General features: G+C 50.1%; 1 protein-coding gene across 2 annotated transcripts; it reads left to right on the top strand.

Moving 5' to 3' along the window:
• Positions 1 to 13284: 13284 nt before the first annotated feature.
• RAB6B (RAB6B, member RAS oncogene family) lies at positions 13285 to 96891 on the top strand. Of its 2 annotated transcripts, none has more exons than XM_067538701.1 (8): positions 13285 to 13524; positions 56319 to 56377; positions 63055 to 63108; positions 66982 to 67087; positions 76861 to 76972; positions 81464 to 81557; positions 83800 to 83866; positions 96731 to 96891. In XM_067538701.1, the coding sequence occupies exons 1-8, from the start codon at positions 13455 to 13457 to the stop codon at positions 96793 to 96795; spliced, it is 627 nt and encodes a 208-aa protein (XP_067394802.1). In that variant the 5' UTR covers positions 13285 to 13454; the 3' UTR covers positions 96796 to 96891. The 2 variants fall into 2 exon arrangements, with proteins under 2 accessions (XP_067394802.1, XP_067394803.1); XM_067538702.1 differs by lacking the exon at positions 96731 to 96891 and adding an exon at positions 91304 to 91374.
• The last annotated feature ends 22083 nt before the right edge of the window (positions 96892 to 118974 follow it).

Below are 118974 nucleotides of genomic sequence, written 5' to 3'. Positions count from 1 at the left end.
CAGACAGCTCTACGGAAGAAGGGATGGAATTAATCCCAAGGAAGCTTGTTGGAAGAGTTCTTTTTGAGATCTGAGCATGCCGGGCCGCCGGGGGGGACAGACAGAAATCCCCCCTCCCCCCAAGTGGCCAAATTTTTATTCCTGTGCACACCTCTGCTTGCGCCCTTCCCAGTCTCTCCCCCCCATCCCCACATTCTCCAGCTTGGGGGCAGAGCTCCTGCCCCCCCATCAAGAACAAGCTGCAGGGGCTGGACTTTCAAGTACCCCCTTGCAGGGCCAGATTTTCTGCGCGTTGGTTGCTGGGATCTTTGGAAAATCTGGCCCTGGTTTAGGTGCCTAAATGGGAGCTGAGCTCGTCTGAAAATTGGGGCGCATTTATCTGTGCTCAGCACGCGACAGCTTGGCCCTGAGCTCTTTGGAAAGCCGGGTGCCCCATGTCCTAGGAACGCTGGCCTTGTGGGTAAGGTGCAGTATGGGTAACGAGGAGCCCTGAGTTTGATTCCCCATACTGCTATGGACTGTGCAACCTGGGGCAGGTCCCTTTCAAAAGTGGCCACGGATCCTGAGTGCCATGACTTGAGATGCCCACCAAGGATTGGTTTCCAGCCTTGGACTGTCCGTGAGGGAGGGGTTGGCACATTTGAAAATCAGGCCAATTTCCTGACGGTGCATAAGGATTTCAGAGTCTTGGCTAGAACATTTAAGCCTTAATCTTTGGCTTAGAAAATTGGGGGACCCTGGCAAAGCAATTGCCTGGGAAGACTCATCGCCATGTGGAATAAATTATGGGGAGCGTGATGGCAGCAGAGCCATTGCATTTCAGCCTTGGATTGATTTTGGAAGGAGGGGTGGTGAAGAAGCAGGCAGGATAACAATGCGGGAAGAGATGTAAGCAGTGCCTGCTTGGGGCGGCACGCCAGCTCCCCAGGGGTGTGGCTAGAAACTGCTGAGCCTGCTCCTGGGTTGGGTAAGTGAGGGGCTCTTTTAGTTCAGGCAGTGGAGGTTTGTGTATTAAGATCCAGCAATCCCAGGTTCAAACCCTGCTGTCAACAACCCACCTTGGGGCATCGGGGCTACCGAGACCTATGCTGAAGGGGCCAGGTGACTCCTGGCCCTTCCTAATGGCACAGTAATGCCTTGATTCTGGTCCTCTGCAGGGATCAAACCTCAAACGAAGGGCTCTCAAAGCAGAAGCCACCACTGCTTGAATTGAAAGAGCAACTCTGTCGGCTCAGAGGCAAGTTCACAAGCCTGGCTTCCACGGTTAGCCACTAACGGTGGCAAAGAGCCCTGCTGCATTAGCAGGGGTTGCACTAAGGTTCCTTCTGAGAAACCCCTTTCACAACCTCACCCACCTTCATTCGCAAGCTCCCCACTGTTCCCTCACCCCCCATTTTCTTCAGCCTCCACCCTGCTGGGAGCTGTACGTAATCACTGTCCTGGTACCCACGCTCCCAAAGCATCAGGCTGCATTTAAAAAAAGTGACTGCTGATTTATTTCCAAATCGCTTGATTTTTCCCTCTCCACTTTTGGACACTGCAAGGCACAAATCTTGGGCGGCTTGTGCTGGGACCAGCTGGCTGGGCTGTGGGCAATGATATTAAACAGTGAGGCTGGCTGAGAGCAGAGGGACCAGCACTGTCAAGTCATGTTCCTAGATTGCTAGGCTGGGGCCGGCCTCCTGAGCTGAGCTGAGCTGGCAGGCCAGACCAGGCTGAGCTTGGATTTGATGAGCGCTCCTAAACTACGGCCGCTCAGGCTCGGCCCGTAGCTGGTGTGGAGTCCTCCACGGAGTACCCCAGGTCTCGGCCAAGTGGTGCTGGTGAGTCCGTCAGAGGCACACGTCGTCTTCCTGCGTTACACTGAGCAGCTACCGTAGCGTGGCATTCGGAGCATCCCGACAGAGGCAGATGCTGCCTAGCTGATGAAACGTAAAACTGAAACGTGCTTCACGTCATGCCCCCAGGCAATGCTTTCTTCCACGAGTAAGGCGTAATACAATGCATTTTTATACAGCCACCACCTTGCACACACAGACAAGCACATGGAATCCGTCAGTCTGGGTGGCCTGGTGTTTGCCTCTGTGTTTAACATTGCCCTCGCCTCCCCACTGGCTCAGGGTCAGATCGATCTAGCCTGATTGAGTGAGTGGTCAGCGAACAGGAGCTCAATCGATCCAGAAGTTGATGCATTAAAACCACCCCCTCCAGTGGCGTAGCGTTGCGTCGACAGGAACGCATTTCCTGGCGGCGCAGCGAAGACGAGGCGTAGGAGAGGAGTTACGAAGTCGACAGGTGTTACGCAAGCTACTCTGCGTGGCTCGTCAACTGCGCCAAATTTCAAGGTCAGTGTAGACCTGGCCTCACCCTCTCCCCTTCTAACCTTTGCAGTCGTCTTCTTTCCTTTGTCCCCTTGCTGTAATTCCTTCACTTCTTTCCCACCCCCTGGCCCGGCTCGGCAGGAGCTCTGTATTTTCACTTTGCCACTAGATGGCATAGGTACACCATCAAAGCCAGAACACACCCGACGCTCTCCCCCTCCCCCCCCACCCCATCCTCCCCCGAGGCCCTGAAAATCTGGCCCTTCTAGAGGTGCCTGATGGGAGCTGAGTGCCTGAGAAGCTGGTCTCCGGTGTGGGTGCTGAGCAAGGAGATGTTGGCCCTCTGCAGGCATGGCCACGTGTATTAAACAAAGCAAGCTACGTATGCATTTCATTGCTGTCCAGGTGAAACTATCACCCTTTTATGAGGCTTGAATGACCCTTCCTTTACTCTAGTATTTGAGCACCTGACTCACCTCTAGGGCAGTTCTATTTGCCTCATTTTACAGATGGGAAACTGAGGCACGGCCAGGCTCGGTGACTTGTCCAAGGCCACACAGGAAGTGGGTAGCGGAACGCAGGTCTCCTGAGGCTTAGCCTCATGGCCTAACCACTGGGCCATCCTTTCTCTCGACGTTATGAGCTGCTTCGTCTGCGGAGGAAACAGGTTGGTTGGGGCAGTGCTAGGGAAAGATGAGGCTTTCTCAAAGACCCAGCGATACACACCCGACCCTCGGCAGAGGAGATCGCCTTGGGCTACCTCCACCCTCGCTGCTGCAGCGCTAGTACGGCTCTGCTGCCGCTGCTTCGCTGGCTAGTCTGCCTTTCATTTCCAAGGTGCCACCTGCTGCTTTTGTCTCTCTCCCCAGGGTGGACCCACGAGTGCCTGCCCATCCCTGCAGCCCGAGCGATCGGTGGGTAATGGCAGGACGCCCTTCTGTCTGTGTCTGAGCTGTGAGGCTCTGCGTGGCCTTCTGAGGACCCTGGGCAGTGACTGTGACCACGCCAAATGAGTGACACCAGGGGCGGCCCAGGAGTCGCTGTTCTATGCGGTGGGGATGCTAAGATAGTGGCTGAGGTGTGCCCTGCACAGCAATGGGGGGGGGGGACACAGAGATGAGGCAGGAACGTACCATTTATGCCGCCTTTCCCCACCCCCTGCCTCCACCCAATCCTGGGGGTGATGAGCAGCTGGTTCAGCCCCTGCCGCACATTAGCGCAGCCCCAGACCTGCTCTAAATGGTGCCTGACTGCAGCTTCCACCACAGGGCCGTTCTATAGGCCAGCTCCCCGCTTCCCTGGCACACTCCTCACACGGCCGTGTGGGGCAGCACAGGGCTGATACGCTGCCTCCATGCCACAAGGCATCGCCACCACCTAGAAACCCCCCCCCCCCCCCCCCCACACACACACACCCTACCCCACTATCGCTGGACAAGCCAGCTTTAAGGCCATGTTTGTGCCATCTTCACTAGCTCCTCTCAGGAGTGTGCACCCCTTGTACAAAGGACACAGGGCAGGTGCTCGAGGACTGGCAGAGGACATGAGCTCTGGATGACTGTAGAGTCTATATTTGGTGTGTTGGCGGGGGGCTGAGCTGGGGGCTGGTTGGGGCGTCTGTGTGTTTCCAGGGCTCTGCCGCCTGGGGAGCACCCAGCTGAGTGTGAGTTAACAGTGATACCAGAGTGACGTGGCTGAGGCAGGCCTGAACATCGATCCAGGAGCCCCTGTACACGGAAATCAAGCTGACAGCAGCTAACACGGGCCTACGCCCCAGGAGGGATCAGTGCCTGGATACTAACAGGCTCTGAGAAGGGTACGGAGGCTGAAGTTCAGCCCTTATCTGGGGTGTAGAATGGCTGCCAAAGCCACGTGCAATCTGCTGCTCCTGGACTGAAGCCCGGCTGGGAGGGAGAGGCACAAAGGGCAGCTGATGTCACTGAGAGAGGAGGGAAGTGAAATCAGACAGAGCAGGGGGCAGGAAAGGACTACCGGAGACCCCACATGCATGGAGCAGGTGTCCGGGGCTGGGGGGGGGGATGAGTGTGGTAGAATGTGGCCATCAGGGAAACGTGGTGCAGCTGTTTAACCTGGCTGCCTACCCGAGGCGTTCTGTTCCCCCCCCCTCGCTGAGCATGCTCACAGGCTCCAGGGGGGCAAGCACCAGACCAGGGCCAAAGAAACCGGACAGGCACCAACACAAAGAAAAAAGCAGCGAAAGATCCTGGCTGGCGCCTCCCTAACGAAGAGCCTGGCCCGCCGCGCGGCTTCAATGCAAGCAAAGGCCCCTCCGCAGAAGGCTGGAGGCTTTCCACCAACGGCACGCCTGGAGGGAGAGGCAATAGAAACAGGGGCTGAGGAAAGATTCGAGGTCAGGGCCAAGGCCAGGAATCACCACGCTCCTGTTGGCAGCCCCTGCGAGGGCCGGAAGGAGAAGACGGGCACCAGAGATCAAACGCCAGGGCAGCAACGCTTGAGGAAGCAGGGCTTGAGTGTTGGCACTCAATCGCCTTCTGTGATGGGGCATAGGCCGAGCACCCTGGTGAGGCATCACCTAGGCCCTGCAGGGAAGGGCAGAAATAATATGCAGAAAAAGGAAGGCCAGGTGAGCTGGCCTGTGTGAAAACTTTCCCCTTGTTTCCCCTGCCCTGGAGCAGGGGGAGAAGGATGCTGTGGTGCTGCAAACACATGCCACTGTCTACGTCACAGCTTCCACTGCCACTGCCCTGAGTGAGGCTGCCCAGTGAGGAATGATGGCGAGGTCTTTTGCTCGTGCAGCGCCATCTCAGCGCGTTCCGGGGCCAGGAAAGTCCCTGGCCTGCAAGTAGAGGAGACGCTTGGTTAATGGCTGTGTCCTACCACGTGCCGGAAAAGAGGCTGGGCGAGGCCGCCATGTCTCTGCCAGGACTGAATTCAACAGCCAGAGACCTGCTCTGGAGAGCCAGTTCTCCCTCGGTCCACCTTGGGGCCAGGCTGAGTCCACACGCTTTGGAAGAGCCTGTGGGGAGAGGTGTGGCTGGGGCCTGGCCTACGCTACAGAGTCAGGTCAGCGTAAGGCAGCATACACCCACCTAACTCTGTCAGCATCTACACTACAGTGTCACACCCTCCCATGCATCGCCCCCAACCCCGACTTCATACCTCCACGAGAGGCGTAGTCAATGGAGTCGGGTTGACGCAGCGTCAGTGTAGACACTGCCTTGCTTACATCGACTGCTGCTGCCTTTCAGAAGCCAGCCCACAATGCCCCGCACGGGAAGTTAAATCGGGGCACGCACGCCGCCGACATAAGCAGCGCAGTGTGGACGTGTAAAACCAGTTCAATTATGGCGGTGGCTGTACATGGATGAAACTTAGGTCAGCTTCATTTTGTAGTGGAGACTCGCCCTGAAGTCAGGGGAGCCCTGGCCAGTTAGGGGGTAGATGAGAGCCGGTACTGAGGGTGTAAGAGGCTGCTAGCCCTGCTCTAGAGGCAGGGGCTGTATCTGACATGAGCTGAATCTTCCAACTGGCCTCCTAGGCCCAGCCCCAGTGGCCGCGTACTGGGCTCACAAAGGAGCACGACTATGGTAAAGGGCTGGGCCTGCATCCTTCCTCTCTGCCGCTTGGCCATGGATGAAAGAAGGGCATTTCTGGCCATTGACACATTTGCCCCATGGCAAAGGCTGCGAAAGATACAGCTCTCTAACCCCCTCTGTTGGCGTCCAGGGGAAGAGGCCAAATGAGCCAGGCCTCATTTGCCTTTGTCATCACCATTCCAGTGTGAACGGTTTGGATGCTTTGGATCAAGTTTGTTTTGTTTTGGGGTAAGGAACAATGGCTAGCCCTCCTGTGCAGCAAAAGGGCAACCGAGCTGTACCCAGCATGTCCACGTAGGAGTTCTGGCCCCTAGCCATCTGGGGGTGTGTGCTGTTGCTCGAGGATCTGCTGTAGCTAGACTAAAGCTAGCGTTGGGTAGGTTGGCTCAGGCTGCAGTCACAGCGTGCGATTGCAATAGTGACATGCCCGAAGAGCGGCGTTTGACACGAAAGCTGGGTGGGAATTTTTCGACAAAACATTTTTTTCACCAGAAAATGCCGATTCATCAAAACTGCACCGGAGCACGGGAAAGAGGCAGGGTGGGGGAATTCCTCATCTCGGAAACATTTTCAAGATTGTCAAATCATCCCATTTTGCCATTTTTAAAACAAAAAAAAATCAGGTCTCTTTTTCAGTTGGATGTGCCTTTTTGTTTGTGTCAGCTACATCATAGTAACAAAAAATGAACGAGGCAGACACCGAAACAAACCAGTCTGAAAACATCAGAATGAAACATTTGGATTGAATCGGACTGAAGCGGGACAGAGCAAAGGACACTAGGGACTGTTCCGTGTGTGGCAGCAGCTAGACAGCTAGTGCGAGGTAGATTTACACCCTGGCTTGCCGCGCGCTAAATCTTTGTATAGACAATCCTTTGGTCTTTCAGCTCTCCATCTGTAAAGCAGAGATCATGGCTCTGCCCTACCTCACATGGGTATTGTAATGTGATGTGCACATTAAAAATGGTGTGGGGTGCACATTCTGCAATAATGGGGGGGCTAAGAGGGGGCAGATGAATAACTAAATAGACACCTGTAAGGCAAAGGCAATAATACAAAAATGTTTACATTTATTTAGAAGTCTAAAAAAAACCTGTGGTCTAGGCATTTAGAGTTTGAGTGAGAAGGTACAAGGCCTTCAGAAATTATTGTAATACAACAAGGAAGCAACACTGGATACAAGAAAAAAGGAAGTGGAAGTCTTCAGGGAGATAGCCTTATCCAGCCAGGATAAAAGTGACAGTGATTTCTACTCTGACAGAGTCCTTCTCAGGAGATGGATGTTCTCACTCCTATGCAGACTGCCTGAATGAACTGTCCACCACAGCCACGGTGGAGACGCTGGCTATGAGGAAGGAATCGTTAAATAAAACGTGAGAAATTATGGGCACACATGAAAGAGCTATCCTTCTAAGCGCTCCAGCCATGAGATGCTATTTGCTCTTCAAATCCCTAATTCTCAAACACACACACTGGGTTGTTTGTTCATTGTCACCAGAGCATTCCCAGGTCTAGGTTAACAGGGTAGTGCATAATCCAGGGTCTGTTTACCTTGCAATTACTTGTCTTTGTACATTCAGCACTGTTACTTTATGCATAACCATCTGTAGGCGTATTATTCCTTTTAACTTCCATGGACAACATACCAAGACACAGATATAAATAAAATGATGAGAGAAAGCCTACGGCATCCAACAATGAGAGCTGGGTGAACTATTTATTTCTGACTATATTTATTAGAAATTCAGCCCGTTTCAGTTCACTAATTGTTCTTAAGCCGGTAACTCCAGGGCCCAAATGCGGGATGTAATGTGCAACAAAGAGGCAAACTGAGGAACAAAAAGAAATCATTCCTTTAGGAAACTTCGCGTACCGTGTAATTCATCCCTTTAGTGTCATTATCTCTGTGCAACCACACTGCAGTGATTCTTTATTTTTGCTGCACATAACTTTCATCAAAAAAAATGAGCTGACCCCAAATTTGTGTGGCACGTAGGAAACTTTGGGATTCAACTACGCGATGGGATATTTGACTGAAGAATTAGTGAGCCAATCCTGATTTTGGCAAATGGATCCATTAATCATAAGTACCTGTTGAGTAGTTGGATGGATAATTTCCAGCCTGAGTTGTCTGCAAACGTTTTGCTACAGGCATGCTAAGCTACAACTTGTAACTGTGCTTTAACACAGGTTAACTAACATGTCTGTAAACTGGGACATAGACAAGGAACAAACATTTGTGCTAATCATGTTTAAACCAAAGATCCACTCTAGTGTTAAATATGACTTGCAACAAAAGTTTGACCCTTGTCTAAACTACACTTACAATTGTGCTAGTTCACACATGATTACAAACCACTGCCTACAAGTGTGTGATATTTGGTGTTTATGATTCAGTATGGAGTAGGTCATTTAAGTCATATGGTCCTCTTTCTGCACTTCAAAACACTTCAAACTGATTTTTTTTCTGTGGCCAAATAAACATTTGCAGTAAAATTTGGGAAGTTTTGGGCTTCCCACATAGGGCAACAAGCACCCATCTCATCATAGCGACCGAAACGTCACACTTTTACTCTAGAAAGTATTCATCCATCACCTGTTTTACCATTCAGCCTGCTCCGCCCCAGTGAAGTTATTTCCTTAACTAAAATTACACGACAGATATTTTCACCACAGCTGCTGCTTCAAGATCTTGTACCAGTTACGACAGTAGGCACCGGAGCAACGCCACACTTGTCTCTTACATCTCTCAGTGAGCTCTTCTAGCTTTAGGTCCAAAAGTTTCACTGTACACCCCCATCAATGCTGTGTCTAGTCCATAGACCACAGAGCTGGGAGGGGGGCCATCTGGCCATGACCTGACCACTTTCTGGCCTAGCTAAATTTGAGTGAGTAGCACTGCAACCTGGCATCTGGGCTCCCAGTGCCACGATAGCTAGAGCAGTCCCTGCACTGAGGGGGCCAGTTCTCACCTGCCCACAGCCAAGTGCAATACTCCAATCATCAGCAGTTCTCGGAAGGCTTAGGTGATCTGTTTTTTAGTGGGTTTTGGTATCATTTTTGTTTCCTGGCATAAATGATACAAGGAACCTGTTGGATTTAATGGGTGGATTTGATCAATCAACCCAGCAGAATTAACACTGCTGCGCCTTTGCCTATGGAGCTAGGCCTGGATGCAGGATGCAGAAACCCTACCCACTTATTACAGCACTGCCTGCATGCCAGACAAGATCAAGACCACGTTGGTCCAGGCAAAATCCAGACACCTTGTGAAAGACAGTTCTTACAGTCCAAATAGAGTAAGGCTTATGGGCCCGGTTTTATAGATGGGGAACTAAGGCACAGACGTGATTGTGCCCGATGTCAGATGAGGGAGGACTTAAACCCAGATTTCTAGCGGGCTGGCACCATGCCTTCACCACCACAGTGAAGGACCAGCTGTGGCAGCCCCTAGCATGCAGCCTGCTGATAACATCGCATGCATGGGCAGCCTTTCCTTCTGATAAGTCCCCTGCCATGTTGTCCGTTGCTCGTCTTGGCCTGCCTCTTTGGAGTTCTGCCTCCACTCTTGGAGTACCAGCCTCTCGCACTCTGGCCACGCTGCAATGCATTGAGGTCCCTCTGCTGTCCCAGTCTCTGGATTTCAGCGGAGTACTGCTGCCATGACCTGTATGCCTCGTGAATAGGGCTAGGGGACAGCCACGTATAAGCAGATGCCGAATCAAAAATAAGACCGATGGTCTGTAACGCTGTGCCTAACGATACCCTCCCTCGTGTCCCGTGCTGAATGGGCGGCCACCCCAGCCTCAGCAGGTTTGGAGATGTCTGTGAGCAGTGGCAACTTGTTCAGCGAATAGGGAGCTAGCTGCAGAGCCCAACTGAGACCCCTGGAGGACTTGCTGCAAGAGGATGAAGGGGCCACCATAAAGTAATTTCCGTCTGTAACAGTGAAACGGCTGCACCCACTGGCCCCATTGCAATGGTGATATCAGCTCTCAATGCTAGCATCACAGTTCCTGCCATGCTCTGGTCTGGGGGAAGAATCTCCCACTAGCTCTCCACAAAGGGATAACACCCTCCCCCGCTTCCTAAACTGGTCCAGAGGAAGTAGCTAAATTTTCCTTTTAATTAAATCTTTTGATGACACAGTGGATCAAACTCCTTCCCTGCCAATATGTAGATGAACCAAGAGCTCAGACACCAAACCTCAAGCCCCAGAGGCTATTGGGCAAGTGACTCTCCATCAATGATAATATAGTATGGTAGGGTAAAGGGAAGAATTGCAGGGACCAAAGCCAAGATCTTCAAAGATATTTAGGCTCCTAACTTCCACTGAAATCAATGGGGCTTAGGTGCGTAAATACCTTTGAGGATCAGATGCTAAGATCTATGCATTTGTATCCCCAAAGCTCCTATGATAATAGTTTCTTTCTAATTAAAGATCAAGTTGGTTTCCACATCTTACATTGGGAGGGGAGAAGAGACAGGGCCATTTCTAGCAGCAGTGATGAGATCGTGGGCACTTCGCGTGGGTCTGATCATGGTACAGGAGCCCTAGCACATGTCCGTTCTTCTTCATCCTGCCAGGCACACCCTGGTGAAACAAGGTAAATGATACTGAGGTGAGGAACACTGTTAAGCACTGACAGTCACGCTGAGTAAACGCCAGGGTCCAAATTCTTGTCGGATCTAATTCCACTGACTTCATCCAATTGGTTTATTTAGTGTCACATTATGCGTACGTTTAAAGTGCCCATCCCAAGACTGACACACGTGACAGATTTACAAAATATGTTCAATGCAAATAAGAGAGAGCAAGGAACATCATGCTGGAGAAGCCTGATTGTTTCTCCTGATGAGCATTAGCGGAAAGAGAGAATGCAGGCAATAGAATCGTGCACCTGGCCTTCCGTAAAGTATGCAGCACACTTCCTTATGAAAACTTCATGGGGAAACAATGCAAACCAGCTTGTCCAGGATCATTGTCAGATGAACTGAAAGCGGGCTGAAGAATGGTGAGCGTCAGGTAACAATAAACAGAAATGCCCCAGGGTGAGAGCAAGTTGGTTACCACAAAGAATGGCATTAACTCTGGTTAATATATTTGTAATGATCTTCCTGTAGGAGCCAAGATGCCCTGAGCTGGGCTGTTCTCAGTGGGGGCAGATGGCAGAACTAGGAGCAATGGTCTCAAGTTGCAGTGGGAGAGGTCTAGGTTGGAGATTAGGAAAACATTTTTCACTAGGAGGGTGGTGAAGCACTGGAATGGGTTATCTAGGGAGGTGGTGGAATCTCCATTCTTAGAGGTTTTTAAGGCCCGGTTTGACAAATCCCGGGCTGGGGCGATTGAGTTGGGGTTGTCCTGCTTTGAGCAAGGGGTTGGACTAGATGACCACCTGAGGTCCCTCCCAACCCTCATCTTCTATGATTCTATGAGTTAAATTTGTGGGAAATACTGTAAATTAGGAGAAGCCACAGAAAGAAAACAAAGGGGCCTAGAGAATTAGAAACAAGCCCAGAAAAAAAATGAAAAGTTTTGATTTGGAAAAATGCAGGTCAATAGATCTGGGGGGAGTGAGAAATAATCCCAGACCTGCCTATTCAATAGGAGGAATATATTTAGCAAGGAGAAATGCTGAAAAGACATCTGTGTGGTAATGGATGGAAAATTAAATATGAGCATACAATGTGCTATGGTAGATAAAAAGTCAAGGCAATTTTGAGCTGCAGGACTGTACAAAGATGCAATGTCACGGAGTGGGAGTTTGGCCTTCTGAGACCCAAATTGGAGTTCTGGGGCTATGGCAGCTGATTTGTGAGGAAATATTAATGTAATTAAATAAAGGGGCCTGTCTAAATGATGGCTTAGATGTGGCTATGATTACTGCCTTGAAGCATGTGATGTGTGGAAGCACTAAGGTGCTGGGCAATTAGGATGCTTCTAGCAGATATAATTAATAATGATCTGAAGCTGCGCCCAGGAAAGTATAGTCTGACTACCTCCAAAAAAATTCCTACCAGAGAGGTCTATTAAACTGTGTGATGGCTTCCCAGGAGATGTGGTGGAAGCCTCATTGCCAGAGTTATTTGAAATTACACTGCACAAAGCACTTGATAATACTCTGATGGGGGGAACCTTACGGGGTGGAGCGGGGGAGGGAGTACGTAAGACGACTTGATAGATTATTTTTTCATTTCTATCATTTGCTGGTTTTAGTTAAGGAACGAGTTGCCTCCCAGAATGCACTGGAAGTGAGGCTGTTATAAAAAAATGCCATTGTTGATTTTACTCTTCCATACGGTCCTGTGACCTTATCACAGCACACAAGCGAAGCAGGTGTGGGCCTGGTAAATGTGTGCATGGAAATGGGGCTGTTTAACTTGTTAGTGGCATTTTTTCCATCCGAGTCCGTCTTGATCTCCTGTCGCTTTTTCAAGACTGCCAGCATTAATTGGCCACATTGCAGCTGGTTTATGCCATTCCATGCCGCCATGCCCCACTCACCTGGGAGCCTTTTGTTCCTTTTGTAAAATGTGCCTCTCCAGAGCAATCGATGCAAATTCACCCTTAAGTTCCAATCACATATGGCCACATAAACCATGAATCATTGGGCAGCCTTCCCATGCGCTGTTAAATATCTGATGCATTCCACGCCAGAGGTAGCTGGTTGGCCTTGAATGGACTGCAGGAGCTCTTCCGGGGACTTCCTATGGGACCTTGGACAGGCCACTTACTCTGTCCTGGGGCTGCCCATCCGTAAAACGATGCCCCTTCCTTTGTCTGGTTAGCCCATGATACTGCAAGGGGCAGCACAGGGACAGAACCCAGGGCTCATTCGAGGATCAGAGCCCTCGTTTGTAAACCAGTCTGGGCCAAGGTTAGTGGTCTGGGTCTGTACAGCCTCTAGGCCCTCCTGTAACCCAAATCACCAACACTTTGCACCTCAGCAGTGCAGGCTGTGGTTATTTTATGCTCTTTCATCTTCTTACTGCAAAGTGCATTGGTCCCTCGGGCCAGGGCCAGGAAGCAAGCTGGGGCCGGGCGGGATCCGCACTTTTTCACCTCCGTGGGGTGCAGGAGGAAGCTGGTGGGGAGCAGGGGGGTGTTGGTCTGGCGGGGAGGGGGATCTGGGTAGTTTGTCTCCTCTCCCCCCCCGGCCGATCTGCTGCTGCCGCCAGCCCCGAGGGCACGAGAGTGAGGCAGCGTTGGCAGGCTGGTGCTCAGGCGGCCGGGCGGGGTCAGCCCAGGAGGGAGCCCGGCCCAGCCCGGAGACGGCCAGCGAAGCTTCGCTGCAGCGCGGCGCTAGCTCGGCTCAGGCTGCGGTTCCCCCCACCCCCCGGCATGACGTCACGGGCGGAGCCGGGAGCCACGGCGCAGGCGCGGGCCGAGGCGGGGCAGAGGCACGAGAGGCTCCGGGCTCCGGCTGCGCAGCAGAGGGGGGAGGGGATTCGGCGCGGCACCGGGTCGCGTGTCCTTATCGCTCCGGAGTGACTCCGGCGTGTCTGGGCGCCGGAGCGACCCCCGGCAAGGAGACGCGCTCTGCCGCCCGGCAGCATGTCCGCGGGAGGAGAGTTCGGGAACCCGCTGCGGAAATTCAAGCTGGTCTTTCTGGGGGAGCAGAGCGGTGAGTGGGGCGGCGACCGGTCCTGCCGCGGGGGGCACTCGGGGTTGCATCGGGGTTCCCCCCCCCCCCGACCCTGCTTCCTTCGCGGCGGCCCCGATCCCGGGCCAGGCTCTGGAGCTGGCAGTGTCCGGGACTCGCCGGGGCCCCGCTCGCTGACCCCGGACCGGGGTGAGCCCCGGGGGGCGAGGCGATGCAGCTGGGCCCGGGACGGGAGCGGCTCGCCCGGAGTCTGATGCGCTGCGCTGCGCTGGGCTGGCTCCCGGGGAGGGGCAGCTCTGCATGGACGATCCTGCAGTCCCTGCCCTCGGGGGTGGGGGTGAGGGGCATCAGTCATCTGGGGGTCCTGCTCCATTGGCCTGCCCAAGAACTTCCTTGGTGCCCTGCATCTCCTCCTTGTACCTGGACCGCACACCGCCACCAGCGCTGGGTGAGCAGAATACCCCGGGGTGGCCCTTTCTGGGTGGGGGGCTGGCTGGGGCGTGAGAGGGGTGACTCGGTTGTCCCTGGGGCGCCTGGCATGTGGATGGCCAATGTAGGGTGGTTGAAGGCTGTTCTGGGCAGCCCCTTGCTGCTGCTGGGCTTGCACCAGCTGGGCGTACAAATAAAGAGAGGATAAGGAGACACACCCTGATGCTTGCCAAGTGCCTGAGCTGCAGCCTCCTACCTCCACCCATGTATATTTATATTCGAGACCCTTACAGGGGGGAGTATGGGGAGCAGGTGGAACAAGTCAGCAAGACCAGGCCATAAAATGATCTGTTAAACCCCCTCCTGCATCTCTCAGCCTCCTGCCAGGGATTCTGAACCATTCCTGCTTCTAACCTGCCACTGGCCATCCAAACGAAAGGCATTTGTTGCAAAATATAAGGGGAGATCCCATGGAAAGCTGAGGTGTTCTGGGGAGGAAGGATCATCCTAGAACTTCCTTAGTGGTTTCAGTTGACAGCAGTGGGGAGGAGGGAGCTGGTGGTATGTGAGATCCAAATCACAGGGCTGCAGCTCACGGTTTAATTATTTTTAAATGGACACACTGTGCAGACAGTGTCTGTTTCTCAGACCTTCTGACTGGCGGAGGTGGGCTGAGGATAAAGGTAAACGTCTGGCATATAATGGCGAAGTGGATTAGGTGGAGCTCTCAGCAGGAGTCTGCTTCCAGATGCTCTGTTGTCCAAACCTCTTGATAGCAAGCAACATGCTCCATTGCCCTCTTTTTAGGGCTGAACTTGGCATTCCCAAGCCCGGGTGATGGAACAGAAGGTTGCAGGGTGCTCCACACTGCCTTTCCTGTAATGAATGCCCTCTTTAGGAAACTGCAAAGCAGTGAATATCATTTCTTTCTCATTGAAGGACCATCTCACAGAGCAGCTTCCCTTTCCTGATTTACCCTCTGCTTCAATGGGCACACACATGCAGGGCTCCCAGGTATGCAGGAGTTTGATCCCTACAAAGAAGATACTGCAATGGCTAGGGAACAGTGTGTGCCATATGTGCATTGGGGGGGAATAGAACAATTTCTTAGTGACTGGATGACATGTCCTGACGGAAAAGTGCAAGATATAGCAATGTGGGTTGCGCGGGGGCGGGGAAGGGGTTGGAGAACCAGACTGCCCCAGCAGTTCAGGAATGGTATGAGAATCACACAGCTCTATGCATTTTTAATGATATCTTTCAATGTGTTGGGTGAACATAGTGTCACGTGGAGAAAAGACCAAATGACCTTAGTTGCCCATCCCCCCCCCCCATCTCTCTGCCCTAGGCGTCTCCATATTTGGCCCACCCTGCCAAGGCTAGATAAGCAAGAAGAATAGACCCCTTCACACCTTGCACACAACAAGCTTTGCAGCATTATTAGCAGCTAGTGTTCATAGGCCTGTACCAATTCAGTTGCCTTCCTCTGGGGGGTGTGCGAAGCCATGGGGGCAGCAGAGGGGTCCCTCTAAAGGGCTGACTTTTTCAGCTAACTAGATGTGAAAGCCCATAGGGTGGGTTTTTCAGCCCGGGCCTAATTCTGCTTCCACTGAAACCAATTGGAGTGAGTGGAGCGGAGACCTTTCCCTTTGAGAATCCCTTACTTCCTATTTTCAGCCTCCATTATTTTTCCTCTCAGGACACACGCCGCATTCTGAACCTGTCTATCATTTACTTTCTGGCTAGCAAACCACAGCCTGATAACCCAGCGTTAGTTGCTGGGGAAAGCACAGCTGTAATTGAAATCAGTCCACTTTTCAATGGTCTTTCTTTTCCCTTCTCTGTCCCCAGTGTGGAATTTCAGACAAACTCATTAAACCAGATTCAATCATTGCTGACCAATTTCCAGACAAAGGCAGCCTGTGATTTGAGATTGAGAATGTTACCTTAAAAGGTGCTTCTGATCTGTATAGAGACGGTCAGCAGAGAGGCTTTCACCCACACATATGGCTGCATTGAGCTAAGCAGTCTGTATATAACAAGTGTTGGGTTTTTTTATTGCTATCTTTTTATCTAGTTGTCCATCACCCTGGTATCTGAGCACCTGCACTTTTTACCATCTCTGTGGCAGTAAAGATTCCTCCAATGCTGCATCATAAGAAAAATCTGGGGCGGGGAAAAGTAATTTGAGTGCCTTTGCAAGTGTATCAATTGACAATCAGAGCTATTAACCATCTTCCAATTAAATACGTCTGTAAGGAGAGAAGTATATTATGTCACCATAGATAAAGGTAGTGGGTTTTTTGTTTGTTTGTTTTAACAGAAAAGTGGCATAAAATCTGGAATTAACACTTTCAACACTTGACTTTGGTCCCATTATTTCCTTTTGTGAATGGTTCCTGTACAATTATGGCAATATTTCTTGTTCAGAACCACACTTGCCTCAGATTTTTCTAACAGGAATAATTTATTAGAGGAACCTACTGCATGATTTAATCAACCCTTTTGTTAAAAGCCATGGCTAGTCCTTGTCTTTTCCAGGCACCTTCTTACCAAGAACATTTGCAAAACTCTTGGGAGGTCAGGAACTACAGTATCTAAGACCTGCAGCTGCAGGGTCTTGCATGAGTGACTGACACATTCACACTTCCCTCTCTTACAAATCACTGTTTCTCTCGCAGGATAATTCTCCCATCTGCAAATTAACCAGCAAATTTAGACTGTGAGCCAGGGAGAGCCTTGAGAATCTGAAGCAGTTGAATCACACCATTGATCACATTTCCACTGTATAAGGCCCAACTCGACTAGGACAAGCGGATCTGGAGTCTGATTGTGGACTGGAAGTTCTTCCACAGGGTGTTTTGGCAGTGTACCCGAGAGACCCAGGGAGGGTTAAAATCCTCCTTTCTGTTTTCATATTAAACTGTCTATCCGTGCATCCTGGCAGAGACAGAGCAAGGAGATGCCCCCAGGCAGCGAATATAGGTTGGTTGAAGTGTTATTGATCGAAGGCCATATGAGCTCAGTTGTAACAGCTGATCCTAGGGCCAGCTCTCCCATGCACTTGATACAATCAGCTACATGGGGGAGGGACCAGAAGCGGGCAATAGCAGTTGCAAGTGACCTCATGTGTATCCTGCAAAAGAAGTCACTGCCCTTTCCCCATTTGTGTAGCATGTTGGCTGCCACAGGACGGAGTACCGGTTCCTCAGCTAGCGTATCCTCTCCATCCACCAAGGAGAGGATGTGCTTCCATGGGCATCTCGGCACCAGAGTGAGATCCTGGCACTTTTGTTTTGGAGCCTCTAAGGCTGACCCTGTCTGGGTGCTGTACAAACCCCTTGTTTTCTAGGACGGCTGTAAGACGCAGAGCACTGAACTAGTTGTGAAGCCAACGACAAGATTAGCTTCACACTTTTATTTCCTCCCACTGATTCTTATTTATAGTAATATTCCCATCTAGTTTTCAGGTCAGCTCTACATGCTGCTGTCAGAGGAGTTAGAAGCCAAATGGGCCTGATTCTGACACCACTGCAAATCAGGAGTAACTCCCCGGATGTCAGTGGCATTACGCTGGAGATCAGAATCAGGCCAGTTGCGTGTGTAGCACTGAAAGATTTGCTGCGTCTTGGTTCTAGGGTCTATGACATGTTGGAGGCTAGATTGGGCCTCAAAAAATGTGGTTCCTTTTATTCCCCCTCCTTGCAGCTCCAGCATTGGGGCATTTCAGAGCCTTTCTGCACGCGGGCAAGATCAGTAAAATGCAGTGGATCCCATTCTCCTTTCACACTGGTTTTATACCAGTTTAACTTCATTGCCTTTGCAGGAATGACTCCTGACTTGCACGCACTTGAAAGAAGAATCCGTTCCACTTATGTGCAATCACTTGCTTTGTCTCTCTGTGTCACAAGTCTGAAATCTATGCCTGGTGAGAATCCACTTCCAGTCTGAGCCTTGTTCTGTCCAGACTTGTGCCTCAGCTCCCCCTAACCTGGTGCTTTGAGTCTGGTGTGCGATAACCCAGTGTGTCATCTCTGTTGTGAGACTCACTCACTCTCCATGGTCACAAGCTCTGGGGTGGGAATCATTCCATCTAACCCTGTGCGCTGACCCCAGTGTGGGAGTCACACTCTGTAACCTCATGCACTGGTTCTGGAGAAAACAATGTGAGTCTTTCCAAACAAAATGGGTTAAAGAATGCAGCCTCCTGAATAAACTTGATGGCCCTTTATGTGCATGGGGAATTGGAAACGAGGAGTGGAGAAGGTTGGCTGGTTGACACCAAAGGTATGTTGAGCACCTGATGTCCTCTATCCACTCATGGTTTTCCATACCTGCAGTCTTGTAAATTAGTTTCCTGTTCATTAAAAATCGATTCAACTTTCCTGCTAACCCTTAGCACAGTCTGTCTCCAGTGGTGTTTCAGGGTAATTTAACGTTTAGTGCTGAAGTTTTCAGGTAACGGGCAAGTCCAGCAATTGGTTATAGATCCACTTTATTGTAAATCTCCGGACAGTGAATTCACATCACTTTCACTGCAGGTCTATTGATACAAGGACATGTGGTGTTGATGACGGAGGGGATAGTTCACCGTCCAATACCTCCGAATTGAAGATGGTGGTGGTATTAGCAGTGGGACTGTTATGGTGATAGTGCACAGAGGCTTTGTGCGTGTAGTACAGACCCACAGATAGGAGCAGGCCCCAGCCCCAAAGAGCAGAGCAGGGCCATATGTCACGCCAAGGGGCTCCCATCATGTCTGTGTATCGTTCCCTGAAGTCCTGCTGACCGGCGAAGCATCCCCTGGAATGATGGTCTAGCTGGTTTGTTTCGGGCATTGGATTTATAAGAATAGACTTGGTCCACTGATGAGCTATTTACTCTACCTGTAGGTCACTCAGCATTGTGGAGGTACCTATGGGGAAAATGGGGTGTCTCTGATGCTCCACTGCCAGTATTTGGGCAGCTCTCATTTTTCCGTGTACCCTGAGGATTTCATTGTGTGTCAGCCTCACCAAAGCAACAGTTGTGGGGCATACAACATAACAAGTCCTGGAGGTGGGTGGGGCTTGAGCTGACTGACAGTAACCGTTCCTGCCACTTCTCCCTTAGCCGCTGGAAGGAGATCTATGAATAATATTTATGCCACTGTTATTTGCGAGCTGCACCATTTTTTATTTCTGCACACTGCTTTCGGGTGCAACAGCTCCTAGTTGCAAAGCCCATGTAGAGATCCAGATGCACACTCTTCCTACTGTGTGTGTGCTCCTATAACCCTAGCCCTTTGCTCCTCCGTCCCACCTGCGAACTTTCCTAACTCTCCCCGCCCCCCCCCCACGTGTCCTACTAAAGGAGATGTCTCAGCCTTCCCCCCCCTCCAGGTGTAACATGCATGCTTTCTCAGATCACCCTGCACACCCAGGGAGATGCTACCAGCAGATCAGACTTGCATTTCCCATGTGCTAGTGCTCTCAAAATTAGACTGTAAGCCCCCTGGGGTAGGGCCTGTCTTTGTGCTGTAGGTTTGTACAGCACCTAGCACAGTGGGGTCCTGGTCCGTGATGGGGTCTCATAGGTGCTACAACAATGCAACGACAAATAATGAATTCCTTGTCACAAGGCAGCTGGTCCGTGGGAGCAGGCCAGGCCCAGAGCAGATGGGCCAGCTGAACCAATGAAAGGGGCAGGACTACACATGGGACTATAAAGGCTCGTAGGAGTGCCGGAAGGAAGGGGCAGGCTGTGCCTGGGAAGAGGAGTGGGTTCCTGGAGCAAGGGGCCACATATTCAGGATGTTAACCCTGGGGCTAGTGCTCCAGAAAGGGAACAAAGTTTACTGATCCTGCTTCTCGCAGCTCTGCTGTCCCAGCGGAGGCCGCTGGGAGGGGAGGCTGTGTCAGCCGAGGATGACGGGTGAGCTCAGGGATTGCTCCTGTTTTGTTCACTTGCGTTTGGACAATAAAGGAGGCCGGGCATGGCAGCGTACTCTTAGAAGCTGGAGAGAAGCCCTGGCATGTCATAGTCCTCATGAATATCCAGTACCGGGCTGAATGCTTGCCCTTCGCTTGTGCTCACACCCGCAAGCTGTCATGTGTCACGTTTTGCTGAACACTGATGGGTCCGGGAAGTGACTGTGTGAGGATTTAGGGGGGCTTTAATATTTTTTGTTTGCACGTGCGAGCGCGCGTATCTGAAGCACCTAGGCTCTCATCCAGTGGATGAAAAGAAACATAACCTCGCATGCAGAAGACATACTGGGAGAGTGGCAGACAACATAGCGGCACCCAGGTCCCATGCAGGTGGAGATCTGGGGGAGGAATCCAAGACGTGTGCTTGGTTCTGTTTCAAACACAGTTGTTGGTTACCCGGCAGCAATACTGCAGGGACATTCTCCCATAACCTCTTGGCCCCCTAGGAGCTGCTGTGGTGAGGGAAAATGATGCAAACCCTGAGAATGTCTCTGGGAGAGAAACTCTGTGTTGATGATCTCCTCTTTTTGGTGAGGTTCCATTGAATGAAACCGCTTGGGGATCCAAACCAATAGGTGGAAATGCTTCAATAATCCACTGGAACGTAACAGTGGATGTTACTTGAACCCTGAGTGCTGAAACATACAGGTACATAGTGATGCAAAACTCCTGCAGCATTTGCAGTTGCCAGATGTTCCTTTGTATTTGATGTTATGCAGTAAAATATGATAGGTTGGTCTCTGTTTGGTTGTTTAGTTCATCGAGCGACGCTGGGCGTTTGGTTGAGTGTCTGCTCCTCTTTGTCACTCCTTTGACCAAATGACTAGTTCTTAGGCACTTGACCGTATGGTGGTTTGAGAGAGAGTTCGTGATAGAAATGTCGACCCTACTGCATAGCAGGCAATCCCCAAGTTCTGTTTGATTGCACCGGACACCCTTCTTTTACTTCTTTCCACCCCGCCCCAGGCTCTCATGAGACAACCCTGTGTCCTGCCCAGAGGCACTTCACCCTCACTAGAGGCAAGCCCGTTCTGAGGAGCAGAGCTGTTGAGGGCCAGGGCGGAGTGGTCAATTAGGTAACCTGGGCCATGTCTGTTTAAAGACTTCTAATGTGGACAGAGACCTTCAACTTCACTCCATCTCCAGGGAGCCAGTGGGGCGATGTGCTCCCAGGAACCCATCCTCTCTCCTAGCACTGCAGGAGTAGGACAGAGAAAAGCACAAAACCTTGTTGAACTCCCCGGGGAAGACATCTGGGGGGAGAGGGATCCAACACTCCCCTCTGGGCATAGCCTCTGAGAGAGGATTTCCCTGGAAATGGGAGAAAATGGGACAGAAGGAGAAGAGTGAGGGGGAAATGGGCATTGCAACGTGGTAGAGAGCCAGGGCTGGCCAGTGAAGGAGTGGGGGCGTGGGAAAAGGAGAATGAAAGGAGAGGAGAAAACAGCGGATGGGTGAGAGAAAAGGAGCATTGGAGAGAAGGGACTCATGCAGAATGAAAAGAAAGGGGGACAAATGAATGGAAGTAGAGAAAAGACAAGGGAAGACCTATGGCACCAAGGTCAGTGAGTTTAACTCATTTCTTTATGAACCATTATTTTATGGCCTTTCCCTGGCAGGCAGCCTGTATTGCTGTAGGCTTGGAGTAAAGAAATGGGCTGGCTATTTCGAGCCCTTATGTTATTTTAATATGGCTGGCTGCTCTGGATATAGGAGAACAATACAAGGAAAATAACCTGACATTCGCTTCTGGTGGGGAGGGGACCTGGTGGCTCCCAGGTTCCCCCGCTTTATAGCAGAGCTTTACCTTGAAAATCTTTGAAATGCAGAGCGCAGGGCATGGTCCCAAGCACAAGCGGCTTTACGGAAAATGCATTTGACGTTGGAGGAGCCTTCTCCCCTGAGGCCTGTCACAGGAGGCATCCAATCATGTCAAGAATTGCCAGCCCCAGGAGTCTACCAATCACGTTGGGCCATTAAAAAAAATCAGAATTGGCTTTAAAAAAATGGGATTTAAAAAATAATAAATAATGGGGTTGTGCATTCTGCCAAAGTTTGACTGTACACGGTGAAATGTTTGATTCTGGGTTTCTGGAAGATTTCATCTGAACCAGTTCTGCATGGTCCAGGAAGGCGGCTACGGAAAAACATGTTGTGTTGCCCATGTTAATTCGGATGACTTAAAAAAAAAAATAGCACTAGCAGCCCCATGCTTTGGAGCAGGGACTTGAATCTTAGCAGGGGGTGGCCAGGGTGGCATGGACTTGCCTTTTGCCATCCCCATGAAAATCTGCCCACATTTGGCCACGTGACCACCCTTCCAATAATCTCCGTTTGCCCATGCTCTGGAAAGACCACCTTGATCTTTAGCAGCTAAATTCCCCAAAGGCTCCGTCAGCGTGGAGTGTGCTCCGGCCCGGCGCTGAGCCGGACGTTCCCTACCATTGCAGTTTGTGGCTGCTGCAGGCTGTACGTAGTCTGAGTCTGGGCACCTGAACTGGGCGGAGGGCGTCTGTCTCTCCTGCACTCACCCTGCTGCATTGAAGAGGAAGCTACCTTAATCAAATGCAGCAAGGACAAGAACTGGCCCTGGGGACGGGCGGGTGTAGATTTGGACAAGGCGCTTGCTGGAAGGGGGAGGAGAGGGAAATTGGGAGTTGGGGTGGCAGGAGACTGGGACCATCCAGGTAAAGAGACTGAGACAGGGAACCAGTGGGGCAGGGGAAAGGAGGTTGTGGGGGAGTGAGGACAGATCTGGCATGAAGCCAGGATGTAGGGGGAAGAACTGGGAGAAGCTGGGCAAGAACACTGGGGCAAAGAACTGGGTTGAGTGGGATGCTGCCAGCGGATGAGGAGCCCAGGGAGGAACATTGGGACTGGGAGTCTGTGGGTACAGGGAACATGGGTTTGGGAGTGACAGGAGGCTGAGGTGGGGGGAGAGAGACAGGTTGGACAGAGAGCCTAGAGGGGGCAAGGAGACAGGAGGCGAAGAGCTGGGTGTGTGTGGAAGTGAAACTGGGAATGGCTGGCTGAGGAGAAAGGGAAGGAGATGAGAAGCCGGGGTGGGGAAGAGATGGGACCAGGATGGATTGCAAGGAATGGAGCAGAAGGGATCAAATCTGGGGAAAGCAGGGAGAAGAGTCCACGCCCAGCAGAGCACACTCCCCTCCAGAGCCTAGTCCAGTACCAGGGATTCCCGAGTCTCCCCATTCCTCTGCCATCCGCAAATGTATGTGAAACCCACTGGCAAGGTGTCCCATCCCCTGCTGGTGCACAGAGAGGATTACAACCTACTGCTGCTCTGCAGGCTCAAGTGGTAGGAGTCTGTGCTATGGCTCTGACCGTTCCAGTGCTGCTGACGTTCCACGTGGGCTGCCACGGGACAACGTTTTTGTTTTCTCAGTTTGCTTTGTTTAAAACCTAGGAGAGTACGATTAAAAAACCCTACCTTCGAGGAACGTTCGAAAGATTGCGAAGTTGAGCAGTCAAAAGTTAGGAAAAGCCCATGCGATCTGAATGTGAGTGTGCATTACAATATAGCCCTTAATGACATGATCGCGGGCTATTTCTTCCGCGGGACCCTGGCCTGCCTTAGCGCACAGCTGCTCAGGGAACGAATGGGCGCTGTGTATTGAAGGAGGTTGTTTTTAGGACCTCTGTCTCCTTTGTTGTGGGGGTTGGAAAGCATGTAGTGTTTGCGGGTATTGGGACGGGGGGTCTAGGCCTGCCCAAAGCTTGAGGCCCAGCCCCTCCACCAAAGGGGGGAGCTATTGGACCCAGGCTGCAAGCAAGCACTGGGGACAACAAACGAAAAAACAGATGGGAGTGAAAGCGAACGGTTCGAAATCAGGGATCCAGAGGGGGCTGCGAAGCAGAGAATCTCCGATCGTGCCCAGTGCTCCTCCAAGGCATCGGTGGCGTCAGTGGACGCTGCCCAGAGGATCTCTGCCTGGAGGAGTGATCAGACGCGGGATAAGAAATAAACCTCCGGGTGGCAGATCACCCTTCCGTCCCGCGTTCTCCTCCTGATGCAATGGATGGCCGTCGTGGCCAGCACCAGGAGGAGGTTGACGAGGAGGTCCTGCGACTTCACGGGGCCATGGCTGGGGTGTGCATGAATCAGGAGGTGCAGGGAAAAGCAGAGGCAGAACCTCAGTGAGATGTTACGGGGGATCCGGAAGAGGAGCTGCCACTGAGGTGCTCCACATAGATGTGTGCCATTGTTTTCCTCTCGCTGTGGAAAGAACAGGTGTCGAGGAGTTCATGGCCTGTGCCAGATACACCCCCGTGCAGACAGCTCTGTGGAGAGGCCGCCAGCTAGTATCCCTGGCGGGCCAAGGAATCATAGTAGAGTGCAGGCTGGCCCACCAGGGTCCATTGCCCTCCACAGGTGGCAGCAGGTCCCACTGCGTGGTGCTGGGATGGGCATGGGGTCAAGGAAGTGGCTAGTCTGTAGTCTGAGCATCTACAAAAGTTCTCTGGGCTCAGTTCAGAGGCGGGTCAGCTGGATGCCATTCAGGGCCCGATGACGTTGGGGTCCTAGCGAGGCCTGACCTCAGATTGCAGCGTTCAGGGCCCTGAGTGCCAACCATATGCCGAGGGACCTGCCTGGGGAGGTGTGGAATGAATGAGACGGGATGGCAGGAAGTGAAAGGGTCCTTGGATGGCTGCCCTGGAGAATTGGATTCTGTCCCTGCCGCTGGCACAGAGTTCCTGTGTGGTGCTGGCCAATCACTTAGATCAGACTTTTCACAGGCTCACTAATTGTGGTCCTCGTTTTCTGGAGGTCTGTCTTGAGAACCCAGGCCCCGATTTGCAGACGTGCTGAGTGCCCACAGCTCCAACTGACGTCAAAGGGACTTGTGCCTTGCAAAGGTAAAGTGCTGTGTGATGCTAAGTACTCTGAAAAACCAGGTCCTGGGCAGCTCAGATTGGGCACCCAAAATGAGTGGCTATTTTTGGCTTTAATCTTGCTGCACCTCAGTGCACCATCTGTGAAAGGGGGACGGTAGCACACCATCCTCTTGCAGGGGTCTTGTGAAAAGAAATTCACTAATGTTTGTGAAGCGCGCGGGTATTGTCATGATGGGTGCCGTAAGAAAGCCCACAAAGAAATTATTCATTTTGTTTGCAGAGCAGGGGTTGAATAGTGGGCAATAAATAAGACCTGGGGCCACACATTGAATACCAACAAGCAAACAAAACTGTTGAGTAGCTGCTCGTTCAGTGAGCACAGTCCACCCCATGCATTGAATGAGGCAGGGATCCTGGGGGGGAAGAATGTAGGTGACATTGTGATTAAAGACTGGGGCACTGGCTTAGGATGTGGGAGACCCAGGTTTAATTCTACCATGAACTTCCTGGGTGATCTTGGGAAAGTTGTTTGGCCTCTCAGTTCCCTGTCCCATAAAACAGGGATAAGAACGCTTCCTTACCTCCGAGGGATGTTGCAAGAATAAATACATTAAAGATTGTGAAGTGCTTTGAGATCCACTGATGAAGAGTGTGGTGTAAGGAAAAGTTGTTCATTATCATTATAATCTTGACTCTGGCGTTTGCGAACTTTTGAGTGTTTGACTGCGCAGCCTTAATAAGGGGCTTTTTTAAAATGTACCTTTTGTGTGTAATTATACAGAACCATTCATTAAATTCATTTACAGGAAGATGGAGGAAGTTTTCACATTATGATGCCACTTGGCTGTTCTTCCACTATCTGTGGACTTATGTAGTGTCCCTTAGTTCTGTTGATGGTTCTCCTCAGTAGGTATCGGTGCTGGCAGATGTTCTGACACGGCCTTTGTCAATTCATGAGAGTTACTGGAGGGTGGACCTCTTTCACAGTCATTTCCCATTTCCACCATAGCTCGTGTGTCTCTAGTTACGTGGTTGGACTCCTGGATCTTCCCTTGAGGACATTTGTTCCTTGATTGTTCTTTGATAGTGATTGTTGGGGTGGTAAAATTGACCTTGTACTTCTACCATGTCTGACCCAGGCATACCTGTGCTCTCCATCTCTTGTCTCCGACCTTTCATGCCAGTTGCCGTCTTCCTGGCCTGGGAGTTTAGGGGGTTGAAAGTCTAAACTGTTGGGAGTTGTGTGGGGAGGGGAGGAAAGTTGCATGGTTAGGGGAGGAGGGGCACCAAAGGTTTAGATGGGAAACGTGGGGTGATTCTCTGAATCCCACCCGAGCTCCAGCCTTTTTGGGGGTCACCAGTTCTGAGCTGGTACCAGGTCCTGTTGTGCTGCTTAGGGGCAGCTGTAGTGTTCGTGTCAGGACATCAGCGCTGCTGGCTGGGATCCCACCACTGATGGGTCTGTTTGTCCTTCCTGACCCTTCTGGCTTGCTCACATGTTTTGCTGCTGATTGCCAGCCATCCGTGATAGCGCCTCTCCCCGTGTGTTCACCTGCTGCTAGGATCTCCTGTGAAACCTTAAAAAGGCTGGTGTTGAAAAAGGAAACAGTCATGAGGCTTTTCGTCCGATGACAAGCTACGAGTGTTGCCGGGAGCTGGCAGAGCCATGTGAAGTGGTGGGAAGCTGAGAGGGACCCAGTGCACTTTGTTCATATCCTGGCCCCACACACCACTCGCACGTGGGAGACTTTGGCCCCACCCCAGTGACAAGGGAGCCAGTTGAATATTGCTTTGCGGTCACCAGATCTCTTGCTGTCACTCCAGTTCCCCAATCACCGTCTCTCCCTCTTGCCAGCATCTCAGCGGGATCTTGTCCCAGAAGGGACCCTGTGCCTGTGACAGGGCCTCTCCCATGGACCGGCTGTCGCTGTAGGCAATTGATAAGCATGGTGTATGCGGCAGCTGCCCAAGCATGGCTAATAGCAGTGCAGACATGGACAGGACCGTCTCCGCTCAGCAGGGGAACCAGAATGGCTTTTAATTATAGATCAAGATGCTCGATGGTTCCGTTTCTCATTTCGTTTACATTGGCTCAGGCTGTTGGCTTTTTTCTCTTTTTTCTTCGATCCTGTTTTTCTTTGTTTCCATCTCACTGGTCTCATTAGTATCTGATCTTCTTTTCTTACTGTTCCCCTCCCTCCTTCCTCTCCACCACCCTTATTCTTCCTTAGCTCTCTGCTCTCTGTCAGTTTGGAATCCTTTTTTTCATGTAATCCAAGTCACTTTCCCTGCCCACAGAAGGCAATCAGACCAGAAATCGTCTTACACGCTGGGTTTTAATTTTTCTCCTTCAGATAGCTCTGGTGCATCATGATGCTCGGGGAGATGGCAGCCTGGCAGCACTACAGAGAGCTAGGTGCTGGGCAAGCTTCCTCAAACGGCTCATCCAGCACACTTGATTCCTGAGCTGCAATACACCCTGCTCCTCAAATCCTTAGCCCTGTCCATGCCAATGCATCTCAGCCTTCCCTCCAGGAGTTCCCTGTAGTTCCGATCCAGGATCTCCGCATGGCTCACCCCCGACCTGCGGCGCCAGTCTCGAGATGCCCCCTGAGCAGAGGTTGTCAAGTGTGCCAGGTTGTTGGGTTGGTTTTTATGGCACTGAGCTGAGACCATGGGACTCGTTTCATTTGTGAAGGAAATTCAAGCGGAACCTCGCTTAGCAAAGGCAGCGCAACGGCCCTTCCGTCAGACTGATGTTGCTGCTTTTTCAGGAGGGGCCTCTGTGGGCTTCCAGCATGGCAGGGTGCTACCCTGGGAACCCCTCCCCTCAGGCAGTGAGATGGGGGATGCTTTCCAAGCAACTACTGCAAATATCCCGTGCCCAAGAGAGGAAGGAGGGGCTTGTGGGTCTGGTGCTGAGCTGGGACCCAGGAGATCTGCACAGTGAGGTCCACGCTTAGTTGGTGCTTCTGTAATACTGCCGCCAAGGAGACCTGCCCTTTGTCTGCCCAGAGGGTACAGTGCAGGGCCAGTCACTACGTGCCGTGCCTCTGGGTGGAAGTGGAACGTGTCAGGTCGTTCTGAGAACCCTTGCACGTCCACACGGCTCAGACAAACTCTCCTGTGTGCACCACAATCCAAGGACACGGTGGACCCAGAGCCGCTGCTTTGTCCGTGGCTTGGGAAACGAGGCTTTCAAGGGGACAAACGCAAGGACATCTGGCTTAGCACATATAATCCATGGTGAATCCTGCTTGCCCAGTCACTGGTGATTCTCTCCTGCCCCGGCACTAGCTCGGTAACCTTTGAGCACGAGTTGGTCTGCGCAATGCCCTTGTTTGTTCTCTGGACTCGGTACCATCCTTTGGGTGCCTGGGGCCACCTGGCAGCATGGACGCTGGCACTACTGATTCTGCGTACTCACTGCCTGGATTTTTGTGTGTTGGGGTGTGCCGCCGTGCTGAGTTTAGCTCGTGAGTGGGGTCCTCATTACGCATTGGCTGTAATTAGCCCTGTTTTTAATAACCACCTGAGGCCTTGCGAATTAAATGGACAGCGACGGGGGAAGGAGGAGGGGCGGAATATCACAAAGGGTTTGTGGATCCACCAGGCTGACTCGCCTCCCTGGGAAAAGCAGGACTGAAAGGAAACGTAACAGGGCCAAAGAGAAGAAACAGCCTTGAAATACATGTGTGTACAGCTGCCTCCTTCTAGAGAAGCTTTTCAGTATTTTACTCTAAGAAGAAAAACAAGTCACTCGTGTTGGTCGCTGTGCAGTGCCTTCCTATAATGGTGCATAGAAAACGTCTAATGCTCATAGGCCCCCTCTTGTGATATCAGGGCGATGATGCTATAGAGAGGACTGTGTCACCAGGTGCTTCCATCACTGCTTTGCTATTGGTTTCTCCTTAGAGCGTTCTCTGGCTTGCAAGTGGCTTGTCCTGTCCCCATCCCTGCAAAGTCCCAGTGTCCAGCAGCTCCCATTGAAACGAATGAGCACGTCTGAGGCTACATGGACACGAGCCAGCTGGCGTGGGTGTAAGTGGCAGTGTAACGTGGTGAGACTCACTGCAGCGTGCAGCTGTGCACCGCGGTGACAAGTGTGGATGCAACCTGCCTTTCATTGCAGCCTGTAGGTAACATATGTAGTGCGCGTACTTTACACGCTGCCCTATGTGTAGGCATGGCCTGAGTGTTAGACGGCTAATTTATCCACCGAAACGTGGATTGATGAGCCTCAACGTAAGCTCTGTTTAAAAAAAAAAAAAAAAAAAAAAATTCTACAGGACATTTTCCAACTGGTTCTAAGATTTGGAGTCTCAAAAATTGGGGGTTCTCACGACAACCCAGATATAGTCTGAAGTTGGTGCTCATTCTCCCTGGATGAAATTCCCTCTAGTGCAGGGGGTTATTATAAGATTTCCAGGTACATAGTGCCTGGGACAAATGTCCACCTCTAAGAATAGGTTGTTTTGTGGATCTGTATTTGATAGTGGCTCAGACATGTATAAGTTGTATTTATTATCAGAATTGTTTACTAGAATGATTTAAAGTCCTCACAAAGACACATGTGAGCAATTCCGGTGAAGGCAATATGACTGTTCAAGTGGCTAAGGATTAGCATGCAGGTAAATGGTTTTCAGGATCAGGGCTTTATAATGTTCTGCACTGCCATGTCTTCAAAAAAGTGCTTGTCTATTTAATTTATCTTCCCTGGCGATGTCACAGTAGCTTGTGGGTCCTTGTGTTGGTGTCTTGCACAATGCAACACACAGGAAATGCAACACAGAGAGAGCCATTTTTCAAAATAATTTCAAAATCCAGCATGTTTCCCCCAATAAAGTGATGGGTAGGGAATAGAGAAATTTCAAAGCCATCAGAGCGCTTTGAAATAAATCATCTTCACTGATGCTGGCAAATAGCATGTAACGGCTAGGTTTGGGCTGCCTGTTCTGTTGGTTATTCCCTTTCATGTGTCAAGAGAAAACCATGCCCTGCGGCCCACTGGTTACGATCTGTCGCCTCTTCAGGTGAACAGTAGCTTATAGGCTCTTAAGAAGCACCGATGAGACCATTACAGTGTGTGAGAGCATGGCTGAGAATCCATTATGGCTCACGCCGATTCCCAGCAGGCGACGCAGGCGTATCTCTTTGAAACTGCGTCCCGGTGTAAGCCAGCCACAGTTTGCATGTGCGTGTTTGGAGTGAGAGACTGGGGTAGAGAGAGGCCAGAAGGTGGCATCCTCCCAGTACTGAGCTGCCCGGGGAGTGAGCAGCAGCCCCCGGGTGACTTCAACGGCACTGGGGCCCTGGCTAAGTTGTGGCTGCCTTGCCGGCTGCCCTCTCCTCAAAGCGCTGTGTGCTGCAGCTCTGCTGCCGGCACGCTTCCTGCACCAAGGCTCGCGAGGGGGTCAGCCTCAGTGCCTGCAGCAGGGGAATTTCTCTTTCTGCTGGAAGCAGGGCTCTTAAGGTCCGTTTAGGCTATTTTAGCCCTTTTAAGGGCCAGGGTGACAGTGAAGATCTCACCCTCAGTAGCGTGGTCAGGCCATCCAGGGGTGAAGATTGACGACACAGAATCCCTGATGGACTGCAGAGATTGTTTTCTCCCTGGCATCTCTGATCTGCTATTGATCAGGCTGTGTTGACTGGTAATGGATACAGAGAGGGTCTGTGCACCCTGTCTGAGGGGTGGAATTTTCCCCGCAGCATCTCACAGTTTTATGATGGGGGAGGGATGGGAGAAAAATGACTCGTAAAAGACGAAGCCCCCAGAAGTAAGCTCGGAAAGGGCACAGCTCCGGCGGCAGGTGTCCCATCAACTCGGGTAGGAGCTGGGGCAGGAACGTCATGGCTGCTGGTGAGGATTTCCCTCCCACCCAAGGCTTCAGACCCTCAGCAGCTCCTTCCAGCCCAGCTGTGCAGGCAGCAGGAGGGATCCTGACAGTGCACGGCATTTGAGGAGCGGAGCCGGCAGCTGGGCTCACCGCCCATGATGGCCCATCCCACCTTCTCAGCCTCCCGTGGCCCCAGCTGCCTCCAGTCCCTTGCTCTGGGGACCGATCTCCTCACCCCCATGCCTTGCCTCAGGTGGGCAGGCAGGCAGGCGCTGCATCAGCTCCTCCCAGCCCAGCTGTGCAGGCAGCAGGAGAGTCCCGAGGGTGAAAGGAGGGAGAGATGTGGGGGGTCTGATTCAGAGTCCCCCAAAGCCTTTCTGTTCACTCTGTTAGTCTCTGAATTATGCCCGATTGCTCACTGATGGTCTCAATCCCTGTACAGCTGAGCACTAGCTTTCTAGACAATGGGAGAGAGCTCTCTGGGAGAAACCTGGGGAATCCTCCGCTTTCAGAAGCCACTGATAACGATTTTCTGGGCTTGGGGTCTGGTCAGCCAGTGAGTGGCTCTGATGCTGTAAGTGTCGCCGTCCCAATGTATTGCCCCGCAATGTCCTGCGTGGGTGGAGTTTTGGATTGAGGCTGACCTTTCCGGCTCCATCGGGAAATCATTTCTCCCCCTGCAATCTCAGTGGCTAGGTTTTTAATTCGGTAGGCCCCGCTGCTTGGGCAGAGTGAGGAATGATGCAATAGCATCCCACCCTCTGGTACAGCTGTGCAGGAAGGAGGTGTCACTAGCAGGACATAACCCCCCTCCTTCCCGAAGGCTCTCCGCCTTGCTTAGGCATGAGCAGGAGGAGCAGAGCTGACGTTATTAAGAAAATAATGTATTAAGGAAGCATTGGCTGCAGCGATATTTCAATTAAGCTTTTCAAAGCTCCAAGAGGTATTTTAAGCCTGGCCTTTCTCCGAGCTCCCACGTCCTGGCCGTCTGTGCCGAGCAGTCTCTGTGGGATCGGTGTCTGGAGCGCATCCTCGTCCTCACGCAGATCTTGCCTGACTGCATGTAATAGTGGTGGTGGATTGGAGATCTCTGCCACCCCCGCCCTTCCCATCACCATCCAGATGTCCCTTTGTGGGTACTCACTGCAGAAAGGGCTCCGAAGGTGGGCAGGGCTCCCCATGGCTGCATCCTCAATAAACCCCATCACATCCCAGCAGATCTCTTGCTGGAAGTCACTGCTGCCCCCCTGGCTTGGCTCGGCTCTGTAGCTCCTGCAGAGCTACCACTGGGAGAGCCAGCTCCCTTAGCCCTGGAACCCCAAGGTTGGGGGTCATCACCTGCGACCATTCCACAGCTACCCTGGCACCTCGCCGAGCTGTCCTGGCCCTCTCCAACAGGCTTCTCTTGGGGAGGAGGCGCCTGGAGTGTCCTGTGATCTCAACAGCTCTAAGAAATCTCTGCAGAAGCAAGCATTGCGTGTTATTACAGGATCTGCTCCTGGTGCAACGCACCAGCCCCAGCCCGTCCTGCAGGTGATCTGTGCTCCAAGGTCATTGCCGTTTTGAAGACACTTGAACATCTCAGCTGAACTGGATTCTGATATGGTGAACAGGGCTGGTGTGGATGGGCCAAAACTGGGTTGGAGCCATTTTAAAGATAGATTTCCTAACCTACAGTGGCTTTGTTTTTAATGGCCTAAATGGCCCTTTAAACCGTGTCACAATCCGCTTTAGTGGGAACCCTGATTACACACAGTTTTCAAATCCGGCTTCCCTGTAAATGTAGTTGGGGCCTGAGTCCTGTATCAATGCAGAGAACCTCGAACTGGGCTAGCTGCACATCCGCTTCCACCCCATTCTCTGCTAGGTGTCAGGTGATCACTCAGTGCGAACTGGCGGATTTCTGATGGCATCAACAGAACTGCGCTCATTCACACCAACTGCGGACCTGTTCGGTGGAGTCCTGTATGTGGCGCACAGGACTGGAGAAGGTGAGGATGCTGGAGACTCGATTCCCCTTTCACTTCTATTGGTTCTAGCCTGATGCCACTCCATTTGCTTCAATGGAGCTTTTGAGTCAGCGTGGTGAAAGCAGGACAAGAATCCCGAGAGAATCTGTGGCCTGATTCTGCTCCCTCAAATCCAGTGTGAATCAGAGGGATCCCTGCAGGTCCATCAGGGTAACAGCAATGTGGCGGGAGGAGCTGGCCTCGTGTGGATGGGTATGAAAAGCTGGTATGCAGCAGAACGGTAGTGCCAGGCTGATTTCCACCAGCTCAGGATCTGGCCCAAGGATTCTGCTGCACAAGACGCATTTTGTTCATTGATTTTGATAAGTGCCGTCGAGATTGAATTATTTATGATAATATTTCCTTGCGCACGAGTAAACTGTAAAAGCGAGGAAGTCATCATCACACAGCACTGGAGCTCCCCGCTCGTAAATCTTTGTGGAGAAGTGGCTGATTCTCCTGTGATTTTTTTGTGTGAATGACTGTGTGGGGATTAGCAATCAGATAATTAGCACCTATCTAGTGCCGTTGTAGATAAAACGCTGCACACCCTGCAGTGGGCTTCCTATTGCTCCCACTCTGCCAGCTTTCCAGGGCCAAGGACCCCGCTCGGAGTTCTTCCCTGCCTTCCCACCAAGACCCACAGGTTTCTAGATTCCGAGATGAGAAGGGACCAAGGTGATCAACTAGTCTGACTCCCAGAATAATTTCCAGAGCAGATCTTTTAAAAAAACATCCGACCTTGATTTGAAAATGGTCAGGGATGGAGAATCCCCACCACGGCCCTCGATAAATTGTTCCAATGATTAATTACCCTCCCTGTTAACAACGTACGTCTTATTTCCGGTCTGAATTCATCTAGCTTCAACTTCCGACTGTTTGGAATGGGTTAGCCCTTTCTCTGCCAAACTGAAAACCCTCATTGTCAAATATTTGTTCTCTAGGCAGTACGTAGAGTCACAGTGTCAAGGTTAACTGCACTTTTGACCACCACCCCCTGATCTTGGGTCTTCCTCAGGGGCGCCCATTTAAGGTGTCAGGCTCCCAGCTGTCACCACGCTCAGGCAAAGAGCTGCGTCTGTGTCTCCGCTCCAGGGTTTAGGCTTGCAGTCCTTCCGCACCTCACGGGGATTTCCCCAGCAGGTCTGACTGGTGTCCAGGGGCTACAGCAGTGTACCCCAGTTGCCAGCCAGCCTTCACATAGCAAAGTACCTGTATTTTTAGGGCAAAAGCGTTGCAGAGAGACCATGTACCAGTTCCATGCACGTGTGGAAAGCTTACCTGAGGGCACCTCCTGGGGTGCCCTTTGGACAGAGGATCCTGTCTGTCTGCTGGATCAGAAAGAAGCCCGGTGTCAGTTTAAACACAGCCCTTTGATATCAAAAGCCCTTTCTTGGTCTGCTCTCTAGAAAACCCCAGTCTGATCCAGTACCTGCAGGGGTGCCACCTCTGTGGAGGTGTTTCCAGCCTGAGTGATTCACTTTAATAACCCCCCACTGTTATTAGTTCCTGGAGCGGCCATGGTAACAACCCCCGCCCTCCCTCACTCAGCACCCACGGACCCCTATTCCCAGCGCCCCAGCTGCGTCCCACATGGAGCCCCCAATGCTCCCCCAGACTCGCCTATGCCCAGCACCCCAAAACACACAACCCTTTCACCCCTCACTGCCCAGTGTGCCCCCCACAGACCTCCCCAGAGACCGACTCCCCACACCCTGCCCCCCAGCCGCACTCAGTGGCCCCGCTGGGAGGTGACCGTGTCCCCTGGGCTGAGCCAGGTCCCAGGGTGGGGATCATACCAGCCCCTTGGGAACGGTGCAGTCAGCCAGGCCGGGCTCCATCAGACTCACTTGCCTGGTGGGGCCTAACCAAGCCCCCCCGCACTGCCCCCCCCCCACTGGCTGAAACTCTGGGGAGTCGGGTGGGGCCCTGCACATGGTGGCAGTAGAGCCTGCTCGGAGCCACACTGGGGAGCGGGGCAGACCCCTGGGACCTGAGCCCACCAGCCTCATGGCCAGCCCGCATGGTGGAGCCCGGCTGCTGGGCGATGAGCCAGGCGAGCAGGACGTGCTGGCTGGGACAGCTCACACAGCAAGGCCTGGGCGCACATGGCACTGCTCTGGGCGAGGGTCCAGCCCTGGCCATGTGGGTCAGTCAGATGGGGCCAGGGCTGGACCCTCGCCCAGAGCAGTGCCGTGTGCGCCCAGGCCTTGCTGTGCATCTGGTGGCACAGCCCCATTGTAAACCTGGTACTGCCCCGTGGAAATGCATACAATCCCTGGCCCACAGCGATGTGTAACCATTCATACACGGGATACAAATATGGGCCCCAAAGACATTGCATGCAGTGGCAATATCTGTCAGTTATAAACTCTGCTCGACTCACTCTTTAACCGTCTCTGTGCTACATTGCGTCCATGGATTGGTCTCTAAGTCTATCACCAGAAGGCAGGTTTTCCAATCCTTCAGTCAGTCTCATGGCTTTTTTCTGAGCCCTTTCCAGTGATCAACATCCTCCTTGTTCTGTGGCCGTCGGAACTGGACACAGGAGTTCAGCAACAGTTGCACCTGGGCCAAATACAGAAATACCCCAACTTGAGGTGCCCCCAAATCTCCCCTCCCTGGAGTACTTTCTGAGGGGATTTGTGATAGTTTAAGTGAACACAGTCACCATGTTTAGTCCCCTCAGATGTATTCTCTGGCCAGGATCTAAATCCCTCGCGTCTGGCTACAAGAGAAACTCCTCACCCGCCACCCATTGTTTGGTGGCCCATGGAAGATGAGTTGGCCTCACCGTTGGCAAGACTGGCCCAGAGTCTGAGGATGTAGGCCTCAGCTCCGCAAGGCCCAGAAGCCCGGGCCTAGCTTTAAGCATATGTTTAAAGTAAAGAAGACTTCTTGTGTGCTTAAAGTGGGGCAGGGGCTGCCAGGGGCTTACTGAATCCAGACCTAAATGAGGGCGACTCTGAGCAACACTTTGAGCCTTAGAGGGGCTCACTAACGAGCAGGGCTGTGGCACGTCGTGGGACGTGCGTAGGTGCCGCTCCCTGCCCTGCCTCTGTTTTCAGGGATGTGTGGCTGACTCAAGTCAACATGGATGTCAGGCTTCCAGCACGCCTGACAAGTGTAAACACGCACAAGAAAAAAAACATGGGAACGATGCAGATGGGAAGGGTCTTTAGCCAAACCTCAGCTCATGGGGGGGTTCATTTCCAGGCTTACTGGACATCTTGGTAGCCGATCAGGGATCCGAGCCCTGTTGTGCCAGGAGCTGTACCGTCACATAACAGCACTGAAGCAGCTGTTTATGGCTGGGCAGAAGTGCAGCTGCCTGTTGTTTCTTAGGTTGCATGAGCTTCTATTCTAGTCCGTGTAGGTTCTTGTACAACCCTCATCACCATTGTCTACTAAGCATCTTCTAGTCATGTGCTAAGTGACGTGGCTCATATCGGTCGTGTATTTGTTCTGTCCTCTCCCCAGCGGAGTTGTAGAATCATAGAATTTTGAGTGTTTTGATAGAATCATAGAAGATGAGGGTTGGAAGGGACCCCAGGAAGTCGTCTAGTCCAACCACCTGCTCAAAGCAGGACCAACCCCAACTAACTCATCCCAGTCAGGGCTTTGTCAAGCCGGGCCTTAAAAACCTCTAAGGTTGGAGATTCCACCACCTCCCTAGATAACCCATTCCAGTGCTTCACCACCCTCCTAGTGAAAGGTTTTTCCTAATGTCCAACCTAGACCTCCCCCACTGCAACTTGAGACCATTGCTCCTTGTTCTGTCATCTGCCACCACCGAGAACAGCCTAGCTCCATCCTCCCTGGGGCCCCCCTTCAGGTAGTTAAAGGCTGCTATCAAATCCTCCCTCATTCTTCTCTTTTGCAGACCAAACAAGCCGAGTTCCCTCAACCTCTCCTCATAAGTTATGTGCCACAACCCCCTAATCATTTTCATTGTCCTCTACTGGACTCTCCAATTTGTTCACATCCTTCCTGTAGTGGGGGGCACAGAACTGGACACAATACTCCAAATGTGGCCTCACCAGTGCCGAATAGAGGGAAATAATCACTTCCCCTGATCTGCTGGCAATGCTCCTACTAATGCAGCCCAATATCCCATTAGCCTTCTTGACAACCAGGGCACACTGCTGACTCATATCCAGCTTCTCATCCACTGTTATCCCCAGGTCCTTTTCTGCAGAACTGCTGCCTAGCCAGTCTGTAGCTGTGCATGGGTTTCTTCCATCCTAAGTGCAGGACTCTGCACTTGGCCTTGTTGATTTGTTTGGGATTTTTAAACATAATATATAATATACAAACACACACTTTGCTGTGAGATTTATCCTGGTCCGTAGTTCCTGAGGCAGTTCATTCCATAGTCATGGGCCAGCCTCCGAGACCGCACAGGCTACTGCTTTCCTGATGTAGTGGGGTGTTGAGCACTTCTCAGGATCAGGCCCCATACGAGCAGCCCTGCTACTATCACAGCACAGAAGGAGGGCGAATGAGCTGGGCATTGCAGATGGTAACTAATGCTGTAGATACCATCTGCAATGCCCAGCTCATTCGCCCTCCTTCTGCCCATGCCAGAGACAAGTCTGCACAAGACAGTAGCAGATCGCTCAGCAACATGCTTTCCAGCAAGTCAGGAGATCAGGTGGGAAGAGCTTTGCTTGCAGAACTGAGACTCTCTACCCGCGTAGTGCAGAGATGCAAAAACTGAGTTTTTTGTTTTAAAAAAAACCAAAAAAAAAAAAAAAAAACCCAAAACAAATCCAAACTTTTTGGATCCTGGAAAAAAGTCTGGGTCAGATTTTATGCAAACTAGCTGCTAGGGAAAATCTTGGCTGGGGTCACTGGGCTGTTTTCCTCTAGTCTGAGTCCCTTTCCTGAACACCTGTGGCTGCCTTGTACTGCAGCCCTACTTCCAAGGAAGCTGCCTGCCAACTTGCAGACTCTGCTGTGGTTCCATAGCCACTCCCAGCGCATTGCAGCCATTTTCCATCAGCTGAGAGCGTCGCATCTGGCAATGCCACCAGCCTTTACTGGGTGCACCTGTGTGCAGTTCCCCTGGAATTGGCTGCACACATTGGACGCATCCAAATGCTGGCAGGGCTCCTGGGGTAAATGCGGGGTGGGGTCTTGAGTCCCCAGATGGAAAGCAGGATATAAGTGCAAGGTGTAAGTGATAAATCCTTAGGGCCCAAGGTGGCCCCCATGTAGCCACAGTCTCAATGAGATTCTCATTGATTCCAGTGGGCTACCCAAAAGCTAGGTAGAGATGGGCGAAGGTGGGATCACGGCCCCTCCCCACCAGGCACCAGAGCCTGCCTGTTGCAGAGGGTTTCCACGGGTGGCCGTACATACTTGGCAAAGAAGAAGTTGGATGAGTCTGCCAGAATTGGATGGTGTCCCCCCCCCCACCGCTGGCCCCCAGTCTTTCCCCCATCCCCTGTCTCAGTCCGAGAGAAAGTACCATTGTGGGGAAGACAATCCGCTGCCATGATGCCTGTCCTGCAGATCTGTCCTGCCTTCTTGGGCTGGGGGGGGGAGACCCAGAAACCACCTCTCCTGTGGCTGAAGCTTTTTTGCTTTGGGAATGAGAAGTTTCTCTTGAGTGCCAAGTAGCAGCCGGGTGCATTAGAGGAGAGCTACTTCTATGCACCTATAACCAGTGGAGGGCTTCATTCAATTGCGTCAGGTAATTAATGAGCTGGTTGCCGCCCCTCCGTAGGAAATGGGCTACACTTACAGCATCAATCTATTCCTCTTAGTGCCCAGCATTCCTCCGGGTCACCGCATCCATTAATTCCCCATGGATGTCCCTCCCACGAGGCTTTGAAGCATTAATACTGTGCGGAGAAAACATTGCTGTAAACTAAACTCTGCCTCACGCTGGCCTCGCCGCTCCCCCTTGGAGCCTGGCTGTGTGTCTGTATTGCTTCACTACAGCCCATGGGATCTCTCCTCCTCGCTCTCACAGCTCTTGTAGAGAGGGCATTGGGGGACTCAGGAGATTGGCCTTCTATTGCTGGCTCTGTTCTCGGGGCCAGATTTGCAAAGGAATTTAGGCACCTAATCATGCAAATAGGCACCCCCTAGGATTTTCAGAAAAGCCCAAGGATGTTAGGCACCTGACTGTCAAGTGCTTTTGTATCTGCATCTTTAGGTGCCTAAAGGGATAAGACTCAGAGCCTTGTGGTCCGTTCCTGGCCCTGCCACAGGCCTATTGGGTGACCTTGGGCAAGTCACATACTCGCTCTGTGACTCAGTTTCCCCATCGGTAAAATGATACTGGCCTCCTTTGTAAAGTGCTTTGAGCTCACCTGCTGACAGTGCTAGGTGGCATTGACTGTAGTTTGGAATGGAATGGATATGAACAACAAAAGGTAAGTAACCGTCTTTTCTTAATACCTGCTGCCCCTCTAGGAGCTGGAGAATGCACCTTTCTTGTGCTCTGTTCTCCGCTGTTGGAGAGCTGTCAGTTGCATGTTCGTTGCTTCCGTTCCTCATTCTGGAGATCAGAGGCCCATTGTGCTGGGTGCTGTACATACCCTCATGAAGACACTCTGCTCAGAAGAGCTTACGTTCTAAATAAACAGATAGGAGAACTGAGCCGCTGGACAAGTTGCCCAGGTCCCAAAGGGAATCTCTGGCAGAGCCAGGAATAGAATTCAGATCTCCTGAGTCTCTGTCTGGTGCTTTAAACATCAGCCCTCATTTCCCAGGGGTCACTGCTCTTCCCTGCTTGGGAAGTGCTCCTAGGACATGCATCAGCATGCAGGAGGAGGGGGGTGTGTGTGTGTGTGTGTGTGTTTGGTTTTCTCCCCCTCGCTAAGTGCCTGTGTGCCAAGACACTCAGGCAGCCGCCTGCAACAGGCAATTAAAGGAGGATGCTTTTGCTGAATAGCATGAATAGCGGTGCTAGTCAATTAGCTGATTGCTGCCTGGGTATCGTTTCAGTGCTATTCAGCTCACAAAATCAGTCCTTCCCTACCTCGTTGCTGCTGACACCACACGGCTAGAAGCTTCAGCAGACAACTTCGTTGCTTGGCAGCCCGGCAGCGGTGCTCCCCCATTCTCCTGACCTTGGCAGGTGGAGGGGGCGGAGGAGCCCAGACCTCGGGCCTGGTGTCGGCTAGGAAGGGGAAGACCATGTCTAGAGCTCCTGTGAGGAGAGAACTTGCCTCGAACCAATTTCCTGGCCCTCTGAGGGGCTAGCGCAGAAATCTTTACATCTGCCTCAGTCTTTAATGCTTGTGGGGCTGCTTCTCCCTAGGGACCATTCCACCAGCTTGAGTTTTTCCCACTGCTTTCAGGCCATTGTCGAGGAAACCTAGCCTGCAGATTCTAGAAGCGTTGTTGTGGGGTTAGCGTGAATGGGCGGGGGCCAGGTGGGAAAGCTCAGACTTTTCTGGTGGGTGTGTTGAATGTGTCAATATCTAGCCTAAAAGTGCTTGATAGTCCTTCCAAAGAATGAAATGCTGCGTCTGACACATCTAGACTGGTGATATCCTGGTACCAGTGAAGTAAATGGCCAAACACCCCTCAATTTCAATGGGGCAAAGATTTCATCCTAAGAGTGGGGTGATCTAATTCAAGAGGTAGGAGGTTAGATAAAGAAAAAGTTAATCTGGGGGGGGGGGCGGGGTGTTCCTGTATTTCTGCTTCTCAGATCTTTTTGTATTTTTATTGCTGCTGCTGTCTGTTTTCCAAGACTCCTTCTATGCTGGTATCCTTATCAATAGTTCAGTAATGGTATCTGACAGTCATCCGAGGGACATCCTAGTTACGCTATGTTACTTTCAGCAAAAAGAGCAATGGTAAGGAAAGCAAAAGATCAAAAGGAACTTGTGCAAAAGCAGAAAATACAAACCTTTCAAAATCTCTCTACTTTAAATCTGAGGCTACGGAGAGAGAAATAACCGAAGAGCTCAGACAGAAGGACATACATTATATATGGGGCTATCCCTCTAAGCTCCTATTTAGCCATCAAAGACACAGCTATATTGTTAGAGATCTTTAAGAAGGGTCAAAGCTCCTCTGGACTCAGAAAAAGGGGCAGCAAAAGAAGATCAAGGAGTAAATACAGAAGAATAAGAAGCAGGATTTTGGTAAGCAGCAAAACCCAGAAAGAGAAAAAAGCCACAAGATAAGAAAGTGAAGATTATTTACCATGAACAGAATGACACACTAGGACAATGACCATTCAGGGGCAGTAGGATGGACATATGGCTAAAAAGAAGGAAAGAAAACCAAGAAGCTCAGGGCAATTTTTCACTGGCGTAGCTGCCGGTTTGAAACCAGAATAAGCCACACTGGTGAAAAGTCACTTTTTATACTGATACAACTACAATGGGCCAAAAAAAAAAAAAATAATCCACTAGGTAATTCAGCTCTGAGAAAAAAGATCATTGTCATTTTAAAAAAAAATATGCTGGGCTTGAATCTCCCTGCCTTGGAATTTTGTATGGGGTTTGGAACTGTACAGCCCTAGCAGGGCCTTCAAATGTGTACCATAGAAAGACTGTTTTCACAGGGTTGTCAAATATATTCTTAGACACACAGAATGACGGCTCCTTTTTCAACTTTATCCATTTTTTAAGAGCTAAACAACGTTGTTAGACGACATGAAGTCAGCACCGAGAAGGTAGGCCATCCTGATGATCTCGGGTTATGTTTCCACAAGAAACACCCTTCTGCAAAAGGCATGGAAATAGGCATAATGTGAATATAGGTCAAACAACACCTGTTTGCATTAGCAGCTGCGTGGGATGGGGGGGAATAAGGGTCCGTAAGATATTGACTGGCAGCAGGTCAGCCTTTTAAATGAAAGATCAGCTGAAAGCCTGGGATGGTAGGTACCTCTTGGTAAAAATTAGCAGAGCAGGGTCAGCCGGATCACGGCATGCTCCCAGTTTAGGGGCAAGACAGGTTCCCCAAAATTGTATGGGAACTGCAGTTATTCCTTGATCTTCTTTACCTTCACTCCTGTTCCTTCGTTAGAGCAGTACAGATAGAGTCCAGAAGTGTATTGCTGGACCTGACTCCAGCCTCTAATCATAAAGGCTGTTATGAAGAAATGAAAGCCAAACCCTTAGAACTATACGTTGTATTGCCAGCTCCATCCGTTACTTATATACGGTCGTAGACGTGCTCTTGATCTAGCTTGCTATTGCAAAGGCTGTAATCTGCTAAAATAAGGACTGTACCTGGGTTTGACCATGCATCTGTTGAACCGGTTTGGATGCAAAAAGAGTGAGAGAGAAAAAGAGAGAGAGAGAGACCACGTTCTCGAAGATTAAATGGCTCTCTCAGCTTTGCCAGGATGTTGCTGGTCTCTGGGTCCCATGCAGATCCTAGGGGATCTGCAGGGGGGGCAGAGCTATCCGCTAGGGGTTTCTCTACACTGCAATTAGATGCTCGCAGACTCGTAGAGGTTCTGGGTCTCTTTCCTTTTTCTCCAGCTAAATGACAATCATGGAGCCTCTCAACAGTGGCTCCCCCAGCAGCCTCTAGACCCTCCCCGCCCAGGGCAGAGGGAATCACAGAATAGCTGTTGCAGCTTCAGGTTGCCCCAGCTTTTTACTGATGGCTTTTGCCCTTGTGTGTTCCCCTAGCCTTCTCCCTCCCCAGGGACATGGATCCCTGACCCCACAGAGGGCTTTCGACGTCTGGGTCAGAGTGGATTGGTGCTGCGCACGTCTATCATTAATTTGAGCTCTGGTGGAGCTGGTGAAGGCTGGGAACCGGCGGTGATTTGGTATCGCAAATAGTGAGAGGGACCTGGTATTATTTATGGAACAGAAGGTCCCTGAGATGAGCTTGCTGGGTGTGACTTCACAAAGAGCTAGCGCTAATAAGACAAACACAGCCTGCTCCGTCGTCCTCCAGGAACCCAGCTCTCCAAGAAAAATAGGAAAAATCTAGGACAAGTGGTGGTGGTTAGGTTAGCACTTCCCCAGATTTGTGATCGCCATGCCTAAATTAAAAGAGAATTTCTTTCGTTCAATAAAAACGCCTTTTGTTGAAGAAGGCAGTGGCTTCCCCCGCCATCGCAGCGAGGAATAGATTTACTGGGAGAGAGAGAGAGAGTGCTAGAAACTCCCAGGATCATGTTCTGCCATCAGTTTTACCCAATCCAGCAAAACACTTCACTTTGTAATGTCAGTGGGACACCCCTTGTGCTTAAAGTGAAGCACGTGCTCATGTGCTGTCCCAGCTGTGGGCAAACCGCGGCAATGTAAAGGAGGGCAGAAGATGGTGACCCTTAGCGCACGTTAAGGATGAGAACGATTGTGAAGGCCAGGAGTACTCAGGGCAGCTTTGGAACTGGCTTAAGCGGGAGGGACATGGTGCAATTCTCCATCTCATGGAGGCTTTAAATCAGGGTTGGGATGTCTTTTCTAAACAACACACTCTACCTCACCCACCAGTCTTGGGCTTGATGGAGGAATCACTGAGTAACATGCTCAGCCTGTATTATGCAAAGTCAGACTAGCGGATCGTAATGGTCCTTTCTGGCTTTTTAATCTAGGAATGTACAACCACTGAATTTTTTCCCCCAACTCAGTCTATGTCCATTGGATTTGGGTGCTGTACACAGAACTGCCGTTTACAATCCAGCACCTGCGGGTCTTTTCAGATCCTATAGATCTGCTACATCAGATTTAATTCCTGTCTGAAGAGTTTATTGATGGCATTGAAATGATCAGTGAGCTGACTTCCCTGATATTACCCTTTTGGCTGGGGTTTTCAACAGAGATAAAGGAGTTAGGTGCCCAACTCCCAGGGAAAATTCAAGGCGAGCACCCTATTATCTGAGGTTGTTTTGAAAGTGCCAATCTCAAATTATATGCAGATTCTGATTTAGGATGTGACTGTTTCTGGAGTTTTTGCAATATAACCATACATTGATTCCTGGCTAATATTAAATGCTAAAGTGCAGACCTTTCAAACATGACTATACAAATGGTACTGTGGGGTTCCCTGCTTAATTCCAAATAAAGTGTGCTCAGTTTACAAGTAACGTGATGAAAGAGGTTTAACTACCAGGTGTCCAAACTCTGCCTGGATTCTCAGAGTCAGGATGAGTCTTTTTCTTCCTGGCGAGGTGGGTTCTGCAGGTCAAATTATAGCAGCAGTGACGCCTGTGCAACTCCAATGTCTTCAGATTATGCCCTTTGAGAGATGCAGTCTTTAATAGGCTTGCCCTGGGGTAACTAACCAGAGAGTGTTGCAAACTGTTGTGATTTTTTTTTTTGGGGGGAGGTGGGGTGTTCCTCATGATATTTGGTGTTTTTCTGAAATCGCCAGCTCCTGGAGTCATGAACATGGGAGACTCTCATCATTCTTTCTTTTCTTAAAATACAAAAACAGTTAAGTAAGTTTCTAAGCCTCATGGTTGCAGAGAAAAGCTTGCAAATGTGACTGAGTGATCCCTAAAGCTTCAAAACCCAGGAGCCTAAATAAATATCAACCACCTGGATTTGATTATTTTGTTTCAATTAAAAAAAAAAAATTTTTTTTTAAACCCTCATGATTTTTGAATGCTTGCGGTTGGCCATATAGAGATTAAAGAATTCAGTTGATGTGGGGCATCTAGGAATAAAATCCAGCTCACTCTCTTCTCTTAACTGAATTTGCTAAGTGGTAATGTGAGTAAAAAACCAGGAAAAAAGTATTTTGTCTCTTAAACCATCAGCTCTGACTCAAAGTAAATAATAGCCATTTTTTGTCTGTGCAGAGACACTTCAGCGTAGAGCCACACTTTAATAAATGAAATAAGAATTAGGAAGTGGGAATAGATCATTTAGATGTGAAACACCCCCTGCAGGAGATGATAAATGGGCAGGCATAAAAGACACCCATGTGGGTTTATGCAGATTGAAAAGAAATACATTGTGGCTTAACACAGCCTGCCAAGAGGTTAGAGCTATGGTGCCCTGCTTAGAAGGATTCTGCTGTATTGATGGAAGAAGGAGGGAGAATTAGAAATAAAATTTAGAATAAAAAGCAAGAGTCGGCTCCTTAGCTGGTGTAAATCAGCAGCGCTACATCAGGTGAGGCTCTGGCCCAGAGAAACTAACCAAGCCATTCCACATGCATACAGATGAAGTAACCATCTGAAATCCCTTTCTGAACTCATCATTAGACACTAGTAGAAAAGAATCCCACCCTCCCCTCCCCCTGGGCTAGATTCTTTATTGAAACCCGTGCTCCATGTAGGTTTTCCTGTTCTCCATCACTGGACGTGTCACAGACGGAAAAGCAACGTCAGAATTTTAAAAAATGTAACTGGTCCGTGGTATCCTCTCAAAGTGCCAGAGCATCTCTAGAGAGCAGCCTTCACACAATGCCTTGTAGATCCTGGCAGCCAATTGAATTCAGCTGCAGCCCAACATCTTCTGCTGAACTGGCTGGAGCTGCTCTATAAATATCCGTGGCTCCTTTTCCTTTCTTTTCTTTTCTTCTTTAGCAAATTTTCATGTGTGCGTGCTAATGAAAATGCCTGGGCAGCCATGACAGCCCCCTTGCTCTGCAGAGTCACTGTTGCCGTGCAGTCATGAGCACGCACGGCCAGAGACCAACAACACGCTGCTTTTAACAGGTAATTTAAGAATAAATCCGAAGGTAAAGGAGAATGCAGTTAGGCTGTAAATAGCAAGTTTCATACTAGTGCTGTGACTTTTACCGGGGGCAGTGTGCTCACGGGCTGCCCCCAGGATCAGAGGGAGGAGAAAAAGTGGTGTAGAGTCACTTCTGATGCCCCTCAGAGCTCAGCAGAGGATTCAGTCCAAACTGTTTCCAGTACCCCCTCCCACCTCCCCCCAAAAATCTTAGCAAGATCACAGATGCTCCATTTCTGATTCTTGGCCCCATGCTCATCGTTCTAACTGGAGTACCTTTTACTTAGTGAGACCTACTGCAAACATAAACACAACTGAAATGCCAGGAAACCGAGGCTGTAGATCTCCTTCCTTGCAATTACATTATTCAGAACTAGATATCTCTGTGCTGCTTGATTGGTGGTGAACAAAGGAGAAAAAGCTGGAACTCAAACTCTCTGGAGATGCACGCGCATGTGTGCCTCTCTCTGCAGTTGTTTTCTTTAATTCTTCCTCTTTAAGAATGATTTTGATTCCATATATCATGACGCTGAGAAAAGAACTCAAGCTGTTCCCCTCCCTCCCTTCTAAAATAGTTGTTCTTGTCATCAGAAAGCGGGTAGTGGGGATTCTGGATTATTAAGATTACTCATCAAATGACGGACTGTTAGCGGGCTCGGTGTGATAAAGTTTTGGGGTCTCTTGAGTCTGCTGAAAAACAATGTTGAAGAACATCCGCTCTCCAGTGGGGCTATGTGCTGTCAGTCTGTGATCTGCTGACTGAGCCAGTGCCTTGCTGTTTGTGTCATTCGCGCTTTCATTAAGCAGGAGCCAAAAAGGTTTTGCCAACGGGCCCGGCACAGAGGGAAATGGGAGTAGAGGTTTGAGTAAATGAAATGGCAATGCAAATACTATAAAACCACTCTAGGATGGGGAGCTTAGTGTCCTGACTCCTATCCCAAGCTGTACTTGCAGAGCACAGTCAGATAGAGCAATGTAACCTTTACCCCAGGCTCCTGGCAACATCTCAGCGTTAGCAGCATCTGGGCAGTCTTTGTGGAATACAATTGGCAGCCACCATTGCCCTGGAAAGGACATGGCGGCTTGGACCACACCCCTCTGTCCTGGAGGGCTTGTCTGTCTGTCTACCGCACTCATGTGGCCCCAGTCGCCCTAGTAGCAGAGCACCTCATAATCTTCATCCTCACGTCAACCCTGTCAGGTAGGGAAGTGCTGATATCCCCATTGCACGGAGAGGGAATGGCGGCACAGGGCGGTTAAGTGACTTGTTGAGGGTCACGCGAGCGGCCTGTGACAGAGCAGGGATTTGAACCTAGTGTCTAGTTAGCTAGTGCCCTAACCACTGGGCCATCCTTCCTCCCTCTCTTTCTTTCCTGGTAATTCCTGCCGCAGTGGTGTTCCTGGTGCCACAGTCCAAGAGTAATAGGGTTGCTTGGGGCAGGCAGTGCAGATAGCTGCAGTGGTGTAACACAGAGGCTGCAAAACCCTCTGAAAGGAGAGACTCATCTGCCTGGGTGCGGGTATTGCCTCGTTCCTCTCTCAGGCCCCTCTCTGCAGGTCCTGCTTCAGCTACTATCTCAGCATAGAAATGTCCCAGAGGGATGCCAGGAGCTGACAGCACACGTGCATCCTCTCCTGACCGTCCCACCAGCCCCTGGGGTAGGGAGAAAGCCAGGTTGGACTAGAGAGGCACTGTGAGACAGCTGTGTTCTACAGCTGTTAGAGTCAGAGGAAGAATGCTCATAGCTGTTGCATTATTTGTATATAACAGGTAGCAGTGTGTCTGGACATCTAGGGTGAAATCTTGGCCCCCCTGCAGTCAATGGGAATTTTGCCATTATTTTTTAAAGGGGCCAGGAGTTCATTCCCAGTTTTTAACTGGGTTACACTTCAGCTTCCGTGGATCGCGCTCCTTACAAAGGTTTGTGTAACTGACACGGACAAAACAGTATCTATTGTATTGCCAGTCTCAAACATTTGAAAACTGTGTGTCAGGCCTGAAAAAAATAATGGGACTGGCTTAAAAATCATGGGATTTTTTAAAATAATAAATGTTTGATTTTTGAGATTTTTTTTTAAAGGGTCGCATTTCAAGGTTTTCTTGAGGGCTAAAATCTTGCATTTAAAAAAAAAAAAGAAACAATCTGAGATTTTCACATAGCAACATGACTCCAGGAGCTGGGGCTTTAAGTTCAATGCCAAGTACTGGGAGACTCTCAAAAAATAATCCTGAGAGCTGGCAACACTGTAAATGCAAGCTGGGAGGAGACGAAAAGAGCAGCCCAAAAGTGGTATGCAAGGGTTATTGGCAGGTCAGGCTAACTGATGTGTTTTGAGAGGGTGCCCTGAAGGGCACTGACTCATCGTTGGTGTATTAGTGGGTGCTGAGTGAGCAGAACGGGGGAACCGAGCTGGGTTAGGCAGTGGAGGTGAAGAAGACAGTTTAAGATGGGAATTGGGGGGTGGGGCAGAAAAGGGAGCAAATAGTCAAGGACACAGTCAGTGTGTGTCCTGGCCTTAGCGGGGGTAGGAAGCCTCAAATCAGAGTCATGGGGCGAGGCAGGAAGTTGGAGGAGCAATTGAGGTGGGATGACCTTAGGCCTGCCTCTAGATAGGAGTGAGAGCAACCACGCAGCAGCCCTTATGAGGGGATAGTTTGCCCCTCGCCTGTGTGCAGGGGAAAGAAGGCAAGGACCCCTTTCCCCATCTGCTTCCTGGGTAAGGGCCAGTAAGTAGTGCAGGGGTTGATCTCTGCCAGCAACCTTTGGGGGTGCAAACCACACTGGGGAGGAGGGATTGTGGTGGCAGGGCCATAGCTATTGTCCTAGGAGGCGGTGCAGTGACTATACCGGCCCTGTGCAGCTGGGATGATGCCCACACCGGTGATCTAGTCCTAACTTAGGTCTGCTCCCCTGGGGCTCTCGGAGGGCCAGTCGTAGGAACAAGTCTGGAAGGCCTGGACAAGAAAATGCATGAGCCTGTCAGCCACAGCAGGAAAGAGCTGGCGAGGGAGGTGTCCCCTTCATCACCACGCCTTCCCCCCATCTCCCGGCTCCTGTGCTCATCGTCCTACCTGCCATTTCCGTGTGCGTTTGGCTGGTGTATCTACTCCCGTGATTCTACTTGAAGCAGCTGCTTTGATGGAGTAGGAGGGGCGTATCTGTCTGGGGGTTCAGTGCGAGAGACGCCGTATTAGGGATGGCAAATCTCTATAGGCTCAGATAAACGCCAGACGAGTTTCCTTAATAGCACATAAGTGTCCCCACCTTGCATCCTCATTCAGGCCCTCAGCCTTCCTGACGAAGCATATGTGCTCACCACACAACCACCCTTCCCTCCAAGTCCCATGGACCTAGGACCTCAGGCACAATTAAAGACGTTCTAAGCATGCATGCACTTCTGCACACCCCACAACCACATTCTATAATCTGTGCACACGGGGATGGTCCGGGCTGCACATTTAAACCAGATGGAAGGAAACCTGGTGCACAACTAGGTTTTGCATCTCATTGACACTCGATAGCATGGGGCCAGCGATTAGACGTTTAGTACGCTTAGGAAGGAATAATCAGTTGCACAAATACAAAGTGGGAAATGACTGCCTAGGAAGAAATGTGGAAGAGAATCTGGGGGTTCTTCTTCAAGTCCTATGCGCAATCAGTTCCTTCTTTCTGCCACAGATGGTTACTGGAACTGTGTTCTTGCTTGCTTTGGCGAGTGCCTCTTAGCTGTAGCCTTTGTTTTATAAGTACTTGTTAAGTAGTTGTTTAGATAGTTCTTAGTTACTGTTGTTATAGACGATAAGGTTGTTCCATTAGGGACCGCCACCCGGCATCGGGGTATGCCCCCGATCTCCAGGCTTTAAGCCTTGTAAATCCTGTGGGAAGGCCTTCCTGATTTTCGACCCTTAAAGTGCTTAAAGTGCTTTGGGGAGTCTCACCGAAAGGACAAGTGCCGCATCTGTAAGGCGTTCAGACAGAGGACTCAAAAGGACCGAGATATCCGTCTGAAGACTTTGTTAATGGAGGCGGCTCTGAGACCGGTATGGGGAGATGGTCGAGCTCTGCGCAACGCTGGTCTCCAACGGGAGGGTCTGGCGATTCCAGGAAGGGAAAGGACCCAGTGGCTCCTCCCACCCTGCCTTCCCAACCTGAAGGACAAGGACAAGGTCCCTACCCGCCCCCTCCAGGGTGGCCTTAGGGCCAGTGGTCGCCCCAATGGCAGCCCGGGAACCCCTACTCCCTTGTCTCCTCAGGGAAGCAATCGGGGGCCCCAACACCGCTGGCAGAGGCCCATGACTCCGAGTCAGGGGAGGAGTTGGATCCTATGGAGGGTACATCTGCAGGGCCTCCCGCACACTCAGCAGAAGTGCCAGCCCCTCCGGCACCGGTCAGTCATCCTCTCCCTCCCCAGACTGGGCACTGGTGGCAGGCCCATTGGCTCCCCTGGACGACTTCCGGACACAGCAGGAACTCCTAAAAAGGGTGGCCTCTAACCTTGGGCTGAAGGCAGAAGAGCTGCAGGAACAGACGGATGACCTGTTTAATGTAGTGGCAGTGGCGGTGCCGTCCCGCTTGCTCTGCCAGTGCACGAAGGGGTCCTAAAGCTGGCCAAGGGCGTCTGGCAACCTCCATCCTCCTTGCCCCCGACCTTGAAGAGGGTGGAGAGAAAGTATTACGCTCCCACAAAAGGGTTTGAATACTTGTTCACCCACCCTGGGCCGAGCTCTCTAGTGGTGGAGGCAGCAAATGAGAGAGACAGACATGGTCAGCCTGGCTCAACCCCCAAAAACAAGGACAGCAAAAAACTAGACTTGTTTGGGAGCCAGCCTCCAGTTCCGTGTTGCCAACCAACAGGCGTTGTTAGGGAGGTATAATTGTAACTTGTGGGACTCTCTCAAATATTTTGGGGAGGCCCTACCTCCGCATCTGGCCCAAGACTTTTCCACGGTTTTGGAAAAGGGCAGGACAGTGGCCAGAGCAGCCTACCAGGCTGCTTCAGATGTGGCCGACTCAGCTGCAAGGGCAATGGCCTCGGGGATCTCCATGCGCCGTTGCTCGTGGCTCTGATCGTCCGGTCTTTCCCAGGAGGTGCAGCAGTCCATACAAGACCTACTGTTCGACGGGGTTGCGCTCTTCTCGGAGCAGGCTGATGTGAAGCTCCATGGGCTTAAGGACTCACGGGCAGTTCTGTGCTCATTTGGTCTGTACATGCCACAAGCTTCCAGGAGGCAGTTTCAGCCCCAGCAGAGCCAGCAGCAGCCCAGGTTCCCGGCCCAGCGCTTTGGGGCCTACAGGAGGAGAGACAGAGAGAAATGTTAGGCGACCCAGGCAGGGCCCACCTTCTACTTCGACCGCACAGCCGCCTACCTCCCGACGCTCAAGCGGTCAACAGCATGCATTTTGATGTTGCACACAAGGACAGCATTCCAGCCTCGCACCTGGATCCTGTGTCCCCACCTTTCCTGAACCGTCTCTCTCCTTTTCTCCCGGCCTGGGCCCATATAACATTGGCTCCTGGGTCCTGGGCACCACTGGAATGGGCTATACCCTCCAGTTTTCCTCTCCTCCTCCTCCCCGCGCCTTTCCGTCCCCGTCCCTCTTCAGGGACCCCTCTCATGAGCAACTCCTCTTACAAGATGTGCACAATCTTCTCATGCTTTTGGGCAGAAAATCAACCATTTCCACAAAATATGGAAGGAAACGAATTCTTTTTTTCGTTTTCTTGCAGGTTTTTTTCAAGAAATTACTGTGGCTGTTTCGACCACCCCTAACTACAAGGTTTTTCTCACCTGAATTCAGAAGCTACTGCTTCCGTTCCTGAGTCGGCTGTAATTCCCGAATTCCTTGAGGCGATGCTTAGTTAACTGAGGCGGAAGGTGAAAATTTTGGAGCCAGGGTAGGATTCTGGAGTCTGGCAGAGCCGTTGCTCTGATGATTCCCTGCACTAATGGTTGCAGCTGTTTGGAATCTCTCTGTCCCGTGTGCTTATATATTAGACACTAGGAGCTGGACTGAAAAGCAGGACAGGGAGTAAAATGTTTTGATGAGTTTTTCGCTGTGAGCTTCCCTTCTGAATCGTTCTGCCTCAAAATTCCGCTGAGGCGCAAGGTCGCCATTCTGTGAGCCAACCTGCACAGGGCACCTAATGGAAGGAGCAAGTGCCCCTCCCCCTTCTAGAGACCAAACGTGTCGTCTCAGCAATGTGGCCTCTCTGAGGGAGGTCCTGGGATGCTACAGCACCAAGCCATCTGGCTGGACCCCATGTCTCAGGGCAGGCGAGCTGGGAGGCAAGATACGATCCATCTCTCTGAATTATGATCCAGTCAGCTGGGGTTCACACTAGAAACGGTGCCTGTGGCAAAACCCAGAGAGAATCTCATTCCTTTGGAGTAGCTCTGTGCCGATGCTGTCATTAAACCTGGAGATGCAGCCCATCTCTTCAGAAGGCACAAGGCACAGGGAATTAGCATATTTAATTAAGGCGCCTGATGAATGGCATTACATAGTTTCTTAATTAACAACCGTGTCCTCAGGAGATGGTTTTAAATTAAGAGTTTTTTCAACACTTCCCCTTTTACTGTGCAATTGGGAAGACTTTCATTATTGTTTTCATTATTGTGTGGGCTGTGAAGAGCTGAATTTTCCCCGCCGATCCTCAGCGCCGCAGCCTGGAGATGGTAGAGCTGGGGTCCCAGCAGCCGGCTGCTCTGGGGACTCATTTACATGATACTTCGTGCGGCACCTCAACATCCTCCCAGCAGAGAGAGCCTTAGTCCCCGAGGTGCAGGAAAGGAAAGTGTAAGCTGAGGTCAGGAAGAAGTCGGGGGGCTGCCTGAGAGCAGGGGAATAGCCTGGGAAATGACTTGGGTGGGAAAACTGAGCAGTGGGCAGCTTGGGGTTGGGGTGGAGAGCTGAAGGGGAGAGACTGCTGCTGACGCGGGCCAGTCATAGCTGGGAGGGGCGGGGTTACACAAGCCATTATGTGTTCACTACCTTGTCCCTGGGGGCTGGGTTGGGAACTGCAGGTGGGAGCCCAGTGGGGAGACGTTAAAACCTGTACCATGCTGCCCCTAGGGGCTGGGAGGGGAACTGCCATTTTGATTTTTTGTTGTAATTGTTATACCCTGATGCCCTAGGGTGTTTGTCCCTGTATTTCTGGCTCCTCTAGCAAAGGACTGTTACCTTCACAATGTGTGTTCAGGCCGGGGGCAGGAGGGGTTTCCTGTAGAGCTTGGAGTTCCTGCAACACTTGCCTCCAAGCTTCTAGTTCACCTAGCCATACTATAGACATCAGAAGGGACTGGTTTATTACCGCCTGTTGTGGGGGTAGTTATCACACCTATTATTGTTGTTTATTGTTAATTTGTAGCACCTAGGAGCCCCAGGCATGAACCAAGGCCCCATTGTGCTAGGTGCTGTACAAAGCCAGAACAAAAAAATGGTCCTTGCCCCCAAAGAATTTACAGTCTAGGTATAAGACAAGAGACAGCAGTTGGAAACAGACAGACGGACGGAAGAATCCAAATAAAGAGGGAGACAGTATTGGTCAGCATGGCATTCAGTGGTCTTTGCACACCAACTGTCTCACCTCTGGCAAGTGCTCTGTTGTCCTTACGGCAAAGGAAGATTTTGAAGGAGGATAATGAGGTAGGTCGACAGATGTTTGTGACCCTCATCCCAAGGGTGAGGGGCAGCCTGGGAGAAAGGATGAAGGGGCTTGTTTGAAAATGTACCAAGAGGGTGATGGACGCTGGCATCATGGGCTGATTGGAGGAGAGCGCTGACAGCTGGAGAGCAACTGAGAGATGAGAAGCAGGGTGGGGACTGATCACGAAGGGCCTTGAAAGTGAAGACAAGCAGCATGTGTTTGATGCAATGGAGAAGAGGGAACCAATGGAGGGTGCAAAGAGAGGGATGACACCGTCAAAGCAAAGGGCTAGGAAAATAATATTTGCAGCTACATTCTGAATGGATACCAGTGGGGCAAGGTTGCCTTTGTCCCTGTGTGACTCTGGGAATGTCTGTATTCATTATCGCACTGATTTTAGCTGGGCCGGGTCTGACCCCATATGGAGCCAGGTCCTGTCTGGAAGAATTGATATCTGGAAAGCAGGTTATTCCTTTGCCTGAACTGAGACCGGCTGCATACCTTTCTCAGGTGCCTGAAGAAGCACTGCATTAAAGGGTTACATCAGGTTCTACTTTGGAGCCACCAAAGCAGCAGCTGAGTCTATCCTGTGTCATAGAATCATAGAAGAATTATAGAAGATGAGGGTTGGAAGGGACCTCAGGAGGTCATCTAGTCCAATCCCCTGCTCAAAGCAGGACCAGCCCCAACTAAATCTTCTGTCTTGCATCTAATACTGCCAAGGAGCCTGTACTAGCAAAATTCTTTATTCAGAGTGGTTGGTCCTGGGGACAGAAGGAGAGCTATCAACATTTTTTGACCAAAAAGCTTTCCCATCAAAAATTGGTCATTTTCCAGACATGAGTTTTTATTATTTCTCCCTTACCCCCGTTGACATTGTTGACATTTTTCATTTAATACAAGATGTTTGCATTCCAAAAATGTTTTTTGCAGGGGATGGATACGTTTTATTGAAACTAATTATTGAAAACATTATCAAAATGGTTGTTGCAGTGTTTTGTTAACTGGAAATCCAGTTTAAGGTAAACAAAAGGCGTTAATGACCATTTTGATGGTTTTTGAGAATATTTTCAATTTTTTTTTAAATGGGGGAAAAAACTTCAAGAAAAATGCCATGGGCATTCTAAACGATTCTGTTTCAAACCTTTGGAAACTAAAGCAACTTCGAAACATTGACATTTTTTGTGTACGTTTCCATTTTTCAAGCAAGTTTAGTTGCTCAATACTCTGCCTTTGACTCTACCACACTGATGTAATGAGCACCAGGACCCTTTCTGTAACATCTGTTAAGACTGAGAAAGGTTCATGTGGATGTTTTTACCATTTCCTTAAGACATTTGCAGGTCCAGACAGACAGAATTTGTTTGCTTGGGGCTTTTTTACATCTATTGAGCTAACCAAAAATGTATTTTCTAGCCTGGGCTACGCTTAAAAATTAGACTGACCTAGCTATATCTTCAGGGCTGTGAAAATATTCATACCCTGAGCGCCATAGTTAGGTCAGCCTAATCCCTGGTGCAGAGGTCAACGGAAGAATTCTTTAGCAGTTGTAGTGTAGATATATGCTCTGTCACACTCCAGAAATGAGCCCTGTGTGCATGACGTGATCCAATTCCAGTTTGTGGCAGACAGGTACTAACCTTTCTTGGTGTGTGGGAGTGGCTTTAGGTCACAATTAAAGGGGACTGTTCTTTCTTTGGGAGAACAGCCGAGCTCCTTTGAAAATGTCTGCCTGTTCTATAAGCAGTGTTCCTCAACCTTTTAAGTAGCAAGTACCCCCTAACATCTGAAAATTTTAATAAGTACCCAACACTCAATCTTCCACTCTGAGAAATACAATCTTTTTCCCCTTTACCACTGGACGACTGTATTTCTCATAAAGCAGGAGAGTTCTGAGTTCTGCAGTGCTGTGCGGCTGTGGCAGATCACAAAACCCCCTGCTGTTTCTCCCCTCCTTCCTCCTCCCCTTCCTCCATATAGGAGCGAAGGTCAATGCCAGCCAATCGCTATGGCTTGATGGTAGGGTCTTGTGGTGTTCTCCTCACATGGGCGGGAACTTGTGAGGTCTGAGTAGGCCATAGCAGCCTAACAGAGTAGATAGCAGCACTCCCCATGTCTGTCCGTAGGGGGGTGCAGGCCTGGGGCAAATCACACTGTGTGGGACCCTCTTAACATTTTTATATTGGTAAAATCTGCAATTTTATACTGCACAACTAGAGCAGTGAAATTGACAAGTAAGCTTGCGGGTAGAGCCCGGCTCCAGGACTGGGCAAGCCGCTGAACTCTCCGCTTGGCTTTCTGGGCACCGGGCTCTGAGCCTGGGAGGGGAGCTGCCACCTGGGCAAGTTGAAGGCGGCTGCCATCTGGTTGCTAGCCTGGGAGGTGGGCGACTGTCACCAAATCCGAGCTGGGGCAGAGGAGGCTTCCGCACAGGCTGGGACCTGGGGATGTGGGCAGGCGACAGGCAGCTGCTGCCTGTCTTCAAGCCAAGGCATGGGAGGCTGTCTCTCAGCTCAGAGCCAGGGTGCAGGTGGCAGCCACCCAGCTGCGAACCCAGCTCTCAGGGTGTAGGAGGCTGCCTCCAGGCTCCCACCTGGGAGCTGGGACCAGGCGGGATGCGGGCAGCTGCTGCCTGGCATCCCAAAAAGCCAGCAGCTGCTGCCCAGCTTCCCAGTACTAGGGCAGCTGCTGTATACCTCTCAGCTAGGAGATGGGACCGGGCAGGGTAAAGACAGCTGCATGCTCTAAGTACAGCTGGGTGACCGTGGGGGGTTATTGAGGCAAAACAGACGTACGCTGAGCCGCTGTGGTTGGTGCGGTGAAATGCACAGCTCCAAATGGAGTGAAGTTGGGTTACTTTCCATTCTAGTGACCCTCTGCATGGCCGGTAGCGAGGGAACATCAGACAGATGGGAATACCCAAAGTCCAAAGAGCAGGCTTGTTACTTTGCAGAACAATAATTTGCCAACATCACGAAAGTCAGAGCTTTGGCAAAAGTTCCTAAGGGCTAATTTTTTCAGAACTGGCCCAACCAAGCCTTGCCAGCAGCAAAGTGGCCACAGTTATAGATCCAGGACATACACGTTTTTTTGAACATCACCGTCCCCAAACATCCTTTATATTCACAGATACCGTGTAAGTGGCATGACGCCCCCCGGCCTGTGGACAGGGGTTGTGAGCAGTACGGTTTTAAGGGAATGCTCTGTTTTACTTCCCCCTATGAATGTAAAACAGAACAAGCCGAGTCCTACGCCTTTTGAGCCGCATAAATATTCTCATCAGAGTCAGTGGGCTACTTACTGCAGTATGGGTCTGCGGGGACGTGCCTGGGGTTAGTATGAGCTGTTCGCCTCACCGTTTCTGCTGTGATCTTTAAAAGAAAGTGAAGGGCTTGCCTTTGAACTTCCCCACCTAATCCCTTGTTCCTTCTTCTCTCGCAGTTGGGAAGACATCCCTGATCACAAGGTTCATGTACGACAGTTTTGACAACACGTATCAGGTGAGACCCTTTTCCCCCCCCCCCCCGGATCTGGGGTAATGCCAGCCTCAGTGTGCTGCCCCCTGCTTGTCAAGCCACAGCCACGTTCTCTGCAAAGCATCAGAAGCACCTCGGCGCTGAAATAAGCTGTTTTTACTCGGAGATGGGAAATGGCCGCGTAAACACTGCCCACTTACCACTCCTTTTACAGTCTAGCATTGAGATCTAGGCCATAGGGCTGTTTATTTTCAGTGGCGCCTACACGTTTGCATCCGATTCGTTTTGCAGCAGGGTCTGCTGGGGAACGCTCCTGCCCAGCAATCGGAAACGGGCGCAAAAGTGCAAGCTCGTGCACCTGCATTGCAAACCGGCTGCCCATGGGTTTCCCAGCGGTGAACAACATGGGTGCACTTGGGCTTCTCTGTACATCACCTGTTCCCTGCAGTCACTGGCCGGGGTTGTTTTGCAACCATTGTGACATCATCAGTCTCTACACTTTGTGGATTTTTCTAATTTGTGCAGATAGTGACGGTAATTTTCCGGGGATGGTTTCGAGTTCTAGTGTAATGACAAGCAAACTCCAGTTGTGTGATATCCTCAGGCTTTCCAAAGTTCCCCGCTGATGTTGTTGCCAAAATGCAGGGGACCTGATTTTCTTCTCGCTTTGGTGTAAATCAGGAGTAACTCCACTGAAGTCAGCGTAAAGCTGATGTGAGGAGAATCAGGATGATGTTCTTCATATCCTAACTCTGCCTTGTACACTAGAGTCTTATTAAATTAGCTTGGGATCCCAAAGAAACAGATTGGATTTCTTTTTCCTCCCATTGTGCATTCAGACAATGGGATTACTGAGCCTCCCCCCCCCCCCCTCCCCTTTGCTTGTGGGTTGAACATCATCATCCTGGGGCCAATGACCAAAATGTAACTCAATCTAGACTTCCCTTTTCATTGGTGTCTCCATATAGAATCATAGCAGATGAGGGTTGGAAGGGACCTCAGAAGGTCATCTAGTCCAACCCCCTGCTCAAAGCAGAACCAACCCCAACTAACTCATCCCAGTCAGGGCTTTGTCAAGCCGGGCCTTAAAAACCTCTAAGGTTGGAGATTCCACCACCTCCCTAGGTAACCCATTCCAGTGCTTCACCACCCTCCTAGTGAAAGGTTTTTCTTGATATCCAACCTAGACCTCCCCCACTGCAACTTGAGACCATTGCTCCTTGTTCTGTCATCTGCCACCACTGAGAACAGCCTAGCTCCATCCTCCCTGGAACCCCCTTTCAGGTAGCTAAAGGCTGCTATCAAATCCCCCCTCATTCTTCTTTTCTGCAGACCAAACAGGCCCAGTTTCCTCAGCCTCTCCTCATAAGTCATGCTCCAGCCCCCTAATCATTTATGTTGCTTTGCACTGGACTCTCTCCAATTTGTCCACATCCTTCCTGTAATGGAGGGCCCAAAACTGGACTCCAGTACACCAGTGCTGAATAGAGGGGAATAATTTCCTTGGTTTGCTTCTATCAGGAGGGATTTGCACTCCACCCAAGCTAGATGAAGAAAGAAATGAAGCGTACTGTAGCTGAGAAAGGATGGTATTGATCACAGAACATGTCTGCTGGCAGCTACCACTGCAGATGAGCCAAAATGTGAACTTTTAAGCTGTGCGTGGCCTGAAAGTCCTATTTGTACGTGAACTGCATCAGAGGCACTTTCACGGTGCAGGGCTTCGTCCTTCTCTGAATATGCAAGTGTGATCTACCTTGATTGTGCATGTCACCAAGGTACTTCAGCCATGCCACAGAGGCTGCCTTTGTTAGGGAGGAGTGGGTGTGCTGCTGATGATGATGACCCCTTATACAGCTCTCGCGAGGGGCCAGCTCCAGATGGCCCTGCTCATGGAGACCAGTACCGTGCTCCAGAGAGTCTCCCGCTGAAGTCAGCGTAAATGTAGCTCGCCAGTCAGTGTGTGTCACACGTCCCCCCTCTGTGCCTGCTCCACAGAGGAAGCCTTCGTGTTACTGCCCCAGTGAGAGAGCCCGGCTCCTTTGCGCAAGCAGCAGAGACTCATGCCTGTGTGGTGGGTCTCCCCCCTCTGCTGGATTGGTCTGAACTCTGACACCCCCTGCAGAGGCAGGAATTCACCCAGAAATTGCTCCAATGCATAGATCTCTCCCAGCACCCTCATTAGCATGGACAGGATCTCAGTGTCCTTGCAAAGAACGGCCAATGGGATCAGACGCCTAAAAGGAACTGTTCCTCAGTCACAAACCGCCTCGGCAGCCCCCGAGTCCCAGAGCAGGGCGATTCCTTCCCTCTGGGCCGTGGCTGGTTGGTAAGTCTGGAGCAGGCTCACAGGAAACACATGCTCAAGCTGCTCCTGGGGTTTGTCCCCCACCCCCTGGCTGACTGTGTCCCTGAAGTAACCACACGTGCCCTTCTATGGCCCGTGTCCTGTTTCGAATGGCATCCAGGTTTCCAGAGGCAGGGCCTGCCTTCCCAGCACTCCTGTGGAGTGGGGGCGTGTAGCGGGGTGGCACCCACCTCTCAAAAGCACGCCCTTCTGGTCAGGTGCGTCCGCAGTCACTCTGCTTGTGGTGACCTCTGTTAGTGGTTTCTTGGGGGGGTTTCAGTGAATCAACTCTCTGGCCGAGTGACACACTCCGTCTGTAAGTCAAATCCACCAGGGGCCTATCTCAGTAGCCCTCTGTTTGTGTCTCCCTAGCCATCCAGGGCTCTGTCTTTAAGTAGCCCCAGCCCTGGTATAAGGTTATACCCCAGGGCTTCCTCCCTGGAAGGCACAGCCCCTGGGTGGGTGCTCATATTCAGAATTCAAGAGGCCTTAATTTGATTTAGTGCACTTCACTTTGGAAATTAATTAAGCTAAATTGACTTCAGGCCACTTTTTAATTCTGAATAAGAGTGTACACACGGGGGTTTAATGAGGTTTATCTAATTTGGATTAACTTTCCTGAGTGTCCCCATGTAGATAAGCCCGTAGGCTCCTTTCTAAATGCCAGCCTCCCATGTTTGGCCGGCCACAGCGCAGTACTGTTCACATCCTGCGTCACTGCAGTAGGTGATCGGAGAGACACGACCATCCGTTTACACTGAGAAGCATGTAGGACAAGGGGAAGGAATGTTTTCTTTCCGGTTTAGCAAATGGTCAAATTACCTAAACTTCCCCCTTTCACACACACTTTTTTTGTTGTTTCTTCTTTGGTGCCTTGGGCCAGGACCAGCTTTGATCACAGCTTTTGCAGCCAACGCTAAAATTGATGACTCTGTACTTGTGATTCTTAAATCTTGTGTTTGTCTCTCATGAGTGCTTGCATTTCCATGGCACAGGCTGCAGACCCTTATGCTTGGTCTGTGCAGTGGTCACCGTCCACATTAACTCACCTGTTTCTATCGGTGATAGCAGGTCTCAAAGCGGGACTGGCTGAGCCCTTGCTGGTGACACAGACAGAGCTGGCTGCTCACATGGAGGCCAGTTCTCTTCTTGAATTGCAGCTGGTAAATCACATTCAGTGATACTAACACATACATAACACATATAAGGCCTCTCTTTCCAAGAGTGGCTGGTGATATTTGGGTGCACGACTTCAGACGCCTTGAAGGGTCTTGATTTTCCAAAATGGCACCACCATGCCCTATTGAAACCAGTCCATTTTCATCCTCTGACAGATGGCTCGTGTGGATTATTTGCTGAGTGCTGAGATAAGCGCTCTGATCAGAGACCCAGCCAGGTGAGAAGGGAGCGCAAGGGTCATCTAGTCTCACCGCCTGTCAAGGTGCAGGATTTGTTGTGTCTAAACTATCCAGTCTCCGTTTGAAAACCTTCCACAACCTCCCTGGGCAGTCTGTTCCGTTGTCCTGCTGTTCTTACATTAGGAGGTTTATCCTGAGATTTAATCTAAATCTGCTATGCTGTAGTTTGGACCCATGGCCTCTTGTCCTGCCCTCTGCGGCAAGAGAGAACAACTTTTCTCCCTCTTTTTTATGGCAGCCTTTCAAGTATTTGAAGACTGCTATCAAGTCCCTTCTCAATCTCCTCTTTTCCAAACTAAACATACCCACTTCCTTCAGCCATTGCTCACATGGCTTGCGTTGTGATCATATTTGTCGCTTGCCTCTGTATCCTTTCCAGTTTCTCCACACCCTTTCTATACATTGGTGACCAAAATGGGACACAGTACTCCAACTGAGGTCTCACCAGTGCCCAGTAGAGTGGTACTATCACCTCCTGGCACTTGTATGCTATGTCTCTGGTAATGTAACCTACAATTGCATTTGCTTTTTTTGCAACAGCATCACTTTGTTGAGGTTCTGATCCACCACAACTCCCAGATCCTTCTTGGCTGTGCTGCTGCCAAGCCAGTTATCTCCCGTTCTGTATTTGTGCTTAACCACATCGCAATTCATTTTGATTTCTTCCAAAGGAAAGCATCCAGTGGAAAGCTATTTATTCTGGCTTACAGGATTTGTGCTCATCTGTAGGAGGAGGCATCTTGTAGTTGGGAAGGGGGGTTAGTGTAGGGTTGCGTGAGTGTTTCCCATTCTAAGGGTCTCAATTTTCAAACCCAAAAGCTAGAGGCATGCTAAAATAGGGTGTTATGATGAAGGTGATTGCAGCCAGAGCTCTCACTTGTCAGGGATGCCACAGATATCCTTCATCCTGCCTCAGCCTGGGGACATGGACTCGATGACTTCTTGAGGCCCCTTCCAGCCCTACACTTCTATCTAGGATGGGCCCATTGCAGTCAGCTGAATTTGTCTCCGGAAATAGCACGATTGCTAGGGAAGGGATTAGGCTTAGTCCATTTGAAGAGCGTCCTCACACCTCTGACTGTGTCAGTGAAGGGGGTTGCCCTGTGCTAGGTATTCGGGGCTGCCTGGCGATGGGGTGTTGCCACCTACTGTGCCCTCCCCAGACTCAGGTGCTCCTCCTGCCTTGCATGCTCTGATCCTGTCTTCCAGTGCCTCGTGCCCTCCACTCATCATCACCCAGTACCGTCCAAGTGGTGTCTAGTTCCTCTTCCCGCTGGCTTGTCCCTCTGCCTCTCTCCACCCTTCTCCCTAGCCCCCTTCTCTTCCGTCCCTCCTTTTGTTCTTCAGTTAGCAGCATGTTGGAGTGATACAATTGCTCTGTCCAGCTCTCCTCATCCCCCTCCCTGCCTTTCCAGCCCCACCCTCTTTGCTCTTCAGTCAGCAGCAGTGCTTAAGTGATGTATATTTAAGTGCCTCTGAGCATCAGAGCATTGAAACTAGGTTACTTGCCTTTCCAAGAGATGGGGAGGGGGTAGGACTGGGGAAGGGGGATGGTCAGGATATCCCGCTAATCACTTTACTAGCTCCACTGTTTGTATCTCTTAAATCCCACTTCACCTGTTGTCAAGCATTTAAAGAAAAGGGGGGGAAAAAAGCAATAAAGAGGCTCCGAATCCTTTAATGAGGGTCCCGATGCCCCGGCAGGAAGGCTCCGCCATCATCCACGCACTGTGCACACGGGAACATTTGCAGTCCAACAGTGGGACTTGGACAGTTGTGATGGGGGAGGCTTTTGGTCCAAAGGAAGTGGGTCCAGAGCTGGGAGAAGGGATCAGGAAGCTAATTGGAACCTGGCCCTCGTCAAATGCAGCTCACAATGGTGAATTAGAAGAAGCTTGGATGGTTGCACTTCCCCATCTACTGCATGTGCTGTGTGCAGTGCTGCTATTCTGGGTGTTTTCTGTGTAGAACTGTATCCATTTGTGCCTTCACAGTGTGAGTTCTTCACAGTAAGGGTTTCTTTATTTGGTACAGTTCAACTAGGGCCAGATTTTCAAATGCAGGCCTAGAGTTGTGAACTTAACTCTGTATTTAGACACCTAAATGTCTGTTTTAGGCATCCATGACCTAATTTAGACACTCTGATTGATTGATTTTGGAACCTAGCTTTAATTGAGTGACTTCAATGAGGTGCCATCCAGGCTCACCAGTCTGCCCACACTTTATCAACAGCAGGTTTGGAACCTAGATTTTTGATAAATCCTTCTGACAACTACATCACTTCGTAATGTCCCGTGCATTGGTTTTGTTCCCATGCTGTGATGTGTAAAGACAACAGGACAGCATTTGCCACCAATACGGTTCTGTCCCCATGTCTCTGTACTAGAGTTGGTTGGGAATTTTTCAACTAAATATTTTTTCATCAGAAAACACCAATTTAGGAAAACCGAAACTTCGCTGGGGAAAAGATCGTTTTCAATGACTTTCTGAACTCAAAATTCTGAGTTTAGAATTAGAAAAAAAACATCTGTTTTCCAGTTTTCAAAATGACTTTTTGGTTTGAAATTTAAGCTAAAAATTTAAACAACATTTTAATTGACAAACAGAAAAAAAAAATCAGATTTTTCAGTTTGTGGAAATTTTCCAGATTTCACCTTTGCAATGGGGGAAAAAAATGTGAAATCTCAGAAACTTTGGTCGGCCAGGAAAACTGTTTGCTGCCCAGCTCTACTCTGCAGTTAAGGAAGGAGGTAAATGGTGAAGAGGTGGGTGAAGTGGGAGGGTTGCTGAATGCCCACAGGCTAGTGCAACCTTGACCCTGATGCAAGAATCCCTTTTGCTGCACATACGACTGTAATTTAAAGTTTTGCTGGCCTTACTTTGCCCCCAAAGTGATCTTTGATGTTCCTCTCATTTTCTGTCTCCTTCTCTTACAGGCTACAATCGGAATTGACTTCTTATCAAAAACCATGTATTTGGAAGATCGGACAGTAAGTGGCAGATGTTGCTGAACTACTTACCTTGGCAAGCTGACTGTGCCAAAAAAAAATGCTGGGTGGATCCAGTGGAAGAGGGAGTCCCTTCTTCGCTGTCCAAAGCTACCCCAGCTGGGCCCCTGCCTTTCGCCTCGTGCTGCCATAGATGGCTTGACCCACACGCTGGGAGACTGAAATCCCCTTCCTCTGCCTTCATGCCCAGTAACTTCCCCCAGGTGGTTTTGCTCCTGACTTCCTCCACCCCACCCTGAGAGGTCATCTTGCTGCAGAAGAGGTGCAAGGAAGGCTGCATCCCATAATGCCCATTGTTTCTTACCTGGAGCAGAGGGGCCGGTTGTGTTGTGTGTTGGGTTGGACTTTTCCACCAAGAACTGACCTCAAAGTACCAAATCCCTAGGCCAGGCAAGTCAGCAGGAATCCACAGACGCACAATGGTGCTGAAGGGGGCCGGCTGCTCCATGCATGTACACTAAACACTCCAAGGGAAGGAACGCCAGCACAACAGCTAACTCTGTCACAGCCCTGCACTTGGAGTCTAGAGACCCCCATCCTCATGGCCCAGCTCCTCTCCTCCCCTCCCCATGGGGGCCCTGATCCTTGTGTCCTCCCCCTTCCCCCACATGTGCGCACACACAAATGTCACACCCCATGCAAAGGGCTTGGAACAATTACCGCCCTCGTACAGCGGGGAGAGCAAGGACAGCTCCCTCCATGAGGCCCCAGGGGTACAAGTTGCCCCACAAGGGGAGAGGGAAGGCAGTGACACGGCCTGCCTTCCTCTCTTCCAGGCTGGCTGGCTGCTCCGGGCAAGGGGATGAGGCTGTATATGCCTTCCTGTGAGTGCTGCGGGGGACTGGACCTCCTGCGGCTCCGTTCTCTCTTGGCTCTCCCGTTGGGATGCTGCACCACCACCCACACACACACACACCCCCCCCACACACACACACACCCCCCGTGCTCAGGGCTGTCACAAGTCCAGTCAGTGCTTTAAGGCTCAGGAAGGCCAATCTCTCGTCTAATTCCTACACAGGCTCTTAATGGCCACTTGTAGCCAGCACCGCTACCCACCCCAGCCGGGCTGTGCCACAGAGGGTCATGTGCAACGCCTTCCTCTGTGTTGAGATGCCTGCCCCGCTCCTCATGCAGTTCAGTGCTTTAAAGGCACGGCTGTGCCCCGAGGAGATGGAAAGGAATGCCCTGGCTCTTCAGATTTGCTGGTTATCTCCACTGGCCGGCCATCCCCTATACTCTGCCAGTTCACAGGTTTTACCGAAACTGGCCCTGGAGGGAAGCCTTCTGTGTCAAGCTTTTGATTGATTGATTTGGGGGATGTTTTGTATGAGGGAATAGAAGAACTGGAAGTGAAATGTAATGAGAGAGAAGCGGCAGCTTCACTAATCAACAGCATCTCGCTAGCCAGCGCAGTTAGTGCGTGCTCCGGCATCTGTCTAGGGTTTAAAGTGCTGGTTCTGCTTCAAACGGCATCCAGTCATCCGAATGAAATCCACTCCTCAGCCCCCGTCAGAGTGGTAGCGTGACTACGGGGAGGCGGGAGTGGATTCCTTCTAAGGGGATTTGTCCCTGAGCCATGAGTTGGAGGGTGGGGAGAATTCAGCTCCCCCGATGGTTTTAAAAAAAAGGCAGCCTGAGCCCTTTGAAACATTGTGGGGAGACCCAGTACATGGGAAAGCGAGGGACTAACGTCGCTGCGCTGAGTCAGAGCTCAAATAGGCACCGAACAAGCTCCCCTAACACAGCTCTGCTGACGCACCACAGTCCTGACATGTAACCCTAAGCCTCAGCAGGGACAGACAGTCACGGGAGATTGGATGGTGGGGCTGGGGAGCTGAACAAATACATCTAGGCTTGGGTCCAGCAAACTCAGTTCTGCTAACGATCTAAGATTTGAAATCAGGTTCCCTGCAACCATTTACCCACTACACACACTTAATTGCCAGGTTGCCCTGCTCCTTCAGGTTCAGGTTTCCATACATGTCCTTTCACCAATGGCCTCTGCACCTAACCAAAGAGAATCAGCCTTTTCTAGGAAGAGATGTGTGTCCTGTCTCCATCTTGCGTCTCTCCAGCTGGACCCTAGCTGTGACTTGGGATTTCCCCCAACAGCCTCTGTTCGCCTTTGGTCGGAGGGAATGTTCCATAGGAACCAGGGGCAGGAATTGTCAGTGGGACCTGAGGGAGTTTGATGTTCAATGGGGAGTGTGGCACCTAACTCCCTTCAGTTCCTTTTGAAAGTCCCAGCCTAGATTAGTTATTGGATTATTAATTGACTACAGAGCTTTTTACCTTTTATCATAGAATCTTAAGAGGTGGAAGGGTCCTCAGGAGGTCCTCTAGTCCAACCCCCTGCTCAAAGCAGGACCAACCCCAACTAAATCATCCCAGCCAGGGCTTTATTAAGCCGGGCCTTAAAAACAGCTAATGATGGAGATCCCACCACCTCCCTGGGTAACCCATTGCAGTGCTTCACCCTCCTATGCACCATTTGAAATCCATCCCTGGTTGGCAGTGACCCGTTTGGCCTAGGTGACCAGAGTTGGTGGCCTTGCTCCAGTTCCCAGTGGATGGATGTTCATATTCCCCAAACACCGCCATGAGCGGCACTGGTTGACCTCCTTGGCTATGTCTATGCAGCCCACAGCAGTGAGTCTCCCAGCCCGGGTTGACAGACTGGCTAATGGGCCTCATATTACCTCCTCTCTCAGGCTAGCTGCAGACCACCATTTGTAACACGGGTCTGAATCTGTCAACCCGGGCTGAGATGCTCACTGGTGCAGGCTGTGTAGACGTGCCCTTTGCTGCCAGGGCAACGGACTGAGTAGGCAGTGAGACTGAGCTACTCTCTGAGCCCTAGGGCAGGTCCTTCCCAAGAGGCGCACAGCTGGGATAGCATGAGGAGGCTTGCACTGCCACTGTCCGGGCTGTACCGGCTCTGAGGGGGGAAGAGAACTTCATTCTCCAGGGTTGTCCATCTAAATACAAGTATAATTATTCCACCTCCTATGTTCCTTCAGTCCTGGGCTCCCCCTCACTCCTTCGCAACTGGCCCTTCGCCTCTATACAGCCCTACCCCAGGTCGAGCTTGGTGAAAAATTTTCAGTTGAAAAAAATGCAGATTTGGAGACACTGAAACATTTCACAGATTTGTGTCAGTTCTGCTAAATCATTTTTGTCAAAACCCTCTCCCCTCAACCCCAAAAATCTGAAAGACAAAACATTTTGGTCAGATGGTTTTGAAATGAAACCTTTTAATTTTTTTAATCAAAATGGCCTTGTTTTGAAACATCCTTCAATGTTTTATTTCATTAATTCATTCATTAATTCATTTTGTTCAACCCATAACAAACACGTCTTTTTTAACTTTTTGATTTGTCAGAATTTTGACAAATTCCTTTTCGGGTCAACTTGAAACTAACTTTTATTCCCCCTGAAATTGCCAGTAAACCATACAAATCCCTTATGACTCTGCACACACCTGTAATAGCTCCTGTTTCTACCCAGTGCCCTTTCATCTCCCCAAACAACTTAGCAATATTTGGATTTCATCCACACCTGAAATGTAGCTACTTCTGGGGTGGAACATGGCAGCCTCTTAATGGCGAACAGCAACACCTCCTAACAGACAAGGACAGGAAATGAAATATGCACTATATGCAAATGGAACTCCAGAGGGAATACTAAAGATCGATGAAGAAAGATGTCTAAGGCTGGGAGTTTTAAAGCAGCCTGTGCATGTTAGAAGCCCCTCTCCTGTCATTCCCTTCTTCATTTTTATGCCTTCCCCATCCGAATCATCTTCTCTTGCTGTTTCTCCTGCTAATGGTTTGTCTCTCGTCTGCCCCCCGGCAGGTGCGATTGCAGCTCTGGGACACAGCTGGCCAGGAGAGGTTCCGAAGCCTGATCCCCAGCTACATTCGGGACTCCACAGTGGCCGTGGTAGTTTATGACATCACAAGTGAGTCATGCATTCCAGCCGCCTGGCTGTGCTTGCTGGACTGGCAAAGGCCCCTCCAGCTGCTCCCAGCGCAGATGTGGGGGAAACGCAGAGTGGGGAGCTAGAATCTGCTGCAACGCGTGACGAACTGCAAAAACGCCACGCAGCTGGGAGGTCCCATTGTAGACGAGGGAAATGAAACTTGAGTGGTCTAGAACTTCGGAGGCATACAAGGACCCCTACACCTGCGGTCCGACCAAGTGCTGCTCGGCCCAGGACCTGAGAGGGGGCGATGATGGATGGCGAACATGGCTGATCATCAACTTTGCAGTGGCCTGATTCCTGAGGTCCTCTAAATTCTACCGTCTTATGACAGACTCTCGGGGCTACTACAAGGGCCAGGGAGGAACTGTCAGGGCAGCTTTACAGCCCCTTGGCACTGTGGGTCCCAGATCTGGCCCCAAAGACTCTGAGTGTCCATCTGGGGTAGTCTTGCCAATCAGCATCGTGACTGTAAAGGGCCAGCCAGAGCGGGCTGCCTGTCCCTCTGGTGGGATCACTTGGTGCAGGGAGTGGAGAATCCAGCTCTCAGGATCTTGTGTAACCCCTCTTCTTTACTGCTTTACCATAGCGCCTTAGAGCCCTAGTCAGGAACCGGGACCTGCTGGTGCTAGGTGCTGTACAAACACATGGTTTTTACTGGAGTAGGTAGAGGAGATCCTTCAGCATCCCCACCTTAGGGGGCATGTTCTGGATACTCCCCTCTCCAGAGCTCACGACTACTGGATGCACGAGGCACTTGGCAGGGGACCCAAGGCAATCCCTCCATGCAGGCTCAGTGGCCAAGAGCGCCTGGCTATGCAGCAGGGTTGTGCTGGATCCCTTAAGTCTCCCGCAGGGCAGAGCATGGGGCAGGTTCTGGAATTAGCTTGAGTCAGTGCTTTTGTTACACTTAACGAAATAATTGGTTAACGTGTCTGGAGCTGTGTATTTATACCACAGACATAACATGGAGCAAGGGAGACAGTAGTTATAGGGCAAGGAATCAGCTACCAAGGGGCACTGCGGGTGTGGACTGGGCTCATAAAAGTGGCCATCCTGGCCATGGGTCAGACCCTGATCCATCTTGCCCAGTATCCTGTCTCCAGCAGTGACCACTACCAGAGCTTTGGGGGGAGTATACAGTGCAGGGCAATTATGGAGCGATCCACCTCTGTCTTTCACTCCTGACTTCTGGCAGTCAGAGGGTTAGAGTCAACCTGAGCACGGGGTTACATCCCTGACCATCTTGGCTAAAACAGCCATCGCTGGACCTGTCCTCCAGGAACTTATCCACGTCTTTTGTGAACCCCCATTGTACTTTTGGCCTTCACAACACCCCCGGCAACGAGTTCGACAGCTTGATTGTGTTGTTGTGTAAAGCACTATTTCCTCTTGTTTGTATTAAACCTGCTGCTTATTATCAGGGGATAATATTCTGGGAAATATTCTGGGTGTATTCTGGGAAAGAGTAAATAACATTTCTCTAGTCACTTTTTCCTCCCCATTCAGGATTTTATAGACCTGTATCAGATCCCCCCTTAGTCATCTCTTTTCTAGGCTGAACAGCGCTAATCTTTATAGTCTATCCTCATACAGAAGCCGTTTTAGACCCTTGTTTATCTTTGTTGCGCTTCTCTGAATCTTTTCCAATTCCACTGTTTCCTTTTTGAGATGAGGCAATCAGAACTGGGCACAGTATTCAAGGTGTGGGCACACCAGAACTTTATATAGTGACGTTATGATATTTTCTATTACTTCCTAATGGTTCCTAACATATTGCAAGGCTTTTTGACAACTTCTGCACATTGAGTGCAAGTTTTAAGAGAACTAACTATCCATGATGACTCCAAGATCCCTTTCTTGGGTGATAATAGCTAATTTAAAACCCATCTTTGTATACTTATCGTTGGGATTGTTTTCCAATGTACATTACTTTGCACTTATCAATGCTAAACTTCTTTGGCCATTTTGTTGCCCAGTCACCCAGTTGTGAGAGTTCCCTTTGTAACACCACACAGTCTGCTTTGGTCTTACCTTGAAATAATTTTGTATCGTCTGCAAAGTCTGCCACTTCACTGTGCGCCCCCTTTTCCAGATCATTAATGAATATGTTAAACAGCTCTGGTCCAGTACAGATCCTTGGGGGACCCCACTTTTCACCTCTCTCCATTGTGAAAACTGGCCATTTATTCCTACCCTTTGTTTCCTATCTTTCAAACAGTTGCTGATCCATGAGAGGACCTTCTCTCTTATCCCATCGCTACTTAGTTTCCTTTAGAGATTTTGATGAGGGATCTTGTCAAAGGCTGTCTAAAAATCCAAGTACACTGTATTGACTGGATCACCCTTCTCCACATGCTTGTTGACTCTCTCAAAGAATTTTGATTGATTGGTGAGGCATGATTTCCCTTTACAAACGTCGTGTTGACTCTTCCCCAACATATTGTATTTATCTGGGTGAGATAATTCTGTTCTTTTCTATAGTTTCTTCCCATTTGACCAGTACTGAAGTTAGATTCATCGGCCTGTGATTATCTAGATCTCTTCTTGAGCCCTTTTTAAGAAAATCGGCTTTACATTAGCTACCTTCCAATCATCTGGTACAGAGGCTGATTAAGCGATAGGTTACATACCACAGTTAGTAGTTCTGCAGTTTCATATTGGAGTTCTTTTAGAACTCTTGGGTGAATACCACCTTGTCGTGGTGATTTATTACAGTTCAATTTATCAGTCTGGTCTAAAACCTCTTCCACTGGTGCATCAATCTGAAACAATACTTCAGATCTGTTGCCCAAAAAGAATCGCTCTAGTGTGGGAATCTCCTTCACATCTTCTGCAGTGAAGACCAATGCAAATAATTCATTTAGCTTCTTTGCAACGGCCTGGTCTTCCTTGAGTGCTCTTTTGGCACCTTTGTCATCTAGTGCCCCCACGGCCTGTTTGGCAGACTTGTTTCTTCTGGTACTTAGTTTTTGCCTCTTTACCAAGTTGTTCTTCGAGATGTGTTGCTCATGTCCATTCCACTATAGGTGAGTGCACACCTCCGTGCACGGTTACCCGGAACTTTTTTCCCCTTAGCAGATCCCGTAGGGCCGGCTCTGGCGCCCCCTGGAGCCGCACGCACATGCCGCGCTATATAAGGTGATGCTGGCCCTACACCCCCTCAGTTCCTTCTTTCCGCCCGTGACGGTTGCTGGAACTAACCTTGCTCACAGCAAGTACTATTCCCCTTGTTTGGACTTGTTTTGTATTCTGAGTTTAGTTTTAGTTAGTTAAGTAGTTGTTAAGTGTTGTTAAGTGTAGCCAGAGATAAGGCAGTCCCTGCTGGGACTTCAAGTGGCTGGGCCATTCCCCGGTTGCCGGGCTTCTAGCCGTGTGCCTCATGCGGGAAGGCCTTCCTGCTCAGTGACCCCCATGACTGCTGCCTTAAGTGCTTGGGGGAAGCCCACAGAAAAGAGAAGTGTAAGATCTGCAGGGCTTTCAAACCGAGGACTCAAAAGGACCGAGAAATCCAGTTGAAAGCCCTGTTGATGGAGGCAGCAGGTAAGTAACTTTGTTTTTCTCAAATTCCTTCTTGGCCTGCCTTGTTACACCTTGCATGTTTTATTTACCAGAGTTTGTGCTCCTTCTGCTTTTTCTCATTAAGATTTGACATCCAACTTTTAAAGGGAGCCTTTTTCCCTCAGCACGGTCACTAATTAACACCACCTCCAGTCGAAGCTCCTCCAGGCAGGCAGGGACTGTACCTTTATTCTCACTGCCAAGCATCGTTCACCCCTATGATGCCAAAGACAAATATTCTCCATTCTGAACTGTTCTTTGCAATGCGCATTTCTCCCCCCTCATTCGCTGTCTCAGGAAGTGTTGCCTGGTTCTGCTCAGTCATGTGCAGGTCTCAGATGTGCTCCAGAGTCCTTCGCATGGTCTGCAGCAGCACTGAAGCGCTGCTGTAACTGGTACAAGCTGGTAGAAGGGGTGCAAACGAATTTAGGAGCTACAAATGACATTGCATGCTTCCTTTTGAAGGAAGAAACATCCTATGGAAGGGACCATGTGCACTGCTGAGTAGCTAGGTCCTATATTCATGTAGAGTGACATCGCATGGAGGGCTGGCCAACCACAGTGCATCTTTTTCAATGTCCGTTCCATAACGAGGAAGAGGATGCTACAGAAGCGACGGATTTGTAAATCTCTGCCTCCCTCCGAGGGCGGGTGATTTTATGCTAATGACAATGGGGCTGTCGTGTCATCAGATGCTGGACAAACATGGCTAGGATTTATTTCGTGGACAGAAATGCTGGGCCAGAACCTCAGTTGGTGCAAATCACCATAGGTCCATTGAAGTCAATAACACTATGCTGATTGATGCCCTCTGGGGAACTAACCCATCATATTGTATAGCTCATGGCTTGACTCATACCAGACTTCAGGGAGACGAGTGCTGGTACTGTTTATACTTAGCTGCATGTGCGTCTGTCCAAGCTTGCTTATTTTTGTGAAACTATATTATATTATTTTATATTTGCTGTCACCGCAGAGCCACTTTTAGATCATTGGCACACTTTGCGTTCAGATACTTGTGGAACACGGGCAGCTACACAGTATCACAGCAGCGATCAATAGGACAATTATGTCAGCTGGGATGCTGCCAAATTCATCCCCAGGGTAACTGTTGACTTCAGTGTAGCCTCAGTAGAGATGGAAGTGACCCATAGGACCTGATCTGCTAGAATAAAGACCCCATCTTCACAAGTCAAAGCTACTTGCTTACAAGGAGTCCGGTCCCACTGGTTCATTTCCTAGGGCAGGCAGCTGGCCCGTTCTGCAGCTCAGTTCTTAGGGGAAGGCTTTCCTGAAGGAAGGAGTTTTTCATCACACCCTAAAAATGGCAAGGCCTGCCTTTCAGATTCATCAGGCATGGTTAAAGCAAACAATCGGAGGCGATTTCCTCGGAAACTAGGTGTGTCCCACACCCTCAAACATGCACCCTTTTTAGAAGAATGGGAAAACCCAGAGAGTCAGCAGCCTGGCAGGGTGCATGAGCGATGTGGGATGCAGGAGGAACTGGGGGCAAGTTGCATCTTGGGAATTTGCACACACTGAGTGCGTGTGACTGGAAAGACTGGGTGTATGGGGATGAAAGTCGGTGTGGAATGAAAGCTGGTTGGAGTGCCTGGAATGAAGCAGCTGTGAGTGGGACAAACGGGCAATGTGGGCATGTAAATATGTGTAAATGAATGCAAATTTATGCAAATTGACATATCCTGGGGGTACCAATGCAGCTGTGAAGGCAAGGACGAAGATTCAGAAGCAGGCCCAGCCTCTGTACGCTGGTAATGAGAGGTGCCCATACGAGTCAGCCCTGTCTAGCAAGCAGGCAGTCTCCATGCTGAACAAGCATTGCAGGCTGCTCTGCTCCTACAGAGATTCAAAAGGAGAGCCCGTGTCTTTCTGCTGCTGTATATCTTTAAGGCAAGGCAGGCTGTGGCACGCTGACCTTTTGTTCTGCTTTGTATTCAGCTCCTGCTGTTGGCACCGACGTGGATTTTTTGTTGTCGTTGCTGCTAACGGAAATGGTATTGGTGAGTAGTGAGGACCTCGTAGAAGAACTGGTTGTAGGGGACAACTTTGGTTCGAGCGACCATGAGTTAATTCAGTTCAAATTTAAGATTAAGAGAAAGTAGAAAGCCCACAGGGAGTGGAAGATGGGAGGGATCAGCAAGGAAAGCTACCTCTTGGAGGTCAGAACATGTAGAGACAAAGTGAGAAAGGCCAAAAGCCAAGTAGAGTTGGACCTTGCAAAGGGAATGAAAACCAATAGTAAAAGGTTCTGTAGCCATATAAGTAGGAAGAAAAGAAAGAAAGAAGAAGTGGACCGCTAAGCACTGAGGATGGGGTGGAGGTTAAGGATAATCTAGGCATGGCCGAATATCTAAACAAATACTTGCCTCAGTTTTAAATGAGGCTAATGAAGAGCTTGGGGATAGTGACAGGGTGGCTAATGGCAATGAGGCTATGGAGGTAGAAATTAGCTTCTACCTCAGATGTGGTAAACTTGAACAGCTTAATGGGACTAAATTGGGGGGCTGGATAATCTCTATCCAAGAATATTAAAGGAACTGGCACATGAAATTGAAAGCCCATTAGCAAGGATCTTTAATGAATCTGTAAACTCGGGCTGTACCGTATGATTGAAGAATTGTTAACATAGTTCCTGTTTTTAAGAAATGGAAAAAAAAGTGATCCAGAGAACTACAGGCCTATTGGTTTGACCTCAGTAGTATGCAAGGTCTTAGAAAATATTTTGGAAGAGAAAGTGATTAAGAACATAGAGGTTAATGGTAATTGGGATAAAATACAACATGGCTTTTCAAAAGGTAGATTGTGCCAGACCAACCTGATTTCCTTCTTTGAGAAGATACAGATTTTTTACACAAAGGGAATGCAGTGGATCTAATTTACCTAGATTTCAGTAAGGCATTTGATACGGTTCCACATGGGGAATTATTAGTTAAATTGGAAAAGATGGGGATTAATATGAAAATTGAAAGGTGGATAAGGAACTGGTTAAAGGGGAGACTACAACGGGTCATACTGAAAGGTGAACTGTCAGGCTGGAGGCAGGTTACTAGAAGAGTTCCTCATTTAACCTTTTTATTATTGACCTTGGCACAAAAAGTGGGTATGTGCTAATAAAGGTTGCAGATGACACAAAGTTGGGAGGTATTGTTAATACAGAGAAAGACTGGGATATCATACAAAAAGATCTGGATGACCTTGTAAACTGGAGTAATAGAAATAAATGAAATGTAACAGTGGAAAGTGCAAGGTCATGCATTTAGGGACTAATAACAAGAATGTATGCTGTAAACTGGGGATGCATCAGTTGGAAGTGACAGAGGAGGAGAAGGACCTGAGCATATTGGTTGATCACAGGATGACTATGAGCCACTAATGTGATGCGGCCATGAAAAAAGCTAATGTGGTCCAAGGATTCATCAGACGAGGTATTTCCAGTAGAGACAGGGAGGTGTTAGTACCGTTATACAAGGTGTTGGTGAGACCTCATCTGGAATACTGTGAGCAGTTCTGGTCCCCATGTTTAAGAAAGATGAATTCAAACTGGAACAGGTGCAGAGAAGGGCTACTAGGGTGATCCGCGGAATGGAAAACCTGCCTTATGAGAAGAGACTCAAAGAGCTTGGCTTGTTTAGCCTAACCAAAAGAAGGTTGAGGGGAGATATGTTTGCATATAAATGCATCAGAGAGATAAAAAGCAGGGAGATAGAGGAATTATTTAAGTTCAGCACCAGTGTGGACACAAGAACTAATGAATATAAACTGGCCATCAGGAAGTTTAGACTTGAAATTAGACACAGGTTTCTAACCATAAGAGGAGTGAAGTTCTGGAACAGCCTTCCAAGGGAAGCAATGGAGGCAAAAAACCTACTTGGCTTCAAAACTGAGCTTGATAAGTTTATGGAAGGGGTGGTATGATTGGACAGCCTAGTTTGGCAATGATTGATCTTTGACTACTGGTGGTAGATATGCCAATGGCCTGTGTTGCGATGTTAGATGGGGTGGGCTCTGAGTTATTATAGAGAATTCTTTCTTGAGTGTCTGGCTGGTGAGTCTTGCCCGCATGCTCGGGGTTTAACTGATCACCCTATTTGGGGTCGGGAAGGAATTTTCTCCCCAGGGCAGATTGGCAAAGGCTCTGGAGGTTTTTCGGCTTCCTCTGTGGCATGGGGCATGAGTCACTTGTGGGTGGATTCTCTGTACCTTAAAGTCTTTAAGACATGATTTGAGGACTTTAGTAACTCAGTCATAGGTCAGGAGTCTATTACGGGAGTGGGTGGGTGAGGTTCTGTGGCCTGCGTTGTGCAGGAGGTCAGACTAGATGAGCACATTGGTCCCTGCTGACCTTGGAGTCTCTGAGTCTATGACGGGGTGGCAGGGGCGATGGCAGCAGCAGCAGGGTGCCGGGGTTGCACAGCTGATCCTGCTTGTTCGCCATGTTTCGCCAAAAGGCAGGACTAAGCCCCACGTTCCTGTTTCAGTTTCACGCCTCCTCTCTGCATGCTGTCTCTCCTTCAGAGCAGAGACCGGGCCCAGCCCCCTGCATATTAATCTGAGTGACTGGGCGGAGAAACTCCCCAGAGAAGCTATGTTCAGAAGCGAATAGGTCATCCTTACCCGAGCAAGCCTCTCGGCTGTAGTAGAGTCAAGGGGTGGGTCTGGTGCCATCCCAGCAGGAGTTGGGTAGGAGCGCGGCACGCAGCCAGCATGCGGTGACCTGTGGAGCTTCGTACGCGCGGGGGGGGGAGGGGGAAATTATGGACAAAAGTGTCAGCTGCCACCGAGGGCTCCTTTTCCTCATTTCCTCTCACTGTCTGACCTCCCTCCCCCCCCCCCCCATTGCTGAAAGTGACCCCTGCCCCTCCTCAACCCACTACCTTCTCCTCCACCCTCTCTCCCCTCAAAGACCTGTGCTCTCCCCTTGGTGTAGCTGTGCGCCACCCAGGGCTCCTCTGCCTTTGCCTCCTCCAGACTCTCAGACCCTCAGAGACCCTCCAGTCCAGCAATCACCAGTGCAGTTTATTTATAGCATGCAATCCCACCATCTTCTTACTGTACACAGCTCGGGGTAGCAGCCTCAGGGACACCCCGGCTTCTGCAGCCAGGCAAAGCCTCTGCTCACCTTCCACTCTCTGGCTTCCCCTGGCTTCCTTCCCCTGGGCCTGTATATAGCCCCCTGGCTAATTAGGCTGACAGCTGCTTCCCATTCACCAGTCAGGTACAGGTGTCTCTAGCCAGCTCCAGTTTACCTCACTTTATCAGGGCTGGCTCAGGGGTTGCTGCCCAGCCCTCTGTCACAGAGGGTGACATATGTTGGACCAGGAGGGGATCTCTCCCTTCACTAGCCAAGGAGAATGGGGCAATGTGCATGCTCCTCCTTACCTTAACTCCTGCTGATCTCTCAAGCTCCCATGGGTATGGTAGGCATCTCTCTGCTGATGACTCCCAAATCTAATTATCCTTCTGTCCGTCTCTTCTGTCCTTCTCCAATATTTCCTCTGGAAGGGCCCACCCAGAAGCTTTCCCATTGCACAAGCTTGCTCACTTGATGGTCTCTTTCCCCGATTTCTTTCCTTCTCCCTTCACATCTCAACCTGCTAAGCACTGTACAGTTCCATGATGCCTATAGTGTAACATAAAGGAGAATAGAGACAAGGTGGGCAAGGTAATATCTTTTACTGGACCTCACCCATCTTGTCTCTAATATCCTGGGACCAAGGCAGCTACAACGCTACTACAACCACCAGCTGCAACATTAAAACAATACTTAATGACACCGTTACTAATACGTTGCACTTAGTGCCTTTCACTACACGCTGCAAAAAGTGCATTATAAGCTTTAAATTTTTAAACCTCACAACTTCACTGTGGTCATACCCTGAAATAAACTCAGACACCAGGAATATTACATGCCTTGTCCAATGTGACACAGAGTCCGATTCTCTTCTCAGTGACACCAGGGTAAAACTGGGAGTTACTCCATGGACATCAACTGAGTTACCGCAGCAGATCAGACCAAGAGCAAGTGCCTGAGCATGGGACACAACACAGTAATTCTGACTCCCAGTCCTCTGCTCTAACCACTAGACGCCACGCTGAGTTTCATCAAAGACAATGTGGTCTCCCTCCTCTTTCTCATCGCCACCTGCACTGTTGTGTCTCCTTGCTCACAGATCTCAACTCCTTCCAGCAGACATCCAAATGGATTGATGACGTCCGGACAGAAAGAGGAAGTGATGTCATTATTATGCTAGTGGGCAACAAGACAGACCTGGCAGACAAGAGGTAAATGAGGGGTCGGGGATGGGAGGGCGGGGGTGGTAACCCCATACCGAAGAGAGCTGAACCCGCTATCCTTCCAGCCCCAGCAATCCTGGCACGTGTCACAGCTGATGAATGCTTACGCACCATTGGGACACCTCTGTTGCGGCTGGAAGATTGTCTGTCTTCAAATCGCTGCATTGACCGATGTCCCTTTTTCTCTGGTGTGCCCCATGCTAACTCAGTGGGCAACATGATGAGTTTTACACGTTGCCTGGGAGGGCCCTGAAATGCTGCGAGGACTCACCTGTAAGATTGTCCAGCCCAGTGTCATTACTGGGGTTACTAGGTACCGCAACTCCCCGGGGTGCCAGGTGCATGCCCCGTCTCCCGCATCTCAGAGGCAAGCCCTGTAGGGACTGCAGCAGCTAGGCTGTAAGTGCCCTTGTAGGCTCCGTCTGGTCCCAGTAACCTCTCAGGCACAGGCACAGGTTTACACTAGGGCTGGCAGCGAAGGGGAAGCTTGCATGCACCCTAGGTACAGAGGCATATTCGGTGTCAGTTCTAAGTGAGCAACAGCAGCTCCTGCGTGGGTCCCTGAGGCAGCCCGGCCGAGAGTCGGCTCTCCAGGGCTGGGGCTTTGTCCTCTTCCAGCCGGTCTCTAGCCCAGCAGCCGGGTTCAGCTAGTGTCTCTCATTGGGGCCCCTCTGCACTGGCTCCTGGCCCAGCTGCTGCTGCTCCCCCATTAGCCCGACGCAGACCTGCCCCAGCTGTAGCATTCATCAGTCAGAGCCTGTTCCACGTGCGGCTCTGTGCACAGTTCCCCCATCCCTTCCTGGGGCTTCTCTGGTCCCTGCAGCTCCTGGCTCAGGACTTTCCCTTTACCTGGCCAGGGGAAGGGAAGTGCAATGGGCCGGGGGCTGATGGGAAGCATAGTCCCCTGCTTTGCAGCTCCATCACACCAGTGTTGCTTGAGTAACCCCCTGCTGATGGCTCCTTCCATAAGCAGATCAGCTTCCCTGGGTGCAAAGCTCCTGGCCCAGGCTGCTAATCTGCAGGATCCTGTCTCCCTCCTAGCGCTCTGTCTTGCCTTTTAGAAGGGTCCCGAGCTTCAGGGCAGGAGGTGCTCAGCACCGGATTGGTTTTGCTCGGAGCAGGCTGGCCAGCAGGCCCCATTCAGCCTGTACCAAGACACTCGCTGCTGAAGACAGGTTGGGGCGAAGTGGGCATTTCTGCTTGTGGCTGTTGGCTAATAATGCCTATCTGTTCTGCACTGAGCTCCAGGTCCTATCCCGGGAAGGTCAGCATCGTTCTCAGAGCTGTATAGGCACCTAACACATTGATTTCAGTGGGAGTTTGGCACATCATTTTATTTGGATCTGGTCCAACGAGACTTAACCTATAGACTACGGGCAGAGCTGGAACTAGAATGCGGGTCTCCTGGGTCCCAAGCCAGTGCACTGTCAGCTAGGTCACACTGCCAACATTTTAAAAGCTGCTGACACAAAAAATAGCAGGAGGAAACTCAATTCCCCTGAAATGCAGCAGTGTAAATGGCGAGGGAGGGGGACAAAATGGAACAAAAAGATAAACTGTTGGCAAGAAACGCAGTACTTCCAGGCAGGTGGGGATAGTAGGAGCTCCCTGCAGCATCACGATGAAAGGAACATTTTGAATTCAGTGGAATGGAAATAAGGGCTTTGCATTTCTAGATCCCCTCTGAAATACTTCATGGGGGGTCTAGAGAGCCGGAGCCCCAGCCTCCTGCAGGAGTGCACTAGAGGGGCACTCTGGGGCTGGAATCCCCAGACAGCCCCTTCCCATGATGAAGCAGGGAGCGCAAGGGTAGCATCTCTTCCGCATGAGTGACACACACTGGTTTAAAGAAGAACGTTCTCGGTCTAGAGGCCAGCGAGAGCGAACGGGTGGGTAGCAGACTGAGTGTTGCGAAGATGGAGTTGGAAGGAGGCTGACGGGGGGTGGAGGGGAGATCGCTCTGGGGGTGGAGAGATGTCGTTTTCCAGATTCTGAAGGGGAATAAAGGGTGCACAGATAAAGTTAAGGGACGGGGAGGGAGCCCGTGGCTGGAGATGGTGGGGCAGGGACGGGGGAGTCCAGAGTACATTAGAGATCTGGGCAGGCAGAAGGAGGTGGAGTTCCCGGTTTCCACTGAAGAAACACACACCCACTGCTGGGAGGTGGGGGAGGGCCCCCACTCCCTTTGTGGCCCTCCAAAACATCAGGAACCCTGCAGCCGGATCAGATAAAGTGATGATACTTCAAGCAACCTGTGGGCAAAAGGCACTGCAGGGGCAAGCCGTGCTGCAACGGGGTGCCCTATTGGAGTCCCACATAGCGTAGATGGGATCAAAAGCCCTGGCAGAGCTCTGGGAATCCCGTCTGGGGCTCTCCATATCCCTCGCTAGCCCTGCCTCCTGTCTCACCCCTCTGTCAAGCCCAGTGCCCCACTAGCGGATACTTTAACCACGAAGGAGCCGAACTGGGTGCCCCTAAGACTTGATTCTAGCCCTGGGCCACCTAAAGCTTTGGCCTGCACAGGGTAAAGACCCATCTCCATCATCGCCCCTCACCCCGCCGCCATCCCTGCCCCCGCATCGGTGCTCCCTCTGTCGTCGCCTCGGTGACAGCCTGCCAGTGCCCGTTGCCGCGGAGAAATGGCCATCCCTGCCGGTGCTTTTTCTTTCCCCGAGCGACTGAAGTAGGCGGTAAGTGGGTGACGCCCATCCTCGCCCCCATTGCAGCTCGGCTGAGGGACGTGCTCCCGTGTGGAACCAGGGCACTTCTGTGCATCCCTGCAATGCCAGGAGCCTGGTCTCTCTCGCACTGTGTCACTGCAGTAACTGCAGCAGAGCGATGGCAATGGAGAGCCGGTGGAAATGAATGCAGACTGGGACCCTACATTTTCCATTGTGTGTTCCGCCTCCCCTGTCTCTCAGGGCTGTGAGATTCCAAATCCTGGCCCCAACCTCCAAAAGAGTGGGTCCCCCCTATTTTTCTCTAGTTTCCAGGATGAATGTGGACCCTGCAGAATTGTTCATGTTAGCGTCTCCACTCTGCCTTAATGCTCCTGTTTTCCTCTCTCCCTCCCCTTGCGCTGCACGTTTCTTCTAAGCAGGACCTCACTCCAGGGCCGCCCGACCCCAGCTGAGGTGAGCCCTCAGAGAGGGAGCCGCTCAGAGCGGGGAACAAGCAACTCGAAACCCACACTTATTTTTTTAAAGAGAGGGTTGCGGGGGGGAGGCTGTGTGGGACGACTGGCAGAGTGACACAACTACAGGACTTGTAAATCGGTGCATCAATGGCAGCTTGTGAATATCTGGGCCCCGCTGTGGGTGCTGAGGGTGTGGAAAACCCCAGCTCACATGGCAGCTGATGTTTCCTGCTCACCGGGGAGCAGATTTTAGGAGCCAGCAGGGAACGCAAAGCCTGCTTGCTGTAGCCAGGAGTCCGAATCGATGTATACGTTCTTGCAGCCTAGGAGTGGGGGCGCCGGGGGCCTTTCTGCAGGGAGGGGCGGGAAGAAGGGCTGCATTAAGCTAAGCTTTGTGGGAGTTTCCATTGTTCTCTAACGAGGTCTGAGGCACCCGTTGTTCCTTCATGCCTCCAGAAGGCAGCCGAGGAGAGCGGATGTCAGTCAGTCGGAAGAATGTATTTGACAGGCAGCGGCAGGCTGGCTGCCCCTCGGGAGACAGAGCAATTTAGGGTGTGTCTACACTGCACTTAAACGTATAGGGGAGAGCTGAGATCTGGTGGCTGCAGGCAGCTGGAGAAATAAATAATAATGCATTAACCTCCAGTGCTGCCCCATGGCCTGCTACATCCTTAATGATTGACATGCCAAGGGAGGTCAAGAAGGTTCCTGCGGCAGCCCAGAGACCGGGCTCACAGGACTGTGCCACTCCCATGGGCACAGAATGGAGACCTAGACTCTGGAAGGGAAAGGGGCTTGGATGGTCTTCCTATCTTGTGCTGTCCTCACCCACACCGCGGAGGTTGAGTTGGGGTGGGGGCATGGTGTGATTTTTTTCCAAACTCCACCCACAAAATATGACCCGCCCAATTGATACCAGAATGAGGCGCCACCCCCCGCAGCTTGAGCAGAAGTTCAGAGTATGATCAGATCAGGCTTACCTCCCCCTCACTGGGGTTCAGACACCCCCGGGCTCTGCTGGGCTTCTCAGTGCCCCCTTGTTCTGTTTGCTGAGGGCCCAAAGGATTTAGGTACTGAAACTCTCCGTTGTGTGCCCCTTGTCTGCCAGGCAGCCCATGTCACAGACACGTGTGGTGGCACTTGTTTGTTGGGTCTCGTTGCTTCATAGTCTTGGGACCGCGACCATCTGTGCCCTAAGATGCGAGGAAACAGGCCTGCACTCAGGCCCATGGACAACTTCACTTCTGGACTTCAGCTCTGGACTTCTAAGCCAGGTTTTCCCTAGCCCTTCCTGGCAATGTTGGAACAGTAACAGTTTTCCCTTCTCTTTTGTGTGTCCTCAGGCAGATAACAATTGAAGAGGGAGAACAGAGAGCCAAAGAACTGAGCGTCATGTTTATCGAGACCAGTGCAAAGACGGGCTACAATGTAAAACAGGTAAGGGAAGACCTGCTCCAGCCAGAATCGTAGCTGATCGACCGGGTTCATTGCAGCAACTGATCTATATAGCCACAGTCGCAAAAGGCTGGAATAAGAGTGACCATTGAACATCGTAACGGGATGCATCATTATAGCTCTACTGGCTCTGTAAGCTTCTCCACCTTCACCTCCATCACTCATTCGTTTCTAGGTAGAGTGCTCCTGGATTCCCCAAGGTGCCCTCTGTAGGGATAGATTTGCACGGCACTGTGTGCTTTTTGCACATGTAAAAACTGGTATGGCACACGTGAGGCCCCCTGGAGGATGCCTTCCCATTGCAATATCAGGCTGAGCATGGCTATATATCCGCCTCTTTGTCTGTTGTGTTCTGCCCAACTCCAAACTGAACTACGAATAGCACTAGGCAGGCATGACTCAAATAGGAGGGATTGTGCGGGCAGCTTCCCTGCCAGCTGGGCAGCTGCAGATGAAGGAAAACTGACTCAGAAACAGATCGTTAGATTTAATTAAACTGAGGACATTACAATAGGAAGGGCCGTTCATGTTAGCTGCTGCAGTGTCTCTGGAAGCGAGATCTCTCACTAGAGCAATGGAATAAACAGGAACATATATTCCCTTTTGCATCTCAGGGAAAGAAGTCCAAGTCGGTGTATAGCCGTTTGGATCCTTGAATGAAGGATTTGAGAAGAGCAATGGACAGCAAGACCTGAGCACTGCGTTAGTTTAGAGATAAATCTAAGCATTAGCCATTGTCTTTGGCAGCCTTTTGATCTACGGCTGCAGCAGCAAAGCAGACGTAGTTTCACTCAAATCCGATGATAATAATCTGTCAATTCTAACAGAGAGCTGTCTTGGCCTTGACATAACAAATCATGTCCTAAGATAGAAATCACCTAATTCCTTCTCCTGAATGAGAGATGTGATACACAATTACCTCAGACGTGGGATACGTGAGCAGTGCTCCTGTCATTAATCATCGAAAGTAAATGGCACTGGTTAGAAATCATTTGAGAGAAGTAGAAAATATGATTTTTCACATCATGAGCCAAAGGTTCATATAATGTGTCCAGCATGTCAAATTGCATGCTTACATGTATACATAGGTGTATGGGAATGGCTGTTCCCTGGCTGAAGTTATTTACCTTGCAGAGTAATGCAATACACGGATCATACACTGCACAACCCTACAGAAAGGGTTTGCGAATAGCTTGCATGGAAGAAGCTTATGACTGATAGCTGTGAGGGTGCTTTATTAACACAGTGCACTACTATGCAATATCGCAGAATGGAACATGAACACAATAGATACATGGGGACAGTTTTCGCAAACTTATTTAGCACAATAAACTGAAGGTTCAAATAATAACCTTGAAAGACCAGCTCCCCCGCTGGTGGAAATCACCCTGGCTTCAATGGAGCAATGCCAATTTATACCAGCTGGGAATCTGGTCCTAGATGTCTGTCTATTTCATCTGCTGGTACACCCATCTCAACATCCAGCCGGGAAATGGATGACAAAATCAAAGGGGGGGGGGGGGGGGGAAGCGGTCTTTGAATCTAATGGAAAGGAAATGAAGGATGGCTCAGCATAGATTTATTTAGTGGCTACATATACCAAATTTAAATTGACTCCCTTAGAGCTTCAGACAAGTGATCTATTCATATAAGTACATTGCTTCTCTTTGTTGTTAATCAGACACGTTCCTTGCATCATTTTCAAGCAAATTCCTTTTCTCTTGCCAAAGAAAACATCTTAACACTTCACAGACAAAACAGAATGGAATTGCCTTCCAGATGATAGACATTTGTATGCTCAAGGCTGGTCTATAGACAGGGCCTCGGTTTTGTGCCTCAGCATTACTAAACTGATTCAGACCCATTACGTAGCTGCATTTAAACCAGTTTAAAGCATGTTTACACAGGGTTAGTTTAATCCATTTATTTACCAAATTAAGCTAAATCAGTATCAAGTGATTTTTAAATCCATTTAGTTACATGAGTGTGAGTTTTCTACCATGAACACGACCTTGCACCACACCAGTGTGGAAGTGACACACCTCTCAGGCCCCCAACCTTGCTTCACCAATATTGCAAGTGATGAGTTTTGCTGTTCTCAGTTGTCAAATACAGAGTGAAGAATCATGGCTATGGGTACAAAACCTGAACCTCAATGACAGGTGCTTTTCTTTCTCCTCTTCTACCCTCTCCTCCCCACCCCCCCCACCCCAACCCACTTCAGCTGTTCCGACGTGTTGCATCCGCCCTGCCGGGCATGGAGAGCGTTCAAGAGAAGAGCAAAGAAGGAAGTATCCTTTTTTTATTGCTCCTACATAGCTCTTCTATAGCACTGTTCATCTATAGATTTCTAAGGTCAGTATCATTGTCCCCCCAGGGGAATGGCTGGAAACACTGGGCACACTGCACATATGCTGAGAGAGGGGAAACTGAGGCTCTGGGAGCCACTCAGCCCACAAACTGTGCAATCAATGGGAGTTAGGCACCAGACCTGCTTGGGTGCTTTTGAAAATCCCCACTTGATGCCTGTCTGTACCTTTAGACAACTCAATACTTTAGAAAAGCCGGCCCTGGCTGACTTTGGTCACTGACATGTGGCTGATATGGTTTGTGTGTTAACGTTTTAATTGCTGTTAGTGGTTTCTGCCCAGATGGTTTGTCCTTGTATGTGCCACTGTAGCCCTCTTGCTAAGCTGGCTGCTGTACGTGTCTGCCTCTGCTCCAGTGGCCTTTGTGTTGTACATAAAATCCATTGGGAATGTCGTGCGGCATCTCAGAGCGAAGCAACTCAGACAGAGAGAGGCTGTAGATAAAAGTGCCCCCAGCCAATGAGTTGGACTATGACTAGCACCAAGGCAGATTTCTTTTTTTCAAGGTGAATTCGGTACTGGTATAATTTATGCTCAGAACATGCGGTCAATTCTGCCCGTCTCTCATACGCACACACGCGGTCGGTTCTGCCTGCTTCCTCCGACACCTGCCTGCCCTTCATTGTGCTCCATCTCTCCAGCTCGGGATAGGATGTCTTTCTAAAGGATATGCTCTAGCTCCGCCAGCAGTTACAGCCTGGATGCAGAAGTCACGAGGCGAGGTTCTCTGGCCCGCATGATGCAGGATGGCAGAAGAGATGATCATGAGGGTCAGTGAGACAATCTGTGAGTCTGTCCTGGATGGACCATGTCTAGAGGTACACGTAACAATGAGGGTGACAATGGTAGCATAGCATTTATAGAGCTCGGACCTGCTCAAAGCCCTTTATAGATAGGAAGAAAGGAATATCCAGTGTGGATTAGACCCCTGGTCCATCTAGCCCAGCATCCCGTCTCTGCCAATGGCCAGCACTAGATGCCTCAGAAGGTCTAAGAACCCTGCAGAAGCAGATGTGTGATAACCTACCCCCGTGTTAGGTCTCGTCCTGGGCTCTGCCAGTTCGAGATTGACATAAACCTTGAAGCAAGACATTTAACGAGTGCCCAGCTCTGCCACCCACATGTAGCCTGGCCCTTAGACAGGCGAGCACCCCACTGCCGCCCGTGGTGCTAAGTCACAGGAGTTGGGTCCCAGCACACACAACTAGGTCCTTGGTTAACTATGTCAGGCTTTATGCCCATTGAGGCCTCGGCTCCTCTGCCCGACTGGCCCCCAAAGGTGATAACCAGGATAATAGTCGTGGTGCAATGTGGCTAAGGCTGGGGATGGAAAAGCTGTTTTAGAAGACCCGGAGTGTGACCCACCTTCAGACCTGCCTGTCCTCCAGCGGGTAAGCATGGCAGGCTGCGTACTAAGCCACAGTAAAAGACCCATCTGGTGGGAGCAGTGCATGGGGACATTTTGTGCCATCCCATAGCCTGCGTCTCACCTCTGGCACCCGCCCCCCCCCCCCCAAAACCTCCCACATTCTTAGCTCTATGGGAGCCACTCGGCCCCAAGACATGGCAGAAATTAGGACTCTTGCTCCATCCCCAGCTCCTACCATCTGGCTGAGGACCCAGGCCTTCCCCAAGGGGCCAGCAATAGCACAGCGCTGTTGCAGTGGGTGGAAGCGTCCCCCCACTGTTGTAGTCAATTGCTCAGCCACCACCAAGGGGCATTGGGGAGTGTTGTGGTCTCGGATAAGACCTGGGCTGGGGCTTAGGGGCGAAGGTGTGGAGTGGGGTTTCAGGTCAGGGTGGGACTCATCTTTGGCTGCGGGTGTGGAGGGCCTAGTAGATGAAAATTTCCCTTGGGTAAAAGAGCCAAAGCCCCTCAGTCATTACCTGCAGAGACGGCTGAAGAGAGCCGTAGGGGCTGGCAGGCACTCGTGGCGACCTAGATTTGTTACAGCTCCCCCCACCACCGCATGCAGTCACTGACTGGCAGGGGCAGGAATTAGCTTGTTTCTGCCCCAAAAGGCTGCCTTCCCTCCCCGCCATGGAGTCCAGCTGTAGCTGGGCCCATCCTGCAGCCACGACATTGATTCCTGCAGCAAGGAGATGGGCTGGGACTGGGGACATACTGCCCTTCCCCCAGGTTGCCTCCTCCAGCAGGGGATGCTCACGGGGGGCAGGCAGACCTGGGTGCTAGAGAGAGAGCAAAGAAAGGAAGGTGCAAAGTGAGCACAGATGGGCTGGGATGAATCGAGATCCCCTGAAGCAGGTCTGTTGACTCCTGCCCTTTCTTGGTGGTGTTGATCTGGCTTCTCAGACCCTATTGATTTCATCATAGACGCAGGATTGACAGTCTGATTCAGAGACACAAACCAGCTGGTGCAAGCCCGCCGGACCTTCAGATATTGGCTAGTAAGCCAGGGCTTTTCAGCCCTTTGCTACAGAGCCACTCTGAACTCCACTTACAAAGCCCGGTGTTTCCCAGTGGGCTGGGTTTTTTTAACTGTATTTGCTGCAAGGGGGGACGGGGAGGGAAGGAACTGAAATGGCACCGTGGAGGTTGAGGGGTAACATGGTGGGAGGGAACAGCTGGCTTGGCTTTGAGCATTAAGTTACTTTGCAGCTGTCTCTTTGCGTGGGTGTTAGTAACGAGGGTGAATGATGCTGAGACCAGCATTGGCTTACACAGTCACTGCGCTACATGGGCAAATTCAGCCTTGGTGCTAGTGGGTACACGGGAACCGCACTCACAGCTTAAAATTGGTTCCCCAGTTTCTTCCTCCAAACCACCAGAAAGTGCAGATGCACCAAATGTTGCTCTTGGTGCCAGGCAGATGCAGTAAAAATAGCTCAAGTATGGCTGTTATTATTGATGTAGCCGTATTCCATTAGTGCCCGTAACGTGCTAGGCTTTGTCTACACACCGCACCTACTCAAAGAGCTGCTCCAGTCAGCACAGCCTGAGGTTCCAATGGCCAGGCCACATTATTCCCAGTTCTGCTCTGATAACATGATGTCCCCGTAAGCTTAGCCCTACATTCAGGGGCACCTCCGGCTCTGCCGTGCGTTTGGGCACTTCTCATTTCGGACTCGAACATTGTTCCAAACAGAATAGCATTATCTCAGTGGCATCATTTCTGCACCCAAGCTACGGGCTGCTTGTTACCCTTTAATACCCCATATGAATGTAGAGAGGCCGTTTGGAAAGCGGGACGTTCCGAGGAATGTCAGTGTGAAACAGCGGTCTGGGAAATGGCACTTTTATGGTCTGGTGCATCTGGAATGCTGGGAGAACCGTGGTTTCCCAACACAGAGGACAGTTAGAGGGTAATAGTGTGGCACAGCTAATAGTCCGCCAAACAAACTCACTCAAGCAAAGAGAAGCCATCACGTACGTATGTGCATGTCTCCTGTGACTATGCAGTCACCGCCTGACATTCTCAACGAGAAAGAGTCATTAATGCACTGGTTCTTTTCCTTCATTTTCACCGTGAACTACTTAGAGTGTGGAGCTGATGTGCTGGCTCAGTGCTTCGTGGCGTGGCGTGGCAGAATTCAATTTTGATTTTTTAAAATAATTTTGGCAGATTTTGTTTATTTTTGTGCATTTGTCCTGATTTTTGTATACATATTTAAATATATTATTTTAATATGTTTACAGTTGCACAAAATTATGTGCATTGAGCATTTTTTTCAATGTTTATCTATTTAAATGTTCGCAATTGTGGGAAATTTTTGGAGGAGCCAGACAATAATTATTTAATGACAATTGATGCTGAAATTCAAAAAATTGAAGCTTTATAACCACTAAAACCCAACTGCCAACATCCCATGGCAAACTATATAAAGTAAATGTCCTTAAATCAAACTTTAATAAGTTCTCAGACAACGTTTTTCTCATGTTGCCTATCTGTACATTTTGATTATTATCAATGGAAATATTTTTTTCATCCATTTGGGGGTGTACAGTGAGATTCACATTTGCCAAGAAAAATCTCATCCTTCCAAGCCAATTAATGGCTCACGTATAGTATTCTTTAGATCTTGCTTTTTTGTGGAAAGTTTCCTCACCTTTTTATTCTGCATTGGCTAGCAGAGGCGGCAGCTCTGGCATTACAAGTCAGACCAAAGTAACAGCACCATCACCTTGCCCAGTTTTCTAGGGTATTAAGTCAAACACAAAAGCCATGCTCATTCTGATTCATCCATGCCTCTGCCAGCACCACGGTTTAAAAGCTTGAGAACCAACAGACTCTGGATTTCTCTTCCATAACTGATGTTTTAGTTTTCAAACTAAGCCAGTCGCTAATAGGTTTAAGATACTTCAGAGTACAGGAACCCTGTGTAACATCACTGCATCTATAGAGGTTGAAGGCTGTATGGCCACACTGTGTCGTAGCTTGTTGGTTTACATAATACCTTACAGTTTTTTTAGGCAGTGTCCTTCATACAAAATATCACAAGACACTCTGCAGTGCGAGGCAGAAGAGAGAGAAAATCCTTTAGGGTTTGGTCTAATGATGCCCAACGGCAGAATGACAGGAAAAGCTGAGATGTGAGACCTGAAGCTGGGGCAGGTGCTGGTTGCCAGGCAGGAAGATTGCAGCAGGCTTTCTAATGCTACAGGGCCAGGACGTTTGGGGTTGCACCTGCCAGCGGGGGTGGACGGCCAGGACAGCTGGAGTATGCACCGATTCAGCCTATTCCCCTAGGAAGCAGCTGCTGGCGTGGCTCTTGTGGAGATCCTGGGAGATTTAAAGCACCTCCCATGCAGCAGAACCCCACCATGCAGATATATCCCTGTGTACAGGACAGGCTGCAGCAGGGAGGTGCCATGTGCATCTAGCTGCACCATCTAGCATGCATCTGGCATGCTGGGTGAGCAGATCTCTCAGACAGATCTCTCCCTAGAACAATGGTCCCCAAATATTTTTGCTTTGTGCTTCCCCAGGAGCTGAAGCTGCGTGCCAGGGCCGCAGCCAGGGGCCAGGAGTGGACTGAGGCGAGGGGGCCGGGGGGTGGGAGCAGGGTGAAGAGTGTGGGCGGGGACCACGGCCAGGGCCAGAGTGGTGTTTCCTCCCTGCCCACCTGCACATTCTTCCACGCCCCCCTAAGGGGGTGCACCCCACAGTTTGGGGACCACTGCCCTAGAACGTGTGCTTTATAAAATGACTAGTGACAAAGGCACCTGAGACGGGCGGCACAGAATGCTCTGAGGCCTACGGGTGACATCAGAATTTGCTATAAAGGATAAAGTTGCCTGTGGATGAAGTCTGCCGGCAGCAGATGGGGTTTTTTTTCTGTCCCATCACAGCTCTATTGGCTGCTCTATGAGCCTGCTTTGTGGCTCTGTAAAAAACTCAGCAGTAGGATCAATATCTTTTGTGCTGGACTCTTTGTTTTCTACCTTGTGTCCCATCAGGCTGCAGCTGCTGCCTCAAGGAAAGGTATTGTCCAGGGCCTAGTGATTCCCGGCCGTCATCCTCTAGGGTTAGCAGAAGAGGCAGCAGAGTGACCTAATACAACACATCTTTCCAGCTTTGCCATGGGGGCAGGCCAGGAATTGTTCTCAGGCGGGCTGGCCCACTCATTTTGGATCAGAGAAACCGCCCAGCGAGTCACCTCGACTCTCAGCCTGGGCTGTCCCTAAATTCCAAGTTTTTGTAGGTTTTGCCTTGGCCCTTTCTCCTTCCAGCCACAAGTATCCAGCAGGCTTGCTACAAAGGGTGCTGTAACTGTGGCTTTGCTTTCTGCCATCTGGAGTTAGCATTGATGCCTATAACTGGAAAGCTGACTGGGTGTAATTGCACCATGAATATGATGATGTTAATATACCTGGATCTGAACCGAAAAGCAAAAAAAATCACACTAGAATTAGACTGTGACTCCAGTGTAGCTACACTTTAATCACAGTGCCTTCCTGTAATGTGACCGAAGTACCATAATACCATGAAGGAGACCGTTGTTTTTCATGGTACTTTTGACTCACAAGCGGGCCCTGATCCTGTTGTGATAGGGCAAGAAGGAAGCCCCTTACTTTGCTGTGAGAGGGATTGAGGGTGGATATTAGGAAAGCTTGCTAACTATCAGGAGAGTTGAGCACTGGAACTGGAGGATTTAAGAACAGGCTCAATGAATGCCTGTCCGGGATCATTTAGGTATTCTGGTCCTGTCTCGGCCAAGAGGGCTGAACTTGAAGATCTCTTGAGGTCCTTTCCAGCCCTACATTTCTATGATTTTATGATCTCCTTACCAGTACTGGGCCTTAGTTAAGTTAGTCTGGCTAGAGCTCATTGCAGGAACAGGCCTAAACTTGTATCAGAAATCTTGCAATACAGCCAGTCTTCTATGATTTACAGGCTAGAAGGTTCAGATGAGATTGGGAAAGCCCCTGAACTTTCAGATGCTTATTTGAACCAACGCTTTTGAAATTCGCTCGTTGTCAGTGCTCAGGCATGAAGCTCTAATAACCAAGATGTTAAAGTGAACCATTTGGTGGATTTTCTCATGTTTCCTGGAACTAAAGTAGCCTTCTGCTTCCCTCCAGTAAGTTCTCCTTTAGTCATTTAGGCTTCTGAATTACTTCTCAGCAAGCTGTTGGAGGAACATCCAAAGGCAGATTTGGGGGATCAGGAAGCTTTCAGGGCAAACTGCTATGTACCCAGCATGGAGGTACTCAGAAAACTTTCCTTTTTAGCACTGCTAGTTTCTGGCAGACACCCGTGGTCTCATTAGACCAAACCCATAATCCCCTTTCTCCAATTACTGAATGAATAAAAAGAAAAGTGGCAACATAGCAGTTCCTCCAGCTGGGTGGCTAATGACTCTGCTCTTATTAAGATTTATTTATTACAGAGATGTTCACTGTTTTTAAATTAAACACAGAAATAATGACTCCCGCAGGGCCAGGGCGAGCAGCAAATAGTTCCTTAGTGAGCTGCACAGGGAGGGAGTGTTTTCCAAATGCTGACAGCTTGTGTCAAGTTCCTGTTGTCCCCATATGGTATCAGTAAGGCTTCCCCTGACATGTGGCACCAAAGTGACAACCATGGGCCAGGCCTAGTTAATATTTGCACAACACTCTGAAGCTATTCACTGGTAGCAGGGGGTGTTCAGTAAAGAAGCCAGTATAGTTCTCTGCTAAATCCATGAGCAGAGGAGGGAGGATTTAAATTAAATTTAATTGTGAATTCTGAGCCCCAGATTTTAGGGGTTCCCCTCTCCAAAAGGGCCACTGATTTCAATGGCTCCCAGTTGAAGGGGACTGCTTACACCAGGCAGGGAGGGGTTTGTGATGCCGATGTGTTTACTTAAAAAATCGAATATAAATATGTATGAGTTTGCACTTAGCAAACCGTACAGAGCTGCCTTCTTGAAGTCCTAGATTCACAGAATTTAAAGGACCGTTCGCCCTCTTCATTGGCCCTCCTGCAGATCACAAGCCAGAGCGTTGTACCCCGATATTGTACTCCATGAGCTGTGCTTGGCTAAAGCATCTTCCACAAAGGCATTCCATCTTCATGGGAAAACCTCGAGTGCTGGAGAAGCTAGCCCGTGCAGCCCCTCTTGTATGCAGGATACACACCATTCATGAATGGGGATGATTACCCTTGGGGGGGGGGGAGGGGGGACACAGTTTAGGTTGGCATTCCAAATGATAGCATTGGGGCCCATTTCCGAGGCGCTGGTGGGGATTGCAGGCTGGGCTGGGTGAGGATGTCAGATGAGGCACACAGCTGGTGGTAATAGAGAGCAGGATGGTAGGAGAGTTCAGAGTTGAGGAAGGAAATGGAGGCGGACTTGAGGACATGCCCCAAGAGAAAAGCCTCTGCAATGAGGGGCGCTGAACTCCGGTTTTCTCAGGGCAGCTCAGAGCCTGTGCGTGCAGATGGCTGGTTCTGCATGTCTGCCCTCCTTCTCCCACCACCTTCCTTGGGTCTGCCGGCCCAAGTGGGTGGGTGTGGATGGGAACAAGCCAAATCAGTGTCCCAGCGGCCTACAAAGGGGATGGAAACAGAGCCCATTGGCAACTTTTCCCCCCCTCAGCTTTGACAGTAACCCTGAGACGAGCCGAAGCTGGACCCTTTTTGCAGGCTCAGGTGCTAGCAATGGGGGGGGCAATGGAAAAATCCATGCATGGGGTAAAAGCGCCTGGGGGAAGACATATCCAGGGTGCAGTCGTCCTAAATTAACAGAGCTGGAGCCTGGTTTCTTCCTTCTCCAACCACTGGCCTTGAGGTGCATAGCCCAGCAGCGGAGCCCAAGAGAAGCCCACAGAAGTTGCTGACTCGGTGGTGCCAGGGCTTTGCCCCACACACAAAGCACTAGGGGGAGGCACAGAGGAGCAATGCCCTCTTTCCCCACAGCCTGGGACCATGCTGCCAGTCAGCTGGGCTCTGCTGTGAATGCTGCAGCCTTCTTTGGCTGTGACCAGGCAGGCTGTAGGCTCTGAAAACCCTCAATTCGAGCCATAGTCCAGCGAAAGGCACTCGGGGGAGTTTCAGAGCTGAAGGACTTGCCCATTCCACAAAGGCTGGCAGCCTCCCCCACCAAGGGAAAGCTTAACGCTGGCGCTGCGTCAGCGAAACCCATCTGCACACCGGGGACACTGCCCTCTGCCAGCATTTCACCAAAGGCGCCAGCACCTGGCCCAGGAGGAGATGTCTGCAAGCCTCATGAGGCAGTGGCTAATGATGCCTGGCAGCAAGGCCGGTCCCTGTTACCACAGCCGCAAAAGCTGCCTCCCAGGAAAGGGTAGGAGCTCTTGAGGTGTGAAGCTAATTAAGTGTTCATGCTGTAGCGGGGCTTCTCGGTTCAGCTCTCCCAGCGCCCTGCTCGATGCTGCCTGCTGTGGTCCCTTCCCTCTTGCAGCTGGGCGACATGGGTGACTTTCCACTGCAGCACAGAGCTGAGCCCCAGCAAATTCGGCACAGGGCTGACGCTACCTTATGACCCCTCTAGGTGTGGATTCTCCCTCGCCATGTGCCTCCTGTCAGCTGCACTCATGGGACACAATTCATGTGCCTCTCTCAGGCTGCATGTCAACAAACAGAAGTGGGTTTAGGTTACATCCTCCCCCCCCCCGCGTTTGAGCTTTCCAAAGCCAGCTAAAGGACCTGATATTTATATTAATGGGCATTGGGTACCTGGATCCTTTCAGCAGCTTTCACATGCTCTGCCCAGGTTCCCTTGTTGCAGCCGCATTGTTGACCACACGCTAGTGCTGACAGCCAGCGTTGTCACCACTGGGCCAGATAGGCCTGCTCTAAGCCAAGCTCCAGGACTCCTGTCTACACTAGCACACCCACCAGGGGACTTGCACCTGTTTCCCAGATGTCCCCAAGATTTGCAGCGGCCAGTGAGCATTAGGCACCCCACCTGGTGTGATACAGCCCAGTAGGCACTGATCTGCCCATCTAAATACCTTTGAAAATCTGTCTCCCCCCCCCCCCCACAGCCTAATATTCACTGTTCTGGCTTTACAAAGGTCTGTGACTCAAGAGATCTCGCTGCAACTGTGAAATGGACACGTTGGCTGCACAGAACCTCCAGTAAGCGCAGTGGATTGTTAGCCCATGGCGGATGGATGTCATGGGAGGCAGGCAGTTAAAAGTGCTGCGCTCAGCCTTGGGGCCAGTGGTATTGACCACCTGTGTGCCTGACCGCTGTCTGGGCCGCTCCCTTCAGGGGCCTTCTGCTGGACCTGGCACCAAATGCCCAGGTCCTCAGAGGTATTTAGGTACCTGACCCCGATTCGGATGGAGGGGACGCTGACCTGGCACCCAACCCATTTCTCCTGCACTGGTCCCATCTCAGCCACCATCACCAAAGTCTCTGAGGAACCAGAGTCAGGTGCTAGACATTTGGGCAAATGAACATAAGAATGGCCATGCTGGGTCCGACCAATGGTCCAGCGAGCCCACTATCCTATTAAAAACCACAGGGGAGGGAGAAGCAAAGGAATCCCGGGCCCAGCACACTGCAAATAGCCCCGGGGGGTACACGATGCCCTGTGGAACAAAGAGCAGGAAGAGATTTTTTTTCCCACCCATGTTTTCTGGGAGGGTTTTTTTTTTAAAAAATTTCCTTCCTCTGAAGCTGTGACTCTGGGTGGGGTGTGATGGGGCTCTTATGGGGCATAGAGCTTTCTTTTTCCTCAGGTGCTTGGCTGACTGGTTCTTGTGGTCAGGAAGGACTTTTCCCTCAACTCAGCTTGATAGGGACCGTGGGGGGGTTCACCTTCCTTTGCAGGATGTGGGTGCAGGTCACATTGGGGTCTCTCTCCCTTAATTGGGCCCTTGCCATTGCGGGAGCCTCGGGCAGCGGGGCACCTGGGTCCCTCCAATTCTCACATGTAATATTTTGGTCTCAGGAGGGTAGGTTTAATGTGCCCCCGCATGGCAGGGTGGTGCTGGTGGCCTGGGAGGTGCAGGAGCTCAGACTAGATGAGGGGGCCCTTCTGACCTTGAACATTCTGATGTTAGCCTAGCTGCAAATGCCATCTGTGCAGTGGAGGTTGTGTCTATCAAAATATTGCGAGTCACATGACCTAGCATGGCAATGCCCCTTTCCTTATGGGACCCCCCGGTAGGACACCTGACTAGCAAAGTGGTGAAACCCAATGGCCAAGATGAAACGCGCAGGCTGGGAGCTTCAAAAGTGACACGGGATTTTTGGGGCCCCAACCTGAGCCACCTTAAAGAAATTAACTTTCCAAAAGTGCTGGATATGCTCCCTGGGAAAGTCGGGCCCTTTAAGACATCACAAATTCTTTGTTACTTGGGAACCACTTGGTCATTTGGCCTACTTGCCTGGGTTATCTATGAAGTTGTCGTTCCTTCTGGCCTCCCCTTCTCTCTCGCTCGCCTTTCTCCCACGCTGTCTCTAGCCATGGTCCCTTCTTCCCATCCCCAGACGTCCTCACCCTGCTTTCCCTTCTCCGTCATCACCCTCGTTACCTGCTGTGCTTACACTCCCCTCCGCGGAGCAGCACTCGCTCCCTCACACACCCTCTTTCCTTTCTCTCCTGCTTCCCCAAATGCCGCTCTCACACCTTCCCTCCGTTCTGCTGCCCTTCAAGGCAAAAAGCAGCAGCAGTCCCTGTCAGACCAAATAAATAAACGTGCAGTGGCCAACCCCGTGAAAGCAGGGAGTGTGTGTGTTTAGTACAAGCTACCCCAGCTCCTCTAGCCCAATGGCTGCCTTTGCACCAGGAAAGATCAATTCTGTTGGCGTGCTGGGCTGTGAGTATACACATTGTCAGCACCCCATGCTGGGCATTGGGCGTGGGGACAGCCCCTGGCTCCATGCATAGGGAGTAGCAGCAAAGGCCAGGGGATGTGTTATGAGGGCTCAGGGAAGACGTTAGTTTAAGGCAAGATGAGAACGTGATGGCGTCTCATTGACCCATTAGGGTGTGATACTTGTGTCCGGGAGGCCATGATCGGCCTTGAGCCTTAACACACCTGTCAGCCGAGACATTTCTGCGTGCCCATGATAGCAAGTGGGATTTTTGCACTGAAGCGGGGGCGCCTGTCGGCAGCGCGGCAGCCCCATTCATTATTTTTTGATGTATTTATCTGTGCGCGTGTCGAAAGCCCTGGCGCTCAGAAGTGGCTGTGGTTGTGCCCCTCGGTTCAACTCCTTGGTCTGGGAAGCCTGTGAATGATTAAATCAGCTGCATTCAGCGCACAGCCAGATGGAATCGCTCTCCGGGTCGTTTTAAAGCAGCAGTCGCAGCAGCATGCTGAATTAGGGCCAGGGGAGGTTTTCCACGACAGTCATCACAGAACGAGGGCCTGCTACGCAAAAGCAGGATGGGGTAGCGAGTCTGCAGTGACTTTGCTGCCCCATGTTTTATGGCCCACGTATAAGTTTATAGCTGATTTGGCACCTTCCCTAGAAGGAAAAGTGCTCAGTGGGGGAGGCAAAGCTTCCCCCACAGCAATTATGTGGCTTCTTTCTGTAGAAAAGTCCCTCACAGTAGCTCCCAAGTGGGCCTGTATGCAGGCTAGCCAGCCCATCTCACTGCTCCCAGCACCGTGGCACCTAGAATATTTTTAGCATGCTAAATCGATCAAAGCTGTCGCAGGTATATCTGTCCGAGCTGGCAGTTACACCTCCAGCTTCAGCCTAGGCCCACCCAAAGAGACAGAGGCAGGGCTGCGTTTCCCCAGCTGACCCTGGCCTCTGAGCAACGCAGCAGCTCTGTTTCTCTGTCACTATCAGGGCCTGTTGTGGGACAGCAGCATCCCCCAGCTGAAAAAAATCATCGCCCCATTTCCTGACTGGTTCCAGAAATATTTCCCATTGAAATCAGCCAATCAGAGCTGCCATCATAGTGATGCAAAGAACTTCTATCCAATGGGATTTGCGAGTCTCCACCATGGAACATTCTCCACCATGGACACGTGCGATGAGCGATCTGGGCTTCAGACTTGGGTGGGTTGTGTGGTGATGCAAGATGCACCGTGCCCAGCTCACCTCAGTAACTGACGTGAGGCCTACTGAAGCTGCCCAAGGACTGAGCCTATCTAGGATCCAGGACTACAAACGATTGAGCTGTCTATAGATTTAACCCTTTCAGTCAGGGGGCAGATATACACAGCACCTACTTGCACTGTGCTTGCTGCCAGTCGGTGGTTAAGTCCCTCACTTCCATGCACACTAAAATTAATTACAACCTGACAGATATTAAACAGCGGTAACTGCCCCGGCACCCAGAAGACACAGGTTTACCGCTAATAATGCCATCATCTTCCTTAACCTTCTTTTTTCCCCCTCCATCAGTGATTGACATCAAGTTGGACAAACCACAGGATCCTCCAGCCACTGAAGGCGGGTGTTCTTGCTAATACAGAGCCCAGGATTGGTCAGCTTCATTTGATACCGCACGCTTGTTGTGTTGCTTCCTATGGGTTAGTTTCCTAAAGAAACAAATTGTTAACAGATGGGGGAGGATTTTTTTTTCTCTCTGTCTCTGGGGGCGGGGTGGGTGGGAAAGTTCAAATCACATCACTGTTATGAAACTTACTATTTTTTTGGTTTGGTTGTAATATATTGTACGTTATCAAAATTGCCAAAAACAGGTCAAAATTTAAAAAGGAAACTTTCAATCATGTGTATACAACTTTTTGCCAGATGAAATGTAGTGACTTTTTTTTTTTTTTTTTTTGAGGGAGGTTGGGCTTTTGTTTTTGTATATTTGTAAACTTACAAAAAAAGCTCCCCAGAATACTACAGTCTGGTTCGTTTCAGCATCTGACGTGGGACATCTCTTGTAGCAAACTAGTCCCTGATTGGTTAAACAAAACACTAACTGTACAGTAAAAAAATTGGATGGTCAAACAACAAAGCATGCTGCAAATATACAAAATAAGTGTGTGATGTGATAGCTCTAGCTATATCTCCATTTATAGCTTTAGAGAGATATAATCAGAGGGAGAAAATGTGTGATAGTGGGCGGTGTAATACACCTCTTATCTCATGTTTTAGGGGTGACTACCCAACTCCCAGATGGTGAGACAGAGTGTACAATACATGTAAGTCTCACTATCATGCATTACACAGTATTATACCATACCAGAGAGGATATGTGCAGAACTACTGCTATAGCAATCAATGTTTTTAAGAATTTTTAGTTGTTAATGTTGTATGGCATAGGTCTTGAAGTATAATTTGCCGATGGTTTCTTTTTTTCTCATGGGTATAGTAAAAGACACATACGCATTCACAAGCTCTAGTGAATATATGGAAAAAACCTGTATGCTTGGCCTATGGGAGTCCATTCCCTGCAGGGCTCACTCTGGTTAATAGTGGCCACCATTTTGCATTCGCTCTTGAGCAGAAGTAAGTGCCTGGAAACAGTTGGTACCTGTAAAAAAAAAAAAAAAAAAAAAATCACATTCCTGTCGGAAAGCATCTCTTTGAGCCTGTGCAACATGGGCTGCGGTTCACTTTCAATGGAGATTGAGCTCAAGTTCCAAAATGGTGGCCAAAGTTTAGCTAGTCCTGTAGAGCACTGCAAAATCATAAAGTTTGTCCAATGGGGCCACCGCACTTTTCAGCTAACTGGCCTATACATGACGGTTGCTCTTTATTACTCTTTCTGCATGAGTAAAGAAAAGATAGTGGAGGATGAGTCTCCTAAAAAGGGACGACTGTTTTGGTTACAGAGGTCCAGTAGATCATGGATTTAATTTTTGTACTGTGTACACACACTTTATATAGCTATAAAATATACATTCGCTAACACACACACACACACAAACATGCACGCACACACACCGTATAGATTATTTCGTTTCGTCCACTGTTATGACATGAAACTGCTTTAGACAACAGTTGTGGAAAACAAAATAGGAGGTTCTTGTTATTGTCATATAACTTGTGATTTGTCATCTTGTCAATAAAACAACACATAGATGTGCGTTAAGCTTGAAAAAAATGCACATGGAAATAGCTGCACATCCACAACATCTCTATATGGGAGTTGTGCAGAGGCACACACAATGTAAACACTCACAAACACATAGAACAGTGGGGGTTGTCGAAAGATTGCCTGTTACCTCAAAGCAATTTCAACTAATTCAGTGTCACCTGGGTTACAGTGTATTATCTGATTTGTAGTACAGTACTTGGCTTGAGTGACAGGAAATGTTGTAGTGACCTCCACTGTGTATGAACTTAATGAATGTACTGATTTTTGCTTGATAAAGTAGCTTTCCTCATGCAATATTCCTGCAGAAAAATAAACCTGCCCCCTCCACACACACTCTTGCACACACTCAATCTGGAGGACCTTTACCTTTTTTCTTCCCCCCCGCCTCCTCTTCCCTGCATCAGTAGCCTTAGAGAAGTGTTTCAGTATGAGAATCATTTGTCTCAATGTGGCCTGCAGCCAGACCTGAATATCAGGTATTTAGAATTTCCTTTCCCTCCTCCACCTTCTCCACATTGCGTTAGTAATCAGTTCTGCTTGGACATAAGGCAGTTTTCCTACTCTCCCTCTCCCGCCTGTCACATCACTTGCGTAAGTAAGGCTCTCATATCATGCAGACTTTAATTTTTTCCAGCCTCATATTGTGTCCCATTCATTGTGTCAGTAACCAAGTCGCTTTATCTGCTACATTGCCAGCACCGCACTTTGCACTCCTGTTTGTCTCCCATGCTGTCAGGAATGCAGTGTTGTTAAATTTCATTCAGAAAACTGGACCAGATCTTTGATTTAGCCCTTTCTTGGGTGTGATGCTATCTGAGCCTGTCTCTTCTTTTGTATGCACAAGAACCAGTCACATAGAGCCTTACTAGGGCAGAAGGACATGGACCCTCTAGGAGGCCCCATTATGGAATGGAAAATCTCTGGGGCACAATTGATTTAAGCAGCTACCAATAAGACTTCCTCCAATTTAACTTCTCTAGCATACTTCAGGGGAACACCCGAGAGCACTTTGCAAATGATAAAACCAGATGAAATGGGAAGAAGTTAAAGAATCATCAGTGCTAACCAAATCATTTTAAAAGGTTGTCTAAATCTAACTTGTGACTTACCCTGCGTAGCCATTCTCCTCAGTCTCATGAGGTGAAGGCATGATGAAGAGATTATTGTGCATTGACATCTAATTGACATCTGAAGAAAGGCCCCGGCAATAATGGTGCCAAGATTATCAGCCTTGGAAGCAGGAGAAATGGAACCACCATCAGAAGAAGCCGCTGAGGTGGGTCGGTGAGCAGTGCGTTGCAGGGACCCATCAAGAACAAGGTCTTCGTTGTCAGTCGTCTTTCAGAGCAATAGTATCGGAATGGAAACTCTGTCAATACAATGAGCAGGGATGGCTGTAACCATGCTGTGATCATAAAAACCTGAGACTGCCTTTGTTGTCACTACCCCAAGCCCTTGACTCTGTCCCTTTGGTGGACCTCTCCAAAGGATCCCTGAATGGCAGCGAGAGCCATCAATATCATGGTGTTTTCGGTGTTTAGACACAGCTAGGTCGGCTGTGGATTACAAGGGAATCCTACTGCAAGGCCTGTCTGTCATGTAGAGCTCGGACACCTCATCCCCCATCTCAGGGATGAAGGAGAATGTGGGCAAGTGAGGGAGAAGGACAGTCCCCTAATGGATCCCAGAAGGGAGAGGGGAAAAAAAGAGACTCTCCACTCTAGAAGACAGGAGAAAACAGGCTATGAGAGAGAGAAAAGAATGATGGAGGAAGGTGAGAACACAGGGATAGAGCGGGAAAGGGGGAAGAAGAAGTGAGAGGGAGATAAAGGGTTAAGAGAGAGGGGAGAGAGAAAAAGAAAGTGAGATCAATATACCAGGCAGGAATGTGAGAATATAGATGGGGAGCATAGGGAGATGGCTAATAAGGAGGTGAAGACAGGCAGAATCTGATAGAAGAGAAGCCCTGGAGAGATGCCCGGGGTGCATTAGAAATGCCAGAGAGAGCTCGTCAGATAGAGGGAGGAAAATGGGCAGAGAAAAAAAATAATTGCCATGTTCTCAAACACACAGACAAACTGAACTGAAGAAAAGAGCCAGTTCAGAGAGGAAGAAGAAAGATGTAACTTCAACTGAAAAGCATAATGTCCCATGTCACAATAAGATACACACAAACCTTAGTTTTGTATATTCGAGCGCATGATTGTTTTAGGGGCGTGGGACCCGTATTTGGAGAGGTGAGGTGTGAGTGGGGAGCATGGGGTGGGGGTCTAGCATTCCTGTGCTTTTCCAGTGGTGATATTGGACTGTGTGATGTTTATACCCACTTTTGCAAGTGTCTTATGGGAAATATACAAATAAGTTTGGAGGCCCAATGGCTTTGATTGATATGAAGCTCATTCCATCTCCATCTGCCCCAGAACTAGATAGCTTTTGTGTAGCCCATGGCCACCAATACCATGTTGACCCAAAGGTGCATGTAAATCTAGACTAAAATAGAAACCACCCCCCACACCACCACCTCCCCGCAGACATCTTTGAAACCATACATGTAACGATGGAAGAGTGGGGGCCCAGTGTAACAAACTGCCGGTGTCCAAACAGATAATACTGAAGCTAGGTGCGTCCATACCAGATAACTAATCAATGCAGTGCTCCCAACAGTGTTGTGTCCCACATAAGGGTGAAGTGGAAACACAAAATCTCAGGACTGCAGCTATGCACTGGAGTAGTTCCCCATGCTTTCAGTGGGGAATGCCAACTGCAGACTGAGATCCGTTAAATAACTTATTCCATTAGAGGTGCCAATGGAATTAGGTGGCTACCTCCTTCTCAAAAATCTGTTCAAGGGGATATGGTAATTAACAGAATTTCTCCGGAAAGCCTAGTTTTCCTTGCAAACTCATATCACTTTAAAATAAGACAATAGCTTACCTTGAGACACAGAGATGGTCAATGTCAGTACAAGACATACCTTCGGGATCCAAACAATCCTGGAGCAACCAAATGGTCCAAGGATCAAGTGAGTGAGCCCATTGTCAAAGTGCTTTCACAGCTTCTCACCAGCGTGCTGGGGAAACTCTGAGCAAACCACCCAAGATGGACATCTGCGAGGATGACTAAATATTTAAAAACAAGAGGACTGATGGAGAACAGCTGACACACAGGTGTGGTTGATGTTCTAAGCAAAAAAGTAGAGGAAGTGTTTGCAACTTTAGGAAGACAGACCATTCCACGTGTAAGATTTCTTCTCAGGGTGTAACAGGCCAGCAGCACTCTAACCAGGACAAGATGATCTTTTGGCCCAGCTAAGATTAAAATAGTGCATCTTGCCCACCTCAGAACTTTTCTCTAACCAAACAAAGTTGTTCCAACTGGAGAGAAAGCCCAGAGAAACTCCACCGGTACTGCAGCCAGCAATCACTCTCCCTCATCTTCCTGAGCAAACTCGTGGTATAAGAGAAAGCAATGGGTGGCAGAAATCAGCATTCCTGTCCCCTTGGTAGCAGTTACCTCAGTCAGCTAATTTTGGGGGATAATAGAGATGAGCCCAATTGTTACTAATGACCAGGCTTCGAATTTAGCAAGTCGGGGGGGGGGGGGGGGGGGGGGGGGGGCAGTCTGGATTTATTTAGAGAGAGCAAGGAAGTAACATGAAGCTTTCTGGATAGAAACAAGTGAAGATGTGGCAATGATGTGAGGAAGAGTAAAAGAGACTGACGTGATGAGAAAAGTGATGGATAGAATCATGATGTCTGCAGCTGAAGAAGCCAAAGAAATGATCAAATGAGAGTTTACACATAAACATTCACAGGCTGAGTTAAACCAAAAGTGATACAAATTATTAGTCACCCACAGAAGACTCTACCCCATCGAACATGAGTTCTTAAAAACCTATGAGGACATTAGGATCATTCTTAGAGGGGTCAGAGGCAAAACAAGAAGTGAACAGGACTGTAAACAAATGTGAACACATTAAAGAGACAGATGCACAAAGTCAAAAAAACCCAGTGGTGCTGCATCCGCTCGCTCAGCTAGACAGGTGAGGACCATGGCAAATGCATGAGGAGCTGGAGGATGAAAAGGGTGATGCGCATTGAGTCCAGCCAGGTTCTGATCACTAACAGAAGCCTGGTATGGAGGATAAGCAATCTTTCATAGCACCAGGGTCTCATCCCTCAGGCACTGTGCACTCTTAACAGAGCCAAAGGCAAGTTTCTCCACTACTCTGTCTGAATAAGATACTCCAGCGCTTAGTCAGACAGCTGGGGACCTTTGGGACATGGAGAAACCTCCACAAAAGAACTTATGAGAACCATTAAACCCACATGATGGCATTTGGGAGATGTAGGAATTCCCAGAGCCTTGAAAGTTGTAGTCAGGGCACCAAGGAAGGAAGCAGAATCAAATTGTCTCTACGTTCTCAGGGAAGTCAATTGGTAACAGGAGAACATACTAATGATGAGGGGGATACAATGGAGGAGTGAAGAACATGTTACAGGATGATTTTCCAGGCTAGAATCCTGGCCAGTTTGTTGCCATCAATAAATATGAGGCCCTTGAGCAGCAAAACCAGCTTCTAAGAGGAGAGAGACAGGAGAGAAAGCCATAGCCATGTTACATGGCTACAGTAGACCCCTCTTCTCAGACACTAAAATTCAGCCTGTCATACAAGACGCCAGGCTTGTACCCAGACATCTCACTGCAGCTCTCCAGCCCTTGGTGCTCTCTTCTTTCCTAGATGAATCTAGATTGCTCCGATTTCAAAAGACCTGGGAGGTTCAGAAGGTGACACTCTTCCCTCTCGCTCCACACAGAACACAGCTACATGCTGGAGGACTCTCTGCTGTTGGAGGTATCCTCGTGCACACAAGAACCTCAGCAATGGCTGCATTTCAGCGATGAAGTGATTCCTGTATGTACTGTGCAGACTTTGTGTATCACTTTGAGAGATGGAAGGTGATGCATAAGTGTCAGATTATCAGCTCCTCCAAACCAGCCCACTGAACAAACAGCACCAGGATTATTTGCAGCTACTCAACATGAGCGATGAAACTAAATGGCCTGAATGGACAGAGTTCTGCCCTCGGATTTCAACAGATGACAAAGACATGCACAAATAAATCCAAGGCACTGCTTTGGGGTCTTCAGAAAACAAGCCAATGACCCTACCAGCATCAGAAATTAAAGTGGCTCACGTCAAACGTATATTTCAATAAGTGTAAGAAACAAATAAAATACACACAGTGATGGTCAAATGATCAATGAAATGAGTGTAAAACTGAAAACTTGATCGAAACCCACCCGTGCAGGGAAATTACGAATTAACCAGCTAAAAACTGGTTCTTTACTATGTGCATCAAAGTTATAACAAAGGAAGCCAAACAGCCGCCAACAAGCTTTTAATTAACTTGACCAAAGTGATGGCTTTCCTTGTTTGTGGGACCAAAATCACATTGTGGGTTATCTGTTGAGTAGCCCTTTTCCATCCTTTCTTCTCGCCCTTTTCATCTTCCCTTTCCACTCCTTACTCTGACGCCTCATTCACCACTTCACTGGCTGTAGGCAAGTCTTATCATGGTATTTCAGTTTCTCGTTGTCTCAGAGGGTGCAGACTGCCATGTTAACGTTCATAAAACTGTGTATAAATGACTTAGCATGTTAGTCAAACAAACAATAAACTGTCTTATTCTCAAACACAGTCTGGTGAGTGGTATTTTTCAGCGACAGAACGCACTCCCAATGGATTATTTCCAAGGGCTGCCTTACTAAAGCTAACTTCCATGTGACTCACTGGCTAAGTGGATCGTGTAGGATAAGAGTCTGGCCGACTGCTACCAGATAATGGAGCTGCTACGCTAGCTTAAATCTAGGCTTGTGCTTTTGGTAACGGGGTCTGTGGTGGGGTCACTATACCCATGAGTGCTGGTTGGACAGACTCAGTATGCTGACCCTACAAGATCTCAGCTAACCTTTCTGTGCATTTCATTTTGTCTTTCTGCTTTCACCAAGCCCTGACCCCTCAATGATTCCAGGGATAGTAAAATCCCACGGCCTCACCCCTCTGGGTCCGGTCCGCCCATGTGTCGCTGTGGCAAGTCTAAACTAACAACCGCCTAGTACGGGCTACTCCCAAGTTCCCTGCCTCCAGGAGTCACGCACTGTGGAGAGACCATCATCTTTCACTGTCTTTCTCAGGTAAGCAGTACTTCTGGGACTAAACCCCAGAGAGTCAGCCCAGCACACCATGGTTAAAGGGGCTGGTCAAAACATTGCCCTCAAAACAATTTAGAGACGGAAAATGGCTTTTGTGCCAAACAAGCATTTTTGCCAAAAAAAGAACAAAGGTCCATTTTTGTAAACAATTGTCAAGTTTTCACTGGGGAAAAAAAAAACCTGAACCAAAATCAGTTTGGGGATTGTCAATGAAACCTTGAAAAAAACCTCCTCGTTTCCTGACCCATGCCAGCAGTTATCAAGTGAATGATGACCAAGGAGGGGCGGTTCGTACATGTGGCTGAGAGACCTGCTCTCCCGCTGCCTGACAAATAATTGCTGGCACTTTCCCAGGATCTCTTCATTCTGCTTAGTGCTGGGAGCCAATGGACATGCCTTGTTGCCCCTCCTCTGCCCTTTATTTTGTTCCCGGGGAAACAGGTCACCTGGCTTCCAACTCTGGCTTTGTTCTCCAACACCTTCAGCTGGCTCTTTCAGAGGGTGGGCCCTGGCCACCAGTTGCCAGGCTACGGAGTGTCGGCCATTGTCTCACCTGCCAGCTAGGGTTGCTTCAGTGCTCACACACCTTGTCCCACCACCTAGCTCCTTGAGTGACACATAGGGGAAACTGAGGCACACACAGTATTCAGAGAAAACATTAAGACCATTCCAGCTTGGTCACAGGGCTAGCTAACAAATCTGACTCTGGACTGGATTCAAAGCAAGGCATGTGAGTGTGACACACTGACTCCTGCAGATCTGATGGTCCTTCTCATTGTTGTCATCATGGTTCCCGGGAGCTCTTGCCCAGATGCTCAGCTGTGCCCAATGACGCTGTGGCGGGTGGGGTGCAAAGGAGCCATTTGCAGCTCCCCTGCCCAGGGTCTACCCCTCTACAGTCCCCAGTATAGTTTAGAGTAGCCTCAGGGCTCCTAAACCAGTCAGGGATCACCAGTGTGTAGCAGCATTCTGGTTATGCCACCCATCTCCTGGTCATCCCCCTAGGCAGGGTGTGTAGAGCAGTGTTGTGTAGGAGCTAGCTGAGCCAGCACCATGCCCTCCAGAGATTCCTTCACCCCAGGGGATCTCTGGTTAAGCCAGCTTTCCAAACAGCTTTGCACCACTGGAGCAGTGTGAAGCAGCCAGAGAACTGGCCCTGTCTGCATCGCTCTGTTCAGCGGCTCTGTTTTGAGGCCACCCCTAACTGATTTGGTTGGCTGAGTGGCCCTGTATTTTGCCAGCTCTGGCCTATACAGGGAACATAGGTTCTGCCGCTTCACTCGTGCCCTTTGTGTAGCATTCGCACCTCTGCAAACAGAGCATAAGGAGGTGTGCAATGCTGCCATGGTAGTGGGCTGCACCCCCTGTGCTCCAGCAGAACACAAGGTCCAGAACCAGGGCCCTTGGGTCCCCCACCATGGCCCCTGTTGTCTCATTTTGAAGCTGACGCAGCTAACAGAGTGCAGTCCGAGTGCAGGCTGGCGCTTGCTGGAAGATGGCAGGTTTATTTTTTGCGGGGAATTTTTTTTTTAATCTCAACGTCCTGCAGAGTTGGGTGAAAACTTTCTTTTTTTTTTTTAAATAATGGCAAACTAGATGATTTTTTACAGGAACATTTTTGCTTTTCAGGTTTTTTTGTTTGTTTGTTTTTTCCATTAAAAATATAAACCAGACCTTTTCTTTTCATGAAAATGAAAAGCCATTCTCCCCAGTCCACACAATGCCAAGCCACTCCAGGCCCAACCTCGTGCTGCCAACCTCTTCCAGCCTTCTGGCGCCACCGGCTGATTACCAGGGCTTTCCAGACTAGCTGAGGGCACTGCCGCTGAGACCTGATTGAACAGAGCACAAAGCGACGGCACGTGGCATTGACGCCTGAAGAACGGATGGCTGCGAGAGGGGGCTGGCGAGGGGACGGCAGTGGGGGCACAGCGGCAGCGTTCCCTGGCCGCGTGGGTAACTAGCAGAACTAACAAAGGGGAGGGCAAGGCAGCTGCTGATTTAATTACGGACTGAGCGCCAGGGGCCTGTCATGACGACACAGGCAGCTGGGGGTCCATTGTCCCACCGGGACCATTTTTCATGTTGTTCGGCTTGTAATTGGACACAGCCATAAATCGCTGTGATTGCACACGGCTCCCCCGACACCCTCCCCGCGAGCACCACAGCGCGACCACGGCCCACTGCGATCAAGCAGGCGGCAGGGCACTTGGTCCGGGGCAGCTAATCCAGCCGGGGGGGGGGGAGAGGGGAGGGGCAGCTCCCCAACAATGACATCATTGAATTTCGCCACCTCCCTGGGTCATAGAGATAAAATGTTGCCGCCTTCAGCCACCCAAGAGACTCGCCCCCGCGCAACCGCTGCCAGGGGTCCCAGCCTCCTTTTCAGCTTCAGCCTTTGGGCAGGCGCTGGTCGTTCCCACCCCGGCACCCAGCCCCACCCCTCCGGCACCAGCTGGGAGCCAGAGCCCAGGGGAGGGGTGGGGGAGAGCCCCATGGAGGTGGGGCAGATGGAGGATCACGTGCCCTGGGGAGGGAGGGGACGTGAGGAGCACCCGGTTGGGGGGCGGGGGGGGCTTGAAAGGCAGTTTTTAAATGTTAAAAAAGTGACCAGAAAAGATGCACGCCCCAAAACTGAAAAACCAGTTCATCCCCCCCTTCCCTCCCAGTGTCTGTCTTGTTAGCTCACGGCGCCCTGCCCCTCACCCCTGTGCGGGATGCCTGCGGGCGTCTTGGCTGGAATTAGACCACAAACACTTCAGGGCAAGGCCTGGGACAATCAGTAGCCTGCCAAGGGGCAGCGCTAGGCTATGCTGGTACAGAACAGGCCCTGTGGCGTGCAGGCTGTGTGTACAGGGCCAGGCACAACGGGCCCTGACCGCTGATTGGCACACAGCGGCTCCTGTAATATGCCTAATAGTTAATACGTGCTGTTTAAATCAAAGCAGCACATTGACACCACCCATGCATGCCACAGCTCAAACAGCCGCTGGGCCATGAGTCCTTGCGGCTCGTGGGGCTAATTACACCCATTCGCTGCCCAGACAGACCCTGCCACTTTCACACAGGGCTGGGAGCCTTTCCCATAACTCTGCCCAGGTGCAAACACCACCACAAGGCTCAAAGCAGCAGGGAATCGGGCATTGCTCAGGGGCAGCCGCCACAGAGCCATATAGACGTTCTAACTGGGGGGGGGGGCGGCATTGCCAACATGGACGCGTGGCAGTAGAGTCCCAGGTCTTGGGTAGCTAAATACCAGGAAAGCAGGCCTAGCAATGCAAATGCTCCCCCCGCCCCAAAATAAATACAATGCACCTGTTTTGTAGGGTAGTGGAGAAAGAAATGCCTGGTGGAGGCTCTTTCAGCAACATTTTAGAACTAAAAATAAGACAAAATATTTGCCCAGCGCCCCAGCTGCTTGCTAGCTCGCCTCACGTTAGTACTGTAGGGCCTGATCTAACGCATAATGAAATCAACACTTGCCATTATTACTAATTTTTTTCTACTGCTTCCACTCCTTCCTCCTGTTAAAGCTAATGAGCTGCACCGCTAATGAGCGCCCACAATTCCTCTCTGGCTGACCTTGCCAGGAATGCGTGCAAGAGGAGAACATATTCAATTAGAAAGGGCATTAGCAGAGACCTTCCTGCAAGACTTCCTTTAAAACAATTATTTTAACTGCAACAGCAACAAAAATGACGCCAAACAAGCAAACCACAGAACAGCCAACATCCCGGGAAACGCTGCACCTATTTTTAATAGCTACTTCTTTAACCCACGGATTCTGAAAAGCCAATATTAACGGTTTGTAAAATGTATGCTGATATCCTGACCCCTCGAAGGACTGTTATTAAAGCAACCTGGCAATAGGATATGAAAAATGCAAGTCATTCCCCACCCACTCACACACTGTGCCTCAGTTTCCCCTCCCACTCTTTGTCTCTTTATAGTGGTGCCACCCTCACATGTCTCCTCATGCTTGATGCCCCAGCCCTACTCCTGGAGTTACATGGTTAGATGAGACTGGGGGGAAAAACGTACATTTCTAGCACCCCCAGCTGCAGAGAGCAAGTTTGAAAAGGAGACGTCACGCAACCTAAAGGCTCCGAAACCAGGTGATAAATGAAAAGACTCTAACATTTTATTATTTTTTTTAATTTCATGCTATATGGTGATTTCAGGGTGGGGGCCTGATGTGATTTGTTTAATGCTAGAGGTTGGTACTACTGGTTTTATCTATTTAAGCTCATGTTTTTTGAGGCAGGGCCTGTCTCCGACACTGTTTGTACAGCATGCAGCTCAGCGGAGCCTGTTCTCACAGGGCGTCTCTATGAGTTACTGGCGTATAAATTACGACCAGCACATTTGTCAGCATGACCGGGTTATTTTTTGGTTTGTGGTCTGTTTTGTTTTTTCTAATCCGCTGGTTGAAATGTTTCAAATATGCAAAGATTTGCTGAAAATGGCTCACGCAAAATTGGCCATTGCAAAAGTGGTTTTTCTTTGTGTCCTAAAGCCGCTATGCCGAGATGTGGTGGCAGAAATGCTTCATTAGCACTTGTACAGTACAGTCTGCCCAACTCACGGCTTTGCTAGGTGGAACTGTCATCTATTCAGTGTAGTGATCAGCGAGCCCGATCAGGGCCCAGTCAAGGATCAGGGCCCCACCGTGCTAGGCGCTGTACATACACCTATCACAAAAAGTCAGTCCCTGCCCTAAAGAGCTGCCTGACTAAGTACAAGACAAGAGACAACAGATGGATTCACTATTTCAGGCAAGGGCAGCACAATGCATCAGTGAGACAGTTGTGTTTAGTGTAATAAGCGACTGTCACAGCCCACCAGCAGTCTACCCATTGTCCTGGCAGAGATGACTTTTAAGGCAAGAGCTGAAGGTGCGATCCTAGTGGCCTTGCAGGTGTTAGAATCATAGAATCATAGAGTTGGAAGGGACCTCAGAGGTCATCTAGGCCAACCCCCTACCCAAAGCAGGACTAACTTCAGCTATATCATCCCAGCCAGGGCTTTGTCAAGCCTCAGCTTAAAAACCTCTAAAGATGGCGATTCCACCACCTCCCTAGGTAACCCATTCCAGTGCTTCACCACCCTCCTAGTGAAAAACTTTTTCCTAATGTCCAACCTAGACCTCCCCAACTGCAACTTGAGACTGTTGCTCCTTGTTCTGTCATCTGCCACCACCGAGAACAGCCTAGCCCCATCCTCCCTGGAACCCCCTTTCAGGTAGTTAAAGGCTGCTATCAAATCCCCCCTCATTCGTCTCTTTTGCAGACTAAAAAAGCCCAGTTTCCTTAGCCTCTCCTCATAAGAAGTCTTGTGCTCCAGTCCCCTAATCATTTTTGTTGCCCTCCGCTGTACTCTCTCCAACTTGTCTACATCCTTTTTGTAGTGGGGGGCCCAAAACTGGACACAATACTCTAAATGCGGCCTCACCAATGCTGAATAAAGGGGAATAATCACTTCCCGCGACCTGCTGGCAATGCTCCTCCTCCTAATGCAGCCCAGTATGCTATTAGCCTTCTTGACAACCAGGGCACACTGCTGACTCATATCCAACTTTTTATCCACTGTTACCCCAGGTCCTTTTCTGCAGAACTGCTGCCTAGCTCGTCGGTCCCCAGTCTATAGCTGTGCATGGGATTCTTCCTTCCTAAGTGGAGGACTCTGCACTTTTTTGTTGAACCTCATCTGATTTCTTTTGGCCCAATCCTCCAGATTGTTTAGGTCCTTCCATATCCTATCCCTACCTTCCAGGATATCTACCACTCCCCCCAGCTTAGTGTCATCTGCAAACTTGCTGACTTGTTCTTCCATCCATGCGGCAATGAGGGTCTGCCACTCCCTTGGACTGCTGCCCGCCACCACCAGCTGGAGACACAAACCACCTGATGACATTAATAGGCAGCAGGTTTCATGTAAACAGAAAAGAGCCCTTCGCCACACAGCGAGCAGTCAACCTGTGGAACTCGCTGCAGTGGGATGGTGTGAAGGCCAAATGTGTAACATGTTTCAAAAGCGAATTAGATAAGTTCAGAGAGGACAGGTCAGTCCATCTATCTCAGCCAAGAGGGTGAGAAATGCAACCCTGTGCTCTGGGTGTCTATAAACCTCCAACTGCCAAAAGCTGGACCTGGATCACTCGAAATTGCCCTGGTTCTGTTCAGCCCCTCAGAAGCAGCTGGCACTGGCCACTGGGCTAGACGGCCCGTTGGACTGACCCAGTGTGGCCGTTCTGATGTTCTTGTGTAAGGCGGCAATGGGACAGGGCGATAGCAAAACTGTCTTAGGTCCAAATCGTCAAAGGTAGTTACACACCTAACTCCTGAGCCTTTAGGCCTTATTCACAGGTCTGCCTAGACCTGTAAAAGAAAGTACCAAGGGCATGTGCCAGCCTAAGTGACTGACACACCTGGGCGTCTGCTTCCCACCTCTGCCCTTCACTGTGGCGCCCAGATTTCCCCCTTCCTTCCCCTCCCTGGGCACTGGCGGGAAGGCCGTGCTCATGAGCTCGCCCAGCAGGCACTGGCTGTAGAACGGGCAGCGTTCGGGCTCCAGGCGCACACCGGCCAGCAGCCCGAGGAGATCCACAGCCAGGCTTTCAAGGCCAAGTAAGGGAGCCCTGCCTGTGTCAGGGGCGGCAGCACCTCTTCCCATGGGGCGGGGGCCGAGGGGCAAAGATGCTGCTGGACAGCAGCAGGCGCATGGCAGGGCTTAATTAGCTCAACGTCCTTTAAAGGCTTCTGTCCAGCCGCCAGCTCATTGGTCCCAGGCTCCAGAGACCATGCCCTGGGCATAATGAATTTGGAGAAGGCCAGCGAGCCACGTAACGCACAGCCCAGCGCCATCCAGTGCGGCGCATACATGCCTGACGCTTGCTACGACCTAAGTGGGCTTTGCCAGTGAGCCAGTGTGACGGCAAAGCCAGACTCTACGGCCACACCCATGCAGCTCTTACCCTGGCCCACTGGAGAGCGCGGGCCTCTTTACTCCGCCACTTTTCTCCCTGCCCTAGTGGCCAGCCTTAGCCCACCACAGAGCAGAAACCGCCTCCCTTCCGCTTCTGTCCGGCCACGGCAGCCCGGCTGCTCCTGCCAGCCAGTTCGCTGCTGAAGATCTCCTCACCAGTGATCGGTGCTGCCCCTGCTCCAGTTCATCACGTAGAACGATGCAGACAGAACCTTGTCCTTCTTGACCAACGTGAGTCAGCAAAGCAGCCACAATGTCAGCTGTGTCCTGACCTGCCAGGGCTTGCCATCACCGATGGCGTTATTCAGAGGCTGTGGTAGATACTGAGCTACCTACCATGTGGCAGGCTCAGTTGTGGAGTCCAATTAGAGAAGTGAGAGCTTGAGAAAATAAAAGAGAAAGGAAGCCACTAGATTGGAAACGTGCACTGAACACGCTGTCTGGAGTCCGCGGAGCAGCCCAAATCAAAGACGCTACACACCGGCCTCATAAGCGGCCTGTGTGTAATTCACCCTATTGCTCAGCTTTGCACTCTGATGCATGGTGATTCTCCTGTATGTCACGCTATCAGAAGCTGGATGCCTGGATCCCCTGTACTCACTCCCTGGGATATTCCCCAGGGTACAATCTGGACTGTTGACCAACCGTGTCTCCTTAACGCTCTAGCTTGGAGTGCCTTTTACACTGCTTTGCTGTCAGCCCAGCCCCGCTCACACATCCTTCAGCATGCAAAGTCCCGCCCAGCTGACTACATGAATGTTTTCCCAGCCACCCACAACTTACATACGGGCGCCACCTGCATATTTCTCATGCCAGCCTTGCACCCCTGACACGTGTCTTGATCGCTCCTGGATAGTACAAGCTCATCGGAAGTGCGGCATTTCAACAAAGGAAAATGATTAGGCAACAGCCTTCCTGTTCCAAGTGGCGTTCCCCATCCAATTCAATCCAGACACACCTGGGTCAAGAGCAAACAATAAAACAAGTTTGTTAACTACAGAAAGCTGATTTTAAGTGACTCCAAGTGATAAGGCATTCAGGCCAGAACTGGCTACTAAAGGAATAAAAAGATAAAAGCACGTGCTAATTCCTAAGCTTTCACAAGCTAAGTGAAAAGGTTTTGTCTCACAATAGGTGGCAGTAAATTTCACTGCCTGGGTCTCCTTCCAGCCTGGAACCACGCCCCCTTCATGCAGTGCTTTGAAAGGCCTCGAGCACAAAGCTAGGCGCAGAGAGATGATGTGGTGATCACTGTCTCCTAGCTGGTATACTCCTCTCCCCTCTGCAAATTACCTCAGGGTCCTCCGTGGAGCTGCAGCTATTCTTACCAGCCAGAGATCTGGTCCCATACTTGAAACTAGCTTGTATGAATGGACACCCACCCCACTACTCGGCTGGATCCCTGTGGATCTGTGCCTCCCGGCTCCCTCACAAGCGGCAGACCTTCACAGACGGCACCCCTACAGCAGCTTAGCCCTCGCGGCGTATTGCACCATTAGCTAACGTCATGGAACCGAGCAGCTTCCCTCGGTGGCCGGAGACGCCCAGGACCGGTCCAGCAGCACAGCAAACAGCAAAGCCGCCTGCTGCCTGGCCACCTGCCCTGAGCCTGAGGAGCTGTTGCTGCGGCCCATCCTCAGCGAGGCCTGCCGCCTGAGCCCACCTGAAACCCACAGCAAAACTGCCACTGGCCTCGGTTGAACCAGGAGGTGGTTGCTTAGGCCCTGATCCTGAAAGGTATTTAGGCACCCAGTGGGAGTTAGGCACCTAGAGACCTTTGACGAGCTGGGCCTCAGTATTCCCTTGCTAAATGTACCATTTCCTCACAGTTGTTTCCACCAGGGATCATTTCCCTTCCCCCCATCCCACTGAAAGTTGTACATAATCCAGCAGTGTACAGAAACCTCCCTAGTCAGAACATCACTGCACGTCCCTCAGCCTGCTTTTTTCCCCCTTATGGCAAGCCCTATAAATCCTACATCCACGGGGTGCCCACCTGCTCCGTAATCAGGGCATTCGTTCACACAGGCACTCGGCTTGTTCTGTGACCTATACCTCACCGCGTCTGTGCGGAAAGATCAACTGGTGTATTCCCTATCGTCTCTGCACCAAGATAAAATGCTTTGCAGGGTTTGTTGCTCCCCCTAGAGCCGGCTAGCATGGCTCTCAGGCGGAGAATGACAAGGATTCAGAGTGGTCTGAAATTCACTGGAGTTGGTTTGGGTTTTTTTTTTTTTTTTTTAACAACGTCACTCGGTTTCCTAACAGGCAAGGCAGCGTGTGTTTCCTTGCCATCAGGCAGGGGGTCCTGGGTGTTGTTTGTGCATTAACTGATTGCTTATCAGAGGCAGCTGATGCCATGATTAATTTGGCAGGGGAAAATGGAAGGAATAGATGGCACAGGGCATCGCTGAGAACCAGTTGGAGCTCAGCTGGGTCCAGCCCACTGCTGGGGGCAAGCAGCAAGAGATAATTTGCTATGGAAACCATTAACCATGGCTAAGCCCTGCCCCTAGGCCCTCCCATAGCCATTAGCCCCTGAGTTGGGAACGGTAACCCCTAAAGAAGCTATGTTTTTTAAGGTGAGGAAGGGTCGCACACCTGCTTTGGAAAGATCATCAAACTAATCTGCTTTACTTACCACACTTCTTGTCCCTCCAGTGCAGCATATACACCTGTGAACAGCATGCTGCATGTTTGGGTACCCAGACACACAGGTTATTTCAGATAACCAGACGGCCACCCTGTTAGCAGGAGTTGTGATCACCAGGATTTGGAGGGGCAGCCCACGCTGGGTGACCCGATTCCTTACTGATCCAGACAGGTGAAATCAGAACGAGAAGTGAGGTCCATCTTCCCGGGACCAGAGGTGTCTGTATCAAGCAGCTGCTCTCTCACTTCCTTTCTGCTCCAAACTGGCTGTGGGTTAGAACTTAGAGTGCACAGCCTTTTAGATGAAAGGGTGCAAGAAATGTGTGGACTAGCCCTCGTTCTACAACCAGCGTAGCTGCCTCTGAGCTGACCCCTACCTGTAGACGTGTGCAAGAAGGGTTTGAGCTACGGGCAGCCACAGCTTTTTCAGAGACTCTAGGATGGGCTCGACCTGTATATTCCCATACAGACAGAGAAGTAGCTGTTATTCATCCTGGATACGCTGGTGTTCCCCACTAAGAACTCAATTCCTAGAACAATTAATGAAACCGCAACCCCGCAGTACATCACTGAGAGTAGGCGACCTTGTAGCCCACCTAGTTTCTCAATAGGTTTAAAAATCCTCTGCACTCCACAGAGAGAAGTAAAATCCATAGAGCATTCAGCATGGCAACCAGGGACTTGCATAAATGCACACCCAGCCAGCAGAGTAAAGAAAGTGCACAAACAGCGCTGAAGAATAAGTAGTTATTTAAATACTTGAGCGTGAAGAGTCTCCATGTAAACAATGGTCGAGCCAAGAGGAGATGGCTGTTGGACAGCCACTATTCCCCAGTCTGGTCTTCCCTAGTTTTTGCCAGAGGATAGATTGGAGGTCTCAGATATCAGCTGTGAGCTTTCTCAGTCTTTAGCTGAACCGGTGGGGTGTTAAATCGTTACTAGAGATTTATTTCTATTCGGGCATTTGAGTTAGATAAGTGGGAACAAACACAACCAAGACCCTTTCAGCAAGATCTTCAGCTGGTTTTTAATCGGCGTAGCTCCATTTGCAGTCAAACCCATTCACACCAGCTAACGATCTGGTACAAAATGTTTTAAACACTGTAGATAAAAAAAAGAGTCCCTATCTCAGGTAATAAAAATCATACCAACATGACTTTGGAATGTTAGAGTTGTGCCCAGTTCGGCTCTAGGGCTGATCCCACCCAAATTTACACAAAGGGGTAACTTCATGCACTTGAGGAGGTCTACTGAATTCAACACTCTGCCCTTTCGATTGAAGTTTGAGCCAGCTCACCAGCCACATCTCTGAGACCTCCCACCAGACGCCCACCAGAATGCATCGATATGGGTGGAGCTCCAAGTGTCTGCAAGCTGGAGGCCGTTGTACATGCTCTGTCAGTCCTGTTCCATCTGCCTTGTAGTGGAAGATGACATCCAACCTAGCCAGGGCCAGATGGTGGTGATTTATTGCCATCACAGCAGAGCTTGTTCTCCTTTAGCACTGTCCGCTTGGCCCTCTGGGAGATGGGTGTGTTGCGCTCTGGGTCAGTGTTGCAGGAGCACATTTGGGCAAGTCGTATGCGGCCAGAACTCATTTCCCCGCCTTCTAACCACACCAAGTGGCCTTCATTCCAGTTCCAACGTTCCAGACACAGTTGGTGTCCCCTCACTTTCATAGGTGCAAATTATTTACATCAGGCAGAGAGCTGTTTCCATAAAGCAGAAGGGATCCCACTGCATTTTAAGGCTCCTGTATGAATATTTTTGTTTCCTTCCCCCCACCCATTCGGGTCATTGTCACACACACTAAGTCCCCCAGTAGGAGCTGAGCAGATTGAGCGATAAATGAACATATTCCTCCAACAGCTCTTAGAACCCCATGAGCAGCGTGTATCTGACAGACAAGCGTAGCTCCATGTAAAGCTTTCCCACTTGCTTGGGTAAATGATTTGTGTTGTAACCTTCTACGAAAGTGTCTTTGCCTAAAGGAACAGCCTGTCAGACGGGTAACTATTACTCCACTTTATTCCTTTCTTTAAACGTTGTTACTGAAAACAGGAAAGCAAAGAAATTACGGCTATCATTTTCCAGCTCAGGTGCCTTCTGGCAGATGCTTTCGATAAACACAAGTTATTGAGCTCAGGGCAGGAGGAACTGGGTGACGTTCTCTGACCTTTGTTATGCCGGAGGTCAGATTAAATGCTCTAATGGTCCATTCTGGACTTAAAAAATACGATTCTAACAGTAGGCAACTAAGAGTGACCTAATGCGTTAGCATACGCCATCCTCCAGCTAGCTACGGTACTAGGAAGTGTCCTTCCCCAGGGGCAAGTTAGTCCACAAGAGTCATTCGATTTTCCTCTTTCAAACCAGTTTCTTGCCTGTAGCTTAGAGCTGCTCGGAAAACGGTAATTCTTCTCCACACAACATTAAAAAAGAAATTTTTGTCTTTTAAACATTTTTTCTACTTAAATTTTCGTTTTCAATGAAAACTGAAAAGACAAACTGAATTTCTTTTCTATTTTCATAAGCTTCCCCCCCCCCCTCAAAAAACTGGAAAATAGCTAAACAAACATTTTTCTTGAAAGAAAAAAAAAAGTTTGACTGAAAAACGTTAACTGGCTTCTACTGTTGCTGTATAAAAGACCCATACAAACAACCGAGGAAATTGACTGTTCACAGGAGGCACAGTGTCCTCTGTGTCAACAGCTTTCAAATTCAACAGTAAATATTTCCTCTCTAATCTCTATCATGTCTAGGAATGTTAGAGGAGATTTGTAACAATAGTCAGGAGGGGAAAAAAATCAGACAGTGTGATTATTAAGTTCTGCCATCATCAATTTCACATCTTCTAACAGAGACAGTTCCACCAGGAAGTTTTGGCTCTTAGCAGTGAAGAATTAACATTGAAGTTGCTGGCTTGTGTCAGTTTGTGTAGCATTATTTAGCATCTCCCTCCATTCCCTGCCTCCTGCCATAACACTAAATGCAGATGACAAGCCGGGTGCTGAAATTGATGTATGGCTATGGCATTTTTGTAGATTTCCATGCTGTCTCGGTTCCTGCAGTTATTCTTTTGTGCTGCTGCAGTTATTTTAAAAAAATGAATGTTAATGACGGGGAAAGGTTTTATTTCCTGTGGTGGAGCAGCGGCAACACAACCTGAGACACTTGGGACAGGGAGGGGGGAAGAGAGCACTGGCTTTTGAAAGAAGATTAATTGACAAAAGCGAGTAATGAGCAGTCTTGTACTACCACATACTGTACACAATTTCTCTCTTTAATTGAAGAGACACGGGCTCTGGGGACTAGAACTCAAGAGAACCAGGCTATTTCTACACTGCCGGCGAAATTCAGCAGTAGTTGACGGGAGATACGCAAGTTATGTAGAGTAGCTTGCGTATCTCCTGTCCACTTCCTAACTTCTACCTACCGCGGTGTCCCCACTATGCTGCGCTGATGGGAAATGCCCTCCCGTCGATGCGGCGTTACTCTTTTTTGCAGGGATGGATTAATGGCGTTGCCTTCCGGATCGATTAAGCGGGTCTCCACTGCTGCTCAAATTGATCCCACAGAATCGATCTGACGGTGCCAACAGCACCGCCATCAGTATAGACTTAGGTCCAGATTCTATGCTAGCGCTGCCAGCGGCCTGCTGAGTAACTTGGGGCAAGTCACTTGACTGCCCATATTTCTCCTTCCACTCTTTGTCTGTCTCAGTTGTAAGATCTCAGAGCTGGTCTATACTGACAACTTACAGCAGCATAGTTGCATCTCTCAGGGGATGAGAAAAAATCCACATCCCAAGAGACCTAGGTAAGCCAGCGGAAGACTTCTTCCATCGACCTAGCTACTGCCTCTCAGGGAGCTGGGTTAACTACAGCAACGGGAGAACCCCTCCCACCACTGTAGTGTCTACACTGCAGCACTGTAACAGCACCACTGTAGTGTTTTAAGTGTAGACACAGCCTACAGGTCTATTTTCCCTGCAGTGTTAAGCTGGGCTCTGACTCAGGTGTTGCCCCTACAAGCAAGTTTCTCCTTTTTGTACAATTTTATTTTAAGCTTTACTTGGCTCAATTGACGTATAAGTTTCGAATGGGGCTGATGGAGATCTGCCGGGGGGGAGGGGGGATTCGAGGGGATTCAAAGAGACGGGGATTTGGCTGGGGGAAGCTAGGAGGAAGGATTAGGACTTGCGGTTGGCAGCTGGATGGGAATTTTGCAACAAAACAGTTTTCCCATCAGAAAATGCCCATTTGCCAAACTTTTCACAGGAATGAACCAGTTGCAACTCAGCTTTTCTGGGGACAGTTTCCTCAGGTCCAGGGTGGAATTTCTGGTTAAACCCAGAGAGAGAGGGAGACCCACTCCACTATAGCCTGGTGGGAAGGGCACTCACCTGGGACGGGGACACCAGTCGAGACCCTGGTTTGCTTGATTCAGACTCAGGCCTCTCCCATCCCCAGCAAGCGCCTTATGCCGTAGGCTGTCAGCTGGACTGGAGGCATCTCTCTCTGGCCTGCTGCAGCACAGGAAAATGTTCGAAATCACACAAAGGTCCCTGAGCCCGGCAGCTGGCTCCTGTCCCATGCTAATGAGGCTGGACTGAGAGCAGGGGCTCGGGCGGGAGAGCAGGGGGTGCTCTGATGAGGTGTCAGTGTGCGTTAAAGGGCAGACGGGCCGATGTGAGTGGTAAAGAGCTGGGGGGATCTTGGCTGGAAGCGGGGGCTTTACC

The sequence above is a fragment of the Emydura macquarii genome, unplaced genomic scaffold (assembly GCF_026122565.2).
Source record: "Emydura macquarii macquarii isolate MOO-44397 ecotype Brisbane River unplaced genomic scaffold, CSIRO-AGI_Emac_v2 contig_499, whole genome shotgun sequence".
Taxonomy (NCBI): Eukaryota; Metazoa; Chordata; order Testudines; family Chelidae; genus Emydura; species Emydura macquarii.
The sequence above is the reverse complement of the archived record's forward strand: the minus strand, read 5'-3'. Positions and strand labels throughout refer to the sequence as shown.

Excerpts from the sequence above, each read along its gene's own strand:
- RAB6B (XM_067538701.1), top strand. The coding sequence starts at position 13,455 with ATGTCCGCGGGAGGAGAGTTCGGGAACCCGCTGCGGAAATTCAAGCTG. Across the intron at positions 13,525-56,318 it reads CTTTCTGGGGGAGCAGAGCG|TTGGGAAGACATCCCTGATC; the intron begins GTGAGTGGGGCG and ends CTTCTCTCGCAG. Across the intron at positions 63,109-66,981 it reads TGTATTTGGAAGATCGGACA|GTGCGATTGCAGCTCTGGGA; the intron begins GTAAGTGGCAGA and ends GCCCCCCGGCAG.